The sequence below is a fragment of the Chanodichthys erythropterus genome, chromosome 14, assembly GCF_024489055.1.
Source record: "Chanodichthys erythropterus isolate Z2021 chromosome 14, ASM2448905v1, whole genome shotgun sequence".
Lineage (NCBI taxonomy): Eukaryota > Metazoa > Chordata > Actinopteri > Cypriniformes > Xenocyprididae > Chanodichthys > Chanodichthys erythropterus.
Window position 1 is genome coordinate 21846277 of NC_090234.1, and position 144179 is coordinate 21990455.

At 36.1% G+C, this 144179-nt stretch overlaps 5 protein-coding genes across 6 annotated transcripts in view; 3 read left to right on the forward strand and 2 right to left on the reverse strand.

Moving 5' to 3' along the window:
• Nucleotides 1-6998: 6998 nt before the first annotated feature.
• mstnb (myostatin b) lies at nucleotides 6999-10889 on the reverse strand. Its single transcript, XM_067408621.1, has 3 exons — nucleotides 10449-10889; nucleotides 9334-9704; nucleotides 6999-8313 (listed from the first exon to the last, which is right to left on the reverse strand). The coding sequence occupies exons 1-3, from the start codon at nucleotides 10822-10824 to the stop codon at nucleotides 7933-7935; spliced, it is 1128 nt and encodes a 375-aa protein (XP_067264722.1). The 5' UTR covers nucleotides 10825-10889; the 3' UTR covers nucleotides 6999-7932.
• A 1657-nt stretch (nucleotides 10890-12546) lies between these two features.
• LOC137035390 (small membrane A-kinase anchor protein) lies at nucleotides 12547-17264 on the forward strand. Of its 2 annotated transcripts, XR_010897073.1 has the most exons (3): nucleotides 12547-13105; nucleotides 14339-16395; nucleotides 16505-17264. XR_010897073.1 is itself a non-coding variant. In XM_067408622.1 (2 exons), exon 2 carries the CDS (start codon nucleotides 14540-14542, stop codon nucleotides 14807-14809), a length of 270 nt encoding a protein of 89 aa, XP_067264723.1. In that variant the 5' UTR covers nucleotides 12547-13105; nucleotides 14339-14539; the 3' UTR covers nucleotides 14810-17264. The 2 variants fall into 2 exon arrangements, 1 of the variants encoding a protein (XP_067264723.1); XM_067408622.1 differs by having other exon boundaries at nucleotides 14339-17264.
• A 360-nt stretch (nucleotides 17265-17624) lies between these two features.
• Nucleotides 17625-52060, reverse strand: hibch (3-hydroxyisobutyryl-CoA hydrolase). The gene is made up of 14 exons (XM_067408620.1): nucleotides 51723-52060; nucleotides 49913-49955; nucleotides 49394-49525; nucleotides 49203-49287; nucleotides 49000-49080; nucleotides 48867-48919; nucleotides 38249-38327; nucleotides 31406-31551; nucleotides 26974-27060; nucleotides 24852-24910; nucleotides 22407-22488; nucleotides 19643-19762; nucleotides 19448-19481; nucleotides 17625-18776 (listed from the first exon to the last, which is right to left on the reverse strand). Exons 1-14 carry the CDS (start codon nucleotides 51752-51754, stop codon nucleotides 18661-18663), a joined length of 1149 nt encoding a protein of 382 aa, XP_067264721.1. The 5' UTR covers nucleotides 51755-52060; the 3' UTR covers nucleotides 17625-18660.
• A 567-nt stretch (nucleotides 52061-52627) lies between these two features.
• On the forward strand, nucleotides 52628-66361 carry pofut2 (protein O-fucosyltransferase 2). Its single transcript, XM_067409363.1, has 9 exons — nucleotides 52628-52818; nucleotides 53951-54201; nucleotides 54772-54916; nucleotides 58155-58265; nucleotides 58352-58418; nucleotides 58548-58673; nucleotides 59576-59756; nucleotides 60945-61068; nucleotides 64787-66361. The coding sequence occupies exons 1-9, from the start codon at nucleotides 52637-52639 to the stop codon at nucleotides 64938-64940; spliced, it is 1341 nt and encodes a 446-aa protein (XP_067265464.1). The 5' UTR covers nucleotides 52628-52636; the 3' UTR covers nucleotides 64941-66361.
• A 37677-nt stretch (nucleotides 66362-104038) lies between these two features.
• Nucleotides 104039-144179, forward strand: part of abca12 (ATP-binding cassette, sub-family A (ABC1), member 12) — a 42859-nt gene continuing 2718 nt past the window's right edge. The window contains exons 1-42 of the mRNA XM_067408837.1: nucleotides 104039-104136; nucleotides 105464-105570; nucleotides 105743-105951; nucleotides 106708-106784; nucleotides 106927-107057; nucleotides 107649-107816; nucleotides 108132-108296; nucleotides 108470-108665; nucleotides 108818-108957; nucleotides 109553-109672; nucleotides 109773-109863; nucleotides 110602-110781; nucleotides 111126-111414; nucleotides 112821-112935; nucleotides 113018-113347; nucleotides 114616-114685; nucleotides 114776-114910; nucleotides 115045-115200; nucleotides 115665-115848; nucleotides 116012-116230; nucleotides 117310-117506; nucleotides 117933-118090; nucleotides 118321-118557; nucleotides 119586-119733; nucleotides 119923-120169; nucleotides 122697-122786; nucleotides 123498-123597; nucleotides 124885-125012; nucleotides 126028-126115; nucleotides 126925-127030; nucleotides 128214-128268; nucleotides 131121-131298; nucleotides 131509-131624; nucleotides 132554-132713; nucleotides 133565-133818; nucleotides 133916-134120; nucleotides 134583-134692; nucleotides 134829-134979; nucleotides 140685-140819; nucleotides 142054-142157; nucleotides 142706-142798; nucleotides 142980-143085. Coding sequence (XP_067264938.1) covers nucleotides 104109-104136; nucleotides 105464-105570; nucleotides 105743-105951; nucleotides 106708-106784; nucleotides 106927-107057; nucleotides 107649-107816; nucleotides 108132-108296; nucleotides 108470-108665; nucleotides 108818-108957; nucleotides 109553-109672; nucleotides 109773-109863; nucleotides 110602-110781; nucleotides 111126-111414; nucleotides 112821-112935; nucleotides 113018-113347; nucleotides 114616-114685; nucleotides 114776-114910; nucleotides 115045-115200; nucleotides 115665-115848; nucleotides 116012-116230; nucleotides 117310-117506; nucleotides 117933-118090; nucleotides 118321-118557; nucleotides 119586-119733; nucleotides 119923-120169; nucleotides 122697-122786; nucleotides 123498-123597; nucleotides 124885-125012; nucleotides 126028-126115; nucleotides 126925-127030; nucleotides 128214-128268; nucleotides 131121-131298; nucleotides 131509-131624; nucleotides 132554-132713; nucleotides 133565-133818; nucleotides 133916-134120; nucleotides 134583-134692; nucleotides 134829-134979; nucleotides 140685-140819; nucleotides 142054-142157; nucleotides 142706-142798; nucleotides 142980-143085 — 6276 coding nt within the window. The 5' untranslated portion in view covers nucleotides 104039-104108. The remainder of the gene's footprint in view (nucleotides 104137-105463; nucleotides 105571-105742; nucleotides 105952-106707; nucleotides 106785-106926; nucleotides 107058-107648; nucleotides 107817-108131; nucleotides 108297-108469; nucleotides 108666-108817; nucleotides 108958-109552; nucleotides 109673-109772; nucleotides 109864-110601; nucleotides 110782-111125; nucleotides 111415-112820; nucleotides 112936-113017; nucleotides 113348-114615; nucleotides 114686-114775; nucleotides 114911-115044; nucleotides 115201-115664; nucleotides 115849-116011; nucleotides 116231-117309; nucleotides 117507-117932; nucleotides 118091-118320; nucleotides 118558-119585; nucleotides 119734-119922; nucleotides 120170-122696; nucleotides 122787-123497; nucleotides 123598-124884; nucleotides 125013-126027; nucleotides 126116-126924; nucleotides 127031-128213; nucleotides 128269-131120; nucleotides 131299-131508; nucleotides 131625-132553; nucleotides 132714-133564; nucleotides 133819-133915; nucleotides 134121-134582; nucleotides 134693-134828; nucleotides 134980-140684; nucleotides 140820-142053; nucleotides 142158-142705; nucleotides 142799-142979; nucleotides 143086-144179) is intronic.

Here is a 144179-nt window from a genome sequence, read left to right on the forward strand (position 1 = left end):
TCACATGTGTGATAAGAGTCCTAACCTAAAGACGTCTATATGATAATATTCAGTTAGTCATAGCGCCACCTGCTGGCAACAGGAAGTGGCATGCTTTATACTGTAATTCACTACCAGATTCACATTTCATCATGCCACGAAGTACCAGACATGCTAGAAACACGTTAAATCATGCAACACTTGGCTGAGTGCTAATGTATGCGATTAACGCCACGAAAGAAACAGGAAGTTGTTGTAACTCAGGCATACAATGTCGGATCTGCTTCAAACTTCACATGTTCAATGATAGTCCTGGCCTGAAGACATCAACATGGCAAATTTCAGTTACGGTAAAAGCGCCACCTGTTGGCCGCAGGAAGTGTGGCATTTCGAAATGACTTTGGCATAATTCTCCTGTATTCACTCACTTAAATGCATGACGCCCACTGTTCACTGTTTTCCTGAGGCTAACGGGTGGCGGTGAGCCCGGGTGCGAGGGCCCTCTCAACGCTGCTTGCAGCTTTAATTTTAAGTTATTTCCACTATTGCGCGTTGTTGCCATATGGCAACATATCATAAAGTACCTTAAAATAATATTTTTTTTCCAATTTTTTTTACAGCAGCTTCAAGTTAAGCCATTGTAAGAAAAGAAAAAGAGTCAAATATTTTTTTTTTATATAAATTTATCATAATGCGTGTGGTAACGTTAGAGGGTTAAGAATCTCGCCGACATTAGTAGGTCATCTGGGTACTTTTGCCTACTGTTTTATGAATACTAATACTTTTTCGGCTACAAAGGAACTTCGATTTCGGATCAGAGGCAGCGTCTGGCTTTCAGCGTCGGATGCAGTTTCAAGATAAAATGGAAAACCTCGAAAACCCTCCCTGTGTTTTCGTTTTGTTTAGCTCCATCTAGCGGTTATTATGAACACTAACGAGTAGCATATGCGTAAGTATGTAACCATGGCAACAGATGGCTCCAGTCGTCACTTTGACAAACATCTACAGTCATTTTAATCACATTTATATATCACAAAAGTATCAAAGAAACGTTTTTTTCTTTTCTTTAAAATGTGTTAGGTGCGCTAAAAGACTAAAATAATTCGCACACTACATGTTGCCTGTAGTAACAGCTGGAACGGCTCTGATTTCGGACGAAGCAAGGGTAGGAAAATCTCATATACAAAATGTATTTATAGGGCAGATGGCATAGTTATTATTATTTTTTAAATCTAAAATTATTCTCACTATATTAATGTGTTAATTCGACAGCTGTACAACTTTCTCCACTGCTTTCAACTGTTTATTCAGACGCCATTTTGATTCTCTCAACCAAACGTTTCGCACGCAAACAAAGTGCAAATCTCCAAAACGTGTTGTACATTAATAGTATATACAATTAGCTGTCAAATGGCATCCATTAATTGAAGAGCGAGCAGCTGGCACTGGTAGAAGGAGAGTACTGTAGGAGGGTCTGGCATGAGATGGACTGCACATCGTGGTCAGGGAGCGTGCCAAATGCCATTCCAGTGCCTCTGCAACAGGGGTCGAAGGTTTAGAAACATTGTGGCTCAGAAGACAGATGTCCATGTGGCCCGGGTAGATATTATCATTCTGCTTGAGAGCTGAAATCACCTGCACATTAAAGAGTTCACATTTTTCTGTCAAATTTTACAAATCCTAAACTCAGATAAAGTACATTTTTACCCGTGCAGCACAATTTGTTTCGAATTTTCCACAGAAAATTTATGGAGTTATGACCCATTTTACTGTATTCACAACTAGTATCAAGTGTGTCACCATATGGTGATCACAGTAGGTGGATCCACGCTTCTAAACATGCATTCTTGCTGCTGCTGCCTTACAATGGTGGACTGCATACTGTCCACCTTAATGCTCTCGCTATGAGGCTTGTGGTACTTGGCAGCATCCTCTGTATAATGACCGACTGCGGTTTTCATGTTGTCCTTAGAGACTTTATAAATGTTAGATTTATGTGCTGGAATGGGGGTTACCTTTTCTTATTCTCTATCTGAACTGTATGTAATTGGTGTTACAGTTTTGTGTATGCAAAAATTAACAGTCTGTTATGTGTCTTACAGATTTGACTGTCAAAAAGGATCTGAAGAATCAGAGAACAAGGTAAGCCTCATGTTTACTAAGTGGTTGCTATGGTGCTGCTTGTCAATTTCTAAGGCATTCTGGGTGGATGGGTTACCTATGCATAGATAGATAGACAGTCAAGACAGACAAAGTCCAAATAGACAGACAGACAGACAGACAAATAGACAGATAGATAGACAGTCAAGAGAGATGAAGTCCAGATAGATAGATAGATAGATATATAGATAGATAGATTTCAATGGGCAATATTTTTTTTGAACAATATTTGATAGAAACATTATTGCCTTGATTGCAAAACAAAGCAGAACTGCTTCTCCATATGACAAGACACCTCCGATTCCTGCATATCCAGCTGTCTCACAGGCGTTGTGATGACACAGGAGGGGACATGTTTCCATTTTTCCAAATGATCCAGACATCTCACAGTCTCCTCAGAGGAGCATCTATCCTCCATCACTGTCAGTCATTGGTCTCCTGGGGGCATATGGTTTACTGCCACAGACCTTTTCCACTTCAGTCATTAGGGTGCCTTGTAAATGAACTTAGACTTATGGACAAATCTTGCTGAATGACTCATTCCAGCCCAAATGTGATCTTGAGTTACACATTGCTAAAACAGGACACATTCCCGTCCTCGACGTCCGGAAGCTTTACGATGTAATTAATCAAATGTTGATTCCACAAGGGTCAATAGAGTTTCGGGAGAGACGGATGTCGATTTCTCAGCTAAGTGAAAAAACAAGTGGTGTTGAAGGCAAGGCCCAGTGTGGATGCGCTGGATAAATCCATCAGGGGCGCTGACAACCAGCCGTCAGTGGTTGCACATCTGCGCCCATCTGCCCGAGGCTCGTGTCTTTTATTGCTTTTCATTGCTTTCTTCAGATGAGAGCAGAAGTTCAGTGAGACTGAATCTCACGTCCCCTGGAAACTGAGGCGATTATTACACTGCAAAATGTTAGATTAATCATTAAATTAAAGGTACTTTAGCTCGTGATCACTGAGAGAACCTGATTGTTGACTGAATTAGAAGAGATCAGTGCAAAGCTCAACACTAAGCATGGCCGTAGTGACAGAGTTTTGGGCCAGTTGATGGAAATGCATTTTCATTAAGTCTCATTTAATGAAGTGAAAATGATGTGGTGTGTAGCCAAGTATGGTGTCCCATACTCGGAATTTGTGCCCTGCATTTCAAATTTGTTTTTATAACAAAAAAAAGTTCTATTTTTTGCAAATGTAAAGGCCCTCTTACACCAAGGGCCCTATCATACACCCGGCGCAATGCGTCGCCAGGCACAACAAAAGTGTTTTTTTACTAGTTTCAGCCATTTTGCAATTATCTTTTTCACGTCCTGTGCCACATTGCTTACACAGCAAATGCATTTGCACCCATTTGTTCACCCATGGGCATGTTGGTCTGAAAACGAGGTGTGTTCAGGTGCACTGTTGGCGCGTTGCTATTTTGAGGCAACTGAAATAGACTGCGCCATTGACCAACTGAAACCTGCTCTAAAGTCAACGCCGCAATATTTTTTTTTGTTATTTAAACAGCGTGTTAGTAATATGTAATAATACACACACACAGGGATGAGAAGCAGCACACAAACATGCCAAATATTTAAAATAAAATGATTACAATGTAAAAGATTATTACTGTGTGCATAAAGATAAAAATGATATGGTGGAATCCGGCTGGTCCTGTAGATGGTCTGCTTGCACACTTTAACTTTAACATCCTCGCGCATGAGCAGATTACTAGAGAAGCATTCATTTTTTCCGATTGCAAAGTCCACCATGTAAATAGATTGGTTTATTGCACGTTATGCCCAAAACACACCCATTACTCATTAAGAGAATAGGGACAACCCTTTTAGACAATGCGCAGGGCGCCCAGACCATTTTTCCGTCATTAAACTAGCAAAAGTGGATTTGGACATGCACTAAGTACACTTGCGCCATGCGCTTTAGACTATGCACTTAGATCGTTAAATTAGGGCCCCAAAAGTGAAATAAATAAGCCTCAGGCTGAAGGAAATGCAAATTCACGCTTGTACAATAGAGGGCACAGTCCAGACAAACAAGCTTTTCAGCTGTGCTGCCATTCTGGAATACAGAAGAATAGGATGCAGGAGAAGTAGTAAATGAGTAAATGTATGCTCACATTTAGTCTAGAACTAGTCTAACCATCATGCTTACACAGCACACACAACGCCTCCTGATTTCTCTCAACATGGGGACAAGAGAGCTGTCAGTCAATAAATGGCAAAACAAAGTAACTTATTTTACTTATTTGTAAAAGTAACTCAGATATTTTGCTGTAAATTAACAAGTAATGTGTTACTTTACTAGTTACCTGAAAAAAGTAATCTGATTACATAACTCGTGTTACTTGTAATGCGTTACCCCCAACACTGCTAGCAACCTTCGGGGTACAAGTCTGACTCTCTAAGATTAGGCCACAACTGCCCCCTTAACATTTCTGACCACAGTAGCTCTTGTGGTCTGGGCATGTGCCACAGTGGGTTCGAACCCACAACCTGAAAGGTTTGTGGCATTACAGATTGCGCCACTCAGTTGAGCATATGCATTTTGTTTTATGTACCTTACCTGAAAACCTGAACATTTGGTTTTCTGTCATGTAGCCTATTGAAGATTGTTGATTCTGCAAATTCAGGTTATTTAAATATCTCATCATGGTAAAGCTGGTTTAGATGAAGGTTTGAAGAAGCATCAGTTGACCAGTTTAAATGATAAACAAATCAGGCTATGCCATTTTTTTTTCGAGCCAAGTTACAGATTCAAAAGTTTTGATTCTCTACGCTTTTTATATGTTTTTGAAAGTCTCTTATGCTCACAAAGGCTGCATTTATTTGATCAAAAATACAGTAAAAACAGTAATATTGTAAAAAATTATTGCAATTTAAAATAAGTGTTTTGTATTTTAATATATTTTAAAATGTAATTTATTTCAGCTGCCATTACTCAAGTCAAGATCACATGATCCTTTAGAAATCATTCTGATATGCTGATTTGCTGCTCAAGAAACATTCCTTATTATTATCAAGGTTAAAAACAGATGCTTAATATTTTTATGGAAACTGCGAAGTTCAAAAAGACAACATTTATTTGAAATAAATGTCACAATTTACTGTCACTTTCGATTAATTTAATGCATCCTTGAGTTATAAAAGTATTTGTACTGACCCCAAACTTTTGATTAATAGTGTATGTTTATTAATTTATGGTGAAGTCGTTAAAATATCAGCTGTGCATGTATAAATTTACTAGACCAGAATAAAAAGTCCTTGAAATATGAAACATAAAACCACTTTCATTTAATTAAACACACTTTAGAATCTTCATTAAAGCTAGAATAATCTTCACGATTCACAATATTTTGTCTCTTGTTTAAAACCTGAAGGACATCTGTAAACTTGTGATGAAAAAATGTCATCGTTTGATTGCTTCGTTTGATTGCTTTTTGGCAGACAGGTAATAGAAAAGTGCATGTTTACCACAGCAACGGACCAGGTGAGATGTCAATAGCTTAGCATGCATCATTGGTCACCTGTCTTCAACCTTACCATCAATATTCAACCTGATGCCTCATGGCAGCGTGTACTTCAGCTCATCACTCAAAACAAGCGTTTCCCCAGCTGCTCCAGAGACTGTGCACGTTAATGTGAAGATGCAGATGTTTGACCACACCTGGCAGCTGTCCCTCTTCCCCCTTCTACACGGTGCTTCCCTCCTGTCTGAGCGCGCACAGCTCTACCCGGCTCCCCTGCAGATCGTGCGGATATGGGGAATCCTGGTGACTGAGATGAGCTATGTGTTTCCCCCCGGAGTCTCCTGTCCCCCGAGGAGCCACGCTGCCTTCCCATTTTCTCACAGTCACTTCCTCCCCTGTCAACCTGGGAATGTGCTGGCAACCATCAAACCACAGAGACCAGGAAAACTTTTCCCGTGTGACAGATATAACAACTCGGGGAAACCATTACTGTTCCTGTTTATCATACACTTGCCATTACCTGGCACAAAGGACGGCGTTGCAAATGATGCACAAGAAAACAAATCAATCATTCTTCTGCTGATCGTGATTCATTGCACGAACGCTCCTGCATATAGAACAGGATGAATTAGGAAGGGATGCACCTGATTATGAGATGGTAAAACGCTTATCGATATTTTCAAGAGCGTTCATTTGAGATGTTCAGGCTTTAAAGAACCCACATTTAACCGTATGTGGCAAATGATCCCGAATCCACGGCGCATTATCTCAACCCAAATGTGGAAAGAAATGTTATTGCTCAGGGACTTTTAATCTCCCACAACCCTCTGTTCATTTCAGAGCAGTTCCCACCTGGTTTCCATGGCATCTGTCCAACTCACAGCAGGAAAGGAAGCAGATCTCGGCAGTGCTGAGTTCGCCCTCTTCTGGACGGAAGTGAGGGCTCCAATAAGCCCTGGTCTAATTAGCCATGCTGTCAAAACATTTCTGCACAAGTCCTTTAAGAAAACTCTGCTGCATGCTCACGCGGAACTATTCCGAGGGGAGATTTGTTAATTTGGGCTTATGTAACACTGCAGCTTGCTGCCATTATGGGAAAAATAAATGAAAAGGTCAAATGATAGTAAATTCAACCCAAAAGGAACCTCTTAACACAGTTCGGACAACACCCTTTATCCACTGAACGCATTGTACATAAAAAGACACAACGTGGAACGATTTTCCCCTGATCAGGTCCCATGTTTATCAACCAATCGGATTAAATCATTCAAGTACAGAATGAGATGTTTCCAGATATTAAAGATTCAAAACTCAAGTAGTGCAGTTTTAACCTTTCTTGTAAAGCAATTTGAAATAATAGAGTTAAACATATAAAGCAAGCACCTTTATTTGTTTGAACAGATACATAGATTTATATCGTACACTTTTTTGCTATTTTGTGTTCTTATACATGTACTAACCGTGGTTAAAAAAAGGCAACTGTTAATGGAAACAATGGCAAGTATACAATACAATTAGCAAACATATCAAAATCAGTTTTTACAACATTTTTAGCAACCAATTCTTTCTATTGGTCTGCCATAGTGCAAACTGTGTGGTTTGAAGACAGAGTGTTAGCGTGATATTAACATTCATTCTTACAGTTCCGACGTCTCTGTCTCGAACGCATTTCAACGTGTAGACCGCATTCACAGCGCCTCTGCTTCAAGTCCTTCTCTCCCCTAATGCCGATCTCAATAATACTTCAAGTGTGTAGGCCTGTTCGACAGATGAGTAGTGGACAAAAGCTATGATTAACAATTCGATCTGTGTGTTTATTGCAGTGTATGTGGAAGTTGGCGTCAGATAACTGTATTCAAGCTCTGTTCAATGTTCGAGAGTCCCTCTCTGTTTCTCTTGGATACTCTTCTTAAACAAGCTCACCGGTTACAGCTGTTACAGCAAAGATCTAAATGATTGTATTTCGGAGTGGTTGCATAATACGATTTTTGTATGTTGTCTGCGTATCCTAATGAGAGTATTCTGACAAGGTGAAAACATGAAATAAAGCAGAGAATGTCGTCCATTTAAATAGTGTCCACTCCCAAGTCCAGCCAGTAGACATTCCTTTAGTATATCCTTGTGACATTGAACTCCTGTGGCAGAGATATTGATTTAGAGGAAAATGACAAAAAACATAGTCAAATGAAGCAGTGCCCAGAGAGTGAGTGAGCGTCCTTCTATTGCACAGTGTCTTGCGGAAAGCACTGATAATGGATGGTGGGTGGTGTGATCAGATGTCCGGGTCTTTGAGACGGATCAAGTCCTGTCTGGGCACTGGTTCACGAGCAGCCACAGCGGTCTACTACCATTGAGGGGATCTTGCCGTAGATAATCTGCTCTTTGCCATTGAAGTAAAGCATGTTGATGGGAGACATCTTGGTGGGGGTGCAGCAGGGCCCGGCGGTGCCTCGCGGATTGGCCTTGTTCACCAGATGGGTGTGGGGATACTTCTGCAGGTGCATGTAGTCGCATTCTCCCGAACAGTAATTCGCCTTATAGCGTTTCGGAGCAATAATCCAGTCCCAGCCGAAGTCCTCGAAGTCCACAGTGAGAGGGTATCTGCAGCATCGAGACTCTGAGGAATTCTCATCGCAGTCCAGTCCAGAGTCCCTCCGGATTCGCTTTGGGCCCTCTGAGATTTTCACCTCCATAAAGGGGAGCTGTGAGAGAAAGAACCCAAAGAACCAGCGCTTCAGTTTACTCTTGGTACTTTCATATCTATGGCTAACTCTCATCTGACGTCGAGATTGCTTTGTCCAAGCATTAACGAATGCTACAGCTAGCCAATACAGATATGATTAGGAAAGGGAATGAATTTAACGATTCTGGTTCCGATTCCACTTAACAATTCCTGTTCCTTAATAGTGCCATTAAGGATTCTTCTGGTAAAAAAAAAAATAATAATAATTCAATTCATATTGCATTTACTGCCCCCAGCAAATCATGGGATCATTTTAGATTTCAGAAGAATCAATATACAGAAATACAGGCAATACAATTTTTGCTTTTTTAATGACTGTTCTCACACTTTGCATTATATTTATGTTAAAAATACTAAAACATTCTTTTTATAATGTACCGCTGATTACAACACAAGTTGTCATGTGAGCAACCACTAACTACTCTGATTTGAGTTTCAGGAGCCTTAACATGATTTTTTTTCAGTTTGTTTCGAGTCAGATATGGCGAAAGTAACTTGCGATTCTTTGAGTCAGTTTAATTCTGTAACCGTTTCGATTGATTCTTAAGTGTTTTTCACGAAAAAGAACCGGCCAATAAGAGTCATTCGTTCGGGAATCGGACTGTACTAAGGTGATGAATGCTGTTGATTCATTACAAGAACTAGGTCAAAAGAATCGTTAGTTCTAAAACCGAATTACAGTGGTCGCGCTGTTCGCTTTTGATTCACTCAAAAGAACCGGATTGAAAGAATCATTCGTTCAGGTATCGGGTCCCGAATGTTTCGAGCTCTAAATTCTGATGTGGTGTTGCGCGCTCCGAAACATGCAAGTAATAAAAATGTGCACACATTCTTGGGAGATTACTGATTTAAAACAAAATGTTGTTTAACTAGACCGTACAATTTCTTGATATTGTCGATTTCTGCTGGCAGAGCTCTGTCTAAAAGCGGTTGTATTGTGTAAAAAACGCACATTTGGTAGCAAAACAGCTCAACTCACCAGTCCATCCTCTCCAGCCTCAGCTGAGGTGACGGCCAAGTCGTTTCCCTTCGCGTCATACGCGTTTATCTCGATGCCCCAGTTGGTCTCCGGTTGTCTTAACCACACCGAGAGCACCTGCTTTACGTCTATACTCTGCCAAGACGTGACTCCTGCGTTCACATCGATCTTCAGGGATCGTATTCGTATGTGTCTTCCTCCGTCCGTAACGGGCATCAGTCGTGATATCTGTAAGAAGACGGTGGTCGCTTCTTCAGCCGGTCTCAGATGAACCCAGAGCTGCGCTCTTACGATCCGGTTCGCTTGGATTTTCGGACTGAAGGAGAAAAAACAACACTTCGGTTTCCGATCTACTTGAACGATGGGGTCAGCTGAAAAACAAAGAAGAGAAAGTAAATTATACGGGATCTACTGGTTTTATTAGCCTATTAAAGAGGTCCGTGAAATGACGCACTGATATAAATGAAAAGAGACAAAATGTAAAATGTAACTTTTAAAGAAATAACGTTGACTACGCCCACAAAACCAAATACATTACAGACATAAAGGAGACATTTATATGTAAAATTTTGATCGACAATATAGCCTTTGTAGTTTGTATACATGTAGTTATTTAAAAGGAAAAAAATGAAAAAGACATGCAAATCATATACATACGGCACTGCAGAAGCCATTAAAAACGAATGGATCGGCTACAGATATAGTGTCTATATTTAGACACTACATATAAAAGGCGTTACACATAATAGGCTACACATTTTAACCTACAGACTGGCTAAGATACGAACCGATTTACAGTTTATAGCCTATCACGTGTAGTAAAGGTGAAAACATTTTCTTCTGACCGACGCTGGTGCGCTTTTGCCGCGCTTCCATGTTCAGCGTGCGTAAAATTGCTTTAGCAAGGCTGAGAAAAGAGGGGCACAAAGCCTCAAAAAACAGGAATCGGCTTTATACATCGTAACTGTGCATTTTATGCCCAATAGCTGCCTTGTGGGTGCAACTGGCTTGGGCACAAAGACTGCGTAAAGGGTCTCTCCAAGTAGACATATTCTTTGTCCATTGTTAAGAGGATACATTTACATGAATGAATCTTTGAAATAGATGATCCTTACGCTCTGTGGCCATGGTCATGATGGTCTCTGTGGTGGCATGTTCATCATCCTCTTCCACAGCTCCATCCTTACTGTCATCCCCCAGAACATCGTACTGATCCAGAAGTTGTTGCAAAGGCGGTGCTTTGGGTAACAGCTGTTTGACCACGTCCCGGCTGATGTTTGGAGCCTGTTTGAGTCGGAGTTTGCTAAGAATTTGGGACTTGATGGCATGCAGTCTCATCAGCTTGCTGTGTTGTCTAAACTCACATGTGGAACACTGCTCGCTTTCCTCCGTGGCTGTGGAAGGCTGCTGGTGCGCCGTTATATCTCCATTACCCACTGGACCACATGCAATTAATACACTTAGAGAAATTAAAACCTGCGTAAAATGCATGTTCCAAGGCGTGCTAGAGGATGTTTGCTATGTTTGATCTGATTTGCTATGGAAATGAACCTCACCACGCACCGGACAAGTAGATGTCATGCTTAAATTCGGCAAGGCTTTTTATACTGCAACTTTGGCCACTCTATTGTGTCGTAAGATTCAATGATTGGCTGAGCTGGCAACAATAAACCTAATGGACAGAGCTGGACTTCTTTCGCAGTTCTTAAAGAGGTATGACACCTCTTAGAGGACTCGTGGAGGAACCAGTTGAACTTGAATGCAAATTATGCACATGTATATGAAAAATGCGCACATTTATTATAATATTTCACAGCCAGCGTACTCCCCGTGTGTCTGTGGTCAAAAGCAACTGACTCATAACGTGAAGGCTACATGTGATATTTATGTATATAAAATAATAAGCAACAGAATATTTGTTTTAATAATAAAAACAGTACATTGCAATATAAGGCACCTTGATACTTGACAACATGAGCAGCATGTTTGATATATTGTAGGTGATTGGTAGCCCTAACATGTGAATTATATATGTGAATAACTTGCTAAGATGACATTATGTTCTCAAACACTGCCTTTGTGACATTTAGTTTCCCCCTTTCTTTATTTTTCTTGTGGTATTTGAAAAAGAGGCATTTGGATCATATTCACGTAGTATCTGTCAATGCAATGCAGTTTAACTACGTATGTAATTCTTAACAGTAACATGCATATTGAATAATCACAATTCATTTTGTTTGCTTAACACGCTCCCTCATAGTTGCAGCTTCTTTAGTTGTTTAGATCCTTGAGTAAGATACATGGCGCCATCTTGTGGAACGACTTGTGTAAAACGCGTCCTGAATTCTTCACAGTGCGAGTCGTTAGTAAAATGATACATAGAAACAGAGATAGTTAATACGCAAACATAATGAACACAAATATAAACCATTTTTCTACAACTTCTAATTTATTTCAGGAAACATCAACGTGTTGGATCATTAATTAAAAATTCTGATGATCGCTAAGACTGTTGTTCATGAAAACCCATTTCCCATACATTACACAGTTTCTCCTTCTCACATAATAAAATATTTTAAACTCAAATCAATATTTTATGTCCATTTATTTATTAGGCAAGTAGTCGTATAATTAACGGGATAATGTGCGGTCATCCGGTCATTATTGCAAAATAACTCTTTCGCTTGTGCTTGGCGTCTGATCACCCTGCGATAATGAGACGATCGATGACAGGGCATTATCCCTTACGTAATATCACTTAATATCGCAATATATTTTCGTTTGTGAAAGTAAGATAACTGAAACGGAAGCGCTGAGAAAGCTTTACTGATTAAGTTCTAATGGATTTATATATATATACACACACACACACACACATACATATATACATATATATATATATATATATATATATATATATATATATATATATATATATTTTTTTTTTTTTTTTTTATTTTATATTATGCTATTATAATGCATAACATAATATAAAATGATTTAACTTGGAATTATTGTTTATGTAACAACTTCTTTGTTGGACAAAAGCTCACAATTCACTAGTTTGATGAAACATTCACTGAAGGTACTGAATCATGTATGTATCATTGTAGACTATGACAAAAATATATTATACCAAATGCGTTTATCTTCTCATATTTCACTAGTTTCTGGTGGTTCTCGACTACATTATACATCTCTAGATGGGTCCTCCTAGCATGAAAAAGTTTGGGAAGCAGTATTTGTCTATCTATAGTAGGGAAAACACTCATTCCACTAGGTGGCGACATTGCATTTAAAAAGACAATGAGGCGCAACCTGTGTCTGCGTGTTGCAGTAACCTATTTTTACCCAGTTTACAAACAAATGTTTAGGCAAGGATAGCATGAACTAAATGTGTACGTGAAAGAATTTCCCAGCTGCAAATTCTGCGTGTCTGAATGAACAGGGAGTAATTCATTAACAAACACGGATTAATGCGCTGTCCTGTCACTGGAATGAATGTGAAACGTTATCATCATCATTATATGTGGACTCCGGACGCACATGCTGAATTCTGACCCGACTTATCCTACAAGAGCAAGTTCATCAACATGCTTTCTCATTCTCCTGTGGAGTAACCGAGACTGGTGACGAGGAAGGCGCTTCTGCCTGTTATTAGTGTGGATTTATCGCAGTTTTCCTTTTAAATAACGCATTTCGATGTGGATTAAACGATTTCTTCGATTTTTATATCCATAACATTGACGCTTGCAGCCTGCGGTCCGGAGGGGTATGTACCCACACTGATTATATCACTGGAATGTGCACTTTTAACATTAGATTACTAAAACGGATCATCGTGCATTTTTAAAAATCCGAAATCTCATTTTGAGTTGACCTTGAAGCTTTCTTGACCGACAAAAAACGACAAAACTGGAATTTTAATCTCGTTCACCCTGGCTATAACACTGCAAGCAGGATATAATCCATCATGATGTTATTAAACTGTTGATCAGTTCAGAATTGCAGACAGTGATTGTCGGTTGTCCTTGGCTGATATGCATATGATGTATACAACCGGTTTGAGTAACGAAAATAACTACCGAGAGTAATATTATTATTATTATTATATTTACGGACGACTAAAAGAGCTTGTAGATTTAGAATACACACTATTTCTCACAGAATGCGATTTATATTTAAATGAGACATTATCGATGTTGGTATCTGTGTAATAGCAGCAAATGGATTGAAGCACCGGCTTTCGTTGTGAGGAGAAGTCTGTTAGCTGTCCTCAGGAGCAGCGTTTCATGAGGCAGGCACGAGATAAATGGCTAACTGTTATAGACGTCCGAATCGTGAACGAATCGTTCTTTTGAGTCGGATCATTTGAATGATTAGGTTGATCCCGTTCTCAAAATCAGTCTGAACGATGCGTTCGAAAATCGAACTGAATCGGTCCACAGGTTTTCAAGTCAATAGGATCCTTTTAATGTGAAGCAAATGAACCGGTGTCGCTGATTTAGCAGATTTAGATTTATAAAACGTTATCGTGTTTCATGTACATACAAATTGTTCTAGGTTTTAAATTATTTCATGAGCTGAATGAACTGGGCTAAATACGCTTATAAATAGAAAATCCACATGATTGAACTGAAACGCTATCAGAGCACTTGACATTATTAGGTGTTCGCGTAAAAAGAACCCCTGAATCTTTTTAAATGACTCTTCTTTGGTTTATAAGAAAAAAAAGATTAAGTGGATTCGCGGAAATTAGTCAGACTTGCCATCATTAATAAATAGCATATCTAGTCATGCTATTTAAATACCATATTTAAGCACTTGCAGTTATATATTTTACTTTATACTGCCTCTTGAGGATATCCTCATTCCTGCGAAAATCAAGTCATCACAGTGTCATAGACAAGGTTGCCAAGACACTGAAAAAAGTCATCATGAAAATATATATAGCCAGGCAAAGACAAGCAATAACTCACTGAAAACTTGCGTCTTCTTCACACAGGGCAAGTGTGAGAACGCTATACATCATGGCTGACCATCTGGAGTGTCTCAACTACACTTTGTACAGAAATACCTACATCCTAGATTCTTACCCATACAAAACCCTATAAACTGCCAACCAAGGGAATATAACCTCTGTATCACGCCATTTTTGCATCTTTTCCCCTCACTGCTTTCAAATCAATGCTACATTATTTGTATCATGGGATGCATGAAATCCAAGCACCGCGACCCTACTCAGAATTCCAGCTCATCGGAGAAAGTGGATGGCAAGTCAGGAAAGCAAGGAGATAAAGCTGCTCTAGTTTTCTCAGAGATCGGCTCCATGGAAGACTCAGTAGGGGTCAATCCGGTACTGCTGGATTATGCCCAGAGACTCTCAGAGGAAATTGTGGCCCGGGCAGTACAACAATGGGCAGAGGTGGACAGCCGGTATAGTGACATCCCCTACATTGAATGTGATGTGCCATAAGTTTTTAACTGTGTGTATTAAGATTGGATTGGACTGGCTCACTCCTCTCCTGTATGTACTGTAAAGGAAAGCTTTCAGATCGACAAATGAAGGCCAGTGGAGAATCATGTGATTTTGGGAAGATGTTCTTTGGCTCTCTGAAATTCTCTTTATAGGATTCACATGAAATATTCAGCCATTTTTTTGTGTGTTTTTTTTTAAGAAATGGCCATGGAGCTGTTATATTACAAGACTGCATCTTTTTATGTCTCTTGTTTACCCTCAAAGCCCAGTTGTTTAATTGGAGAGTCCCTGAAATTGTGCAAAGGCCACAATCATCCCAACCATGTTAATTATAGACTTCATCTTTTTGCCTTTAGTATTTCATGTTTATGTGGCTCAGCACATCAGACAGTACCTAATTTCTATTTTCCATCCATCCGTAAATCCATCCATCCATCCATCGGTGTGGTCACATTGGCTTTCTGCTAAATTTTATAGGGGGAAAAAGGTTCATTGTCTGTTGCCACTTCAATCCAAGTCACTTTCAAATCAAGCAGCTTTCTGTTGGTCAACATAGTAAATTTGACTGATCAACTTGTACCTGTAGCGAAATCTACATGGGGAAATCTTTGGGCCTCAGGTGAAATTCTCAATCACCTATTTAAATGACTGGATTTTTGCCATGGATTTCGCTGAACACACATTTACACATGTACAGAGCATCTGCTCAGGGGTCACAGTTTCTCTTTAAGGGGCCAGTAAAATCCCTTTTAGGGATCAATAAGTGTACATTACTTCACCGCTAACCTTTTTTTGACATGACAGTTGTCACCTGTAATTCCTGGAACAAAATTACAGTGGTCACTATGGCCAGACATTATTTATCAATGACACATTCTTAGATTTAGAGATGTTTAAAGATGTTAATCAACCTGTATCCTCATGATGATGGCATGAGAGAATACATTAAAGGGGAAAGATTACATCCATCCATCCATCCCAAAATTTGTGTATCAAGCCATTATATAATTTTGTTAATAGAAGTTTTCTTCTGTGCAGATCAAATATGCAATTCTTAAAGTTTTAAAAAGAAACTGGAAATTACATATTGCTAAGACTGCCAAACCCCTTACTAAGAGAAAGAAAAAATTCAGACTGGGGACCAAACACGCCAATGTCCTTAATGATCGTTAATACAAGCACAATTACTCTTCTGGTAGTGTTTTAACAGCTGCTCACCAATGCTTTTTATTGATGGATATATTGGCACTTCTGGATCTTGTGCCATGCTGTCAGGTAGCCAGAATCCCTTTAATGATTTCCAGATCAATAGAGTGCAACAGTTGGGTTCTGGAAGTAAAATTCACATTAGTTTTCTCCATAGAGATCGATTTGTAACGATAAATGTATAAAGCTTTTAAAATCTACCTGAGCTCTGAGGTGGTTAAGTGATGATTTATGCTTCTTCACAAGTCGGTGTGATTTCAACTACATTAAAAAAAAACCTTAAATTCAGACGGAAGGATCTACTTAGGTTACCATGAAAACCTGTTCTGAAGGAACTCAGCAGTGACCACCCTCTCCAATCAAGCTTTGTGAATCCTGTAATCAAATAAATCTCTCAAAGAACGAATATTTTTGTATATGTCAGAATATGTTGTGATTAACTTTAAATTTAAGCTCATAGTTTTGTACCTTTGCCTTGTTTTTCAGATTGTCAAACACTTTTTTGTGCTTCAAATAGAAGGTTGTTGGAGCTGACAGTTTGGTTCATGGCTTTAAACTCTTTACTGAGGAACTTTTTCAAATCCCTACGGAGAAAATGAATGGGAAAATTACTTCCGGAACCAAGGCCACTGAAGAAGTGGGTAGTCACTGTTATGGACTGTTTTAAAGAGCAAGGACTGCACTTTGACCAATTTACTTTTGCATAGAAAGTCATAAATGCAGAGTGAAATCTTAAGATATGAAAGAAGGAATTAAAGTGGTATATTTTGTGAGGCCTTTCAGCACATTACTGAATGTGCTCATAGTAGAACTTCAGTATATGTCAGTATCTCAAAGTACAATCAGTACAAGATTCATGGTGTTCATTACTCTCTCATCATCTTCCTTAATTATAATAGACCAAATAGAACAAGGTTATATTTGGTTTAGGATAAACTAACAAAAGTGTGCGATCATGTATCACAGAAAAATATGCTTCAAATAAATGAATTACATAAATAAAATACACTGCAGTCAGACTACATTTGTACCAGCTTGTACTGTCAAGCTGATTTCTCCTGAGATCTCCATCTTATAAATGTTTGATGAGGTGCTGATGATTCTAACCAAAATGGTTGTCTTTCATATTTCAGTGTATATTTCAGACAGAATTGTTTTACCTGTAAACTGTGCAATCTTAGTTCTGTAACCTAAAGAAAAGGGAAAAAAACACTGCTACGCCAATAAATAAAACCATGGCCTTCCTTGATACCTTAGCTGTTACCTTCTTTCAGTTTCTTCCGTTTCATATTTATCACAAAACTTGGTAACACGACAGAACTACTTTAAAAAATGGCTTTTATCATATGGTTGTTCAGTCCCTCCTTCAGTCCAAGTCTGGGAATTTTCTCCATTCTCCATAGGAATTTTATTGTTGTTTTAGCATCCACCAGGTGAAAATCGTAAGTCTGATTGTTTTGAAAGGAATAGCAAACCTCTCCACAAAATGTCTGTGAACACAAATGGTGTGCCTAACTTTACTACTTAGGGTTAGGGCAGAACTCTATCCCTGAGTATTTTCTAATTAGCTCAATGAATGCAGAAATTCAGATATTTTTTTACACTGTTGGTTTTATTGAGAGGTGCTGTGGGCATGTTAATTGTATGGCATGTTTAGAATCTTTTTATGTTTTTTTTTTGCACAAATATAGGTCACACACCTTTTATGAACATCCACAGATATATGAACAAAGCAGAGGAGATCGAATCATTTGAATTCAAGGCATCACAGTTGTCTCGACATCATTCAGATTTATTCTGTCAGATTTGATACGTCTATAGTCTAGGCCAGTAGAACTGCTTGTGCAGTAAACAGTGTGGTTAATGGTAGTCATACTGCATGCACCACATGACAATACTTTAATCCCGCCAAACTGAATCGTGGCCAGGGTATGTGTTAAGGTTGTCAAGGTTAATCATGGATTACAGAATGTGCAAAAATAATTGTCTGCCATTCTTTTCCACAGGGTTTACACAGTAAAGGATTACACAGTATGGAGGAAAATGACACCTCTAAGAATTAAGTAAGCAAGATATGATTCCCAGCACCTCACACTGACAAGTCTGCTGTAAATTCATATTGTCATATAGTTCACCCAAAATGGAAATGCTGTTATTATTTACTCACCATGTCATTTCAAACATGTATGCTGGTATTTTGTCTGTGGAACACAAAATTAGAATAGTTGTAGAACCTTATTCTAGTTCACTTTATATAATAACCTGCATGGAAACTGTAAGATTAAAAGCATGACTGAAATGGGGTTGTGTAAATAATTACGTAATTTACATTTTTGGGTGAACTTTTCCTTTAAAATATGAATAGGGTGCTCTCAATTGTTAGCTTATTTTAAACGCCATTTCTCAGTGGAGAAAAGAAAACTCCCCAAACCTCTGAATTTCCTCAAGAAACCAGCATTTTTCATTTCAACACAAGGATCAGCAGATCTCTGCAGAAGTCTCAGAGGAGCGTTTGCTTTAGCTGTAAGCAGCAGAATTATTTTTGCATTTGTCAGTTCTGCTGACAGATATAACAATGCAAATTTCTTTGATAAATTTCAGAGGTTTATAAAAGCAACTTGCAGGATTTTTGATGAGAGTTTCTATAGTTTGAGATCTCTTTCACCCAGGGAGCTGAAGCATTCTTCTACAGCCTGCTCTGAGACCTCGGTCAGGGTAGAAGGTTTCCACTTCGGACTCTGGTCTTTATCGATTAGAACTGTGAGTAGAGAGGAAAACAAATCTGTTAGTTATGCATTGACCTTATTCTGGGGTTGTAAATTAGTCAGGTGAGGTGAGTGGAGGTGGCCATGAATGTCATACAAGTAAAAGCACTTTAATTTTATTATTATCATTAACAGACATTATTAGATTATATAATGCTATAATTTTTTCATATGAATTCATTCAGAAATTTCAATTCAGTTCCTGAATTTAAATTGAATTGAGGAAGCAAACAGGATGTGGAAGTGTAATTTGAATTAACATTTTTAAAATGTAATGAAATTTTAAAAAACAAACAAAAAATTATCTTGTGTTTTTTTAAATAACAAAAATATGAATTACAGATAAACATGCTATCGTGGACACATGGGGTATTTCCAGAAAGGAATTAGATGAATGACTGAAATTCCATTTATAGAAATATGTGACATAAATATGCGTTACATTTAGTAAATTACAAAACTTTAATATTATCGATTACTGTGGAAGAACAGAATGATTTGGTCCAAAATCCTGTGGGTGTGGCCAATTTAAATTTCAAACAATGACTTAAAAGGGAGTCAATTCTTAAATTAATTTTGGTCTAACCCTTTAACACCAACTTTTGATTTGGTACACCAACAAATTTACTAATATGTGAATTTCCTCAGAAAATGTGCATCTCACCTGCTCTGACTCCCTCATAAAAATCGTGGCCTCTCTGCAAAGCAAGAGTAAAAACTCATGACATGAATAACACAAATACTTCCCCTAAACTAATAAGCGGCATACTGCAAAAAAAGCACCAAATTAGCTTTAGCTGATTTGATTTAGGTAACGAAATGAAAAAGCATTGCATTTACATAAAATTGCATAACATACCATACAGGCCTGACTGAGTCTATACTCCATCACCAGCACCTCCTGCAAACTCATTCTTGCTCCTTCCTGAATCTGCCTGAAAGTTAACTTCAGAGAGGTTGGTGACATTTTGGCCAGAATCTGTAAAATTCAAAAACCCATATTTCATTAATGAAAAAAAAAAAAAAAAAATTATATTTGATATATATATATATATATATATATATATCAATTAAAATATCTGATATAGCTATCTAAATGCAAGTTAATCTGAAGTGGATAATAAAATAAAATAAAAAATAGTGTGAGCCAAAAAGACGGTTCGAGCCCCGGCTGAGCCATAAGTCCTTTCTGTGTGGAGTTTGCATGTTCTCCCCATGTCAGCGTGGGATTCCTCTGGGTGGTCCGGTTTCCCCCACACAGTCCAAAGACATGCAGGTCAATTAGATATGCCAAATTGGCTGTAGGAGTGTGAGTGAGTATGTCCCAGTGCTGGGTTGTGTCGGGAAGGGCATCCGGCATAAAACCTGTGCCAAATCCAATGTGTGTGTGTGGATAATTCTGATCAAGCAGACCCTGCAAATGAGCGGGACTAACGTGAGGAAATATAGTGTGAGCGGGGGAGGACATGAAATGATCCACACAAGACCATAAGGTACAAACAAGGAGTTTGCACAAAGGTAATGGCCAAGTGTACTGTTGATAAAAAGAGGCCCCATATGAGCAGAGGACCAGTCTATGAACAGCTTCATGGTTAGAGAGAAGCTTGCATGACCTGCTCTGACATAAAACCCTCACATTCAATGCAAACGGCATGTTCTTCTATTTATATCAATGTCACTTTGTATAATACAGCATAATTAAAGTATTATGATTGTATTGTAACTTTGTTTAGGACAAAAACAGAAAACAGGATTTCACTTAATAAAATAGAAGTCCACACATTTACTGAGCAACAGAAATGTTCAAAAATTAAACGTCATAATGTCAAACATCAATTTGCTTTCTACAGCTCACTCTGAAAGTGATGCATGGCAAAGTAGCGCTATGGGAGGAAAAACAGAATGGCTTTGAAATACTAATGAGGTATAATATGATTCAGGGCCCATTACGCAATACTAGAGAGGGTTTGCATGCAGCAGAGAGCATGCAGACCTCAAATGAGAACCCATACGTGCTCATTGTGTTTATCTCGCCAAATATCCCGGAAACCATCACACTCTTAATCCAGATGCAGGAGCAGGATGTGGAAACACTCCTGTATGAACAACAAGGCAAACCCTGACATGGCCTTTTGCAGTGTCATTTTATGAGGTTCATAAAACATCACTTGCACTTGGGACATAGAATGGCTCGCCTACATGCAGGGACGAAGTATGAGATCTATACCCTGTGTCTGAATATGCCTACGTCGATATTATATAGTAGGTAAAACAGAATGTGAGCCAACTCGTATATCTGAATTCATAGTATTCATAAAATAGTAGATAAAAAGCACCTGGATGACATACTAATTCCGGCACACACATCCAATGGACACTTTACTCTCCCATGAGGCCTCGGGAGAGGATTTGTGAATGGCAGTGAAGCTACGCAACTAATGCCGTAGGTCACATGACAATGACAACATGGCGGAAGTAGTACGTCCAAATTTCATTCATACTACACACATTTATACTATATAGCATGGTTGCGAAGCAAGTTTCAAACCTAATGTAGTACTTACTATACAGTATGTGGTTTCGGATTATTTCGGATGATAGTTTTTTTTTTAATAAACAATGCAAAATTATATTTGAAATACTAATTATTTGATATTGATTTGTATATACTCTGTATATACACACCCATTTACAGAAAAGATTTTTAATGTGTTTGAAAAGAGCATTTCTGCATTTCTTTGATCATTAATACAGTAAAAACAGTAATATTGGAAAATATCATTACAATTTACTGTTTTCTATTTTAAAATGTCCTTTATTCCTGGCAAAGCTGAATTTTCAGCAGCCATTACTCTAGTCTTAAGTGTCACATGATCCTTTAGTGCTCAAGTAACATTTATTATTATGAATGTTGAAAAAAAGTTGTGTTGCTTAATATTTTCATGAAATATCTACTTATCAAAACGTACATTAAAAATTAAAAAATAACAGCATTTATATGAAATAGGAATTGCTTTTGTTCAATGTAATGCATCATTATTGATTATATATTAAACATTTCAGCTCATTAAAACATATGTTAATATTACATTTATGACACTTGAAAAAAGCAAGTTTGAGTTTGTCAAAAAAAAAAAAAAAAAAAGTGAGAAAAAACGTATTTTGGTATGGGTCTTACCTGCATGTTAATTTACTCTGCTAATTAATAAAATAATTCAACTAAAAAAAGAAAATGTGAAAATTGTCAATTTATTCACCTCATGTCATTTCAAACCTGTATAACCTTTCTTTTTTCCTGTAAAATATATCCTGGACATTCTTTTCAATATAATATAAGTGAATGAGGACTGGGGCTGTAAAACTTCAAAGTAACAAATAACATCATAAAACTATCATAAAAGTGGTCTAAATGACAGTATGCACTATATTCCATAGACTTCTTAAGTTTTGTGTGAGAACAAGACAATATAAATTGTTAATCACAAAGTTTGTGTTGCTCGGAACGGAAGAAAGAAAGTCTTAAGGGTTTGGAAATGACATTGGGTTGAGTAAATGTTTTTCACTTTTGTGTGAACTCATTTTTTTTTTCTTCTAATGTTTTTAGTCACCATCCCTGAATTCACCTCAGTCTGTTTGAGTGCAAAAGCAGAGCCATCTTTCTTAAGGTTTTCCATGATCTCCTCCACACTTCCAGCTGAAAAGAGCCTGAAACAATAGAACAATAATTAGGGTGACCTTAGGGTGACCAGATTTCTCATGGTGGAATATGGGACGGGTGAGCAAGGGGTGGGCAATATGGCCATGAAATGGTCCATCCATCCATCCATCCATCCATCCATCCATCCATCCATCCATCCATCCATCCATCCATCCATCCATCCATCCATCCATCCATCCATCCATCCATCCATCCATCCATATCGATCCCAGTTTCTCAGAGCGCTTCTGGTGTGTGTCATTCAGTGCGATTCCGCCTATCCAGCCTTCATTAACGGCAATTTAATCAATAACGAATTGTGATTGGATGGTAATTTTGTTCTACGACGAAATTAATTGGGCTGTTCTCGCGTGACAGAACACTTCTACTACTCATTTTATGATTACCCAGTCATAAAGAAATTTTAGGAAAGATGAAATATGGGACAAAACATGACTTTTTTCTTAATAAGTCAGAAAACTAAAAATGGAGCTGAAATACTGGACTGTCCCGGGAAAAACAGGACAATAATGAAATATACAGGGTCAGCCCTGCAAACACAATCTGAAAGTTTTATTGCATCATTTTCAAGCAGGCAAGCCAAATTAGTCATCAGATTTAATCCTGGGACAGCAGATTAGTGCAGCATCAAATGACGTTACATAAGGCTCATATGCAATGTAGAGTCAAACTCCACAAAAACAGGTAAACAAGGGGTTTATAGGCTCATGAATAATTTGTTAATTTGTTCCACTAAACACTGGAAGGAAAGACGCAAAGACAAAGCAGCACACGCTCCGGTCACGGTGGAAACTAAGTTTTGGAGCGTGTCCAGTGTTTATCAGTCTGATCATTTCAGGCCCTTTGATCAACATACCCAACTTTTCCCCTGCACATAGAATTATGGGCCTTTCAGAGTGGCAAAAATTGTCTGGAAGCCTCAAAGTTTTACCAGCACCTGAAGGCTAAAGCTTATCCAGCGAAACAGACACAAACCCAGAAGTATAACTAATCGGTTCCAAAAGTGTGAAGTCTACTGATGTCAAGCCAGCACGGTTCATGCAGTTGATTTAGACTTACAGTGACCACACTGTCACCGTCTCGGTATGCAAAACAGTGCGATACATTTATAAATGATTAAATTATTGCAATATTCATACTTGAACATTAATCAGTTCTGATTAATACCAGGTCTGGGAGATATAGCTAAATACACTACCATTCAAAGGGCAGTAAACATTTTTTTTTTTAAAGAAATTAATATATTTATAATAAATTAATCAAAAGTGAGTACAGACATTTATAATGTTACAAAAGATTTCTATATCAAATAAATATTTCTGACTTTTAATGCATTTTAAATATTGCTGTCTGGTTGAAAGAGCTGGGAGAATTAGGAAAAAAGCATTTGTGATTAGGTTAAAATTTTGGGGACAAACCATGGGGAAATTTAAGCTGTATATATCTCTGGATTACAGTCAGGACACTTTCCAAAGGGGGATATTTCCAAAGGGGAAATTTGAACTGTGTTGCATAGATAAGATATCTCCGGAAGGGGGATTAGGGCTGTGTGGTGCAGTTTGAGGTGTCCTGGCAAAAGGGGAGACTGAAACGTTGTTCATCAGTTTGAAGTGCCTTAACAGGTAGCAGTCCTGTCGTGTGAGGAAGATCCATTTAGATCTGAACTTTCTATTCATCAAAGAATCCCGACATTGATAATAAGGAAATGTTTCTTGAGGATCAAATCAGCATATTAGAATGATTTCTGAAGGATCATTTGACACTGAAAACTGGAGTAATGATGCTGAAAATAAATTACATTTTAAAATATATTAAAATAGTAAACAATTGTTTTAAATTGTTATAGTATTTCACAATATTATGGTTTTTACTGTATATTTTGACGTGCACATTTGAACAGAGCTAAAGTTGTATTCAACCCAGAATATTCTTATAATAAAAGATAATTCCCCAAAATAAATATTCATATAATACTTACAAATTACGTTTTAACAACTTACATTTTCACATTTATATATATATTTTAGGTGCTTGCCCATGCTGGCATGACACTAGTGTATTGTGGGTGGTTGCTAGGGTCTTGCTTGGTACAATAATTGTTTACAGGACCAAGTCAAAAGAATCCACTCCCTTGACCCCAATTTGAATAGTCAAGTGACTTTAGCAAGCATCACTAAAAACCATACATGGCCAAATCAAAATCAGACTGAAAATTATACTTAAAACCTAACACATCTGTCCCCTTTAAAAAAAAAAAAAAAATTGTTTTCCATTCAGAAGGGGAGCTTTAGTTTCATTCTATTCTGGGTTAGGCATATGACAATAAAGCAAATTTTAGGTTTAAGTTTACCTGTCGATGGCCTTTGTCTGTTCTTGCAGCACAAAAGGTTTCTCAGCATCCAGACTGCTCTGAGGAGACATAACAGCAGCCTATGTTTAGACACTTGCTGAAATACATATGCAGTGCTGTATTTCAACCTAGACAACTGCTATCCTGTCTGTGTGCGAGTAAAGTATGTTTGACACCATTTTTGTCCGGTCAGAAACCGTGGCTGTATCTAAAAGCTGAAAAATGCTCATCAGGCAGGTATCAAGGCAAGTCTGAATTCAGTGAATGTGTCACATCCAGACTACTAAATTGCCTTCATCTGATCATATTTTGATGATTTATTTGCAACATAGATGCTTACAATATCCATCAAAATGGTACTTTAAAGAAGTAATGTAGCATCAGTCCCCAGAGGAGTGAGGTTTACTTACACAGCTCTTTACTAGCTGGCCTCTATTACACTCCTCCCCCCCAAACCTCGCTTCCATTTGGGTCATGTCAGCATGTAACTGGTCCTACTCACACTGCTCAGAGCGGGATTAAATATAAACACACTACAAACTAACACACTGTTTACAGACAGTTTCAAATCCAGCACATTTATCATTTTATCTTCTGTGTACGGATGGTCAAACTAATTTACTCCCCTCCTTATGCTTGAAAGCTGTGACATGAATCCCAGTGACATTTCATTTTACACCTGCTCTAGCGATACACAGACATAGACATCTCTATTTCAATACATTCTCACAGAATCCATGACATGGAATCACAATTCACCATTATCACAATCTGAATACAGAATGGAAGTGTCTATATTCCTTTCTTATCTGCTCGGGTCTGGATACACCCTAACTGATCTTTAGTATCAAACAATCTACAGGCTTTAAAGTGCAACCTTGATGAACAAAGTTGATATAAGTGTATGGTTTTATGGTTTAGTGACAGCTGCTGTAGATAAACTCTCTTTGAAGCAGGAGCATTGCTAGATGTAAATAACATCCAGTGTCTGACCCATTATTGCCATTCCATAATGCAAAACCTAACTGTAAATAATTCAAAACGTCTGGATATTTAATTAGGCTACTATCAAGATTTGTTGAGAACAGAAGAGAATAAAATAAAAGAAATTATCAGAAGGGTCTGCGGAAGCTAATATATTTGTCCAGAGCATGAAAGCAACGTGTCATCTGCCCCCCATCTTTGGAAAGTCTTGTGATGTAAAGACTGTATGAGTCATAATAATTCTCACTTAGACACTCCTGTTCAGCACACACAACTTCACAGCATTAATCACAGATGGCTATAAATCCATACCTCCAAGCCATTGTGAGTGTAATGAGTATACTAAAACACAGCAGGGACTTTGAGCTTTTGGAGAGGCTCAGGAATACTCTCACATAGGCCTGTCACAATCATGAATTTTGTTCTGATGATCAAATGTCAGACAAATAATTGCGACTTACGATTTAATTCTGTTTTGTTCATTTCACTTACAGTGCCTAATAAATCTTTTTTTCTCTGCAAATCATATATAATATAATATAATATAATATAATAAAAAATAAAATATATAAATTGTTATTAGTTCGAATAACCACGATCAGACAATCAATAATTGCAACAGGCCTAGTCTCACAGACCAAATTTCCTACATTATATTATATTATAGCTGTATAATTGTATTATTGTAATAATTATTAATATAATTGCATGACTTTCTTCTGTGGAACACAGAATAAGAAGTTTTGAAAAATGACTGTTTTTGTTTATTGTACATACTGTGCAAGTCAGTGGGTTTCAAATGTTGTTTAAAACGGTCAACATTTTAAAAAAATCTCTTCTTTTGTGTTTCACAGAAGACAGAAAGTGAAACTGGTTTGGAACTACACAAGGCTGTTCATTTTTTTAGAGAACTATTAAACTATATTTAATGAGAGAAAATCTTCCACATTTGTGTTGCCACATGGCATATAATTTTTACCATATAAAGCTGCACTGAAAGCAGATCCATCAGTGTTGTATACTGTGGCTATGGTAACAGATTACACAACTCACCACTGTGTAGAGTAACTGCAAGCACTGAGGCTGTAAAAGTCTGCACAGACCGTTTTAAAAAGTCACATCTGTCTCTGCCACATACCTGTTCTTGATAAGAATCGAGTAGTTGGGCCACGTCGCTGATAGATGGAGACTTCAAGTCAACAAGAGCTTTCTCGAGAGACGCAATCTGACAGGAGAGAAAAATGGGAAAATTCTCAAACTCAGAGGTAGAAAAAAATCTAGTGGGTCTAGATCAGATACTGAAGAGCAGAGAAGGGAATGTGTTGTTTACAACAGGACTTTTTACAAGCAGTTTCCTGATGGTAACTGCAGGGGCACAGTGAAACAACATAAAACAATAGCTCTGATCCAAAACCTCCAAAACCAGCCTTTTAAGGCACCACAAGTGAGCTCAACATGAGCATAACACCTTCTGGACAATTTCTAAGTCAACTTTTTTTGCCCTCGTGTGAAACTCCTGTTCACGCGGATTTCTAACGGAATGACTTTGTTCACAAAATTTTGCCAAGCAACAGTAAATGTGACCGCACCTTAAAGGGATAGTTCACCCAAAAATGAAAATTTGATGTTTATCTGCTTACCCCCAGGGCATCCAAGATGTAGGTGACTTTGTTTCTTCAGTAGAATAGAAATGATGATTTTTAACTCCAACCGTTGATATCTGTCAGTCTTATAATGTGAGTGAATGGTCACACAGTTTATAAGAGTCAATAAACATGCACAGACGAATCCAAATTAAACCCTGCAGCTTGTGACGACACATTGATGTCCTAAGACATGAAACGATCGGATTGTGCGAGAAAACGAACAGTATTTATATCATTTTTTACCTCTAATACACCACTATGTCCAACTGTGTTCAGTACTCGCTTAGTGAGGTCTGATCGCGCTCTGACAACGGAAGTGATGTCTCGCGCTCATTGAAGTATATGCGCCAGACATCACTGCCGCTGTCAGAGCGCGATCAGACATCAAAAAGCAAATGCTGAATGCAGATGGACATAGTGGTGTATTAGAGGTAAAAAATTATATAAATACTGTTTTCTCACACAAACCGATTGTTTCGTGTCTTAGGACATCAATGTGTCGTCACGAGCCGCAGGGTTTAATTTGGTTTCGTCTGTGCATGTTTATTGACTCTTATAGATTGTGTGACCATTCACTCTTATTATTTGACTGACAGACGGCAACGGTTGGAGTTAAAAATCATCATTTGTGTTCTACTGAAGAAACAAAGTCACCTACATCTTGGATGCCCTGGGGGTAAGCAGATAAACATCAAATTTTCATTTTTGGGTGAACTATCCCTTTAAGGTAATGCACTGCGCCAAACGTTTGTGAAAAATCCCATCCAATATGAACAAGCTGAGAGAAATGCTGACCTGTATTTCATTAAGTAACGGAGAGTATAAATGAAAAAAAAAAAAAAAAAAAATGTCCCTGTGGTGTATTCGTTAATGAGCAAACAAATTGCGTCTAATTAAAAATAATTAACTCAATATTGTAACTCAATATCTGTGTCTCATATGTATTTGTATGCTTATTAGAGCATCATTTGTTAGCTTAGCAACATACTAATGTTAATCTCTACTGAAATCAATTGTGAATGGAGTCCACTTCAGGAGCGCTATTTTTGTGACGAGTTGTTCCCAATGTAGGGTGTTTCAAATAGATCATTTATGAGTTTCACTAGGTATTGGAACAGAGCTAACCTTTAACTAACTGGAGTTGTGTCCCAAATGATGTACTATACACTATGACTACTCTACCAAGTAGTGTATGAGGTTTATTAAGGTTTTTTGTCATGCTTCATCAGAGTCAGATAGCCCTTCCCTTCCACTATGTAAGGCAATCTGCGACAGTTTAGTGCATGAAGTGTCCAACGTTCCACACTTTTTTTTTTTTTTTTGGTTAAATAACAGCATCGTTCAAGAATTTGAAGTGCACATTTCTTTTTGGATAAGTATGCATCTTAGGAGAGAGAAACATACACAGAGACCAAGAGAGAGACAACATCTCAGAAGCCAGAAGATTGGTTCACTTTAAAATGAAAATTAGCCCAAGATTTACTCACCCTCAAGCATCCTAGGTGTATATGAATTTCTTTTTTCTGATGAACACAATCGGAGTTATATTAATAAATATCCTGACGCATCTAAGCTTTATAATGGCAGTGAATGGTACCAATGCATATGAAGCTGAAGAAAGTACATCCATCCATCATAAACATACTCCACACAGCTCCGGGGGGGTTAGTAAAGGAAAAATATCTATATTTAAGTTTTTTTGTAAGTTGAAAATGGAAGGCATAGGTGGTCTGGCGAAGCTATATATTTACAGTCATATACACCTAGGATGGCTTGAGGATGAGTAAAGCTTGGGGTAATTTTCATTTTAAAGTGAACTAATCCTTTAAGATGTGCTTTGGTCGATCGGATCACAAGTGGACGATGCTAAATACAGGTATAAACGGGGTCTAAAATGTTTTGAGCTTGTCCACTTTCGACCACTTCCAGAGGTAGTTGAAAATGCATTAGGCCGGACTGCTTTCGTAGTGTTGACGCTCATGTGGTTGAATGTGTTCAAACAGCCACAACAGACCGCCTACTCTCCGCTTACTGACCTAATGCCAGCCATTGGAAAAAATCAACAGTCTATTAAGCCTATATTGTACTGTAACTATTCTTTCTAAAGTTGTTTTGGAACAATATGCATTGTGAAATAGAAACAAATTGAAAAGAATATAATGCATAATGCTAGGATATAAAAAGGGACCATCTTATTGTATTAAATAATTCATTTTTTTATTTTTTATTAATTAAATATTTTTAAAGAGATTAGACTTGGAAAAAAATATTTATAGCTATTTTATAGCTATTTATAAATGCATTTTCACTATAGAAATTTCATGTTTTTTTCCTCATGATTTTCAGTCTTTTTTTTAGCTTCTAGCATAAGCTTCCAGAAGAAAAATCACAATTTTAAAATTCCTTGTACTGCTCATGGTTGAATGATAATACAGCCTGACTCAATATATTATTTTCAGCGTTGTATAACATTGCTCATAAAACAACATGAATCAGCTCACAACTAGTTCTGCTGTACGAACAAACGTCCTGTCCTCAGAGCCCCTTTGTGGTTATTTTTATCACAAGTCACTTCTGTGAGTAGCGTGTATGTCAGATCCTGCTGGTCGTCTGTCCTTGGCCAGAGGATGTGTGTGTACGTAGGCTTGTATGCCTCTCTCTCTCCAGCAGTGCCAAGCCCTGGTACTCATTTTCACCTCTGGCACATAAACTGGGCGTCGTGTCAGTGCTCAGTCGCCCCCTGCTGCCGAACGTTCGCTGGCAAGCCTGAGAAACGCTGACTAAGTCCTCTCCTTTCAGTACCTTCTCTCATTTCACCATCAAATTCAAGAACTGGAGCCCAAAAGCCCAGGAGGCCAGCACCAGCACAGCTCAGTCATCATTACCTTGAATTGGAGTTTCATCCTCTCGAAACTGTACTAAAACTGTCCCTAGTTTCTTCTTCTTACTACCGTGTCCCAACCAGGGGCTAGATGTGAAAATGCTGCATGGTTTTGTCAATGACTACGTTTACATGTGCACCAATAATGTGATTATTTCCAATAATCAGAGTAAGGATTTAATTGCAGTAAGATATTTACATGTTCACATACAATTTTCATTATTCATATTTTTCCTTATGAATTGAGTTTTTTTTTTTTTACTGGCATTATTCACATATTCAAAGCATAAATGATGGACTCACGTATTTACCACTATGTTTACGAATCTGCGCATGACAGTGTCTGTGTACGTCACAAGCACAAGCACACTTTGGTCAGAGTGGAATAGATGCAATTGAAGTGTACATGCCTGTTTATTGCAATTAAAATCATATGCAATTATTTAATTATTGCAATGGTTTAATTATTGCAATTGAAATGGCATATGTCATATATATTACTACAATGATGATTGCATCACTTTAAAGTATTGTGTTTACCTGAGGTGCAATATTGCCTTAATCTAATTATAATCGCATTAAAAGGGTGCATGTAAATGTAGTCATTGATGCTCATATATATACACAGTATATATATAAATATATTATATATGTTTTATATTAATAAATAACAAACCATAATAAATATTTCATATGCTAATTTATAAACTACATATATGTACTATAATGTTTTATACTATATAATAAATACATTTATATACTAAATTATAAAATACACATGTATATATATTATTACATAATATAATATATACAAAAATATATAAAATTAAAGCAAATCAGACATGCACAACATTGCTAAAATGAAATTAACACTAATATTTTACAATATTTACTCAATTCACAAAAATCTTAAATCTTTTTTCAAGGCCATCAGTAGACTATGACAAATTGACACATGATATACAGTATTAATGCCAAATATTGTCAGACGAAATAGCCAATATGTATCGGCCAGTTACTAGAGTATATACAGTATACAGTACCTTCTCAGACTGCACAAAGTGAGTAGCCACTCCAACTTTTTGAACATCTCTTCCTTTGAGGCGAAACCCTGTCAGGGCGAGAAAAAGTCCCAGCTTGCCTTGAAGTCTAGGCAGGAAGTAGCCGCCACCAACATCAGGGAACAGACCTATAGAATCAAAACACACAAAACAAACGCCATTTAGAGCATGAGCTGAAGTCAAAATCTGCTATGAGACACGAGCAATGAGACATGACTTTTAATGATCTTTACACAAGAAAATAAATTAATTTCAGGCCACAGGAGTAAGGGACATTTGTTAGGGAATTATTACAAATGCTCAAGTGATTTCATAAGTAATAATGTCAGAACTGTGACTGAGGAAATACTAAAATGAATTTGATTATGTGAGCTATTTCATGGTACAAGCCACATAAAACAGGGGCTGTATAAATTTTAGATGCCAATGACCCAGCAAATATGAAAATACCGAGGGACACCCTTCCTAAAATATAAAGATGTTAAGATGTATAAACCTAAAAATAAACAATCGTAACAATAATTTAAAATAATCTGCAAGGGCCTCTAGTTTGTAAAACCCTAGCATAAAGAGTTGCTAATTATGCCATAGCCATCCAGTTATCAAATAACCTGTTCAGTCTGCAGGATGTGGTTATGAAATGTCATAATGCTGCACTACAATCTTATTAACCTGATGCGCTTTTTTTTTTGTAGTAAGCCAATGGCTCAGAAAATGACATCACTTCCCTCATACACACTCAGCATGAGGTACAATTCTGAATAAGGCGCGACAGGATTAAGCCCCCTGACCTGATTCCAGGAGGCAAATGTAATATCATAAATGCAGATTACGTTTGCCGTTCACCCAGTTGCTTTGTTTCATGACTAGCATAGTTTTAAGACTCAAATAGCCCCTTAATCCATAAGCAGAAGGGGGTGAAGAGGAGGGGTTCAGGTCGCATGACTGGTAGGGGGGTTGCACTTTCGGCGCACAGATGGCTGGCACATTGTCAGAGAAGGTGCCGCCATGGGTGAATGGCACAGCTCAGCACAAATGGCTCAAGGCTACTGCCACCATGCTGTTCTTGGTGCTTTCCTTCTGGAATCCCACTTCGCCTGGAGCATTTAAAGCATACCATGACCAAAAAAAAAAAAAAAAATCAGGGGAAATTTTTAAAAACAAAACAAAATGTTGTTTGTATGAGCACCCCCACATAGTAGCAGTGGCTCAACCAATGGTGTCGGGGCAGGACTGTGTTTTTGCAATCTATGGCAAATGGGTAAATCAATCAAATCAATCAATATTTATGCCAATGAAACTTTATTACACTGCTGATATGACTGGAGTATCGTGTAATAAATCAAAATGGGTCCTTGATGAATAAGGTTTTTAAAAGTGTAAAAAAACATAATGAGACAATTAATTTTGAAGTTTTATTAAGTGTTAATAATAAGATTATGTGGTTTTTATAATCAATGAACACAGCTTTTGTCATTTTTTACAAGAAAGACAAAATTTGTCACCAAGAAAAGTCATTTGGTTTAACCAAACTTTCGGCTTTACCGAATGATGATATTTTCACTTGATCCAAAATGGTCCCTTTATATTGGTTACTCCGTATGACATAAATTAAATTTATTAATTAAACATTCTTTCTCATAACAAAGCAATGACTTCTACACATAATTTTAATACCATTTTGCATTATGTTGATATATGATGTTATAAAAATCATGGCAGAATAAAAAATATATACATTTATTTCATTTTTAAGATATTTTAATCACAAAATAAATGGCTGTATTGGCCTTTGGACGGTTAAACCAAATGACCTTTTGACACTTCAAAATCTTTAAAATACCTTTATATGTAGCAAAGTATAATTGGAACCTTTTGGATTCAATAAAAGAGATCTAGTTGTACTTCTTTACAAACTTTGGATGTCATATCTTTGTTTTTTATTATTATAAAGGTTGGTCAAGTCATTGACCCAAATATGTATGCACTATATGTATGTATTTATGTAATTGGCTATTAATGGCTTGTAGTTTAGCTACTTTTTCAACTTGACTCATTTTAAACAGTTTTCAAAAGTACTACTTTGTGTGAAACTTTCCTGAAAAGTGTATACAACGTAGAACTATCAAAATATTCTTTGTTTGAGTGACACTAGAAAAACTGTCTCAACCAATGACACGAGTCAGGGTTATTGTCATTAACTAAAACTAAAACCATAAAATTTGTTTCTTTGTTTATAGTATAATGCCATGCCAGCTATATTCATGGCGAGAAAGAGATAAAACCATATTAAAAAAAAAAAAAAAAAAAAATTGTTATTTAAAACAATATAAAATATATATAAAAACATATTCCAGCTAGGTGACAAGGCAACATTTTCCTTTGATGTACAGTTGAAGTACTAAAACAACTAAATCTAATAAATTAAAATTAATAACTATAGACATATTTAAAAAAAAAAAAACTAATAAAATGACAAAAACAAAATTAATAAAAATAATCTAATTCAAAACATTAACAAAATCTACAATAGTGCATTAATGATACTAAAATAACACTGGCATGAGTCAGAGGTGGCCTTATGTGTTTGTCTAACCTATAGCAAAAAGGCAAACTTATTTGAAACCTGTTGGGTAAACCAGTTTAAAATAATTATTATTTCTGCATATTTACACCGAAAAAAAAAAAAAAAAAAAAAAAAATTATTAATAGCTTCTAGTTTGTGAGACACATCATTATAAACATATTTTTTTAAAAAGTACTACTCATTTAACTAAATATTAAAAATAAATAATGAGGGGAAAATTAACATGTATTAATTCTGCACATTTTTCTTTTTTAAAATCGGCATGCAAAATAAATAAATAAATAAATAACCCCCCCAGTAAAGTCTGTAAATACAGTGTGGGTTTTTGTACCTCATTCAGGATAATTGGAGATTATCCAAATGCTCTCCCTGTGCATGCATTATCAAGTGGGAGTGGGACCAGAGCCAAGAAGGGGGAGTTGCATGTCAGCAAGGTCAATCACCTTGTTTGCCAGGGGGATACACCAATATAACTGGGTCACACTTCAAATTGATCTGGATTTGACAGCATTCTTAAAACCAGAGTGGCAAAGGAAACATCCACACGAATCCCATGCACACATGATGATGTAGTACTTGTTTAACTTCCTCATGTCAAGGAGGAAGAACTATAAGGAAGTACCAGTTGCAAGACAGATGAGGCTGGCTGCCTTACCGCAGAATAAACCATTAAGACAAGTGCTAACCCAAAGAGGATTATTCATTCATCTGGGGTTGAGAAACACAGGCTCTTAATGGAATTAGCGGGTGATGGCACAGAGACGCCATGCATTCACTCAATCAAATACACACACGCACGCAATTGTGCAGACACTTAACAGATGTGTCACAGACCGTGATTAGCACTACTTCCTGCCACTCTAACAGTTCTGCAGGGAGTCTTTGCCCAAGGCTTGCAAGAGTGAAGGACACTGTGCAGCCCGGGAGGAAATGCTGTAAAGCGCTCTCATTAGGAGTCCAGAATGATTTACAATAGCCAAGGCAGACTTCTGCCTACATGTGTAGGAGCATGTGATAGGAACAAGGTCAGGGTATTCATCACAGACAATCTGATTTATACCGCATCAAGGCTCCCAACATACCATTCACAGGGTGTGATTAGAACGTGGAATGAAAAGAGGCACGAAAAATCGAAAGCATGCGCAATAAAAGTGAGACAGCAGCACACATGGATATATTCTGAGGGAATGGTTATGAAAGATGGATGTGGAAACATTCACTTTGGACCCAAAAATAAACATTATGTCCTTCTAACCCTGTATAGGGTGAGTAAGTGATGACAGAATTTAATATGTAAACTTTGTTAAAACAGTCAGTTTCTCTTAAAACATCAGCATTGGTGTAACACTGGATGTCCAGGAGTATTTGGACACTTAAAACTACAGTTCGAAAATTTGGGGTCATTAAGATTTTTTTTTTTTTTAAGAAATTAATTCTTTTATTAAGCAAGGATACATTGAATTGATCAAAAGTGACAGTAAAGACATTTAAAATGTTGCAAAATATTTCTGTTTCAAATACATGCTGTTCATTTGAACTTTTTATTCATCAAAATACTGTGGAAAAAACTATCATGGTTTCCACAAAAATATTAAGCAGCAGAATTTTTCAACATTGATTTTAATCAGCATATTAGAATGATTTCTGGAGGATCAAGACAGGATGGCTGCTGAAATTCAGGAATAAATGTAATTCCTGTAAATTAAATTGTAATAATATTTCACAATATTACTGTTTTTAATGTATTCAAATTAATGCAGATAAACAATCAAATGATAAGCATAAGTATGGAAGCTTGAATTCTGCCACAAAATAAAAAATAAAAAAGGTAATTGTGGCTTTTTATCTCACAATTCTGACTTTTTTCTCACAATTGCATGATATAAACTCGCAGTTGTGTGTTATAAAGTCAGAATTGTGAGATAATGTTGCAATTGTGAGTTATAAAGCCAGAATTGTGAATTATAAAGCCAGAATTGAGTAATAAAGTTAGAATTAAAGTCAAAATTGTAAATTATAAAGTCAGAATTGTGAGATATAAACTTTTTTTTTACTCAGAATTGGACTCACAATTCAAATAAATGCAAATAAACAATCAAATGATGAGCATAAGTATGGAAGCTTGTTGTTGACGCAAAATAAACATAAAAAGGCATACTTTTTATCTCACAATTCCAAGTTCTTTATATAAAGTTGCATTTGCAAGTTATAAAAACAGAATTGTGAGACATAAACTTGCAATTCTGAGAAAAAGCCAGTCTTTTTTCCTTAGAATTGGACTTTATTAATCGCAATTGCGAATTTACATCTCACAATTCTGAGAAAAGAAGTCAGAATTGCAAGTTTATATATCTCACAATTGTGAGAAAAAAGTCTGAATTGTGAGATAGTCGCAATTACCTTTCTTATTTTTTATTCAGTGGTGGAAACAAGCTTCTACATATAAATGTAAAAAAACTTACTTATCGTAATCTTAAATTTAGTGTAACTTGGCCATTTGTGCTTGTTATTTAAAAACAAACTGGCTTTTATTTATAACTTTGTTATCTAATGCAATTAATGTCACCATGAACTGAGCTGTCCACATTTGAGTTCCACCAAACCTAGACCAGATGAGAGGTTAGAGAATGAAATCTGCACACTGCAGCGCAAGAATCATCTGTTGGCTCCACGACTGGAACAAGACCCACTCTCTTACATATCAGCAGCAGATTGATCGAATGCCATCTGCATCGCCAGAATTCCTTCCATGAGCGAAACGGAGATTCCCGCTGTCTGTGGAGCGTTTCAGCATGCCGCTCATTCAAAGAGCTCAAGCATCAGACAGGTGCTCCACTGCACACCATCTCTCAAAGCAGTTTCCACATAATACTGCCCTAAACAATTTGCTGTGAAAGACTGCTTTGAGAAGTCTTGGGCCTTTTTTAGTTACAAAAGGTGAGTGCTGTGTTATTTCAGAGGCAGACTTCAGCTCATGTTAGTCTGCTGGTAATTTGGCTGGTCATGAGTTGAAAGATTTATATAGTATATCTATATAAATAATAACCCCATCTTAAATAGACAAATCAGATATCACACAACCAATCAGAACAGCGTGTGTGCAGAGCTCTCTCGGCACGCTCGCAATGAAATACAGTACTGTGCAGAAGTCTTGGGTGGGCATGTTAGTATTTTCACAAAAAAAAAAAAAAAGTTTTAAGCCAGTTATTTATATCTTTTGCTATAGTGTGTCAGTAGGAAATATCAGTTTACATTTACAAACATTCCTTCTGCCATTAATTGTAATAATCCAGTGAGATTTTTTGTATGCACAAGGAGTCTGACAACAGATGGTATGCTCCACACGGAGATCTGATCTCACCATCATCGAATCCATCTGGGATTACATGAAGAAACAGAAAAAACTGAAACTAAACGCACGCTGTATTCAAGCTATTCTACATTGTTTGTATTTTGGTATTGCTATATTTTTTAAAATGGTGCATAAGTGTGCATGTCGCGGATGTCCTAATCGCCACAAACAACGACGTAAAAGTGCATTACCAACGCCGACAGATGAAAGGATTCAATGGAATCAGTTCAATGGAATCAATTCAATGGAATCAGTTCAATGGAAAGGATTCCGGAAGAGAAGACAATGCTGAATAAAGTCGTAGTTTTTGTTAATTTTGGACCAAAATGTATTTTCGATGCTTCAAAAACTTCTAACTAACCCACTGATGTCACATGGACTACTTTGATGATGTTTTTATTACCTTTCTGGACATGGGCAGTATACCGTACATACATTTTCAATGGAGGGACAGAAAGCTCTCGGACTAAATCTAAAATATCTTAAACTGTGTTCCGAAGATGAACGGAGGTCTTACGGGTTTGGAACGACATGAGGGTGAGTTATTAATTACATACTTTTCATTTTTGGGTGAACTAACCCTTTAGGTGTGTACAATTTTGAAGGAAACAACAAAACAAAACAAAACACAAAACTTCTCTGTAATTATAAGTGAACTATAAATGCTACTTAAAACTATAAATAAATGCTACTTAAATAGATGTGCCAAAACTAGAGTTTCTTTTTTGGTAAATGCTGCTTCACATTCAATTTTTACATTCATTTTTTGGGATGAAGTACTATTGATTCCTGTGAAACCAAAGCCATCTTGCATTATTAATGAAAACTCAGATTATAACCCAGTTTCAGCCCACAGGGAGAGAGAGGAACACAGGCTGGCTCTTACCGATGCCTGTCTCTGGCATGGCAAACAGTGTCTTCTCAGTGGCCACACGAAACCGTCCATGAACTGAAAGACCCACGCCCTGCAAAGACAGAGAAAACAGTACAGATCAATAATTGGGTACCATGTTCACAGACCAGGTGGAAAGAGATGTAGAATGAGAGGTAAAGTCTCCACACTCATCTACTGTAAGACACTAGAAATAGTTCACACAAAAAAGAAACTTCCGTTCAAAAGTTTGTGGACAGCTCAGTTCATGGTGACATTAATTGCATCAGATAAAGTATAATAGGCAGTTCGTTTTAAAGAATTAGTACAAGCGCAAATTGCCAGGTTTGTAAGGTTTTAAATGGAAAAAAATGTTTTTAAAGATGAACACAAAATGTATTGTCTTTCTAGTTGTCAAATTTGGTGCAACCAAATGCCACTCTTTAAAGCATTGTCATTGCAAAAATGTCAGACAAGTTCCTTGCATAGGCCACTTGATTTGGCATTATGTTATCTAATGCAATCATTTTCATACATTTTTTAAGATTAACTTACACTACTGTTCAAAATGTTTTAATGTTTTTGAAATAAGTCCCTTATGCTCACCAAAGCTGACATTTTTCTATGATAAATAGAAGGTTCAAAAGAACAGCATTTATATATTTTAACAGCATTTTTTATATAAATGGCTTTACTGTCACTTATGATTTGAAGAATCTTTGCAGAATAAAAGTATTAATTAATCTTACTGACACCAAAATGTTAACGGTAGTGTATGTACAGTGGGTACGGAAAGTATTCAGACCCCCTTAAATTTTTCACTCTTTGTTATATTGCAGCCATTTGCTAAAATCATTTAAGTTAATTTTTTTCCTCATTAATGTACACACAGCACCCCATATTGACAGAAAACACAGAATTGTTGACATTTTTGCAGATTTATTAAAAAAGAAAAACTGAAATATCACATGGTCCTAAGTATTCAGACCCTTTGCTGTGACACTCATATATTTAACTCAGGTGCTGTCCATTTCTTCTGATCATCCTTGAGATGGTTCTACACCTTCATTTGAGTCCAGCTGTGTTTGATTATACTGATTGGACTTGATTAGGAAAGCCACACACCTGTCTATATAAGACATTACAGCTCACAGTGCATGTCAGAGCAAATGAGAATCATGAGGTCAAAGGAACTGCCTGAAGATCTCAGAGACAGAATTGTGGCAAGGCACAGATCTGGCCAAGGTTACAAAAAAATTTCTGCTGCACTTAAGGTTCCTAAGAGCACAGTGGCCTAATAATCCTTAAATGGAAGACATTTGGGACGACCAGAACCCTTCCTAGAGCTGGCCGTCCGGCCAAACTGAGCTATTGGGGGGAGAAGAGCCTTGGTGAGAGAGGTAAAGAAGAACCCAAAGATCACTGTGGCTGAGCTCCAGAGATGCAGTCGGGAGATGGGAGAAAGTTGTAGAAAGTCAACCATCACTGCAGCCCTCCACCAGTCGAGGCTTTATGGCAGAGTGGCCCGACGGAAGCCTCTCCTCAGTGCAAGACACATGAAAGCCCACATGGAGTTTGCTAAAAAACACCTGAAGGACTTTAAGATGGTGAGAAAAAAGATTCTCTGGTCTGATGAGACCAAGATAGAACTTTTTGGCCTTAATTCTAAGCAGCATGTGTGGAGAAAACCAGGCACTGCTCATCACCTGTCCAGTACAGTCCCAACAGTGAAGCATGGTGGTGGCAGCATCATGCTGTGGGGGTGTTTTTCAGCTGCAGGGACAGGACGACTGGTTGCAATCGAGGGAAAGATGAATGTGGCCAACTACAGGGATATCCTGGACGAAAAACCTTCTCCAGAGTGCTCAGGACTTCAGACTGGGCCGAAGGTTTACCTTCCAACAAGACAATGACCCTAAGCACACAGCTAAAATAATGAAGGAGTGGCTTCACAACAACTCTGTGACTGTTCTTAAATGGCCCAGCCAGAGCCCTGACTTAAACCCAATTGAGCATCTCTGGAGAAACCTAAAAATGGCTGTCCACCAACATTTACCATCCAACCTGACAGAACTGGAGAGGATCTGCAAGGAGGAATGGCAGAGGATCCCCAAATCCAGGTGTGAAAAACTTGTTGCATCTTTCCCAAAAAGACTCATGGCTGTATTAGATCAAAAGAGTGCTTCTACTAAATACTGAGCAAAGGGTCTGAATACTTAGGACCATGTGATATTTCAGTTTTTCTTTTTTAATAAATCTGCAAAAATGTCAACAATTCTGTGTTTTTCTGTCAATATGGGGTGCTGTGTGTACATTAATGAGGAAAAAAATGAACTTAAATGATTTTAGCAAATGGCTGCAATATAACAAAGAGTGAAAAATTTAAGGGGGTCTGAATACTTTCCGTACCCGCTGTATGTAGTGCACAGTTCTTACAGACTCATTTTTGTGTGTTTTTTTTTTTTGAAGACTGACAGGCCATGGTTACTATAAACTATCATTTTATGGAAAATTTTATGGAAAATGTCTCTATGGTTTGCAACAGAAAAAACGAGCAACTACTCCTGAACTTGTCCTTTTAAAAAAATAGCAGCAGAAAAAGAGTGAACAGTCAATTTGGAACGTTGTGCACCATATGCACAGTGTCAGAACTTAAGCCTCTCCCTAAGCACTGTTGCTATAGTGAAACACCAACAACATGTTTGGTGATTTAGTAGTGTTTGAGACCCTGCATCATGACTGCATCTCCTAAGCAGCAGACGCAGGAACGGAATAACAAACAGTCCATTGATGTACGGCACACCGTATCTTTATGTGCTCTGAAGCTCCACAGCTTGTTCACATACACAGCGAATTAGAAACAAATGGTTCAACACAGCAACCCTAGCACACGGCTGATATTCTTGGTGCATTACAGACACAACTAAACGATTACCAGGTCTTTTTGCAGTAATGATGAAAATTTTTAGATAACTGATACTGGACGAATATCTATCAGTTCCACTAGACAGCCTTGAGGATAGATAAAAGTATTAATTTCTATATATATATATATTATATATATATATATATATATATATAAAAAAAACTAACCCCAAACTTTTGAACGATATTGTATATTAGCATTATATCAACCATTAACCACCTTGCTTTAAATATCGACATCATCGCAGGAGAAAGAAATATACTAGTTGGCCACTAACATAGTCCTTTTAAGGCAAGCCATTTCACTCGACGGGCATCTTTGAAACGCCTCTCGGGCAGCTATTTCAGTCATGCAAGTACAGCTCCTATCTCTTTGAATGGGGAAACATCAAATTCTCCAAAGCTGTTCACCAAGCTTACAATTAAATTTCATATTTGAAATCACCAATGAAATATTGTCGTTTCTTACACTCAGAGTTAAAAAAAGTGCTCTCAAATCGATTAATTGTGATTAATCGCATCTTACATAAAAGTTTGTAAATATATATTATATATTTGTGTTGTGTGTGTGTATGTACACAATATAGCCTATAAGATATATTTACAAACTTTTATGTTAGATGCGATTAATCGAGTACTAGTTAAAAAGCTTGTTTTTCAGGCTAGATCTGCCAATGCGCATGTGGAGTCCTAAGCGCACATCTCAGAACACTGACTGTTTCTATAGCAACCAGATCTTCTAACAGCAGCTGCAGTGAAGCAAAGACTTTACCAATCTGCTCTTTTATATAGAAGACGGGACTTATTCCAAAATATTGCGCATTGCACTTTCTCCCATTCATAGTAATATGAGTGCACCATTTTCGAATAGTGTTTTCCACTAATTAGCACTAGTGATGAATCATCCTCAAAAAATTAGAAACGGCTAATGAAGAAAATATTCTGGAATGTAAAGAAACACAAACTTACAAAACAACCTTGCAAAGCATGCCATTCACTGTCGCCACGGAAAAACTCGACCTGATTCTGTCATAACATCAGCATCATCGTCTTCATCACTTCAATAAATGTAGCTGATGTCACTCATCAGATCACAGCACATGACTGACTGATGAAATCAGTTAATACAAAACCACCCGGGGACTGCATTCTCAACGGGCTGCTCATTAAAAGACAATGATGATCTTCTCCTGGGGGATTTGAGAAGCATGTTGTGATCAGAGCACATGTGTCACTTGCATGAAAACTCATAAGGTTGATTACAATTAAGTGAGAAAAACCATCTCAAACTATCACAGAATCGGGGCAGAAGAAGCAGTAGGAATACGCTGTTGAATCGTTTGGCAAATTTTTAAGTATTCTGAGTCAAACGGGAAGCACATGGTGTAGCTGGAGGCATCAAATCAATTACCTAGAAGCGGTGGAAACTCTCATCCATTCTCCAAAATGTTTGGCTGAAATCTGACAGAAAACTTGCAGACAATGTAGGCAGCATCTAAAATTAATAATCACCTCCAGGATGGAAAACAGTACCTATCAAAAACAACATCACCCCCTCTTTAGGATACTGATATGGAACATAAATTTAGCCAAAAATGTTTAAAGAACATATCTTTAATCTGGTAGTTTTCGAACATGAAAGGGCTCTGGAACGTTTCATCACATATCCCCAAAAAAACACAAACAGCTTTATCAGGTACTTGGCAAAACACTGAATCTAAAAACACCAGTGGTGGAGAAAAAAAAAATGTTCCTGTTAACATAAAAGAGCAATGTCATGCTTAAACATAGGCAGCTATATATATATATATATATTTAAAAATAATGCTATTTCAAATAAATTCTTTCTGTTCATCAAACAATCATGAAATAAAAACATTAAGCATAATGTGTTATATTAATGTTTTAATATTAAGCAGCATGACTATTTTCAACATTTCGAGTTTCTGAGGGATAATGTGACACTGAAGACATGTGATGATGCTGAAAATTCAGCCTTGCATCATTTAAATATAATAAAATAGAAAACAGTTATTTGAATCCTAGTAAATATTGTGCAATATTACAGTTTCACTGTAAAACTTATGCCTGGCTCACACTACAGGAGTTTTAAAATCCTATCCAATTAAAAATCTGGTTGCAGCACACACTTCAGGAGAATCTTTGCAGATTTTCTTCCCTCAAATCTTAAACATGCTCACACTACAAGATTTGAAATTCGCGGAGCATCACACACTACAAAATGTTATTAAGATTATCTGCCAGAGGAAGCGCGTCACGTGATCTACGCAGCAGATCGAAAGGTCGGATAGGCTACTGAAACACGGAAACTTGCTGTAGCAATAATAATCGTTTGTTGTGAGAAAACACAAAAGCGGAAGAATAAATGAGTGTGGATGAAAAAATGGTTGAGGAGACGTGCTCAACGTGGATTGTCAGTTCTTCAGCGAGAAATGGAGGTAAAATTTACCTTTTATTACTATCGTAGTGTGCTAGAATGTTTACCGTTATAATATTGCCTGCCTAACGTTACTGTAGTTCAAAAGCGCTAGTGTCACCTTTTACATTGTAGATTCCTTGATCTTGGTTTCGCGGTCGCCATTTCGAAATGTCTGTCACTTCCGTTGCGTCGTATACTTGTTTCCTATTGGCTATTGTGACAGTACTGATGTTATTACAATCTTGCTCATCCCGATAAATATCAAACATGTTTGATATGATCGGGGTGAGCCCGATTTGTGTGAGATCAGATCGGGAGGTGCAAGATTTTATTTGTCAACGTCTCACATTACCAGATAATCTGCGCCGAACATCGGAACCGATCGAGGTCATGGACAAGATTTTTTCTCAGATTCTCGGGAGGGGAAAATCGGGCATAAATCGGCCTAAAACTCCTGTAGTGTGAGCCAGGCATTAAGAGCATAAGAGACTTTTTTCAAAAACTTTAAAACATTTTACTGCCCCTAAACGTATAGTTAATGCTCATGTTCACTATAGAGATTGTAACGTTTACTCGGTTGCATTGGCATTATGAATTGTGCTCTACATGATTCAGAATGCAACAATACACAAATTCTGTGAAGCTGAAAGCTTTCAAGCTGCCTTTTTATATAACAGCTGTCCTTCTCTTTCCGGTCGTCTGTATTACTGCATATGTCCAGTTGCTCTGCTTAATTATCATTTAGTAAGCATCAAGCTACAGAAGTACTAAAGACATGATTTTTCATTACATAATTGAGATGATCAAAAACAGAGGTCATATGAAAGATCTTTTTTGTATGTTTAACGATTTTATATGAATCTGAGTTGATCTGACCTACTTCCAACTGCTCTTCCAACATCTGTAAAACTGAATTTATTATTATTAGTCACTTACAATGTATAATTTATTCATAACAGATGCCCAAAAGTGTGGCATCACATCCTGCTGCCCATATTTGTTGCCAGGTCCAAAATAAGTTTGCATGCTGTGACTGTAACTCTGTCCCAAATACAAGCAGAGCTTTAAACCTAGACACACACATTCAAGCAAAGTAAATGAGATAAGTTCATCAGAATGTGAATTCTCTGGGGTCCAAACGTCATCTTTATAGTGATCCACAAATGCTGACTTTATGATCAAAGCAAAATGAAAACATTCTTACAAATGCTGGAAATACGTAGAAGAAAAAAAAAACAAGGAATAAATGATAAGGAGCGACGGTCAGGAAGGTATTAAAGGTGCGGCGCAGCCACCCTCTGACAGGCCAGTGTGTGAGATCAAAGAGATGCTCATAGATCACACTGAGACACTGCAGGTGTGAGCTATGTTACACCCACCAAGAGTGATTGCATATTTGTTCCATTACTAAATGTGTTCCATTCAGCTGGACCACTGAAGAACATCATTTTGATGTTCATGATGATTTATTGGATAATCTACTACCACTCATATTGACGGGATGATATGTTGTCTTCCGTACAACTCTAAATAGGGATTCTGGAAGGCTGCTTCAGACTAGTATGAATGAATGAATGAATGAACTTAAGTGTCATTTTTAAAACTAGATTTGAAATTCCAGGAAATGACACTCACCAAGGCTGCATTTATTAGTAGTAAAAAATACAGTATTAATGTGATTATAACAATTAAAGTAGCTGTTTTTGCTCTATTTTTATATATATTTTAAAATCTATCCTTGTGACAGCAAAGATTAATTTTCAGCATCACTACTCTAGTCTTCAGTGTCACTTGATCCTTCAGAAATCATTCTATTATGCTGATCTTATCACGTTTGAAAACAGTTGTGTGGATTAATATTTTTGTACATATAATTTAATATTTATACATATATATTTTCTAATATAAATGTCTTTACTGTCACTTTTAACAGACAATACTTTTGATCAATTTAACATGTCCTTGCTGAATGGAAGTATCAGTTTCTTTCAAAACAAACAAACAAAACAGAAATCTTGCAGACCCTAAACCTTTGAACAGTAGTGTAGAAGCAAGAACCACAAACACAACTTAGTATGCCAAACAAACAAACAAAAAAGAACGAGAACCAATCACAAAAAAGTACACAAGTATTATGTTTACATTTTTGCTACTGGTTAAACCATTCTATCAACCCAAGTCAACAGGAGATTGTAAATATTTTATATGAAATTTATTAAAAAGTAGAAGCAGCTACAAATATTGAACATAATGAAGTCTGCAAATAAAAGAAATAGATCATCCAAAAATAACAAAATTATAAAAGCTATAGCTGTCTGTTATGCTCCACATAGGAAAACAAAGACATAAAAGTCTTTTGCTGCTTAATAATTTTAAAAATTTGTGTTCCACAGAAAATATAGCCTATAGTATTCATTTATAGTCATAGTAAAGTCATTCTTCATTTCTGAGTGAATTTTTATCCCTTTAATGATGGCGAGGAAGAAGGGAAAAAAAAACTAGAATGGCTGTGGAATATCAATACAGGGCTGCCCTGCAAGCTCTGTAATGACATTATCTGTGATTCTGCAGCTACTGCCCATTTCTTTTTCTCAAATATCTGAGTAAATGGAAAAAATTCATTTCTAAACCTTAGAGACATCTGAGGTCAGCATGGGCTCAGTGAACTTGCTTGGTCATTCTATTCTTAAATAACAGTTCCTCAGATAAAAGTCCTCAGCTGACGCACATCACGCAGCAGCTCTGCATCAAACATCCAAAAAATGTACATCACTGGGGTGTACAACCCACCGTACCTCGACTTTGACAGAATCCCTGATCAATCAAACACCAGGAGGTGACAGATTTCCCATGTGACATTGCTTTCCTACTGCCAGAACCCCATGAAACTATGAAGACAGTAATACTTCAAATGCTCCGTTATGATGGTAAATTTAAAAAAATATATATGTTTACAGTTAAGCACTAAAACATTAGTACAGATGAATACATTCATGTTGTAGTGAAAGCTCTACTTTACAACATCTGAAAATGCTGCTTAACCCTCTGGTGCTCTTCGGTCATTTTTGACTGAAAAATTTTAAGTTTTGTTACTTTAGAATTTTTTACTTCATTGGAATGGTACGAAACTTGGTCGAAAAGATTTTGGCAATTGCTATGTGAACACGCACACAAAAAAATCATGGACATGATTCGAAAAGGTTCTGAAAAAAAAAGTGTCACACTTGTACTCCTCACAGTCAAAAAGGACAACATTGGAAATGAATGGGAAAAAAATTTCATCTAGTGGAAACTTTTGGTACTGCACCCAAACAAATTCTTACTGAAAGCTCATTTTTTGAGATATCAACTTCACATTTGTAACACAACTTGTTTAGGTTTATAGCTTTGATCTTCTCACAGTTTCAGAGTAAAACATGTTTTGGAACATATATATTTCATATAAAAATAGAAAATAGTATTTTTGCTAATTTTTCATAACAATAAACGTAAAGATTAATATGACAGTTTAAGTTGGACATTTCATTTTCAGGTCCATGCACAAAAAGTGAATAAATGGATTATAACTACTGCATAAATGCAATTTAGTACCATAAAATAGCCTACCCTAAAAATGTTGTATAAAAAACATTATTGGATTAAAATGTAGCATATTCATTTAATTAAAAAAAGGTCATTTTTGACCGCCACACGAGCACCAGAGGGCTAAAGGTGTACGTAACAGTTGACAGCTAGTGGTTGAAATGGGTACTGCAGTCCAAATACAAAATATTGGAGAGATTCCTTTCCCCGCCCCCTCCTCCTCAGACTGACAGGTTGGCGGATTGAGGACACACAACAGGAACGAGCGCAATTGACACCTGATGGCGACAAGCCTTATACTGTTGATTTATCTGCGTGTTAATATGCCTCAGGTCATCAAGATTTTTAGATGGATGCTGAGGCTTTTTAAGTCGGGTAGAATCTGGGTTTGTTTGCTGTCTTCCATGGCTGCAATACGCTGTGTTTTCTGCCAACTGGCAACCCGGGGTGTCGAAATACTATTGGGTAAATTGCAAGTGGGCGGGATCACACAGACCAAAACAAAAACAGACATTCCGACATGCAAATTTTAAAGTAGAATAAAGGTGCGTTCACGCCATCATAAAAATGATATTTCAAAGCATTCATGTCCTCGTAGAACTCGTAATTACAACTGGTAAGTGGGGAGTTTTCTGCAAGCTCATAACTGTACCACGTGACTGCTGTATGAGAGAAACAAGTATGTGAACTTAGCATGTCTCCTAAATATCTATAAATATATTATGGTATTTTTATGCTTTAGTACTGTCAAAAAAATTACACACAGCACCATTTTCAGCAGAATATTCATTAAAGGAAATTTTAGGCACCTTTACAGTTTTTTTTTTTTTTTTTGGTAATTAGCAGAATAATTGGAAATTCATTTACCATTTTGAGTATGACATTTTGTGGGTTGATCCAGAATCGTTTGTGATGCATTTCTAATTACTAACTGATTAAATTAATGACATTTAAGCCTACGTGTAATATGTGCAACATGGACACAATGATATAAAGTGTTATTCAATCCAAGACTAATCAATAGCCTAGCCTCGCCTTGAGAATTGATTCGCAAGAAACCCAAAGATTGTTTGCAAGAGCAGCTCACTGCTGACACCTATTGGATAAAATACACAGTGCAGGATAGAAATTAAGAGGATTAAAAGAGGGATTTATGACTCATAGTGCGTCACAGCTTTCCTGCAGCTCATATAGTCAAACATAACTGCAAGATATTGAAATTTGCACTAAAAATACATATAATAATAGCTCATGTGCTTGTGATAATAATATGCGTCTGTTCACAAATGAGAACACTTATGCTGAATTTGGAAATGCACACTAGTATACTACTCTTACCACATCTTTCTATGGCAGAAATAGTAGGAGTAGTATGCTAGTATGCGGTTCTGAATTGAGCACTAGACTGTGCATTATGCAAGGAACCAATGGCAATGTGAATCCTGCTGTTTTGCACAAAATCTTAGTGACACTGTGAAAAGAATGGTACAGCTATATGTTCTGCTTTATATAAAGACACTTTGTCCTCCGTTCATTTTTTTTATTTTGTAAACACAAAGACAAGCTGGCCCACATTGCCTCTGGACTTAGTTCCTTCAATGCTAAATATTCTGCTAAATCAGAACAGACAGCACCATCTGCTGGTGCACTTGTGCAGCAAGATGACAACTTTAGATAAATACTTACTCCTCCCATTGTAATTCCATCAATTAAGGCCACATAAGGTTTCTGATATGTACCTAAAAAGTTAAAATAAATAATAAATAGATAAATCTGTTCATCAAACCAAAAAACTGGCAACAAAAGTGTGAAAACATACCAATAGTGTTATTCAGAATGTATTCCTCACGGAAAAAGTCTTGAGCTAAGGGATCATTTGCTTTTCCAGCCTCTGTGACAGCTGGGAAAATAATTTGAGCATTTTAGTGTGAACGGCAGATCTGTTTTATTGCATAATCTATGCACAGATTCATAAAAGAGTGAATGAAAAAAACTAAATGCTTGTTTGTCTTACATAATTACCTCTGATATCCCCACCAGCACAGAATGCTTTCTCTCCTGCTCCTTTAATGATCACAATATCTGTTTCAGAGTCTTTTTCCCATTTCTACAAAAAACACAATGATGAAAACAGGTCGATGATCATATAAAGTTAGACTTGGTGACAATAATACAGAGTTGTTAGTGATGTAGTGAGAAAGGTCTCCCCTAACCTTGAGCTGAGGGTAGATGTGTCTGATCATGGTGAGATTCAGAGCATTGAGAGCTTTGGGTCTGTTTAGTGTGATGACACCAGCATTCCCTCTTTTCTCGAACAGAACTTCAGACCCAGCTTGACTGGACATCTGAAATGAGACGCACAGTAATAAAACAATATTTCATGGAAGAAATACCCAGAAGAAAATGTTAATACACTAAAACATGTAGATTACCAGTCAAGGTTTGCAAACATAGACTTTTTATTTATTATAACTGAATCATTTTACGTGTGTGCTGGACACTTATTGCATGTTTTTTTTATTTTTTTTTATAAATAATGCACAATTTATATTTGTCAGCCAAACTAATTTCAGATATTTAAGCATAAAACAAGATTAAAAGTGGTCATAAAAATCAATAAAAAGAAGCATATATTTCATTAAGTGTCCATACTCTTGACTAGCTGAATAATACAAATATATATTAATTTTTAATATGATTACTCATCATCCCACATTAGAGATCAAACTTACCATGTGTCCTTGTATTCTCTGCAATCTAAAGATTGATCGTAGTCTGTATGGGATAAAAATCAATATTTGTGTTATTTTGTAACATCTAATTGTTATACATATTGTTGGGTATTGTTATTAAACATTTTGAAACTGAAACCTCAGTTACGTTTATTATGTGTGGGTCTTTTTCATTATTGATAAGATAATGGAACAACACATGCAAAAAACCATAAACTATTCAGACACTAGTTATATTTTTTGATATATTTTTACTAGTGGGTGCAGGACACTATAGTTCATTTATGAGTGAGGATAGCAAAATAAACTAAACTGTGACATATTATACCCAAAAATTCTTCATACAGTGGACTACCAGTAAAATTGATTAAAATTTGGGACCAAAAATTATTCAGACACTTTGACCTGACCATGTTTTGCTTAAGTGTTATCTGACATAATTAAGATTATTTTTTTCTGACACAGTTTATCTCTGAGATCTTATATTTTATTACAATTTTTTTTAAACTATAGTGAATAAACTGTAATAATGAATGAAATGTTCAAGGTGTCAGAATACATTTTGGTTCAACTGTATATATATATATGACTTTTGGACTGTACTGTATATATATATATATATATATATATATATATATATATATATATATATATATATATATATATATATATATATAAAAAAATATTATTTATTATTTAAAATAACTGTTTTCTATTTGAATATGTTTGACAAAGTAATTTATTCCTGTGATGGCAAAGCTGAATTTTCAGCATCATTATTCCAGTCTTCAGTGTCACATGATCTTTCAGAAATCATTCTAATATGCTGATCTGCTGCTCAAGAAACATTTAATGTGTACAATTATACAAAATATTTGTGTACAATATTCCTTTTCAGGATTATTTGATGAATAGAAAGTTCAAAAGAACAGTGTTTATCTGAAATCTAATCTTTTGTAACATTATAAATGTCTTTACTGCCAATTTTGATTGATTTAATGCATCCTTGCTGAATAAAAGTATTCATTTCTTTAATTTCTTTTCATAAAAATAAAAATTCTTACTGACCCCAAACTTTTGAACGGTAGTGCATAATGCTACAGAAGCTTTGTATTTCAGATAAATGTTGTTCTTTTGAACTTTCTATTCATCAAGGAATCCTGAAAAAAAAGTACACAACTGTTTTCAACATTGATAATAATCATAAATGTTTATTGAGCAGCAAATCAGCATTAGAATGATTTCTGAAGGATCATGTGACACTGAAGACTGGAGTAACGATGCTGAAAATTCAGCTTTGCATCACAGGAATAAATTACTTTGTCAAATATATTTAAATAGTACACAGTTATTTTAAATTGTAATAATATTTCACAATATTACTGTTTTTACTGTATTTTTAATTAAATAAATGTAGCCTTGGTGAGCAGACGAAACTTCTTTTAAAAACATTGAGAATATTAGTGGTTCCAAACTTTTGGACTGTACTGATTAAATAAATGGACTGTCCCCAAAGACAAGTGCAGATGCATTTGGAAAAGTTTACTTTGTTTCCAACTTATACGTTTCAAAAACCTTTAATATGTTTTCAATAAATATCTATGCACTCATTTAAATGTCACTTCCCACCCATTATTAGACAACGTCCAAACTTTTTCTCATTCATTGTTTTTGGAAAAGAGACCTGTAGTGCTGCACTGTCTGCAGATGTCCTACATATCAAATTGCATGCGACATTTCACCTCTGGAGTCAATACGGGGAAAAAAATCCCTGATAGCATAAAGCATGTGACACTTGAGAAACACTCACCTGTGTGCTGATGTTAAGATTGTTAATGACATGGCTAAAATTCAGACAGTTGAGCTGATGTTCTGGATCACTGTACACAGAGAGCTTTCACCCTGTCGCCACTGCTCATTGGCCCTACTTCATGATGTCATGGTGGCGCGACACCATCGAAGAAATCTCGCGACGTGTCAAAGGTCCGACACTGCCCACTACAGTTTCACTCGTGTTGAACAATAGCACATCTTATGTTCCTTTTTTCTTAGAAATTGTCAGTTAATTGTCTTATCTATAAGATTATAATTCATTCTAAACGGCTGCTTTTGATAAACACGAAAAGGAGTAAAATCCGATATAAACTAGTTCTGTACAGGTGCCAGAGTTGGGAGAAACGAAGCTTTTCGAATCTTTGAACCAATTGCTTCTCAAAATGATTCACTGTTTCGAAGCTCTGGAAACGCCACCCGCTGTTGCCGTCTACTGGTCACAACGGTGTAAATACAACGAAAACTTGAATATGTAAACCTTTTACAAACCATTGCAAATGTTTTAATGACAGTCTATCTATTAAATACAATTAACAAATCATCTAATACCATTAAATATGAAGTGTCTCTATAATATATGTGTGTTTTTAATTGTGAGACTTAATTAATCGGGCCAGTATGATACTATTAACTAAAACATTTGCTTTTTTATTATACAAATGTGTCATTAAAATATCTACAAATGTTGTTCATGGATTCCACAGAGATCATTGCCTCGTTTATTAAAATCACGTGACTTTGGCAGTTTGATTCGCGCTCTGAATCACTGGTTCGAAACAAATGATTCACAAAGGATTCGAAGCTTCACGAAGCGTCTTTGGAAAGCGCCCATAGCCAGCCTGAGTTGCTAGGCAACTGCACCGACGCCGGAAGTGCGTGGCTGTGAGAGACATGGCGAACAAGAGGAGAACAGCTGTGCCTGTCCTCTTCCATCGTATTTTACAATATTTTTCAGTATTAATCCTCACTGTTTTATCCTATAACGTTAAATTAACATCGGCCTCAGATGACGATGCGTTTCGCGCCGGGCAGTCGATGCTGTCTCCGGTGGCAGCAGCATCACGGGATGTTCGGTAGGATTCATATGCTGGAAAAGATTCTTCCTGCTTTTACACGGCTAATGTCCACAGCTGTTAAATTCACGTGTGTTGGTTTATTCATGTTGTGTGGTACCCTTTAAACTCGTTTTAAAATAAATGAGCATGTTTATGAGGTTATAAGAGACTTAAAACATTTGGCTTCTCCTTTTTGTCTTGTGTACCTCCAGCACTATCAAGAACTTCTTTATTAACACCCAACCGGAAATGATTTTATATTGAATAATATTATACTGGATATCACCATTATAATATATTACAGTTATATTATTAAAGTTGTGAGAAGTTCCTCTCAAACTAGAGCATTTTATAAATGCATGTAGTCTGGTATTGATTTGATTTCCAAAGAGATAGAAGTAGGGAAAAATAATTGAATTTTACACATAAATAATTACAGATAATTTCACAATAAAAAAAGGTTTTGTTTGAAACATTTTGATCAGAGAAAGGACAAAAATGAAAAAACACCTGGAATATTTCACACCAGATTTAATGAACAATTAATTTGCTCTGAGATAGAAGCAGGGGAGAATAAATATCATTAACATTTAATAATAAAAACTAGGTTTGTTTGAAACACTTTAATTGGAGAGAGGACAACACTGAAAAATCACTTGGAATATTTCACAACAAATATAATGAAAAATTAAATAGCTCAAACTAATTTATTGAGAGTTCAGTTCATTCATTTTTACTAACTTCTTTGTGATAGCAGTCTGAAAAATCTGTTATTTTATAATGTATTTAGTTTGGTATTGATTTGATTTTCAATGAGATAGATAGAAAATATTTACAATTTTACAATAAAACATGTCTTGTTTGAAACATTTAAAATGGAGAGAGGACAAAAAAAAAAGAGAAATATTTCAAACTAAATTTAAAAAAAAAAAATAGTTTTTAATTTTAGGCAAAAAAAAAAAAAAAAAAAAATGCTCAAACCAAAGTATTGAAAGTCTGATTAATTAAATTTTATTATTAAATACTTTATGAGAAAAATAATCTTTTAATAATGTGAACATAACACTTTAACCAACACATTAAGACATAAAATGGGAACCTGAAACTGTTCTGCACTGTAGGAATGACCCTGTTTTTCTGTAATGCTCAGATACCTCCTGTATGATGTGAATCCACCTGAGGGTTTCAATCTGCGCCGGGATGTGTACATTCGCATGGCCTCTTTGCTGAAGACATTGAGGAAAGAAGGCGACTGGGTGCTAGTGTTGCCTCCATGGGGTCGCCTGTATCACTGGCAGAGCCCTGATATACATCAGGTTCGCATCCCCTGGGGGGAATTCTTCAGCGTCACCAGCTTGCAGGCTAACATACCAGTCATTGAGTATGAGGAATTCATTGCTGGTGAGCTATGAGGTTTTTGTTTTTTTGACAGAGTCTGGAAATACATGTAATTATTTAGATTATTTTTACATAACTGACATTCATTTGTTCAGACAGGGGGGAATAATAAAAATATTTTGCAATTCCACATGGTGACAGTAGTTCAATTCAATTCACATTTATTTGTATAGCGCTTTTCACGATACATTTAATTTCAAAGTATCTTTACAGAGAATGCATGTCAACATTACAATTTAAAGAATGCAGTTGGCAAATAATGTAATAATTTAGGCAATTAATTTACAATCACTGTTAGCAGTTTAACTGAACGTAGAGGCAATGAGCTCCTGAAAAATGAATTAAATTAACAATAATTAGGATATAGAAATTGTGCAATGTGCATGTTGATCCAGATGATTGCGTCTTCTGAAGTTGCAGAAAATACACACTTCACCTATAAGGACAGTCTAGCATGACTGTCTGGTTAATCATATTGTATTTAAATATATGTAAAAACATTGCATTTCTAAACAATAAAAGCTGAGACTCAATTATGATTCTCACATTTTGTGTCTTTATTATTGATCTCAGAGTCTGGAGGTCCCTTCATTGACCAGATCCTTGTGCTGCAGAGCTATGCAGAGGGTTGGACAGATGGGAAATGGGAGGAGAAGGTGGATGAACGACCGTGCATTGAAAGACTGATGTACTCAAAGGACAAACAGGGCTATTACAGGTACTGCTTTAAATTTGGAGGTTCATCCGGTTTAGGTGCTCTTGACATTAACAGAGGCTGAAAGGAATGTTTATGCAACTTTTAAAGCCATACATAAATAGTTGTTAAAAACATATAATATATTATATGTTATTCATATATTATATTTAATATACTGTACATTTATTAGTTTTTAATAAAAAAATACATTTATTTATTTTTAAAAAGGCAATTTTTAGACTCCCACTCAAACACATACAGTACACACATTTTTTCTGTGGAAAAGGAGAAAGGAGAAATTTTGATGCAGCTTTTTTTTCCATACAACTACACAGGGTTCCTACGCGGTTTGGAAAAGTATGGAATTTGATTTGAGTAATTTCCAGGTCTGGAAAAGTATGGAAAAAAGAAATCAGAGTATGGAAAAATATTTGTGTTTCCAGACTATTGTCTCTATTCAGTTTTCTAATTTATTATACCTGCAAACTAGACACTTTACAGCGAAATTAGCTCTTTTGAATCAAAATACATAATTTATGTGAATCGTGTAGATCCGAAGAGGTTTTTTTCAGGGCGAGCGCGTGTCTCAGGATTCTCACAAGAATCGAAAATGGGCTACTTTCCCATAGACTGGAGTGAGTCGTGATCTTTCTTGGTGCTCTGTGGCGTGATAGATCGCTGTAGTGCTCGTGAAGCGACCATCTCTTCTGCTTTACTAGTTACAGCACAAAATAAACATGATTGAACATCCGCAGGAATGTTGAAAGATAAAGTACAACTTACTGAATTCTGTATCACATGCAATCGATCAATCATTGTTTCAACTGCAGAAAGGCATCAATAAAACAGCATGTAAAAATATCACATTTAGCCTACCTCAGAAAAGCCGTTCAATGGCCAAAATCTCATTATTCAGCTACAAAAATGAACTTCAAGAGGAGCATTTTGCTAAATATGTGCACTATAGGCTATTGCATATTCATTGTATTTGTACTTAACATGTGCTTCGATATTAAATGTATAAATCTGTTTCATGACAGCCACCATTATAATAAATAAATAATTTTAAATAAATAATAAAAAAAAAAGAGAAAAATAATTGTCATTAAAAATTTATATAAACTTCCTTATGTGTAATTTAGCCTATATGAAAGTAGCTTGCAAATCAATTTTAACCTAATATTATAATGATGTACCAGCTGTGGTTCCTTGTATAATTTACAGCATTAGTTGATTTTTTTTTTTCTTTGAGGAAATTTGCCATGTATTTGACCTGATAAGCCTCAAATGAATCAATATTGAATCGAAGGTAATCAAATCAAAATCAAAATTTTCAAAATCAAAATTTTCAAAATCAAAATCAAGCAAGCTTCTGAATCAAAATCGCATTCAATTGTGAAATTTGTCAATTCTCAGCCATACTGTCAATAATTTATTATTATTTTTATTTTTTTTACTTGAAGGAAATGTTGGTTTTCCCATTTGTGTTGTTGTCAGAGTGCACCAGAATGCTTCATTTACATGTTAAAATCACAAAAATCTTCTCCTGGGGGAGGATGCCCCCAGACCACCCTACACATCACCTTTTACACCTCTTTTTACTTTGCAGATGTTTATAAACTTGTGAATTTCTAAAATATTTCTAAAATTTCTAAAACTGATACTGCGCTTTTGTAGGCTACTCGTACTCGTAGGCTACTCTATAGAAATGTTTTGATACCAACAAATACTGACAACAGAACAGAATGGATAAATCAGAGAAGGATGTCTATGAAGTAAATGTGTCGAATTATTAGAATGTTAAACAAATTAAATATTTACGCCTATGTAGCGAGTGGTATGGTCAGAAAGGGAAACAAAGTCACTACCCTTTTCAACAGGGAATATATTAGTACTTGTAAATTAATCCACAACAGAAGTCACACAGCAACGTAGTTTTAAGAAGAGAAGGGCCTTGACGTAAATACTAAATACAAAGGTTTATTTCAACAATCAAACACTGATTTAAAAATCACTAAAAGACTGTAAGAACCCTACTACAAACATGAAGCAGAGAAAACATAGAAAAGGAGACAGAGGCTTACCAATGGCAGAAAAACGTTTGGAAGGAGGTCTGGAAATTTGAGTCTGGAAAAGTATGGAATTTTGAAATGGAAAATGTGTAGGAACCCTGACTACATTACACCATATCTGTTAAGCTATAGTACCATTCAAAAGTTTGGAGTCGGTAATTCTGAGTTTACTTCTCACAATTTTGACATTTTTTATCGGAATTCTGAATTTACTTCTCACAATTTTGACATTTTTAAATTTTTATCGCAATTTTGGCATTTTTTTATTGGAATTCTTTGTTTACTTCTCGCAATTTTGAAATTTTTATCGGAATTCTGAGGTTACTTTTCGCAATTTTTACATTTTTTATTGGAATTTATTTCTCACATTGGTTTTTTTTATGTATGTTGACCAAAGCTGCATTTATTTGATTAAAAGATGGTAAAAACAGTAATATTGTGAAATGTTAATACAATTTTAAATATCTGTTCTGTATTTTAATATATTTTAAAGTGTAATTTATTCCTGTGATGACAAAGCTGAATTTTCAGCATCATTACTGCAGTCTTCAGTGTCACATGATCCTTCAGAAATCATTTTGATATGCTGATTTGGTGCTCAAAAAACATTTCTTCTTCAACATTATTATTATTTGTTAAAAACAGTTGTAATGCTTAATACTTTTGTGGAAACCATGATTATGTTTTTTTTTAGGATTCTTTGATGAATAAAACGTTTAAAAGAATAGAACTTATTTGAAATAGATTTTTTAACATTATAAAATTCTTTACGGTTATTTTTTAAATAATTTAATGCATTCTTGCTGAAAAAAGTATTCATTTTTTAATTATTAATTCTTTTGAATGGTAAAGCATGTCCGTACAACTTGTGTACTATACTCCAAGTCTTCTGAAGCCATACAATGGCTTTGTGTGAGGAGCAAACTGAAATAAAAGGAATAGTTTGTGTCACCATTTACTCACCCTCATGCTGTGCCAGTGTATGATTTTCTTTCTTCTGTTGAATGCAAAATATTATATTTTTTTAAACTTTTTTTGTCTATACAATTCTAACAAGTCTGACAAGTTCAAACAAAACAACACTGGACCTTCTTTTTTTGTTCCACAGAAGAAATAAATGCCTAGGATTGGAACAAAGTAAATAATGCCAAAATTTCTTTTAAAAAATCTTGTTTGTCTTTCTCCAGAGGTTGGTTTTGGGGTTATGAGGAGACCAGAGCATTGAATGTCACCTGTTTATCTGCTCAGGGACATGCCTCTATTTTGGCCCCTGTCCTACAAAACAACTTAACAGCCACGTAAGTCACTTTGTAAATAAGTTTATAATAAAATAGCTTTTAAGTGCAAATGGTGGTGTTGTATATTTGTTGTCATTGAACCACAGGTCAGTAATGCTTGACAGAGCTGAGACTGTCCTTCATGATCACTATGCTGGGAAGGACTACTGGGATGTAAGTCCATCAACAAATATTTTCATGTTTTAGAGATAATTTAGCAAAAAAAATATAGTAGAAGTTTTGAAATATTTCTTACCTGATTGTTTGAAATAGATCTAAACATTTGATTATATTGCTCTACAGACACGGCGAAGTATGGTGTTTGCCAAACACTTGCGTATTATAGGAGACGAGTTTAGGGCCAAGTATCTCAACTCCACAGATAAACAGGACCAGACACAATACAACGAGGACTGGACCCGAATTAAAGTACGTTTTACTTTCATTTAAGAGTTTGTTCACCCAAAAATAAAATTCTGCCATTAATTACCCACCCTCATGTTTTTTCAAACCCGTAGAACTTTTGTTCATCTTTGGAACACTAATTAAGATATTTTTTATAAAATCAGAGAGATTTCTGTCCCTCCAAAATTTGACGCTTCGAAAAATTCATAAAGAGATGGTAAAACTAATCCATATGAATGGAGTGGTTTAGTCCAAATTATCTGAAGAGACATGATCACTTTATATGAGAAACTGATTGAATTTAGGCTTTTATTCACATATAAACACTCATCAACTCACACAGCATTTGTGGTAAACGGAAGTTCAAGCATGTTTGCTTGACGTGCGAGAACCAATGAGGTTCATTCTTGTCTGTTACGCAGCATAATTGTGCTTGCGCAAGAGGTTTGTTCTTGCTTGTCTATTAGGTTCGGTTGGGCTTCTGTTTATGTTCGCTGATCAATGTTTATATGTGAATAAAAGCCTAAATTCAATCAAAGTTTCAGTTGTGTAGGCTATGAAGGGACAGAAAGCTCTCAGATTTCATCAAAAAGATCTTCATTTATGTTCCGAAGATGAACGAAAGTCTTACAGGCTTGAAACGACATGACGGTGAGTAATTAATGACACAATTTTCATTTTTGGGTGAACTAACCCTTTAATGCTTCCTTCTCATTGTTGATATATAAGAAGTGCTGGTGTCACTGTTGTCTGCATGATTGATAGAGTCAAACCGGTGTTTATGCAACAAGATGAAGAATTTGAGCTCTTCAGTTCAAATGTCAAGACAATGTGTTTCTGGAATGTTTGCAATGTGCTTTACACCCACACTCACACTGACAACAATCATATTTGTTTCATGAACTTTTGTAAACTCTTGGACCCAGAACAGGTTGGGCAGTGCTAAGGGAGGCCCTTACCTGGGAGTCCACTTACGTAGGAAGGACTTCATCTGGGGTCACAGAGATGATGTGCCTAGCCTTAAAGGTGCAGTGAAGAAGATCCGTAGCCTCATGAAGAAGCACAAGCTTCAGCAAGTCTTTGTTGCCACTGATGCAGACGAAGAAGGTACAGACCAAAAAAAAGAGAGTAAAACATCAATAATGTATGAAAGATTTAAGCAAGGATTTATCCACTCAGACATGTTTTCTTTTTTACAAAACTTTCACTGAATAGAGGTAGACGCCATACTGCCTGCCAGTCAGCCACATACAAGATATTGTGATGTTTTAAGGAATATTCACTGAAAAATTCAGATATTTGTTATTGTTTACTCAACTTCATGTCATTCCAAAAGCTTGTGCTAATATATTTTTCTGTTCAGCACGATAAAAGATTTTAAAGAATATTCACGCATGACTGTCAAGCTTCAAAAAGGACAAAAATGCACCATAAAAGTAGTTAATATGACCTGTGCACTATTATATTTCAAGTCTTTGGAAGCAGCTTTGATAGCTTTTTATAAGGAAAAAAACTAAATTTGATTTGTTATTCAATTAAAATCTTCTCTACGGAGCCCTTAAAGGGACATGGTGAAATCAAACGTTTTTGCGAGGCAATGCAAAGTTTCTCAGAGGAAATCAAAACTTTTGTGAGTGAATGCAAAAGCATTGAAATATAATTTTTCCTCCCATCTTACATTTTTTACTTCATCATGTCCCTTTAGGGGCTCCATAGTTTAATGTTTGGGGTCTGTATTTTTTTTTTTTATTCAGCAAGGACACAATAATTGATTAAAAATGACTAAGATATCTTAATAAAATTTAAATAAATGCTTTTTAACTTTATATTTATAAAATAATAATGATACAAAAAGTATTACACTTTCCACAAAAAATATTAAGCAGCACAACTGTTTTCTGCATTGATAATAATAAGAAATGTTTCTTGAACACCAAATCAGCATATTAGAATGGTTTTTAAAGGATCATGTGACACCGAAGACTGATGTAATGATGCTGAAAATTAGCTTTGTCATCACAGGAATAAATTAGTTTAAAATATTTTTAAATTAAGCAAAGGTATTCTAAATTGTCATAAAATGTCACAATATTACTATTTTTATTTAATTTTTGATCAAATAAATGCAGCTTTGCTGAGCGTAAGAGACTTATTTCAAAAACATTAAAAAATATTACCTACCATTTGAGCGGCGTTGTATAGAGTATATACAAACAAACATACAGTATATGTGTTTGTATATGTATGTATGTATGTATATATTTGTATGTGACATCAGGCTTTTTCTTCTTTTAGACCTTGCTAAACTGAAAAGGATGCTTCCTGAGATGGTTCGATACGAGCCCACCTGGGAGGACCTCGAGCTCTTGAAAGATGGAGGGGTGGCCATCATAGACCAGTGGATCTGTGCCCATGCAAGGTATTGAACCACACCCTCTTTTCTGTCGCAACAAAGAGGTTATGGAATGACATTGCATTTTCATGCTGTAGGTGTACAAAACCTGCTTTATCAACTGTGAAGATCATTCATCCTACTCCAGTTTCATTCAGTTAGTTGCTTTTCAAGTTACAATGCCCTCCACAAATGTTGGCACCCTTAGTAAATGTGACCTTTCATTTAAGTAAAATAATTGAAAATGGGGGAAAAGCATTTATTATGAAATAAAAAAGCATGTATTATGAAATAATTTTTTTTCTCTAGTTTGCGTTGGCCACAATTATTGGCACCCAATTATTCCAATGTCCTTTTCCCAAGAGAACAGCTCTGAGTCTTCTTCTATAATGCCTGATGAGTTTGGAGAACACCTGACAAAAGATCAGAGACCATTCCTTCATACAGAATCTCTCCAGATCCTTCAGATTCCAGCTCCATGTTAGTTCTTCTTCTCTTCAGTTCTCTCCACTCATTTTCTTTAGGGTTCAGGTCGGGGGACTGAGATGGCCATGGCAGAAGCTTCATTTTGTGCTCAGTGACACATGTTTGTGTTGTTTTTGATGTTTGTTTTGGATCATTGTCCTGATGGAAGATCCAACTACGGCCCATTATTGGATTTCTAGCAGAAGTGGTCAGGTTTTGATTTTTTTATCTGTTAGTATTTGATAGAATCCATGATACCATGAATCTGAACAAGATGTCCAGGACCTCCAGCAGAAAAATAGGCCCACAACAATAAAGATCCAGCAGTATATTTAACAGTGGACATGGGGTACTTTTTATCCATGTGTACACCAAACCCATCTGGTGGGTTTGCTGCCAAAAAGCTCTTTTTTTAGTTTCATCTGACCATAGGAGCCGGTCCCATTTGAAGTTCCAGTCGTGTCTGACAACTGAATATACTGGAGTTTGTTTTTAGATGAATGTGGAGGATTTTTCTTGAAACCCTCCTGAACATCTTGTGGGGATGTAGGTGCTGTTTGATCATTTTTAGGCTTTCTGAGACTCAAGACTCAACGAATCTCTGCAATTCTCCAGCTGTGATCCTTGGAGAGTCTTTGTCCACTTTGTCCAACTTTCCTCCTCACCATGTATTAGGATGATTTAGACACACGTCCTCTTCCAGGCAGGTTTGTAACATCTTTTTTGAATTGGAACTTCTTAATTATTTCCCTGATGGTGGAAATGGGGATTTTCAATGTGTTAGCTTTTTTCTTATAGCTATTTTCTATTTTGTGAAGCTCAACAATCTTTTGCTGCACATCATAACTATATTCTTTGGTTTACTCATTGTGATGAATGATTACAGTAATTTGGCATTTGTGTTTCCTCATGTTTATACTCCTGTGGAACAGGAAGTCATGGCTGGACAATTTCATGTTCATGATCACCATTTTGAGCTAAAAAATGTAAATATGAATGGGAATATACTTCAGAGATATTTTACTCAGAAGAATTTCTAGGTGTGCCAGTAATTGTGGCCAACATGCATTGAAGAAAAACATTTATTTCATAATGTGAGTTTCCCCCCACTTTCAATTGTTTTACTTCGATGAAAGGTTAGAATTGAACGAAATATCAAAAGGATAAACAATGCAAATTTATTTTCATAGCCGCCTTTGCTCATATTTACTAAGGGTGCCAATATTTGCGGAAGGCACTGTAGTTAAGATTATTTCTTTTAGTCTTTAGTTCTTTTTTCCATTATATCTTTCTTTGACTATAATTTTTCTTTGTCTAGCTTCATTTTAAATCTGTCCCTAGAAGATTAAGTTGTCTCAGTGTCAGTGCTAGAGAAAATCCTAAAATTTTGTTTCAATTTAGACTTAGTGTTGGGAAATAAGTATAATATAATCCAGTGTTTCTCACAGGATTTTGTGAGACTGTGGTGGGTGGACATCGGTTCCTCTAGGGGGGTCCGGGGGCATGCTCCCCCGGAGGAAAATTTTGTACATTTTAAATTTAAATGCATAAATCTGGTGTATTCTGAGAGCAAAATTATGTGACTAGATCAATAAAGAAATTTGTTCTCTTGTAAACAATTTTGTGCTCTAAAAGTAATTTATTTATTGGTGATGGTAGGGCACATTAGTCATGTACACAACATATAGTAGGCTAAATGATAGTTCATAAGTGGTCAAACATGTAGAGCACACATTTAAACCATTAAAATATGTATGGTTACCTTTGTTGAATTAATTTATTAGTGAGAGCCTGTATCTTTGATTTGTTAACCAATCCAGAATGCACTAAACACACCATCTCATTATAGAGAAAAATAACAAATGAATAAAAATATATTCATAAGCTGACCAATAAATAAATAAGTAAACTAGGTGAGTATATAATTCAGCAGCAAAAAAATATTCTAGCCTAAAAAATTTGCACAGTAATTTTATAAATCCAAATGTTAATAAAAAGTTTAAAATTACTATTTGTATTCTGAAATGAAAAAACGATTTATATTAGATTTATATGTAAATAATTAAATGTATTTATATTAATGTAACATTAAAAGGCGCTTATTTTAAATGTATTGTGCAGCTTTTTAATGGGGCAACAAGCTATAGATACGACAGAACAAAATAGGCTATTAATAATCTTTCAGTGTGCAAAACCATGATAATATGAAACGCTTCAAAACAGCAGCACAAACCGCTAATGCGCATCCCGGGTGCAGAATGATGCGCTCGAAGCAATATCGAGTCAGAGCGCGCAGTTGTGCTGCGCATTGAAAAGTTCACGGTACAAAGAGAATCCCTGTGTACATCTGACTGTATCTAACAGTTTATTAATCATATGGTTCTTTCATTTTTAAATTCTAGTTATTGTGCGTGTGACACGAATTCATAGTCCTTGTGTTGTGCGATCTAACAGACATCCTGTAGCCAGAATGATGACATCGTTCAGAAACAGCAATAAACTCCAGCAAGATACAGTCATTTTATGCAAATCCGCAGCTCTTTATATACATATCAAGTATTATAATGGGAATATATCATATTGGAGAGTTTTACCGTGCTGACTGTCGTTACCGAACGTGACACGCTGTTTGAGTGCTGAATGATTGACAGCTGTAGCGGAGGGAAGACGAGTTTCTGACCGTGAACTTATCGATGTATATTTCTTCTGTCCCTCACATGAAGCTATGGAATGGCTTCAGATGACTTTGAATATAGTACACGAACACTTAATTGGTGCTAGTCTACTTATTTTGCTCTATGTCTCCCACTTTTGCCATATAAAAGAGCGCAATTATCAGACGGTAATTTATATATCGCGACAAACCTAATTTCCGTTTCATTCTGAGACTGTGGCGGGCCGCCACAGTCTAGTCAATGTATGGGAAACACTGATAATCACAACACGTGTTGTTTTGCACATTTTTCCCTGTCTTGGCAAACTATTTCAAGTTAACATTTTAAATGAATTTTAAAAGTTTATTTAGTAGGAAGGATCATTACAAATATGTTGCTTTTTCATTGAATTGGGTGTGACTCTGTAAGATTATTTCCATTAAAAACAAAAAGCATGACCCATGATGTAATGGCTTGAACCACAATCCTTTCAATCAACTCAAGCACTTGCTATACTGGAAAAACTGTTCATTGTTTTATATGACAACCTTTGATCCAACCTATCAGCATATCTTTTGTATAACAACTATGCATCACCCACTCACATATGTTGTCTTTCTCATCAGGTATTTCATTGGAACATCAGTTTCAACCTTCTCTTTCAGAATACACGAGGAAAGAGAAATCCTAGGTTTTGATCCTAAAACCACCTATAACCGATTCTGTGGTGACGATGAGAGCGAATGTGAACAGCCAACACACTGGAAAATTGTCTACTAATAACACAGAAACCACAGGTCACACAGACTGCAATTGATTTCTCAGATTTAAGACAATTCTCTATATTTTTTTAATGTTTTTGCTGACGATGTTGAAAATACACATTTTTAAAGTCAGAGCCGATGAGTTCAGATTGCGTAAAAAGTAGGGTTAGATAAGGAGAGCCATAAGAGGAATATATCAAATGGCTTTTATCTCATATCTTGTGTCTGATATGGAATTTGTGAATAGTGCTGCTCTGTTCTCACAGTTCTTTCATTTGTATTGTTGATACTCAAGATGAACTGTGTTTAAACACTGTGATCAAACCTGTTTGAAAATGGCCAACATGATTTTCACCACTGCTCCAGTATTTGAAGTCTAGCTTTATGTGGTACTTGCCTATTTTTTTTTTTTGTCTCACCACATATTATGCCTTTGACAAATGATGTATAAATATACAGTATTAGTGTTTATTTGATATTTCTATCAGTATTGTGCCTGCTATTTGAAATATATAATTTTTCTTCACACACACACACACACACACACACACACACACACACATATATATATATATATATATATATAATGTAGTGAAGTTTTCTCATGTCATAAGTCATCAGTGTGCTTTTTACTTTCATAAAGAAGGATGCCTGGAGGTGTTCAGTCATAAGTAATATTAATGCCAAAATCAAAAAGATTAAAGATAAGCATCTGGTATAGCGACATTAGCTTTGTTTTCAACTCTTGGTGACAAGCAGATTTTTATTGGTAGGTTTTGATTTGTTAGATTTCTTTTGTTGTTTGGAAATGTAAATGTTTACCATTACCATTCAGAAATGTACTGTATATGTGCTCTTTCTATAAATGTTTTGTTGAAGTTTTTTTTTTTTTTTTTCTTATGAAATTGTAATAATCACATCAGTTGATACAATTGTGATCAAGTGTTTTCGCTTCATTTCTGTGAAAAGAGTTTTCTTATAAGGATTTAAAAAATGCCAGATACATTAGTAAACTTTCTGTAGGTTTTGTTAATTTTTACATGACTGTTTTTTCAATCTGTCTCCTGGGGGTTGAATCTGGTTTCATGTGTTGCCAATCTGTCCTGCTCAAAGCTCTACTGATCATTTTACCTCAACTTGTGGGTGGAGAAAATGCTTTGTGACTTATTCTCACAGAAAAGGAGCAGCATGAAGTGTTTTTCAGTCTTTTGTTCTGTTGATGCTTCTGGAACTTTCCAAGCACAGCCTCATATTTTAACAATAGCGTGCTATGTGGATCCTAATCTTAGCTGTTTATCATTACAATCAGCTTTAGAAATGAATAACATATGCTAGGTGATATACTATAATTCAATATAATGAATGTGCTTAGAATTTAACCTAAAGACAAAAAGAAAGAACTTTATGAACTTTATAATCTGTAATCTGTAAACTTTATAATCTGTAGTCTGATCAAGACAGTTTGATTGATTGACTGGAAATCATATTTGTTGACCCCGAACTGACATGTAATACCTTTAATCTGAGAACATGGTTCAACCTTTCTGTAAATATCTTTTTTAGCAAAAATAATTTTGGAATTTTAGGTTTCACTCTTCTTATGAAACCTTTCCAGCTTGACATGGATATTAATTTCCTCAGTAACAATAGCTGTGTGAACAACACAAGAGTGATGACAGATTTGTGTTTTTAAGACCAACTGTTATTGTCACATTTTTAGCTAGGTATATCGTCTCAGACTAAGTACTATTAGTAGTGTTGTAGTCATGCTCATATTTGATAAAACAGCTCTTTTGTGATAGCCTATTACTTAATTATATCATGTTATAATATAAAAATCAAGATCTCAAATCAAGTACTTTTTTTGCAAGCATATCTTGAATTTTGCAGGCATTTGTATTAATTTTGGTGCCATTTTTGACAAAATACTTCGTTGATTTCTGACCCGGCACAACAGAAACAAAAGAAATCAAACTAGAAATAAGTTATTGATTGCATTTGAAGCAGTGAGTTTTACATTGTGGTCTTGACTGAAATAAAATCCTGAGTCCTCTTAGTCTAAGACCGAGACAAGATCAAAACCTTCAGAAATGGTATCGAGATCGATCTCAAGTACTAACTTACACCACTATTAGCTAAAGCTACCGACCACTCTACAGAAATATTAAGTAGCCTATTTAAATTAAGCTGAAATGGACCAATTTGAGGAAGTAGCTAGTTAAACTATAAGCTACATTTACTAAATTATTTTAAGTTCATTTTTGTTCAGCGGACTGGCCATCTGGCATACCGGGCACTTTCCCGGTCGGCCGACGGTCACCGACCGCAAAAAGCCTATTCGTTTTTCCCATAGACTTTTGGAAAATCGCAGAAAATAAGCTCTGTGTTTAACAAAGGGTTATGACACTTACACGTTTTGTCTATCAAGATAATCTTTACAAGTTAACACAACATTTATAGATTTTGAAGCCTAAATAAAGTCGTCAGATATAAAAGGCTATCAGTAGGCTATAAACGGACTACAGCACACCATGGTCGCGGATCAACGTCGTCACCACCAAACTTCTGTTCTGTTTGACATTGTTAATAAAGAGTCTTCTGTGCAGTCACAACATGTCTGTCTTTTTATTTCTTGCTTTTACATGTGCTAGGTTTCTTCTCTTTTATTTTAATTGTATAGTACTCCACACATAACTTAACACAGTGCCATCTAGTGGCTTTCTTAAGTAACAACAATCAAATATCATCACAACTTCCTCAAACTGTATTTAAAAAACAACTTTATTTATAAACATGCTCGCTGGTTATGATCTGTGCTGTTATGAATACTTTTCCACTTTTTCATGATGTCCCGTTTTTAATGATGACTTCTAAAGTCCCCGCCAAAGGAAGTAGTCCATTTTAGCAATTTGTTAGCAACCGCCGACTTTAAGACACAGTAAAAGTTTAAAAAGTCACAAGTGGGTTATAACTGGTGTTTTATGTCATAGATCAAAACGTGAAAGCATTTAGAGTTTTTTTTAACCACAGACCTATACTTGCTTATTTCAGGCGATTTAGCAAAAACCCATAGACTTGGGCTGCTTCCGAAAACCTAGGTAACGTTAGCTGTTTTGCTGCCTCGCTATCTTATAAGAGAATGAGCATTTGTGCATGAAGGTAACGTTACCTCACGAAATTGATTTCGGACAGACTTCTGAGGCAGCGTAACAGTTTAATGATCTAACAGCAATATAGCGCGAGCTTTAGTGAGAACTAAACAAATATTTAATTACTACAGTAGTAATTTCCTGATAGAAATGATATCAAAATTGAAATATGTTGATCAAAATCGTACATTTATACAAAAACTGAGCAGCAAACGCAACTTTCGGACGCCACCTTTATTTTTCTAGCTCAACTGTCACAGAATGGAAAGCACAGGATTGTGGGATATCAAAGGCAGCTAAGGATACATCTATGCTTCCTTCAAAAATCGATCTGAGGAAGGTATCTCATGAGACAGGAAGTGAAGCTCACATTGGATTCGGACGTGCCTTGATGCCTTCTTACCTTGAAATGTGTCCTCGGAAGGCAGCATTTTTCAGTTTTCGGACGCAGCCTTGACGTCGTTGAAACCGCTTCCGGGTTTTGCCTACAAAAACGCGTCATCCCTGATGTTTTCGGTAGTAGCAGCAGGGGCGTAAATCGCATCTGAGTGCTGTCCCCTCAAAAAAATATAATTAATAACCACGCTAAGTATTGTGCATAAACTATATAAACTTAAAATAATTATGTAAGTAGTAAAGCAATACAAACGCAAACGGGCGTTTTAAGTTTATTAAACATTTTGAGTCACCCCTCCCTTGCCTCACAGTGGTTTGGTCCACCGCGCACGTCACACTCGCTTGTGCGTAGATTCTGTAGAAGCCCGGCGGCGCCGGCGGGAGAGAGCAGTTCTACAGACAGAGAAGTTCCAGTAAGTCGGTTGTCAAGGCTATTTTATTCAAAAACATCGGATGGAGTGATTATTTTCTCTTTAACGCTGATGGTGCTGAGTAATTAGTCATAACAACAACAACAAAAGATGATAACTGATGATTTTCCCGCTATTTCCGATTAGTCCGCTATTTTAGCGATTATAATGTTACCTAACTTAGCTTGTTTACCATAGCTTGTTGGATATAAGTAACCCACACCAACATCAATTAACATTGTGATAAGAATATGTAAACTGTGATAAGGCTAATAGATTTACTGCTCAGTGTGTATTAATCGTATTTTGGTGACTTATAAATAAATAAATAAATAAAAATAAATAAATAGAATAAATTATATATAGGACGGGTGGTATTTGTGATCTTATGTGGTGGTGGGCCGGTCTGGGCCAAAATACCAGGGCCGATTTTTGGTCCCAGTCCATCCCTGTTTTAAGCAACTTCAATTTCAAATAAATAATAATTATAAAATATAGTCTGCTGTAATTTGATGATTAATCTGATACGTTTATTATAAAGCATGTATTAGACTACATAAGTTTCACAAATTCAAAAACAGCCTACCATGGCAATAATGGAAACATATTTATATCATTATATTTGATATAGGCCTACCAAAGGCCTATTCATGGAGGTTATTTATAGAAGAGTAGACCTACTTCAAAGACCAAAAACATGGTAATGCAATAGTTCTTTATTTGCTTTAGTGAATTGTAGTGTGTTGACTTCTCTTTTGTTTAGAAAATGTCTTGACCTGCACATGGTGTTTCACATTTGAACCTTCAAATAAAGAGCTTCCTATCACTGGTAAACGATAGAAATAATACTCATATCTTGTTTCAATTCACTGTAGGTAGGCCCTTTCCCCTTGATCCACTTATGTTTTTGTTCTCTGCTCCTACATATCCTGTTACTGTTGTAGAGAGAGAGAGAGAGAGAGAAATGGTTCCAAACGTTTTTGAACTGAATCGCGAACTGATTCAGACTGATTTGTAAACCCCTTTTGACTGAAAAGAACCGATTCGGATTGTGATTCATTCGCGGCGTCTTAAAGGGATAGTTCACCCAAAAATGAAAATTCTGTCATTTACTCACCCTTTACTCAATTTAGTAAATCGATTGAACGAATTATATTTATATTATATTATATATTAATAAATCGTGCGCACGATTTAGCCTACTATTTTTCAGCATGTCATGCGGTTACCCAAAAAGTATCTTTTTTTATTTTATTTTTTTTTTATTTTTTTTTTTTTATTAAGAACATTATATAGACAAAGAACGAAGCAGTCACAATGTAACCCAAAAAGTATCAGAGTATCGCCTCTTGAGCTCTTGACGCGGCTGAAAAGTCACGTGATTTAAAAACTAACGTCGCCACCACTTCGCTAGAATGTGGAATACTTTCGTTACCTTAAAAATACGGTTCCACCGCCTCGCAACTAAAAACGTAGCCGCATAATTTAAAATTAGCGCTAAATGCTTAAACAACTAACAGTTACATACATTTAAAGTCAAGCGACGCTACCTTAGACATTTATTAATAGTTTTGATAGGATATATATATATATATTAGTAAACGTAGTTATCCGTTCCGACATGTTCAGTCTAGGCCTACTTGTAATATCAAATATGAAAACAATAATAATTTTCCACGATTGTATATTTGTGCTCTGTAACACACACACACACACACACACTGGAGACGCACGGAATCCTCAAACCGGTCATGCAAGTGTGTGAAACACCCGCCTCTCACCTGTGGAGTCATAACAGAGAGAAGTGTATGCTGGATATCACTGACACCGGTGCGAACACCTGACGAGAGGAAAAAACTGTACTTCTACGGCACATCATTAACAAGAGTTTATTTTTTTAATATAAATTTTTCGTCAGGTGATTGAATATCACATGGAAAGAGCTCTTTGCTAGGAATAACCTAGCAAAATGTCTTCATTATCAAACGCATTGGATCCAATAACGATACGCTAAATTCAACACAGGCTAAACCAGGTAAATATAACTTCATCCATTTATATTCTTTTAGTGGTCTAATAAGTATAGTGTTTTGATATATAGTGAAGTTTACCTGGTAGAGATTTATTTCTTATGTAGGTGCGATAATAATGTGAGTAACTGAGATTCATGTCAACAATGAAATATTAAATAAAAGGTATAGGCTGTGAATGGAATTCAGTGTGGATTAGTTAGGAAAAACTCAATGATTTTCAACAGCTTTAGTCAGAAGTAGTAAGGGACCAGGAGGGGACTAGGTTTAAAAAAAAAAAAAAATCAGTTTTTTTAAAAAAAATATTTTTATGTATATTTGTTTATTATTTTATTAAATAATTACCTTGTGGTAATTATTAATGACTTTTAGGCCTATGTTTGATTGTTTCTTGTGAACTTATCTTGAAACTCACAGTATCTGTACCTCTTTACCTGATGTCTCGCTTTTACATAACATGCTATATATGTTTATACTCCATTAATTTTTCCCCATAAATACTTTGAGTTTGAATCAGTGCTGGAATTACTGAATATCTTTAACCTGCATTTTTCTTTTGTCTTTTATTTTTATCAGAACTTCTCGTCTGATGGCCTCCTTCTTACAACAGTTAAGACTTCTCCTCTGGAAAAATGGCCTCAGTGTCATCCGGCAGCCAGTGAGTAAATGCAAATTTTACAATTGGAGATTATCATTCTTTACTTATGTATAGAGGAGTAAATTCTATTGAATTATTTCTATAATTTCCAAAAAAAAAAAAAAAAAAAGCTTGATGCCCTGATTGAAATAATGATGTCTGCATTGAGCATATGGAGTTCTGTGGGTTTCTGCCCAAATATAGGCTAATATACAGACTTTGCATATTGAATATTAAAATGTAAGAGTATGTTCTTTTGTCTTTTTGTTAGCTGATTTGTTTGCATTATTGCTATGATAAAATTAAGTTAACACTGCAAAGTGATACTGTACTACTGAGTGATATCTATCAGAGAAATGACTTGTGTTGTACAATAGGACAGCAGTTATTAGATTAACTGAGCTTTATTGCTTTAATATTGCTTGTATCATTAAAACATATATTTGTTGAAATGTTTCAGAAGACTTTAATATACATATGCATGTCTTCAGTACAATAATACCAACAGTATATCTGACGGGACATTTGTTTGTTGATGTTTTCAGGGCTGGTCACTGGCTCTCCTTGTCTGGCCACTTGTGATCTTTATCATCTTGGCGGTCACCCGTTCACAGTTCCCTCCAAAACTCAAAGACACCTGTATGTACCTCTATTACACATCATCCTATATGTAGACTGTGAAAGGAAGTCAATTAAATATAGTTTGTTGTGATCACAGTGACCTGACAGTGACTGAAGGCATTCTCAGGTTGATTAAAGATGGTTTAGGTACTGGGCTTCTAAATAAAGGGTTGCGGGTTCAATCCTGAGAAGGTCTGAGTCAGAAGCTGTGGAGTTACTGAGGTCACAATCCTGCTTTATTACTATTATGCCCTTGAGGAAAACATTTATGCTCAGGTTAGCCCATGGGGATTGTCATTGGACTTAGTGTACTGTAACGTCCATACTCTGAAGCATGTCTGCTTATCTGTAAGGAACAGTAACATTGTTGATGGTTTCATTGAGATACTCAGCTGAACATATTTTACTTCATATTTAAATATGTGCAATATGGTGCAGATCTTAAGCAGACTGATGCCACAGATACCTTGAACATTTATGTTATCTACCTTGTCTTGCTTGGGAATGTTCTAGACTATAGTGTCTTATTTCTACACAATGTATGCCCAGCAGCTAATCCCCAAATCGACATTCTTCTTGTTTAATGTTATACATTATCCATCTGCCTCCAGGTTCCTTTAAATACGATATGGGATTAAGTAGTAAAAAGACATATATTCAGATTTTTATGTTCCTTCCCCTTAAGCTTACTGTCCTTTGGGAGTTTTCTGTTATTTTACATCTCTCTTTTGAGGATTGGGTTGTTAGGCCTCGTCTTTCTCGTAAGTAGCTCCCTTATGCCTTGCAACGTTCTGCTCAGGCAGACTCAGTGTTTGTCTAATTGTGTATGCATCCATAAGAAACACGAAACTCATTTGATAATGTGAGAAAACAAGTGCTTAATCTCAGTGGTAATGCATTCTGACCTCCACTAATTCTAGTTGGTGTGTTTTCCTTGATAATTGCTTAGAGGAGAGATGTATAGATGTAAACAGAATAATATTTTTTATTTAGGAGATATTTTTATTGTTAGAAGAAAAACTAATATTCTGTCTGAATATGAGATGAATATTTAGTTGAATATACCGGCCACTCTTTTCCATATAAAGAATTAATTGTATGAAATATTTTTCATTGTCATGTATTTTTGGCCAAAGCATAGCATACCTGGAAAAAAAAAAAAAAAAAAAATCGGAATAAACAACATTTGGATATGATAATATTGCATCTGTTATTAAAATGATTAATAACTAAATTAAACCTCTGGTGCTGTTCGGTCATATTTGACTGAAAAAAATGTACACTACCGCTCAAGTTTGCGATCAGTAAGATTTTTAATGTTTTTAAAAAGTTTTGTCTGCTCACCAAGGGTGCATTTACTTAATTAAAAATACAGTAAAAACAGTAATATTGTGAAATATTATTACAATTTAAAATGATTGTTTTCTATTTGAAAATATTTGAAAATGTAATTTATTCTTGTGATGGCAAAGCTGAATTTTCAGCATCATTACTCCAGTCTTCAGTGTCACATGATCCTTCAGAAATCATTCTAATATGTCAATTTGCTGCTCAAGAAACATTTAATGTGTACAATTGTACAAAATATTTGTGTACAATATTTTTTTTTCAGGATTCTTTGATGAATAGAAAGTTCAAAAGAACAGTGTTTATTTGAAATATAATCTGTTGTTACATTTAAATGTATTTACTGTCACTTTTGATTGATTTCATGTATCCTTGCTGAAAAAAAATATTAATTTCTTTAAATTCTTCTCAAAAACATAAAAATAAAAATTCTTACTGACCCCAAACTTTTGAATGGTAGTGTATAATGCTACAGAAGCTTTGTATTTCAGATAAATGCTGTTCTTTTGAACTTTCTATTCATCAAGGAATCCTGAAAAAAAAAAAGTACACAACTGTTTTCAACATTGATAATAATCATAAATGTTTCTTGAGGAACTAATCATCATATTAGAATGATTTCTGAAGGATCATTTGACACTGAAGACTGGATTAACGATGCTGAAAATTCAGCTTTGCCAACACGAGAATAAATTACTTTGTGAAATATATTCAAATAGAAAACAGTTATTTTAAATTGTAATAATTTTTCACAATATTATTGTTTTTACTGTATTTTTAATTAAGCCTTGGTGAGCAGACAAAAACCTCTTTTAAAAACATAAAAAATCTTACCGATACCAAACTTTTGAGCAGTAGTGTATGTTTTTTATATATATATATATATATATATATATATATATTTTTTAATTAATCAGAATGGTACGAAACTTGGTAAAGGTTTTGGCACTTGCTATGTGAACACACACAGACACACACACACATGACATGGACATGATTCAAAAAGGTTAAATGGTCCTGAAAAATATATTTACACTTGTAGTGTTCACTGTCAAAAATGACTGCATTGGAAACAAATGAGAGGCAAATTTCATCTAGTGGAAACGTTTGGTACTGCGCCCAAACAAAATCTTACTGAAAGCTTATTAGAGATATCAACCTCAAATTTGAAACACAACTTGTTTAGATTATAGTAAAATATGTTTTGGAAAATATATATTTCATAAAAATTTAACTTTTTTTCACTTCAGCAATAATCTGCAACAATCATCTTTAAATAGAGACCAAACTTAAGTCTGTGCTCCAAAGCATTCAAGATTTACGTTGGAAATTTAATTTTCATGTATATGCTCAAATTTAATAACAGGTAATAAATGTATCATAACTATTCCTTAAATAAATTTAGTACCAAAAAAAAAAAAAAATCCCCTAAAAAAACAACTAAATATTAAATAAAAAATATTATGGAACTAAAATATAGTACATTCATTTCATTGATATAATGAATGTTAATAATACTTTCTCTGTATATTTAAGGAAGTTGCAGTGATCAAATCATTTGTTTGCTTGTCACACCCCAAGTAGCCAATGTCATGTTTATTTTATATCAATCTCTATGGTTTCTCTATGGTTTTGGTTCATTCAAACAGTATTTGCTGAACAAACATTGCATAAGCTCAATAATCCTACAGTATGAGTCCTTTTAAGTGGTAACTGTCTATAGTAATGTATGTTTTGACTCATGGCATTGTGTTTGTTTCAAAGAACCGATGAAATCAAACATGGTATATTGCCATTGAAAGTTCTATACCATGAAACCAGACAGGAAAATCAAACATTCTCCCTCCCCTGGAAAAGAAAAACCAAGCCATGTTGAGAAACTGGGTTGTCTGGGTTTGTTTTTTTGCGATTAAATGGAGAATGAACAGAGATGTTTGCTGGTCTGCTTCTTAGATTTTTCTCCTGAGCACTCAATTATTGAAATGTCCTTTTCCCAAGATAACAGCTCTGAGTCTTCTTCTATAATGCCTGATGAGTTTGGAGAACAACATCTGAGCAATGAAACTGAACTCTGCTCTGTTTCTTTCAGGCTATGTCGCGCCGAAAAACCTTCCGAGCACCGGATTCTTCCCTTTCCTGCAGACGCTCATGTGTAGCACCGACAGTTCATGCACGGGCAAATCCTACCTAACAGAAGGACAGTCCAAATCACGCTCATACGCAGGTCATCGTCACCGCAGGGATGTTGAATCTCACAGGTAATGCATGGCACTTCTGTGTAAAATAACACATTTCCAGAAACTTTTTTTTTCACCCACCCAAAATGTTGTTTCATGTAGCACCATACACTGAGAAAGTCTGAGGTCTGGTTTTGTTTTGCGTTTGGGCGTGTAATGATGATAAGATTTGCACATTAATGGCGATTTTTTTTAACCACCACCTTAATGCCATAGATGACTTAGATGTCTGCTAAAGATGTCTCAGTTCACCTGTATTTCAATGCGTCAGTGATGAGATGACAATGGATCTCATGGCAGAATACTGCACATCCTGTGACACTGCTGTCCCTTTTGCCACAGTATTCAGTATTCATAATGCTAAGAATAACCTTGTTTGGTCAGATGATTAGCAAAAGTGTTTGGCTGTTTAATGGAGGAATGTTTACTAAACCCATTGTTCCACGTAAATTCTTTTGCTGTAGTGTGTATAATGTCCAGGTTGAGTCAACAGTCAAAATCTTTGTAGGGAGTTGAGTCATTGTTACAAAAGTATATTTGTTGAACTGAAAATTTGTATGTGCTATTTTCCTTTAACACAAAAAGACACTGTTAAGACATGTGACTCTTTAGATTTTTGAGCCAAATGGGCTTGAATCCTGCCATTATATAATATATAAAATAAAATGCATGATTATAGGTAAAATATTTTGTCTAAAGAATTGTAGTAGAAATCATATTCATTGTTAAAATTCAATCAGCTCAGTCAAGATTATTTGCTTTAAATTTAATTCTGTCATCTACATATTTTCATATTGCTTAACTTGTATGACGTTTTTTCTGTGAAACACAAAAAGAGTAAAAGTCAGTACATTTATGTTAACTTTTGATCTTGGCTGCTGATCAAAAACTTTAATATTATACTAACATGTCAGTGAACTGAATTAAAGTATTAAGTTAAAGAATGAAAAAAAAAAACAAAGAAAAAAAACCTATTTTAATTAGTCAGTGACACTGCCTTAGAAAAGGAAAATAAAATAGTCTTCAATATTGTTCAGTTGAAGAAATATAGAAATGGCTTTATTTTGCTTTAATACGAACCACAGAAGATTTCTTGAGTGAATTAAAAAAAAATAAAAAATCCATATAGATTAAGTTAGGGCAGAAAGTCCCATGTTGGCATTCCTCTTTGTGTACTCTCAACAAACTCACTACCACATGACTTATTTGTGTAATCCTTTATCTAGTGCTTATCTTTAAGTAATGCTCCATCTTTCACTGTGACGTGTGCTATTTAAAAATCTGCCTATCCTGTTGCTTGGGCAAAAACGTCAGCAGTTACATAACCACATGTCTTTATTCTGTACATATCCATATGTTATATAACCATTTATGATAGTATAATATAACCATTTGCTAAACTTTTAGTAACAAGAAAGACTATAGTTTGTCCTTAAAATAATTATTGTTCTTATTTATATCGATGGTCCTCTATTTATTTCAGTCTGTCAGCACTGCTCCATGGTTTACCTCCATTGGCCCATCTACAGAAGGGAGGACTGGTTCACTCAATCCTGAAAAGAGATACATCAGATCATCCAGAGCTCCTAGAGATATGGGACAGAATGCTCAGTATGTGCATTATCTTCAGTCTATTAATACAATTCCACGGAGTTAAAAAATAAAATTGGTAATTAATAAGTTTGTAAGGTTTATTTTTTTTAACGATGTTGTTTACATTTTTTTTCTTTAAGATTCCAGCCTTCAAAACATTCCAAATGTGACTTCAGTCATGCAAGCTTTTAACAACACTGTACTGGTTGATCAGGTTAGTGTTTTTTTTTTTTTTTGTATTCTTGAAAATATCCATATATTTTGCTAACATTTTTATTTTATTTTATTTAATTTTATTTTATTTTATTTTATTTTATTTTATTTATTTTTGTTTATTTAATTTAATTTAATTTTATTTAATTTTTATTTTAGAGAGAATTATGTTAACTGAGCCTGCCTGTTTGCAATTTTATGTGAAGGCTATAAAAATGTCTTGAACATTTGGGGGACCATGATTGGGGGTGTCATTGGGTAATTTTATTTTATTTTTTTTAATTTTTAATGGAATTAAATAATTAAAAAATTAAGGGATTTAAGGGAATAAAAAAAAAGAAATAAGAATAGTAAAAGTTTCAGGTCTGTTATTGTAGTTATTAAGTAATCATTTAAAAAAATATATATATTCACTCTTATTTGTATGTCTAATATGTCAAAAACGCAAAACATCCCTTGTCTCGTCACATTCAGTTATGAATTACAATAATAATCAAATAATAGCATGTTTTCAATTCAAAATGGCAAAATTTCATAAAAATGTTTTCGTCACTGGATATTACTGTCTGACGCTGAATATTTAAATCATAAAACAGTCGCCAAATATTAAGTGATTAGCTACTTAATCGCCACATACTCTTTCACTGCTAAAACGAAAGCATCGCATTGGAACTCTGTGAACAATAAGCCCCGCCTTCTTTGATTTGATTGGCCAACTCACTCATTCTGAGAGTGAAGAGCGCTGTTAGACCGCTGAGGCAGACCAGTATAAAAATGTAACTTAAAACTTTTTTTTGTCATCCTAACAACAAACAGAGCAGCATCAATAGGGGGAACATTTGGCCATTTCTAATTATTGGGGCGGGGGTACGTGGGGGGACTATGGTTACTTGAATATCTAGGCTTGAGTAATGCAACAACAAAAACAAGGGATATGGTCAGTAGCTTAATTCATTGTTTGTTTGTGTTTTTCTTCTTTTATTCTCTATTGTAGACAATGGAGTCTGTTTGGGAGTCAGTGAACATCCTGAAAAAATCCTTATGCAGCTTCTCCATGAATTCCATCAACGCATCATCTGGTACCCAGGATTTCTTCACACAAGGCTTGATAAACTTCTGCAGCTCTAATAACACAGTTCTAGAAGCGTCCTTACTAACCCTGAACCAGGTGGGGTCAGACCTCCTACACTATTCAGAATATTTCACACACATTATGCCCACGAATGTCAAATGAAAGAGTCATTAAATGAATCGTTAGACCTCATTATTGCTTTTATGTTTATCTGATTACTTGTGTGGGTCACCAGGTACTGACAGAAATACTGCTCAGTAACCCGACAGAAGTGTTTGAATTGATTGGAGGGACTGTGGTGGTCCTAGATAGTCTTCAACAGGAGCCGTCAGTGTGGGACTTCATGCTTGGCCTGCCTGATCCTTTCCTGAAGCCTACAGATGAAGAGAAACTAAAATCTGGGGCAGGGGAATTGGAGAATCTTAAGAAGTGAGTTTTGAGGAAATTAGTGTTCAAATAAAATTGTTCACATCGCACATGAGTTGGGGTTAGTAAGACTTTTTTTTTTGAAAGAAATTAATACTTTTATTCAGAAAGGAGAACTTTCTATTCATCAGATAATCCTGAAACAAAAAGGCACAACTGTTTTCAACATTGATAATAATAAGTAATGTTTCTTGATCTTTAAATCAGCATATTAGAAGGATTTCTGAAAGATCAATCACAATGTGACACTGAAGACTGAAGTAATTGCTTTGCCATCACAGGAATAAATAACTTTCACAATAACATAACCATATTACTGTTTTTTTCTGTATTTTGTTGATAAATTAAATGCAGCTTTGGTGAGCATAAGGGACTTTTTTTCAGAAACATTTAACACTCTTACCGACCCCAAACTTTTGAACAATTGTGTAAATTAAGACTTGCTGTCGTTTTGCAAGCAATGCTAGTTCAGACACTATATGATATTAAACACTTTACATTATCAAAAGTAAATGAGTGAGTTCAGCCATTTTATTTTCTTCTTGCGCATGTATTTACATTGATATGTAGGTGCTCTGCTTGGATTTTGAAATTCAATCTGATGTGTATATCCACAACACTGCACGTTTCCATTATGTGCAACTTATTTGCTTGTAATATTTGTTGTTTTGACTTGATTCAAAGAATTTCAGCCTCTCTATACTTATTTTCATTTAGTGCCTTGACATTCCTCCAGAAGACATTCCCACAGGCCAACATCTCTACTGCAGTCCCAAATCCAGTCATCAATAAAGGCATTGGATTTCTCAACTACATGGATGCTTGGCAAGGGAGAGGTATGCTGAAGATGATTTGCTGATCAAGTTTTTTGAACTGGATACATGGCGTCTGTGGTTGCCTAATTAAAGCGCTATCATTATGTTAATTACCTAATAGCGAGTACAAATAGAAAGTAATTTTAATAGAAAATTTTAATTTTTTTTTCGCTTGTATTGGCACTCGCAGTCTGCTCAAGAACTTTTGGTTTTATACATATGCACACACGCAACTAATATACAAATGCATACAATATTTAAAATTGGATGCACAAAAACTAGCATTTGGTGCCACTGACATCAAATGCCAGTAAAGTGACTCTGTATGTGTCGAATTTGTACAAGGTTGAATGAGGTTATTTTTTTCATAAGGGTAAGAATAAACAAAGAAGTTTGTTAAACAGAACATTTCTAGTTTGAACCATTGCAAGATTACTACCACTGTGCATCTGATCAAGCTACATAACCCCAGGTTGCTGACTGCCAGGTTCCTTACTATCTTGGGGGAAATGTTGATTATTAGGGTAATTAGAGACCAATGGTCTATTGTCAAAACCTGTTTGGACTGCTTGTTCTATGTGCACCACACCCTGTTTTAAATAAAGGTGAACATTCTACTTGGCATTGTGAAAAAATATCACATCACAATTATGGTTGTCATAGAAGAAAGCCCAAGTGGACTTTTTAATGGATCTTATAATTTTAAGAGCTTATTATTTTGATCCTTGTTTAATATGAACAGATATGCATATGAGAGCCATTTATAGTTTGATATCAGGGCTTGGTTGTTTGCCTAATTGGCAGAAGTGTTCAGGAAATCTGTTTGATTTCTCTTGTTTTATGTAGATGTGTATGTCAAACTGAGTGATGTTATGAGCCCAAGCAGCATTGATGTAGTCAGCTCAGACTTAAAGGACCTTATCAACCAAATCCAGATTCCTCTTGACAAGGTAGGCCTCTCTTGGTTTCTCAATGCAGGTTCTTTGTTCAAAATATGAGTGTTTATTCAACTATGGACATAGAGCCTTTTGGACTTTTAAAAAATAAATTCCTATATTTAGTGGTGGAAATGACAGAGATTGAAATAATATTTTAAACATTTTTTGGAATAAAAATAACTCCTTTGTCTTAGTAAGGCTATTTTTTTTAATTAGCATTTTATATTCATTAAATATAAACATTTTTTGTATATAAATATACAATAATGCACAGAAACTATTGTTGAACAATGCAAATATTCTGTTCACAAATTATATTTACCTTGATTTCAGTAGAGTTTGATTTTAGCATGTTGCTAATTTAACAACAACATGATACTCTAACATGAAACTTGATTCATACACTTAGTTATTGTATGACTTTTTAGTATTTATTCTCAACATTTCATGGATTTTTCTCTTTTTATTTTATTTATTTAAATTGACAATTTTGCAAAATCTTTGTTTAGTTTGTGGTTAACATGTTGTTACGCTAGCATTAACTTACTCTAATGATACTCAAGTTTGCATGCAGAAAAGGTCTTTTGTTTAACGTCAGTAGTAGTGACTTATGAAGCACAGCTAACACAGAAGTAACTTTCAAACCAAGCAGCTTTCTGTCAGTCAACACAGGCACATTTGAGCGATCCAACTTAAAACATTTGCGAACTCTGCATGGGAAAAAGTTTTTCCCCTCACGAGAAATTCCCTATTGCATGGATTCCAATTCTTATTCCAATTCACCAAACAACATTAAATGTGACCTTAACTTGATCCATACATTTAGGTATTGTATAACTTTATACAATAATTCTAATTATTCTGATTTCTTTATGCTTTTTTTCACTGAGTATGTTGCATTGCATTATGGGTGTACCTGCATTGCGAAGGATAAATAAAATGCTGCCTTGGAATTTGTACAAAAGAAAAGTAAATATACTGTATGCTGTCTATTTTTGGAACATTTTTCACATTGGGAGGATGCTTACAATTCCCTCATGTTGTCTAGGTTTTGGGAGAGACCAACTGTTTTACTTTGAAGATTAAGAGTTTATATAAACACACACAAATAATTACACAATCATTCACACCTTCTCAGATTCCAGTGCTGTTCATCGAGGAAGACTTTCGCACCTTTTTGTGTGAGCATAACATCACAGCCGCCTATTGTTGGAGTTGGGAAGTGGGCCAGATATTTCGAGGGATAAATACATGGAAGGCTGTTGAACAGGTAAATTTATTTACTGACATTTGCTTTTCTATTTTTAGAAATCAGCAATTGTAAATAACACTTCCTTGTTGGACTTTACTAACCTGTTGTAGGGTGAGAAATTCGCAATTGCGGTTCCTCCTCCTTACCTGCTATCTTGTGGGAAAACACACAAACATCAGCTGCGCATTGTTACCTAGGAAACCAGCTCAGTCTAAACACAAAACAACTCACTAGCCGCGCTGAGACTGATTGCATAAAAAGCATGTATATGGAGCAAGCCTCCAGGGAGCCCCAATTAGATATTCCCCTCACCACAGAGGGGACTCCACAACAATATCCAATCACCATGATTTTGAATTCAAAAGACATGTGGCATGTTCATATGACAAATGTCATGCTGAGTATTTAGTAGGACTGTCAATTATTCATATTAATATGGCTGATTAAAAACATAATGCTGGCACGTTTTGATGCAAGTTGACATACTTTTGTTATTTGTTAACCGAATAACTTCCTGTAAAGTTGCTTGAACAGTGTGTATTGTAAAAAATCACTGTACAAATAAATATACTTGGATGATATTTTTGGAACAAACCCACTTGCATATTTATTTTGCATTACATTTCGATTATGCATGATGTTTTAACATTGTAAATGACCAGACTAGTAACATTTTTATGCCTGCATATGCTCCACTCAGGTGCTTTTGGCCTGGAGTCAGACCTCTGCCTCAGCAGACCTGGCGTTCACTAAGGAGGTTTTCAGCACCTTGCTGGGCCTAGTCTCTCCATCGAGCATGGATGCTGTTCTCAAACACAGCAGGTCACAGCGCAGCAGTGACGCCCAGCCACAGAGCCTAGGGGAACAATTGTATGTCAACCTAGAATACTTTGCATGTTTTTAGATTGAGTTCGATGCAATAGTGAAATGAACTTACCTTGCACAGTTTTGGTTGTTTTTTTGAGGATGAGTGCATGTCACGCAGTCTGGTTATAGTGGCATCTGCCGAATCTGGTTTGGTGAAGAGACTTTGTGCTTGAATACCATAGAACACCTAAATGGAGCTACTTTTTAGAGTTTTTTTTGCAAAATTAGATTTTAAAAACCTGATAAAGTTTACCATACATTTTTCAAAAATAGCAACAGAAGCTGGCATGGCATTAACAAACAAACAAACAAAAAAACAAAAACAGTTGCATGTTACTGGTGGTTTAAAAAGAGAATTTATATCCTATAGGTATTTGTCATAAAAACAAATAAAAATGAAACCAGGTTCTTGTACAGCTTTTGTTTATATTATTCTCAATGGAACTTACTGCTGGTTCATCTGACATCTGAATGAAATTTTTTTTTAATGCAATTTTTAAAAAAAAAAATTTAATGGGATGCACTATATATCGGCCACCATATCGGTATCGGCAGATATACATGTTCATTTTTAATGTTATCATCATCGGCCCAATAAGAAAATGTGGGCAATATATTAAAGCCAATAAATAATGGATTATTTCCTACAGCTGAGAAACTTCAGATGTGCACTGTCTGCCATGATGGTTTTGAATTGCTTGAAATATGATTAGAGTTAAATACAGTTAAGTGCAACATGTGCAACATTATATTTGTGTGTGTGGGACATGGCTTTTAAGTAGTGAAACTTTTTGTTTTTGCAATCAGGCTCTCAAAAATTACATAAAAATTTGGATTTAGATTTCGGTTATCGGCTTTCAAATATTAAGAATTACTGGATATGGGCAGAAAGTTCTTATCGATGCATCCCTAGTTTAACCTAAAATCCAACCTATTTATCATTCCCCCCCCACCCCCTTACAGAATCTTCGGATTAAGCAGTACAGCATTTGATTTTCTACAAGGGATGCCAGGCTGGGAATACATTCAGACTTTCATGATGGGTGGCCATTCATCCATGCAGGTGGCAAGGGTTGCAATGGAAGCACAGCTGTGTATGTATCAGCATGCACAGAGAATTACGCTATGCAAACAATTGCTATTCCAATGCTATAGCCACATACAGTAGTTCATCTAAATCATCACTGTCTGTTTCACAGCATTCATTGACGTGGTTCTGAGGGATGCCAAGTATGTACAGGAGGTCTTCCTTTCTCTTATGCAGAATGAGACATTTGCTAATGCCTGGGCTGACCGTGGCATGGACTCTATTGTTCAAACAGTGACTAAGGTGGGTAAAAAGTTAAAAAAAAAAAAGACATGTGCATGTGGGCATCATGTAGTTTGCATCAAGGACTTCATTTGCCACATTGGATGTCTTCTAATGTTTTCATACAGGTTCTAGAAGGTCACACTAGCTGCAGAGAACTTTCTTCTCCTTGGGCTTGGATGTCAGCATACAGCTCTTTAAACCCTCAGTTGTGGGGCACTCTAGTTTGCTCTGGGAATGACACAAGTCTTGAGCAAATGCTGTTAACACCATTTTTGCCTGTAATCGAAAAGGTAAATGGATGTGTTTTGAAGTGATTTGCAGACTTCAGGCTTTGTTACTATTTGACACAAAATGTAAATGAATGATTATTACTGCCTAATCAAAATGTTTTCACAGGTCCAACAGTTGGTTGGTGTCGTGAATGGAACTGTAATGTACAATGTCACACCCTCCATTCTTATGGCGGAGTGGCACAGTCTATACACAACCTCCCTGCAGTATGGCTCTGCCCTCCAGAACTTGCAAACTGAGCTTAATGAGGAATATTTTGCAGCTTGGATCTCAGGGAACATTTCAGTTGGTTTGCCTCAGATTCTATTGACCAGGTCAGAAACCTACTAATTGTTCAATTGCTACTATGTGATCAGGATGTTGCTTGTTGAGAATGACATCAAATAGTGAACCAAACTATTACGGTCCCCATAGAAACCTATTTCATGGCATTTCAAATGTTTATTTGCATTTTAATTTCTTGTTAAACAGAGGTACTGAAACATTTGAGACCATGGGTTCTCTGCTAGAGCAGAGCTATCTGTGGCCCTCCATGGAACCATATTTCCATATGGCTTATTGGATTTTGACCTACCAACCAAATGCCACTGTATCACCAAACTGTAAGTGTTAAAATGTTATGAATCTGTGATAAATCAGAAGACGTTGTTCTTAATATTTAATTATGTTGTGGTATTATATGATTTCACATTGTTATAAAATTAATAACAATAACTGAGTAATCTTTGTACAGCATTTATTAATCTATTTTTAATTTTCTGAGTTTTTTAAATCAGTTTTAATAATTTTTCTTAATGTAAATAAAGTATATATATATATAATATATATATATATATATATATAATACAGCTATGGAAAAAATTAATAGACCACTCCAAGTTCAGAAATCAATGTTAAGTGGTCTCTTAATTTTTTCCATAGCTGTATTATATATATATATATATATATATATATATATGTATGTATATGTATATGTATATATATATGTATATGTATATGTATATGTATGTATATGTATATGTATGTGTATATGTGTATATGTATATATATGTATATGTATATGTATATATATATATATATATATATATGTATATATATATATATATATACTTTATATATACTTTATATATTAAAATTAATATATTATGAACAGACATGAAATAACATGAAATAACAATGAACAGTAGTATATTTCTAACTTAACATTTAACATAGATTAATAAATGCTGTAAAATCAATATTGTATATTGTATAATTGTTCACGAAACCTAGTACATTAACTAATGTTAACAAATTCAACTTATTTTAAAGTGTTGCCGATTTGTACTGCAAAGTTTTATAATTTCCAATTATCGTATCACTTTACATCATAGTGGAATTACTGAAGTTATTGCATGATTGTCATTTTATTTATTTCAACAAAATTATAATATAAACAAAATTATAAGTAATATGTTGTGAATAATGATCCCCTTTTTGCAGGCACTCTTACTTCATCAGCTTTTACCTGTCAGACTGGCTTTACCTGGGAAACAGCTGTTCCACTGATTCAGTCTTTGATCTCTGAAGTGATCTCTGAACCTGACAGCCTGCTAAGGTAGTGTCTAAGGCAAAACATTTATTGATACTAAAGTAATTTTGTATATATTTATCTTCAGTACTACTATGTGCATTCTTGGTATTCAAAATTTATTAAATTGCATAAGACCCGTAGATGATACAACAAGTAAATATAGATTATTTAATTATAGACTGAATTACTTTACACTCCACCATAATACAGACATTTTTCTTCTGATTTTAGACCTATCCAGGGAACAGTGGCTCTACTCCAAAACAGTTACATGGCACTTTTGCAGCAAACCCTTGTCAATAGCATACCTAGTCAACTGCTTGGCAGTGACATTTCACTACAAGACTTGTTGCTGAATCTCATTAATACAGTTGAAAAAGAAATTCACGTCCTCTCCAACATTGAGTCCACACAACAGTTTGACACTCAACTCTCACTCAATGTATTAAATGACATCATGGAGGCTCTTGGACTGGGGCAGATAGAGAACCTGTTGTCAGGAGGATCCCAGACAACCAGTATGCACCCAGTGATCATGGACATTCTTCAGGTCTTCAACAACAGGTCCAACCAGATGTTAAACAGTGAGGAGGGTTTTGCAATTCTTCAGACAATTTTGAGCCAACTTGGAGCCATTTTGACTACAGAGCAGCAGTATCAGTTAGAAGCAGGCCTAAATAAGACTCATGCCCTCATTCGAGATCTGGAGATCTGTTCAGCTCTTGGCCAGGACTGTGTAGCTGATGTTCAGAATGTATTTGAATTTCTTGGTGCAATGCTTGCATTTGAAAATAACATCACCATTCTAATAAAACCTCTTCAGGGTAACATGACTCTCCCTGTTGTAGTTGATGTGCTCACTCTGTTCCTGCCATGGAACATGTCCTGGCCATCAGAAGACTCCATGGAAATTGTGAGGAAGGTTCAACATCTTCTCGAGCAGGCTTATGCATCTCATGTTTTCAACATCAGTCAAGGACTACAAGCCTCCAATCTCACAATCTTTGAATTAGCACAAATCAATTCTACAATTCTTTATAGATGGTCACCGTTGGTACTGCAGACTCTGAATATGGCCGTTCAAATCCCACAATGCTTGAACACTCAAACCACAGAATCTCCCCAATGGCATTCTGCCAGTGGAGAAGCCAAATGTGTCCTTCAGCTCATTCAGAGTGCTTCTGCTTTACTTGAAGTAATACCAGTGGCAGAGAACACTCAGATGAGTCTTAAAGATTGGCTTAACATCACTGTGGTAGAGTATCATAAACTAAGTAACATGTCTAGTTCCGGATCTGACCCTCTTGCATTGACAGAAGAGGTGCTGATAACAACACTGTCAGCAATCAGACAGAACCTTCAGTATCTCAGTGTAAAGAACATATCTGATATTACAAATGAGCTAAACATTCTGGAAGACCTCTTAAAAAAGGTAATCAGAGAACCATATCCATACCACACCATTAACTCAACATTGATGGCACAGGGGCAGTATGCACAGAAGGTCTATGGAGATATCATACTGTGGTATCTAAACAAGCTTGGAAATGCCACCAGTGGCAGTATGTTTGCCGAGATTCTCAATCAACTGATACACATGGCAGAAATGCAGGTGACACTTATCAATGCAGAGACCGATATGGCAACACTGGTGATGAATCAGATCAAGAACTTGACCCATGTGCAGCTTCCTCTGGAAGGCGAAGATCTTGTACAAGTTGCCAATACAATTATGGTTATACTGCAAGGTGAGCTGAATCTGATTAAAAGAAACCTTGAGCTTCAACGGGCATTCTATGATTCTCTTTCCTTCCCAATGAACATTAGTGTTCCTGCTGAAATTGAAGCTCAGATCATGACCTACCTTAGCTTGACAAGGGAGTGGATCACTAACCCACAATTGACAACGGCACTTGCTGCAATTTTCCAATGGGAAATTAGCTCTGTAGATATCACAACACCTGGGGTGGATCTTGAGAAGCTCCTCCAAGCCATTACTCCCCTACTCCCTCCTAAAGAGAGAGAGTATCTTGCTGTTGTTGACCAGGTCTCTCAGGCAGTAAATTATGCTCTGCAGGTGGCTAGCACTGACGGAGGTCTCCAAAATGAAAACTTCACCGAAGCCGCCATAAGTGCTGTCAGAGTGGTTCTGGAGAGTATTTCTAATGAGTCTGGTGTTCTACCTTGGGAGGTGGTTGAAAATATTCTTAATGCTTTTAACAGCTCCCTTCAGCTGATCCTGAACACCAATATGAGCTATGCTCAAGCTAACAAACTCACACAGGAGACTCTCCAGATGGTAGAAGGAGTGATTCATGCACTTTTGCCAGCAGAGGCAGCTGACGTGTTGGTTCCCATCACAAACGGCATTCTCACCTATTTGCAGACTATCTCCCAACCTAGTGGACCTGACAAATGGAATGAAGTGTAAGTCAAAGACTGTATTACTTCCAAATTACTGTTTATTTGTTATTTATTTTTTTGTTCTGAATGGTGACTTTCTTTTTAATTTACTATGTATGTATGTATGAAGAAATAGGAAGATTCCATAACAGACTTGATGATTTGTTTTTCAGCATTATCAATGTGATAAAAGAATTTCAGAATTTCTTGCCATCAAACAACACAGCCCAGCCTATTGTATCTGTGTTGATGAAGGTCTCAGAATTCATTCTGAGCTCAAATGAAGGCAACTTGACAAGGGACTGGATTATTAACCAACAACTGACAATGGCACTTGCCAGAATCTTCCAGGGAAATGTTAGTTCTGCAGATCTCACAACAACTGGGGTAAATCTTGATCAGCTTTTGCAAGCCATTGCACCCCTACTCTCCCTGGAGGACAAAGCCTTCCTCGCTGTCGCTGAACAAGTGTCTCAGAAACTAACCTACGCTCTGCAGGTGGCTAGCACTGATGGTAGTCTCCAAAGTGAAAACTTTACAGAAGCCATCAATAGCATTGTCAGAGTGGTTCTGGAGAGTATTTCTAATGAGACTGGTGCTCTACCTCAGGATGTGGTTGACAGAATTTCTGCTGCTCTTAATGGTTTACTTCATCTGATCCTAAACCCCAATATGAGTTATGCTCAACTTGGCAACCTCACACAGGAGACTATCCAGATGGTAGAGGGGGCAATTCATGCCCTTTTACCAGCAGAGGCAGTGGAGGTGTTGGGTCCCATCCAAAACAGCATTTTAACCTATCTGAATAACATCTCCCAACCTGCTGGATTTGATCAATGGAATGAACTGTAAGTGTAGAGACTATATATTTGTTGCATATTGTTCTTTTTCTCTGTTTAACTCTTGCTTTCTAATTACATTTGTATATGTGTACTTTATGCATATCTGGAGGAGAGATGACAATTGTATGGATTTTCTTTTTCAGCATCATAAATGTGATGACAGAACTTCAGAATTCCCTGCCATCTAACAGCACAGCTCAGCCCATCATATCAATGCTAATAAAAGTCTCAGAAATCCTTCTGAGCTCAAATGAAGGCAATTTGACAAATGATTGGATTATTAACCAACAACTGACAATGGCACTTGCTGAAATCTTCCAGGGCAATGTTAGTTCTGTAGATCTCGCAACAACTGGGGTGGATCTTGACCAGCTTTTGCAAGCCATTGCCCCCTTACTCTCCCATGAGAACAGAGCCTTCCTTTCTGTCGCCGAACAGGTGTCTCAGACAATAACCTATGCTCTGCAGGTGGCTAGCACTGAAGGTGGTCTCCAAAGTGAAAACTTCACAGAAGCCATCATCAGTGCTGTGAGAGTGGTTCTGGAGAGTATGTCTAATGAGACTGGAGCTCTACCTCAGGATGTGGTTGACAATATCCTTGGTGCTTTTAATGGTTCCCTACAGCTGATCCTGAACCCCAATATGAGTTATGCTCAACTTGGCAACCTCACACAGGAGACTATCCAGATGGTAGAGGGGGCGATTCATGCCCTTTTACCAGCAGAGGCAGCGGAGGTGTTGGGTCCCATCAAAAACAGCATTTTAACCTATCTGAATAACATCTCCCAACCTGCTGGATTTGATCAATGGAATGAACTGTAAGTGTAGAGACTATATATTTGTTGGATATTGTTCTTTCTTTCTTTTTCACTCTTATTTTAGTTTTACATTTGTGTGTACAATATGTACGTTATGTATATTTGGAAGAGAGATGACAATTGTACTGGTGTTTTTTCTTTTTCAGCATCATAAATGTGATGACAGAACTTCAGAATTCCCTGCCATCTAACAACACAGCTCAGCCCATCATATCAATGCTAATAAAAGTCACAGAAATCCTTCTGAGCTCAAATGAAGGCAATTTGACAAAGGATTGGATCATTAACCAACAACTGACAATGGCACTTGCCACAATCTTCCAGGGGAATGTTAGTTCTGTAGATTTCGCAACAACTGGGGTGGATCTTGACCAGCTTTTGCAAGCCATTGCCCCCTTACTCTCCCCAGAGGAAAGAGCCTTCCTTTCTGTCGCTGAACAAGTGTCTCTGAAACTAACCTACGCTCTGCAGGTGGCTAGCACTGATGGTGGTCTCCAAAGTGAAAACTTCACAGAAGCCATCATCAGTGCTGTGAGAGTGGTTCTGGAGAGTATGTCTAATATGACTGGAGCTCTACCTCAGGATGTGGTTGACAATATCCTTGGTGCTTTTAGTGGTTCCCTACAGCTGATCCTGAACCCCAATATGAGTTATGCTCAACTTGGCAGCCTCACACAGGAGACTATCCAAATAGTAGCCGAAGCAATTCATGCCCTTTTACCAGCAGAGGCAGTGGAGGTGTTGGGTCCCATCAAAAACAGCATTTTAACCTATCTGAATAACATCTCCCAACCTGCTGGATTTGATCAATGGAATGAACTGTAAGTGTAGAGACTATATATTTGTTGCATATTGTTCTTTCTCTCTGTCTAACTCTTACTTTCTAATTACATTTGTATATGTGTACTTTATGCATATCTGGAGGAGAGATGACAATTGTATGGATTTTCTTTTTCAGCATCATAAATGTGATGACAGAACTTCAGAATTCCCTGCCATCTAACAGCACAGCTCAGCCCATCATATCAATGCTGATAAAAGTCACAGAAATCCTTCTGAGCTCAAATGAAGGCAACCTGACAAATGATTGGATTATTAACCAACAACTGACAATGGCACTTGCCGCAATCTTCCAGGGGAATGTTAGTTCTGTAGATCTCGCAACAACTGGGGTGGATCTTGACCAACTTTTGCAAGCCATTGCCCCCTTACTTTCAACGGAGGAAAAAGTCATAATTTCTGTCGCCGAACAGGTGTCTCAGACAATAACCTACGCTCTGCAGGTGGCTAGCACTGAAGGTGGTCTCCAAAGTGAAAACTTCACAGAAGCCGTCTTCAGTGCTGTCAGAGTGGTTCTGGACAGTATTTCTAATGAGACCGGAGCTCTACCTCAGGATGTGGTTGACAATATTCTTGGTGCTCTTAATGGTTCACTTCAGATCATCCTGAACCCCAATATTAACTACAATCAAGCTAACAACCTTACTCAGGAGATTATCCAGATGCTAGAGGGATCTATTCATGCCCTTTTGCCAGAAGAGGCAGCTGAAGTGTTGGTTCCCATCACAAGTGGCATTCTAACTTATTTGAAGACCATCTCAGAACCTGGTGGACCTGACAAATGGAATGAAGTGTAAGTGCAGACAATATATTTCTTCCAAATCATTCTGGCTCTCTCTGTCTTTCAGTATGTGTAATGGTATACTCACACTAGGCGATCTGAACCAGGCTGGTGCATGTTTGACCCCCAAAGTCTGGTTTGTTTGCCTAGTGTGATCGCTAACTGTGCCGGAGCATGTAACAGCTACTACTCTTGTGTGCCTACGCTATTGTCATCATTATGACAACAAACATCCTCTTTTACTACATGCATAGTACACTTTTCAAAAGGTTTGAGTATATTTAGGTTTATAACTGGTCTGTTTCTCACCTTATTGATGAGCATAAATTGTAGGTTGCGAGTAAAGCTGCAAATTCCTCTATCAATGTCAGCTGCCTCTGTAATAATCTTCTGATATGTGCAGTACAATCAAGTGAAAATCGCTCTGCTGCATAAGTGATAAATCTATTCTCAAAATGCAAATTCTGTCATGATTTACTCAACCACATGTCATTCCAAACCTGTAAGACCTGCTTACTTCTGTAGAATCTTTTGATAAGGTAACCAAAATCCAGTTGGGTGAATTCAGTACAATGGCATTATATTGTGGCTTACTTTTTAACAGTAAAATTGTAGCAGGCACCATTGTTCTTCTGTGCCCTTTGCACTTCACAGTAGTGCTGCATCCAAAATCGCATACTCTGATTAAGTACTTCTTTTGAATATGTAATTACTTTGTGACTGCTAAAAAGTATGTTCTATATAGTATAAATGTGTGTATGAGTGTAATCCAGATGCTCTACATTCGTCATATTGTCATTGTCATAAGACTTACCAGCACCTGTTGTGTGACTTAACTGTCATTCATAAATTCTTATATTTTTGTAATAGCTATAAGAAAATAGATTTTTACAAAACAATACTTTTAGACCAGAAAAATATTGGTTCTGTATTTGTGAATGTTTTTATCCTTTCATGAATTGTGTTTTGTTGCCTTTTTCAGTTTCATTTCTGGTAAAAGGCAAATAAATAGCATTTACTGAAATAGCCTATAATATAAATAGTCTATAATAATTTAATTTTAAATACTGGTTTGTTGTGGAAATTAGATCACTGTTAATAAATGCAACAAATCTCTTGAGTCATGAGAAGAGTCATGAGAAACTTGACAGTGTTCTTTTTCTTTTTCAGAATTATAAATGTCTTGAAAGAACTTCAAGTTTCCTGGCAATCAAACAACACTGCTCAGCCCATCATATCTATGTTGCTAAACCTCATGGAATTTGTTGTGAGCTCAAATGGAGGCAACTTGACAAAGGACTGGATTATTAACCAACAATTAACAATGGCACTTAACGGAATATTCCAGGGGAATGTCAGCACTGTAGATCTTGTAACAACTGGGATGGATCTTAATCAGCTTTTGGAAGCACTGGCCCCCTTGCTCTCTCCTGAGGACAGATCCTTCCTCTCTGTCACTGAACAAGTGTCTCAGACACTGACCTATGCTCTGCAGGTGGCCAGCACTGATGGTGGTCTCCAAAGTGAAAACTTTACAGAAGCCGTCATCAGTGCTGTGAGATTGGTTCTGGAGAGTATGTCTAATGAGACTGGAGCTCTACCTCAGGATGTGGTTGACAATATTCTTGGTGCTTTTAATGGTTCACTTCAGCTGATCCTGAACCCTAACATGGACTACAGTAAATCTAACAACCTTACACAAGAAACTCTCCAGATGGTAGAAGGAGTGATTCATGCCCTTTTTCCAGCAGAGGTGGTTGAGGTGTTGGTTCCTATGAAAAACAGCATTTTAACCTATTTGCAGACCATCTCTCAACCTTCTGGACCTGACAAATGGAATGAAGTGTAAGTGTAGATTATATTACTGCCAACGTATTGTGTCTGTGTCTCTCTTTCGCTCTTGTGTTATTTAAATATGTGTAGAGCAGTGATTCTTAGCCTTTGCATCTCCAAGGCCCCCTACTAGCTACAAATTGAATGAAGTGTAATTGTAGAGAATATATCATTAGAAGGGAGATCTATGAATATATACTAGATCCATCCATCTATTCATGTATACACCACCATTCAAAAGTTTTGGTAAATAAATTACAACTTTTATTCAGCAAGGATGAATTAAATTGATCAAAAATGACAGTAAAGACATTTCTGCTTCAAATAAATGCTGTTCTTTTGTTTATTGTTTTTTATTGTTATTTATTGTTAGTTAGTAGGGTCAATGCACATTAATAAACTTTACAGTAAATGTGCCAGAATTAGCCCAAAGGGCTATTTTTCATCTGCAGACCCTTGACAGAATGTTAAAAAGTCACCCTAAAACAAATATATAACATAATTAAACACATATACATCATAAAAAAATAAATAAAAAAAAATAATAAAAAATAAATAAATAAATAATAATAATAATAATAATAATAATATAAAGGAAGGAAGAGAAGCAAAAAAAAGGGGGAGAGAGAGAGAGAAAATAAAGAAAAGAATTTGACTTTCTATTCATCAAAGGAACCTGAAAAAATGTATCGTTTCCACAAATATATTAAGCAGCACAATTGTTTTCAACATTTATAATAAGAAGAAATGTGTCTTGAGCAGTGCATCATGTTAGAATGATATCTGAAGGATAATGTGACACTGAAGACTGGAGTAATGATTAATGAAAATTTAACTCTACCATCACAGGAATAAATTACATTTTAAAATATATTAAAAAGAAAACTGCTTTTTTTTTTTTTTTTTTTACTGTGTTTTTACTGTATTTTCTATCAAAAAATGCTGTCTTCATGAGCATAAGACTTCTTTTAAAAACATTAAAATATCATACTGAACCCAAACTTTTGAATGGTAGAGGATATGCAGTACGTGTATTTGTGTATGCATGTGTCATGAAAGTTAGTGATGTTTCTTTTTCATTTTCAGCATTGTAAATGTGATGAGAGAGCTTCAGAATTCCCTGCCCTCTAACAACACAGCTCAGCCCATCATATCTGTGATTCTTAAGGTCACAGAATATGTTCTAAACTCAAATGAAGGCAAGTTTACTGTGTGGTGTTTGATGGATTTCATTAGATGATTATTAGTGTGGGGCTGTGGGCATCATTCTTTTTTATTCAGTCAAGTTGTTATAGATATATGTACCATATATTTTTCGAAGGATATACAAACATGTGGGACAACTTAGGAAACTTCAGTCTTGGCAGCCTAAATGAAATAACGGAACAGGTAAATTGCTTTTATTTCTCGAAGGCCCGTTATTGACAACTCCTTCACAGATCTTATGACATGAAAATATCACCATATTGTGATTTTTGATTTATTGCATAAATAAAAACACACAAACATAAATGTCACTTTATATTTGTATCAAACTTTTAACTTGATTTATGGTGCCACAGCTTGCCATCTTCCTTGGCTCGGTGTCACCGTTTGTTAATGAGTCCGCCCAGACTTTTACAGAATCTGTAGCCGTTCTGGTCCAGATCCTCTCCGGGAGTGCTGACCAGCTGACCTTTGACAAGTAAGGCTTGCATCCCACTTTTTGATTTTTAGTACAAAGCTTCATTTACAATGCCAAGAGAGTCAATGTGCCCATAGATTCTCTGACAACATTGATCAAAAACAAATGTTTTTCTCACACTGAAGAATCTGATAGCTTTTGTTTACTTTGGATTTGGTCCCAATGTTTTTGTCTGCGCAAAGCCACTTATTGCATATGCTCATCTTTGATGTTTCTATAATCAAGCATGTGCGGGTTTTCTAATCTTGAATGACTAAAAAATTATGAAAGCAGAGGTAGAAATGTCAGAGGCAGTTGTTTAGTCTGTCACATCACAATTTCAGCATTTAAACGATCAGTAGGTGTGGCAGTTTTTACCAAAATTGAGTTGTCTAGAGTCCTATTAAAAAAATAATAATTAATTTTTTTTTAATAATAATAATTCCTATTAAATCAGCTGATGAAATACTGCCATATTAGTCAAGATGGAGTATATTCTTTAGAATCCCAGAATATTAATATATTAAAAAGCACACATACATTTACATTTATGGATTTGGCAGCCTTTTATCTAAACCAACTTACATTGCATTAAAGCTATGTAAAAGCTTTTTTTTCAGTGCATGCATTCTCTGGGAATCAAACCCATGAGCATACATAATCACAGACTATATTAGAAAACAATTTTCATTGTCTCTCAGCTTTTGAGTGCTAATCTGACTGTTTCTTAAACAACAGGTTGGAGGAGATGCTGGCTGCTCTGTTTTCAAACTTCAGAGATACTCCTATGTGGGATTCATTGCCGTCTATTGTGTCCATGATTCAAGGATCCATTGTCAACAGTACTCACAACATGCAGGCACAAACAGGTGAGAAAAGCATGCCTACAGTTGAATACATCTGCAAAACAGTTGCAGGGTCCATGTTTATGAACAGATTCTTCCTTATCTGAACTGTATGCATCTATAATGCAAGTGCTTTCTTTTCCACAGAGCTCTTCCATGCTCTCCAGCAGCCATTGTCCAGCCTTTTGTCAGACATTTTCCATGTTATGAACACCAGCAATTTTACTGCTCAATCTTTTGTTGGTGGATTGCCACAGGCCATTGGGCTGACTGTAGAAGCTGCTCTACAGGTTAGAACAACATTTCTATCTAATGATGTGTTGGACTGTTAAGACACTTGTTCAGAAGTTTCAGAGACTTGCAGAATGTAAAGAATGCAGGGTTTTCGGCATACAATAGAGGGTTGGTGAACTGGAATTTCTATTTAATCCCACTGAAGCTTGGCAAGGAATGATTGACCTTCTCATTTATGACACATACTGCATCAATAACAAAGTCATGTGCATGGTACTGTATTCTCAGATTCCTACAATGTGTTTGTTACAGTTCGAGCTTAAAATAGCCCTTAGTGACAGTAGAAAGAAAGAATGGCATTGTATAAGCATGACAAGTGTAAAATCAAAATGGAGAGTTCTATCTATGATCAGTTGTTTTACAGTGGTTCCCCTTAAGGTGACATCCCACTAGCCAATTCAAATGACATGATTTTGATCATGAATCCAACATTTTGGCTAAGCCAACATTTTGCGAGTACTCTATTAGGTGCCTGATTAGAAGTGAGAGAAATGGGTCCCTGTCATGCCAACTGAAACCACAAAGAGAGGGAATTTGAAAGGTTGGCTTAAAGCTAACTGATTAAGATCTCCTTTTATTAGTAAGAACACAATATCACAGTAATGTTTTTGATCAGGTGTTGAGATAAGATCTTTCATAACCCATGTCATTATTTGTTAATTAGCTTGTTGTGTGTTTTTAAACCGATATAGGCACTATTAAGTAATTTTTTAGAAATGAATAAAACATCCTTAGCCCAAAAGGCCAACTCAATGTGCCAAGAAGTGTACTAATTACAGATAAACAGCTAGCCTACATTAGATGTTGCTTTTCATCCCTAGAGAGAATTTGGTTTCCTTTCACAATAGATGCTCAAATCCTGGCAGGAGTAATATATCCCTACTTTCCTGCTACTCGTTCAGTGAATGCTTTGTCTATTAGAGTATCAATGATCGCGTCACTTGAATTCGCAAGGCATACAACAAGATCATGGAGGGGTCCACCTCCCCTTCCCTTGGGCCCAATGTATAAATTATGGTCAACACATTTTACCATCCTGACAAACTGAGAAAATGTTTATTTATTTATTTATTTATCTGGTATATTTTTAATTTTGTTAAAAATGTGACAAGTCCCTGAAGAATGAGATAGAAGCAAAGAATACTATGAAACTTTCCTTAAGATTTAATTTATTTTATCCGACTGAGTTCTTCTGTGACCTAAATCACTGACAAATCTTTTGATAGTTTGGCAATCTCCATTCAGTTTTTGCAAAATATTAGTTGTTTTCATGCCTTTTGCAAGACATTGCACCATTTCATGCTGTTCATCTTCAGAAAGATCTTTCTTCCTCCCCATATTGCATGAGAACTTTGACTTGCTTAGTAATGTGGATCAACCTCTTTAAGTAGGGTTTCCATTACCTAAGAAGATCTGGAAAACTACTTAACAAACCTGTCTCAGATTGATACCAGCTATCCAAAAAGATTTAAGGAATAAAACAAACAAATACTTTCTTTGAAAAACTAAAATCTGAATGTTTATTGTACCGAAATCCTATTAATATATCACTTGCATTTTATATATATATATATATATATATATACAGGTCAAAAGTTTTTGCATGGTAAGATTTTATAATGTTTTTAAAAGCAGTCTCTTCTGCTCACCAAAGCTTCATTTATTTGATCCAAAATACAGCAAAAACAGTAAGCTGAATTTTCAGCATCATAACGCCAGTCTTCAGTGTCACATGATCCTTCAGAAATCATTCTGATATGCTGATTTTCTGCTCAAAAAACATTTATTAATATTATCAATGTTCAAAGCTGTTGTGTACAATTTTTGTCAGGATTATTGAATGAATAGAAAGTTTAAAACAGCATTTATCTGAAATAGAAAGCTTTTGTAACATTATCAGTTCAAATGTATTAATATGTACAAATGTACAGTTCAAAAGAAATGAAAAGAAATTCAAAAGAAACTTTTATCCAGCAGAGATGCATTACATTGATCAAAAGTGACAGTATAGACATTTATAATGTTGCAAAAGTCCTATTAATCAAATAACCCTGAAAAAAACTTGTACACAACTGTTTTCAACATTGGTAATATTAATAACTGTTTCTTGAGCAGCAAATCAGCATATTAGAATGATTTCTGAAGGATCATGTGACACTGAAGACTGGCGTAATGATGCTGAAAATTCAGCTTTGTTAACGCAGAAATAAATTATATTTTAAAATATATTCAAATAGAAAACGGTTGTTTTAAATTGTAAAAATATTTCACAATGTTACTGATTTTGCTTCATTTTGGATATTATATATATAATACTATATATATGTATATAATATAATATAATATAATATATATTGTTGTGCTGTCTCTGTGAATATTTTGTCCTCAGTATTAGATATAAAATTGCTAAAAAAATAACAGAACCAAAAAAAGGTTCATTGTCATCCTGTATCTCTTGCAATATCACTATTACACCACAGTGTGTTTGCCTTCTCTGATAATTATTTTATTTCCAATGCTCACCCCTCAGGCTGGTTTGGGGGGTCAGAGCCTGAACTGCAGCTACGTGCAGCAGATATGGCAGGATGTCAAGGCTGTGTCTGGAATAAGTGAAGACCATGTCACTTTGTGGTGTAACATCAGCCTGCTGCCAGTCATAGCATCCGTCAATAAGCCAGGAGTTGCAATTCCAGCCTTCAACATGACAGTAAGACAAGTTACAGTTTTATGAACAATTTACAGTTTTTCTGTTAGTAGTTTGGTAATAGCAGTTATTTTTGATTGCTCTTAAATGCAACTGTCATATGTCACCACTAGATGGTGGTGTGCACTAAGGACAGATTTAGACTATGTCCCTCTATGTTTCTAAACAGGGAATGGAGATGAACCCTCTATGGATAAACATCACTGCAGGAACGATGGCTGGGTCACTGGAGACCTTCTATGGAGCGATCCTGAACAATACCATTGCTAGCATTCACCTAACAGAAGTCCTGTTGTATTACACATCAATGTTATCCAATCTCTCAGTGTCAGAATTAACAAACCAGGCTGACTGGAATGCCCAGCTCTTCCAGATGCAGCTGTACCAAAGGTATGAATGCACTCAAGTTATTTTTACTGGAAAATATATTCTCACCGTGATACATGACCTGAGTCATATTAAATGACAGAAAACAAATGGCAGTCTTATAACAGAAAAAGATCTTTTACAAAGATACACACTCTGTGCTTCAGTGTGTATTGAGCCTTTCACCATTATTTTTCAAACTGTATAGCTTGAATAAATCGCAGACAACAAAAGCATGCAGCAATTCCACACGCACTCATACACCCATTATACCTCGACATTATCATGAGCCCAATTATATTACACAAATACCTCCTCAAATTTGCAGAGAGATTTGCAGTTATTACCCATAAGGACCAAGGGTTGGAATCATGCAAACAAACTAAGTAAGAGTAATTAAATTTGCATTAAGGTTGATTTATTCAGTTTGACTCCTTTGCTTCCAAACAGGTTTGAGCAGATAAAGTAGTTTCTATTATTTTGCTATCTCTATCTCCCTGCTCTTAAATTGATTCTGCTTTATGTGCTCATCCCTGTAATAAACTGGCTACTGATAGGAATCAAATTATGCATTTGTGCATATCTGGGCAAATCAGTCACTTAAGACTGCAGGAACATTTATGCACCCAGTGTAGATCATTAAACATGATAGAAATCGTCCCTATTATAACTATACAGTTCTATTAATATAATGCGAGTAACCACTGAAATGGAGAGCAAAATCAAGATTAATTCTAAACAGTTTTGCAGCATTTAAATATAATCTAATTTCAAAATTGTAGACATTTTATGTTTGTATGGCTGATTTATAAAAATCGATTTAAATATCTTGGACTGGAGTTCATAATCTCTTGCATATATGCATAACAGTACATCATATAATCTATCTAGTGAATTGATTCTTAAAGAGCCATTTTTATTTGTAACTCTTTTCTTTTTGTGAATGTTCTATACTAATTTCTCTCTCATCAGCCTCTCCACAGTACAAATGGCTCTGGAGCAAATTAAGACAGAAGCTCCCTGGATGACGCCATACATCGAGGCAATTGGAAAAACCATTGAGGTCATCCTACAGAATGGCAGTCTCTTCCAGAACTCAACTGCAAGCCCTCTGATTGTCATGCGGGCTTTGGAGATCACACTCACCGGAATGAATTTCACAGAGGAAATTATTAATTATATCCTGAGTGGAGACCTATTTATGAACCCCAATGGAAGCATGGTTGACAATATAATAAAAGAGGTGATCCAGCAAATCATTGGAACGGGATTGTTGGTAGAGTGGCCCACGCTTTATGGGGTAATGCAGCAAGTTCTGTATTTGGAAGATACAAGTGGCATCCTATGGAAATCTGTTGAGTTTTTCAACTGGCTGTACACTACTGAAGATACTGGACTAAATTTTGTCTTGGAGATCCTGCGCAAGTTGTACGAGATAATAAGGGCTGCCCTAAACAACATGCCAACTCCACTGTTGTGCTGCTCGGACACTTTTATCGACCTTGCTGGGAATGTTTTGTACCTGCTCAAACAGATCAAGCTGACCAGTGACCTCTTCACCCCTGTGGAACAATATTTAAGCCCACTTAAAATGCAAATTGCTCATGGACAGAACCTACAAGGTCTTGTGTCCAACACAAGAAACACCAGAAATGTTGCACGTGAAGTACAGAGGGAGCCGGTGGATGACTTCCTTGACCTTCTTGACATCAACTACCAAGCCTTGCTTGAAGTTCTCTCCATTCCACCAACCTCGACTGAAATTTTCGAGACTATCCATGTTCTCTTTGCAAATCCAGACTTGGGTGTCATCCTGAAGGGTCTTTCGAAGGAAATGGCTGGAAACACGAGTCAGGAGGAAACCATTGACACAGCTCTGAACGTGATATCTTACTTGACTCTCCCTAGTAATGGACAACAGTTCCTAGATATATTCATGGACATTGCTAGTGAAGGATGGAGTTTGCAGGACATTGATAAAGTTGAGAAGCTGGCACAAAGCCTAGGAAAAATGATTGATGTGGCCATGGCGCTATCTGACCAGCCACCTCTGAACATCGCGCAAAGAATCGAGCACATGGCCCAACAACTTCAAGCTTCGGTATCGAGCATCGTCTCACAGGAAGGAAATGGCACTGACACTGCAATCCAGTTCCTCACGACGCTCAACAGCATCCTTAACGAGAACTTTGAGGAGATCAAGGACATCAGCCCTCAGGTTACTGGCATTCTCCAAAACATAATTGGCTCATTTTCCAGTCCAGGGTCGCAGATGAGCATAGCATCCTATTTTGCAGCCGTGGATCAAACTGCTGAAGCCTTTGCTTCACTCCTCTCTGGAGAGGTAGCAGTGTATTTCAACATATCTGGACAAATGCTCCAAGCCTTTGCATTGCTCGAGGCATATCCCGCAGACATAGAAAAAGTCACAATGTTCACCAGCATGATTTCTAACTCCCTAAACCATGTCCTTGCCCTCTCAAATATCACAACTCTTCCAAATGGACAATCCATTCAAGAGGTCACCCATTCCCTCATTCTTAGCAGTGCCACGGCCACCCACATCCTATTCAACCTCTCCATGTCAAACTACAGCCTGAGCAGTGATGCTGAGAGGGAAATGCTTTTGACCCAGACGTTCAATCAGATGGTTGTCATTCTCCCCAAGGAAACACACTTGTACCTCTTTGCTATCAAATCGGCTCTTTTCACTGCACTCTCAAATGTATCCAGCACTGCAGACATCACATCCCATTTCCCAGAAATCTCTCAGTTGGTTACACAGTCTCTCCTTAACTCTCTAAACATTACTTATGATTCGACATCCACGCATATGACTCCAGATGGCCTTGTTTACATCTTGATGACCGTGTCTAATCAAGTGTCCATGAGTCTCTACGAGGGCCTTATGTTATCTGGTTCCCCTGTCCAAATCTTACAAGTTGTGAACACTTTAAGTGAGGTTGCATCTTCCATATACTCGATAATGCCTGTTGAGGGACAGCAGTACATCAATATCACACTCAAACTCATGGAGACAATGTATTTTGTTCTTAATGACACCAGCGCCTTTGGGGATGTCAATGAAGCTGTATCTCAAGTTGTCAATTCTGTCAACAACCTTCTGGCCATGGTGCCCGACATGAACACAGACTCTTTCAGCAGCATTATAGGTGACCTGGAGCACACCCTGAAGACAATCTTAATGATCATCCAAGCAGGCCAAAGCCCTATCACCAAAGCAGCTGATATTACCCAGCAGCTGCTGCATACCATCCAAAATCTCATCTCGCTGGGCAATAGTAGCAGTGTGGAGTCTGAACTCGCCAAAATAGTGCTGGGGGCTTCTAGCATGAATATTGGCCATCTGCTGGGGATGAATGACACTAACTGGACCAGCAAGTGAGTTTCTTTGAGGTTCTGCTCTCAAGGCTGGTTCCTGGTTATGAGCTCATAACAAGGCCCAGTTTTTCATTACTTTTTCTTGTTCATTGCAAGGCTATTGCTTTGCTCTCGTATTTTCAGCCACCATGGCATTTACCCTGCATAATTGCTTACTTCTTGAAAAAGAACCAGGGCTGCCCTCGACTAAAGATTTTTCTGGTCAACTAGTAGTTGTTTATTGAAGAGATTAGTTGACTAACCGTCTGAACATTTTAATAATTTACTGATAATCTAGTGTTTTGTGTGTTTTCGGCTGCGGAGATGGTCGATGATGTTGACTCGTCATCTCCATAGTTGCGGACACGCCTATATGCACGTTTCATACGGATTACATAGCCAAATCTGAAAATTTTCATTTTAGATTTGAATCTGTTAATTTCAGTCTTTCCATAGATCTATTTCTCATGTCTGTGAGGCAAGTATATGCTGAGATTTGGTTCATTTTTGTGACGTGCTCAAGTTCACTTGAGACTGAGATGACAAAGTGCATCCTTTTTGTTTATTATTTTACAAAAGCACAACATTTTGTTGTTATTGGGAGTTTACAGCAATAAAAGCAAACCTTTTACAGTTTCGAATGTCGGATTATTCTTATCTGTATGACCAAAAATGACAGAGTATTTTAAGTTAGTGATCGGCCCGGCGCTGCCATGTCATGCAGAAAGCGCGCTCTCTACGCAAACACTTGAATATTTCGGAAAACAATAGCGCACATTTATCTAGGTTAACGTAAGAGCGAGCGGACTTGTAAAGTTGCTACTAACATGTTTCAAGTGATAAAGCCATATATGAGGTCGATGAATGATAGACGAATGTTTGGATTTCCTGCCGTTAATGATCAGTCACAGACTGCGTGATTTTGCCACTTCCTGTGGAGTTTTTTTTTCTACGACTAACTGACTAATACCAATTTTGGTTGACTAAGCCTCTTCTCGTCGACTAAATGTTAGTCGACTATTAGAGGGCAGCCCTAGAAAGAACACATTCTTGAGGTCATGAATATAAATGATCATAATCCATAGCATAGTGCCTTATGATTAATTTAACCCAGCAAAAAGATATTGTTAGTTAATGAAACTTTTCTTTGTTTACATAGGCTGCCTGTGCTGCTGACAAACCTTGCTAATAGCCTTCCAGATGACCTGCAGTATTCTTCTCTTATTAAGTCCATCATGAGGAGTCTGGCCAACGAATCCCAAGGTACATAAATCATCTTGCAAGATCTACTGACATCTAACACTGTTTGTTCAGGGGTTTTATTTCCACAATCTTATATGCTGACTAGATATCCACAGTTGCATATAGCGCATATAAGTATTTTGCATTCAGCCGTGTGAATACATAATTATTTTTCTGCATAATTTACATTTGTTTAGCTCAAGAACAAGATGTATGTGCACAATAAATGTTGCAGACTCCAGATTCTACCACTGAATAAATTACTCTTAGTAATCTCCATAGACATTAAACAATGTATGCTGCTTTATGTTTATGTCATTGCAAAAAATTTTGGTTTTCATAGCAATGCAGTAAACGGCAGGTTTGAAGTCAGTTTTCTGCAATATTCAGCCAGGAGGCATGTGGCCAGAGAAAGGCTTTTACAGTGCATGTGCTCTTTAAAATAGCAAATATTTTCTTCCTCACTACTTTTTTTTTTTTTTTTTATCAGCCCAGCTGCTTTAAATTTACTTATTCTTGTGTCATTCCAATTTTTTTTTCCTGTAAAACACAAATGGATGGAAGACATTTTTAACCGTAAATTTTTTGAGAATGTATCTTAAAATAATAAGTTTACCCCATTGGTAAGTTGTTTTTGTTTTAGGCATAAATATAACAAAACAGAGACATTTGTGCTTTAAACAAGAAAATTTAACAATGAGGTAAGAAAAACAAACCTAACTGAGATATATGCTCTGAAAACATGTCTCAAGTATTAATTTTAATTCTGAAATAAGTTTTTGTTTTACAGATATTTAGATATTTTTTTTTACCAGAAAACGAGACAAAATTAGATCACTAGATCTCAGTCCAAGTAAATAATTTTCTTTTTTGTATCCTTTTAAGAGTTAACTTTAAAATATATCATCATGCTGTACTTCAGTGCACCATTTCCCCCCCTCTGGAGATCCACAGCTTTTTCCTCACTTTATCTGCAGCACTCCCTCATTTTCATTGATAAGATGCTCTTTAAGCCTCTCAGTTTGCGTTATATTTTCTTTAATAAAGCTGATGTCTTTTTGAGCATTTAATTTCCCTCATAAGTGTCTGATCTTTTATATCACTTGAGGTGTTGTACACGTAAGAGCTGTCAGATCTAAATCAGCACACAGCACCATAAAGCTTTTCAATGTCTCTTTTCTAAGGGGGGTTTCTTTGCTAGATCATTTGCTGCTTGCTGCACTGTGAGGTTGGCCTGAAAGTGGAGTTAGGTGCAAGTAATGATGCCTGTAGGGAATTCAAGTTACTTTAGCTTTACAAAAGCTTGATTCTTTGTTTTCTCTCTTCCATTTCTCTCGCCTCTCTGCAGAAAATCTGCATCTTCTACAGCAAGTGCTAAACACTGCCTTTGAATTTGGCTCAGGCAACTGGGCAAATGAGAGTTCAGGCCTGATACTGGACCACCTGTTAACTCAGGTAAGATTTTTGATGGTTTAGATTTTTTACATATTTAGTATGTAATTTAACTCCTATGCTATATTTCAAGTATTCTGAAGATGTACATATATATTTGTCATTATACAGTAGCACAAGAGTGGATTTCTGCGTAGTGCTGGTTTAACTGTAACTTTCTTTCTTGATAATGTAGGTGTGTGCTCTGGAAAACATGGCCTCTGTGCAGCTGATCAGCCAGGTTCTGCCACTAGGCCCTAGACTGCTGTGTGACACCGTTGTTCCCGCAATCCAGGCCTTACATGTGCTCTCAACCAGCCTGGTGAACCAAAGCGCCTACATCTATGATCTGATTTTCGAGACATTTGTTGGAGACCCTAGCACTTACAACACTGAAGTGGACTGGTACTGCATTCTATAATGACTTTCAACCTTTTTGTCGTAGCTTGTATTATGCATGTTACCAGTGTTGGAACTAACATTTTTAGTAATCAGTTAACTTCTTTTCAAAACAATGAAGCCTTTCCAGCAACAAGCTACTTTGTCAACAATTTGCACTACATTTGTTATTAGTGTCACATTCTCTAGCATGCACAGCTTAAAGGGTTAGTTCACCTAAAAATTTAAATTCTGTCATTAATTACTCACCCTCATGTCGTTCCACACCTGTAAAACCTTCGTTCATCTTCGGAACTTAAATTAAGTCAGTGAGACCTGTATTGCCAGTAAGATAATTAACTTTCAATGCCCAGAAAGCTACTAAAGCTACATATTTAAAACAGTTCATGTGACTACAGTGGTTCAACCAACACGATTAAACTCACTTGCCTAAAATGTCCACTTTTTCAGTTTGTTCAGACCCAAAATTCCAATGAATAGGTTAAATTCACCTGTTTCACCAATTCACCAGATGTTTACACATCTTTTTTTTAATAAAAAACAAAACAAAACATAATTAAATAAAAACTTGCTCTTTCACAGTTTTCCATTTAAAATAATAGTATTCTACAGTATTTGTCAATAATAATATTAATATAATAATGTTAAAAAACAATATTTTCTATTTTTATATAATTATTTATATAATACACTTTACAGCATTTTGAAAGGTTTGTCTACAGGAATAATACTCATGGTTTTAATCTCTCTCTCTTTTTAAAGGACCTCAACTCTCTCTCAAATTGTGGGCTTCAACGTCTCCACTCTGAAATCTCTTAATATCAATATTACATCTCCAGGTGTGTACCGCTGTCGCTTCCAGCAAAAGAATTGCAGAAACACCAGTGTTCCTTAGCTATCAGAGGGTGGTTCAATCAGTCTTTTTCAACTTTGCCATGCATGTCAGCTCTCTCACTTGTCTTTTGTCTTGCATTTTGACAGCTGAAGTGAAAGTTTCAGAACTGCTTAAAAATACAACGCAGTTTGTTCAGGATGTCGAGCGGTATACCAACTTTCCCCCTGTTGCTCTTCAGGCTCTGCTAGATTACCCTCTACCCGACAGCAACATGCAGGTACATCACAACTCATGCATACATCTGAGGGGCTCAAAAGAGGTGTCCAAAAATCACACACAAAAAAAAAAAAAAAAATGAAATCACACTTTATTCTGAGAAGGCTCCCCCTGCAGAGTCTTGGTTTCTCCTAAGGATTTTTTGCCATCCTCTTCATCCTACCTCAACCTCTTTGACCGTTTTCATTGCCATTTTTGCCTTTGACTTTCTCATGAAGGGATGTAGGGCTTTATTCTTGATAAAGCTGCATTTGAGCAATACCCTTTAGTAAAACCAGTATGTGGATAAATAAAGAAATGAAACTGAAAATCTTAACAATTTGTTTGAAATTCTTTGAAATAGTTATGTCCTAACCAAAAGCTAAAATTAGATAAATAAATATGAAGAAAAAAAAAACATATAAAAATGAATATATTGGTAGATCTTTTAGTAGTACACTACTGTTAATTGACAAAGCATGTAGAGTTATTGCAAACAACCTTTAAAATAACCAAATATTAGCTGATATATCGGCCTATCACTAGTGTGAAGTCTTGTAGAGTACCAAATGATTGCAATGGTCTCTTTTTGTCCTCTTTCCTCTCATCACAGATCTTGACATGGTTGACAAACCTACAACAATGCTCAGACCCCTCGTCTTTGCAACTGGACCCTATGGGCCAGGTCATCTTCAGTGCCTTCTGTGAACAGTCAGATGATTGGTACAGCATCACGGTTCTCTTTCTTCGTCATGTGGACACAAAGGCTGCTTTGTTCAGGGTAAAGAATGTATTGTATATACTGTACATCCAATGAAATACAAAGGCTGCCTCTTTGTATTTTAGTTAATTAAATTCAACTGTTTCACATATGATTACTATGAAACTAAATAATAATAGTTGCTTTTTTCTTATACATTCATTATTATGAATTATTCTTATTTACTTTACTAGATTAAGGCTGGGTCAGCCTAACCTTGCTGTTAGCTGGTCAACATTTTGCTATACCGTTCATTTATAATGAAAAGCTCTTTATTATAAATAATAATAGACCCAATGGTGCTGCCTGTCATAACCCTGTGACACTTTGTTGCAGCTGATGTTATCCAAAGAAATTCAGGATTTGGTGGCAGTCATGCTAGAGATGGTCAAGTTTTTGACGGGCATAATGCAGAAACTGGTACCTGCCATTAACAAACTGCAGGAATACCTGACAAACATAGGAGAACTAAACCTGGTGGCCAATCAAGAGTTCCACAGTGTAAGTTCTCCCTATTTTATTTTATTTTATTTTATTTTATTTTATTTTATTTTATTTTATTTTATTTTATTTTATTTTATTTTATTTTATTTTATTTTATTTTATTTTATTTTATTTTATTTTATTTTATTTTATTTTATTTTTAATGTGTCTTTGTATTCTCTTTCCCACAGCTGGTGAGGGGAAAGCGGTCCACCATGTCTAGCAAGGCCACCTTTAACACCATCTCCCGTGCCTTGTGCAAAAACGGCATTCTGACGCTTTTCGCCCTGACTAATGTTCCTATCGTAACCGAGACTGATCCTTCCGTCCAGGCGGACCACAAGAGAGAAGAGCTCATTGAGAAGTTTAAAATCCCACACGATGCTAGTATGAACGCATAATCTCAGCACACAGCTAAATGTGCAATAAAGCATTATGATAATGACCTGTCAAGAATCTGCTTACAGCATATTGAGTTCAGATTGATAAAGTGCTGTGGTCAGGCTTAATTAATATACTGCTTATGTCTTGGTCTCCAGGTCCCTTCTGTATGAACCTCTATTTGGATATGGTGAACACTACAGGCGGTGCAGTGGCCTGGGCCTTCCTCAAGCCCATGCTGTTAGGACAGGTCCTCTACTCACCAGACACACCACTGACGAGAGAGATCATGACAAAGGTGTTGCTTTAAAACTGAATCTTCCAATATAATAAAATGCATTAATGATAATTAACAGATTTTTTTGCATGCATGTAAAAAGCAAAAACATGTGAGATCGAATACCATTTTAAATGTGTTTTATGCTCTCAAGTTAGAATTTTCTGATTGTCTCCACTGAAAGTGTGATAAAATATCACTTGAAACTGTGAATGCATGACATCACGCTAATATGACAGCAACCGGGGAGAAGTATGCTCAAAGAAGCGTTGATCATGATGTTGAAACACAGTAAATGACCCTTTCTGTTGGTAATTGTATTTATAGCAATGCATAGCGTCATCTATCCTCCATAGTTTGGTTGCTAGGATATGACTTTGATGAGAATCAGATACCAACAAAGGAAAGTACATAGGAATATCCCACTTCTGATTTGGGATGGACTGCAGCATAAATCCTGCATTTTTACACAAGGTCATCTGACCTTCATCTAAACAGTCATGTCGGAATCTCCTCTTAAGATATAGACCAAGTCTGGTCACAAAGATAAAACATTGTGTTTTCTTTTAAGACCTTGTGTTTGACTGTAACAAAACATTTTTTTTTTTTCCTGCAGTCAAATTCTTCACTGCACCAGTTTGGTGATCTAAAGCTTTATGCTTCTGAGTGGATAGAGTCATCTTCCTATGTGATGCAGTCTGCTAACATTCTGACAAAAACATTGCCAATACTTCAGGTACACTACAACGAGTCAAGAAGAAAATCAAATAAACACTTTTTATTTTATTTATTTATTTTTCTCCTCCATAACTGTTTTATTAAACAACTCTTCACAGAATTCTCTGCGCAATCCCTTCGTCCAAAACTTCATTCAGACTCAGACTGGTATTGATGTTGCACAAATGAGCTCAACTCTCAATCAATTCTGTAAGTTCTCAAGAGTTTGATGTAAGCAATGCTTGCATCATGGTGATGCATCATTACTATTACAAAAAGTTTTTAATTATTATGAGATGACAAGTCAATATAACAGCGTTTCTCATTTTTATGTAAAACAAAGTTATTTCTGGAAGGTTCTCATTATTATGAGTTTCTAGGTCATTATTATGAGAATTTGTTTTGTGTTATAATGAGAAGTTATAATAATGAGGTGTTTTTTTAATAAATAATTTAAGATATTAACCAATAATTATAAGAAAGTTTCTCATTATTATGACGAGAACAAATTTTTTTAGTATTGCGTGTGTGTGTGTAAAAAAAAAAAAAAAAAAAAAAATATATATATATATATATATATATATATATATAAGATTTTGTTTTCTGTCAATTCTCCCTTGTAAACTCAAAGGTTTAGAACAACTTGAGGCTGAGTAAATGATCACAGAATTTCCATTTTTGGGTGAACTATCCTTTTAAATCTTTAAATTTCAGACTACCATTTTTAAATGCTGAAATCATGACTCCCTGAGAAATAATTGCTTTCCGAATAGGGCTTAAGTCTGTGAGAGACAAATTTTCCAAACCTCCTCAGGGAAAACTAGCCCCGTCTGAATAGTGTTTTACAGTCGAGCACTTGACAACTCATGACAACAGCCAGAGAAGCATTACTTGCGTCTTATCCTAAATCTGCAGTGGCTTGAACGGTTTTTCTAACTCTATTTTCAGCAAACATGACAGTCCTGTTAGAGAAAAACAAGTTTATCATGCAGCAGATCACCACCCTCTCTATGCTGATGATGAACCTCTCCTCCTGTGTCAACTTCGACCGCTACCGAGCCTTCAACTCCACCGATGAACTTGACAAACAGGCGGAGAAACTGGCGCAAAACCGTGAGCTCTACGCCAGTGAGTACACACACACACACACACACACACACACACACACACACACACACACACACACACACACACACACACACACACACATATACACACTCTCATCAGGAGATTCCTCTTCAACTGACTACTCCACTCATGCGTTTGGTGATACTCCCAGTTGAGGACGCAACAGACACTGAAGAGTCATCGGGCTGTAAAGCCTGTAATTCAATGCAATTCGATTCAATTCCATTGAGATATAGATTTTCGCTGTTATCGAGGAGCAGCAGGCCTCTGAGGTTACTATGACAACAGATCACTCGCATACTGAACTTCCCTTTTATACTCACGAGTTCTGCTCATCTTCACAGGCATCATTTTCAAACTTCCCAAGGAGAACTCCAGCGGCCTGCCCCCGAACATCGACTACACCATCCGCATGAACATCGAGAATGTCATGCGCACCGACCGTTCGCGAAATCCCTTCTGGGTGAAAGACGCCTTCATCTCAGCATCAAAGACCCAGAGGTACAGCCGAGGCTTTGTGTTCCTGCAGGAGAGCATCGAGAGAGCCATCATCGAAATGCAGACGGGTAAAGCCGTGGATGGGCCTGCGGTCCAGATGCAGGCGTTCCCTTATCCCTGCTACTACAAGGATGAGTAAGTGTCTCACAAGCACAAACCCCACATACACACTGACCGTCTCATATAAGGACTGAGATTATAACTTGATATGTGGCATCTGTACAAATAATCAACAGCTTTACACCAACACTGAACACCTGCGTCATTTTGTTTATTAGAAAAAACTCTAGTAAGACAAATATCCTCTTGTATTTCATAGAAATACTAGATTTTCATTTGCTACATTAAACTGTAGTGCTTGCAAGGCAGCAAAACAATTGTGTTGGTTTAAGGTAAGCTTAGGTTTGGCTTTGGTTCTGTGTAGATGAAGTGCTTGATCAGAGCTGTTGTCATGGCACTGTATTTTCTGTTGGCCAGGCATGAGAATCAATATAAATAACATTATTTTTTGCAATGCAAAGGTGGCTTTAGATTGTTAAACAGATGCTGTTGTTTTTGTTTATTAAAACTAGTAAGAATCATTTTCATGAATTGAAATAAAGGTGAAATAAAATAAAGTTTGAAGTACTTGAACAAAAAAAAAAAACAATGACAATTACTAAAACTTAAAGTAAAATGAAAACTAAAAAATATATAAATAAAAGTTATTTCAAATGTTAATAAATACTGTAATAGTAGCGCTGCATGATTATTCGTTAAAAGGTCGCAATTTCGATTAAACACCCACCTGACCTTATTCCTAGATGACAACGATTCGGCTATGTCTGATTAAACCTTTGACAAAATTATACAAATTTTTGACAAATATTTGACACAAACATTCAAATCTGCATTGGCACTGCCGCTGACAAAGAGAGAGCAGTTAATGTATAGGTACATGAAGCAGCAAAATGTCTTTTCATCCCCATAGAATCATTATTTCTGTGTTACAATAATTCAAATGATCACAGAAGTACCGGGATAAAAGTTTATATTTCAGATATAAACACTGATGTCTATGGTAGCGATCAAAATAGAGCATATCCCCTTTTGAAAGTAACCTGGCACTTCAAAAATGATTGTATCATTACATTGTTACGCCAGTAGATGGTGACTGTTAAAAATTGTTTTTGTCATTGCATTATTCATCCAAGAATTAGTTAAAAAATGCTGATTCATCCAGTAATGAAACACGGGAAGTATTTGAGTCGTTGAATCATTCATTCAAGAGAATTGTTCAAAAACGCTGATTCATACAGTAATGAAACAAGTGTTATTATTTATTATTTATGTTATTTATATTATTTATATATTTATGTGAATTATTTATGAGTGAGTCATTGAATTGTTCATTCAAACCATTATTTTTAAATCATTAATTTTAATGAATTCTCAATTTATATATTATAACAAATAGATGGATGCACTATTTTTCCTAACCAGCTGCAACCGTAACAAGCGTCAACCTCCACCTGCTAATCTCAAATCTTTCTTCCTCCCAGCTATCTCAACAGCATCGCTTTTGCCTTCCCAATGGCACTCATGATTTCCTGGGTGCTGTTTGTTGCCAACTTTGTGAAGAAACTTGTCCACGAGAGAGAACTACGACTTCATGAGGTTTGGAACCAAACATATTTTTCCTTTGTCTGTTCCCACAAGCTTCCAATAGATCACTAAACTCTTTTCACTCATCCCACAGTACATGAAAATGATGGGGGTGAATCCCATCAGTCACTTCTTTGCCTGGTTAATAGAGAGTGCTGTATTCTTGCTTGTGACTGTCATCATCCTCACCATCATTTTGAAAGCTGGCGGCATCCTTCCTCGCAGCGATGGCTTTGTGCTCTTCCTCTACCTTTGTGACTACGGCTTCAGCGTCCTTGCAATCAGCTTCCTGGTCAGCTCCTTCTTTGATAAGACCAACATCGCCGGGCTGAGTGGCAGCCTTATCTATATCATCTGCTTCTTCCCGTTCATCGTGCTGATCCACTTGGAGGACAATCTTTCCTTCTCTGTGAAGAGCGCTCTGGTCTGTACTGCATTTAAATTGGTTTGCAATTTAACATCACTGCACAGTCACATTTTGAGATATGTAAAAGGGCTTTCAATCTTCACATATTAACGCGCACGAGATTAATTATATAAAATTAATGCAGAGTTTTTCAGGCATTCAGTTTGACAGTATAAATTGCATTCTGTTCTTTCTGATTTCTAAAACACCATTCTATCATGTTGGGGACCTTTTTGCATTTTTATATTTTTATATTTTTATATTTACACATTATTTAGTATGATTGTTAGGTCACTTTCCTCATGATTTCAGGTTTTACTATCATTTTGGGGACCAAATACACACACAACCATATGCACACACCCCCACACACACACACAATACAGATAATTTATTTATAAATCAAAGCCAGACGGGACATTTAACAAAAGTCATTTGCATTCTTTGTATGGTGAAATTTAATTATCATAGCAGCTCCACAAGTGAAATATCACCCACAAATGTGAAACCGCATCATTCATAGAAATGTTAATGCGAACACCAGCAGAGGACTAATGCACAGGCCGTGGTAGCAGCAAAAAACATCTTTAAATGTAATATTATGCTCATGGAAGTGTGGGGTTATAAAGTTGTTGGTGAATTATTGCATTATTGTATTTTTATTGTCATGCGTTTTGATCAGTTTTTGTTTGAGTGAGGTGAGGTAAAAGTGCTTTTGTAGGAATTTACCTCTGTTCAGTCTTGTTATATTGATATGGGCATATATTCCATTACTAAACCCAATGATTAAAGATTATTTTGTTGAATCTCTTGAATGCATTAGCATATTAACTACAAGAAATATGAGTTAAATCACAAATAAAGGACTAGTTCACCCCACAGATTGTAGCGTCTGGTTAGGATCAAGATCATCAAACCAACTTTTAATTTAAGAAAGCTTTTAGCCTCTTGGACTTTTCATGTTAATTACACGTTGGCTCCAGCCTGGCTGACTTTTACAGGACACTTGACGCCTTCATTACTGGTGCCACAAAACTCTCCCTGTGACTTCACAAAGATCTTAATCAAATCAGATAAAATTTCCCAAACCAGGCCAAATAAAGGACTAGTTCATTCCAAAAATGTTGTTCCAAACATGTTTTTTTTTTTTTACCTATAGTGTCACAATCTGATTCCGTAAGGTTTGGAATGACATGATGGAGAATAAATGCTGACAGAATGATCGATTTTGTATGAACATCTATTGACAGCTGTAATATAAATCGGTGTTTGTTTTTGGTCCACAGAGTCTGTTTTCTCCGACATGCTTCAGTTATGCCAGTCAGTATATCTCCCGCTATGAAAAACAGGAGGAAGGTAGGTTGGCACAAACCCTCAGATTCTCTGTAATTAGTTTTTGTTTGAGATAATTACATTGACTAAATATATTGTGTATTTACACCTCAGGCATCCAGTGGAGCAACATGTATATCTCTCCTCTGGCTGGTGACACTTCCTCCTTCGGTTGGCTCTGTTGGTTGCTGTTGATTGACTCAGTAGTATATTTTATCATTGGGATTTACATCCGCATGGTCTTCCCAGGTATTTGTGAGCTGCTCAACTGAGAAAGTCGCCCATTTTTCATGTGTGGTTAGATAAATAGAAACAATATTCATTTTACAAGAGGATTTTTTTAATATTACTGTTGTAATCAAGTGTATTTTTCTCTCAATCAGGAAAGTATGGCATTGGTGTTCCGTGGTACTTCCCTGTGACACGATCCTTCTGGGCAGATATGTTCAGCTGCTGTAACAGAGTGCCAAAGAAAATAGGCAGAGGGTTGCTGTTTACCAACATGATGCAGGAACAAAAGAGCACTGACAAGGGCAAAGGTACATTATTACACACTGATTTATGATTCTGATTGGTCTATAGCAGCATTGAGTGGTAAAGAACTTTTGCATATTGTGAAATATGTTTATATATTAAAATAACTGCTTTCTACTTTATTTGAAAATGTAATTTATTCCTGTGATGGATCTGAATGTTTAGTAGCCAATTCTCCAGTATTTAGGGTCTTATTATTATTATTATTATTATTAATAATATAGTCTTTACTGTCACTTTTGATCAATGTAATGTGCCCTTACTAAATAGAAGTATTAATTCTTTTGACCCCAAACATTTCTCTTCCCTTAACAAATCTGAGAGATTTGCTTCAGATTTATTTGCTCCAATATATTTGCACTCTCTAACGTCTGTGAAGGTGACACAAATTGTAACTGTTGAATACATTTTAATTCTTTCAATTTCTGTGCAATATTTTAACATCTTTGTTTCTCGTTAACTGTGTTAGGTAAAAGTAGCTTGGCGGGTAATGGTGAAGAAGACTACTCAGGATTGCCTGTTGGAGTGTCACTGTATGGCCTGACAAAGACCTACGGAGGCCGGCATGCTGTAGACAACCTGAACCTTTCTTTCTATGAGGGACATGTCACCTCTCTGCTGGGTCACAATGGAGCTGGAAAAACCACTACTATGTAAGAGCAGAACAGCGTATTCTATATTTAAATAATGCTGTTGATTGCAAAGATAATGATTTAATAATCTAATAAGCTTACAAATACATAGTCCACATGAATTTTAGGTAAAATAGAAAATTTTTCATTCGATTGAACTATATTTTTGTTTTTTCTTTTTCAGGTCACTTCTGACGGGGTTGTTTTCACCCACCAGCGGCACTATTGAGGTTTATGGGATGGATATGCAGACGTCCATAGATGATGTGCGTAAGGAGATGGGCGTGTGCATGCAGTATGATGTCCTGTTCGACCATCTTACCACTAAGGAACACCTGTTGCTTTACGCTCAGATCAAAGCTCCCCACTTGACCAAACAGGAAGTGAACGAACAAGTGCGCAAGTAAGTTTCAACAACTTGTCTTACAGTATGTTATTATTTTGTTTTGTAACATTTCCTGAGAGAAATTAATTTTATCCTGAATCCATTTGTTATCTTGACTTATATAGCATGTAGGTTTCTAATGTGCCCTTAATGGTGTTGGTTGGGGAAGCTACTTTAAAACTGTAGCTTCCCACACTACAACCTACTCATAATTTAAAGTAGTTCAGTTGCTAAGAAAAAGTATCTACACTGATGCTCTTTAAGGTGAAATGTTTTTATTAACAAATGATAATACATAAACACTGCTGATGATGTTTTTGACTGATTTTGTTATTTAGAATGAACATAATATTCATATTTTAACTAAATATTTAGATACAAAAAAAACATACATTTGCATTTTTTTATAATTAAAACTGTATATTCATTAACTTGAAATTATCAAATATTTATATATATTTTTAGACCAGTCTTATTTTAGTATTATTTATATTCAATTATAGTTTTATTAATATTTTGAATTGGCATTTAAATTTATATATTTTTTAGTTTTTGTTTTTAATTAAAATGTATTAAAATGTATTAATTTTTATTACATGCCCATGTAATTTTTATTAGTTTTTTTTTATATACTTATTTTGGTTTTAATTCAGTTTTGGGTCCATTTATTTCCAGTTAATAATTTTTGTACTTCAACTTCTTTTAGTGCTCTAAACATTAGAAATGATTCATCTTTATATATTTTTTATAAAGATGAAACTACATCAAATATACATCAAATTTATATTTTATTTTATTCCAGCTTTATTCCAGTTTAGTTTTTAACGATAACTGTTTCTGACAAAAAGTACAGATTAAAAATATATTTTTACAGCATATTTAGTGAGTCCCCAACATTGCTCCTTAACTTGGGAATAGTCTGTCTTAGTAGTTAATGAATGGGGTTGATAGAAGTTTGTAGGTTCAAATCCCACAATGGACGAACCCTGAACACACTGTGCCCTTGAGCAAGGCATTTTACCTCAGATCACTGTAGATAAGAGTATCCGCTAAATGAGAAATTTGCATTAACATGGTGCCTCTTTTTCCTGTCTTAGAATTCTAATGGAAACAGACATGCACGCCCACCGCCACAAGCGTGTCGGCACCCTATCAGGAGGTATGAAGAGGAAGTTATCCATCTCCATTGCCTTCATCGGAGGCTCGCGGCTGGTGGTGCTAGATGAGCCGACCACCGGGGTGGATCCCTGTTCCCGACGCAGCATCTGGGACATTGTCCTTCAATACAAGCAAGGTGAAATCCCTCTGCAATTTAGACCAGGGTGAAAATAATCTCCTGGCTTGTACCTGTAGCAAACTCCCCAAAGGACTTTGTTCTTATCGGGTATCTGACACTTGGTTTAGAATTTAATTAGGCTTGAATGGATTTTCTCAAGGTGCGTGCAGTCAAATCAAGACAGGGAAAAATCCAGACGTAGATGTAGTAACGACTGATTGTTATCCGTCATGCTCCCTCTGATGTTTAATTATCTTCTTCTGAGACAGTTAGCGAATTTATCTCGAGCATGGATTTAAGACCGTAAAAGAGGGTCATGTCAGATTCTCCTGTTTTATCTTTGTTCATCAGCTCTTTGTTCAGAGTCTGTCTCTCTCTCTCTGTCTTGCCTGTATCAGTGGATCTTTGATTTGACATGCCTCTGTGTTCGTTTTAACTGTCCAGAACACACCATCATTCTTTCCACCCATCACCTGGATGAGGCTGAAGTTCTCAGTGACCGCATCGCCTTCCTTGAGCGCGGAGGCCTCAAATGCTGTGGTTCGCCCTTCTACCTTAAAGACAAGTTGGCTAAAGGCTACAACCTCACCCTCACAAAGAAGGTACATCCGATGGAGTCATTCACTCCAACTGAGTTCTTACTTGACTTAACTCTCACAAAAAGTACCATGCGAGTACTGTAGTACGGTAATGGTATCAAATAGTAATACTAAGTCACATTGATATACACTACTGTTCAGAAGTTTGAGATTTTTATGGGTAATTCTAGTATTCCAGAATGCATATTTTAAAATTTGTCATATCAACATGCATTTCTATGCTTTTGATTCAGGTTCAGACTCTTGATTCAAATGAAAAGTTTGACATTGAAGAAATCAGGGATTTCATTCAGTCCTACCTGCCTGACGCTCGACGGAAGGAGGGAGAGGTGGCCGATTTGGTTTACGCCCTCCCACCGTACAACACCAAAAACGCAGCTGCGTACCAGTCTCTTCTCACCGATCTGGATCAGAACCTGGACAAGCTTCAGCTGGGCTGCTACGGCATTTCCGACACCACCTTGGAAGAGGTAATTATCAGATGAAGACCCAGGTGTGGGATTGGATTATAGACTGAGCCACTGCCACTGGGGTTCTGACTGCCAGCCCAGTGAACTTCAAAGCCTCAAACAGCGCAGCCCAAGATTGCCAGAAACTGCACTAGGTTGCCTGGGATTCTTGGCGCATATAGTGCAAGCTTCACATTTTACATCATTTCAAAATCAAAGATGCTACATAGAGCTGGAGATATTGAGTTATTGAAATGCTATTCAAATTATTAAAGCAATCAGTCCATGTGTAGGCTACTATTTTTAGTCAGCTAATGCATGGTTTCCCAACATGAGGGTCACATCTTCCAGCCAAGCTTTTTAAAGGGATAGTTTACCCAAAAATTAAAATTCTGTCATCATTTACTCACCCTCAAGTTCTAAACCCCTATGGGTTTCTTTTTTCACAAAAGAAGATATTTTGAAGAGTATTGGTAACCAGTCAGCTGTCAATATGGACCAGCAACTGTTTGGCTACGAACATTCTTCAACATATCATCTTTTGTGTTTAGAACAGGATTAGAACAACTTGAGGGTGAGTAAATAATGACAGATTTGTTTTTGTTTGAACTATCCCTTTAAATTTCTATTTTCTCTATGAAAGTTTGTTCACTTCTGTTCAACTTCAGAAGATGTTTTTAATATTCACAAATAATCACAAATTCCCACACAATTTCTACACATTCTACAGTGAAAAAATCAGTGTACAATTCTCACTCAGAAATTGCAAGTAACACAATTAAACATGAAATTCTGAAGTAGAAAGACTTTAATTGTATTATCTTCTAAAACCTACTCCAATAATCTTTTATTTACAACTTTGAAAAATAATTTTTTACAGTGTACTTACGATTTCAAACAAAGTGCATGTGAGGAGCGTGAAACACGTCAAGTAAAAAAATGGTCAACATATGAAGTATAAAAAGGGGGAAAGTTGCTCTAATATTAACCTAACTAAAACATGATCCACCCTGTCCAAGTGTACTCAAAAAGATTGTGTTTTCTCTCAGGTGTTCCTGCAGTTGACTCGAGACGACATGGAGCCTACAGAAAGTGAAACGTTGTCTGTATCAGAGTCTGTAATAATGAATGACATGTGTGCTTCAAGAGACAGCATTCCTGACGACATCAACAGCATGTACCTCGGAGAGAAAGCCAGTAAGTGGTCTTTCAGGACTATTAGCTTCTTGCAGCATTTTATGGAAAATTAGTTCCACGGCCTGCACTTTCCCAGTTACCCCTTTAAAGCTTTGAACTTTGAAAGCTCATCTTCAGAATCTACCTGAATTGAAGCAGTTGAGATGATTGCCTCTGTCTCGTGGCACACTCTCGTCTTCTCTCTTATAGGTCTCACTGGGACCTCGACTGTGAGTGGGCTTGCTTTGACTGCACAGCGGGTGATGGCCATGTTGCTGAAACGTGTGCATCACTCCAGGAGAGACTGGAAGGGGCTGTTCTCCCAGGTTTTGTTGCCCGTATTCTTTGTAATTGCTGCCATGGGCCTGGGCTCCATCAAGAGTGATCTTCAGCACTTTCCTAAGATTGTGCTTTCTCCTGCTCTCTACCACGTTGATGAACAGTATGCTTTCTTCAGGTTAGACTCGCTCTGTTGTGCACCTTGCCTGTGTTTCAGAAGTAGCTCTGAATTCAGTTAGAAAATATGGGTACGACTGAACTACAGACAATTAACTTGTTTTTGAGATTAATAATCTATTCATTTACATTTACATTTATGCAATTTGCTGACACTTTTATCCATAGCAATTTACATTGTATTCAAAGTGTACATTTCATCAGTTCATGTATTCTTTGGGTATTAAAAAGCAGAACATGGTGCTAGTAACACCAAGGTCATGGGTTCAAGCTACATGAACGGCATTTAAATGTATGTATTCAAATTTTGATTTTGCTAATCTGCTCAAAAATAATGGTGGTAACAATAACAGAAAATGATAATTTTGTGAATGACTGGGTATGTGTGTGTATATATGTGTATATATATATATGTGTATATGTGTATATATGTATATATATATGTGTATGTATGTATGTATGTATGTATGTATGCAAAAAAATGAAATAATATATATGCAATTATATTCAGCGTATTGATATGTGCAAAATATTGAATATTTACACAACATATACAGTGTGTGTATGTGTGTGTGTGTATATATATATATATTACACAATAAAGTCATTATTGTGTAAAGCATTAAAAAGACATCACAAAAAGTAGCTGCAGAAAGAAATATTTTATTCGGATCAACATTCAATTTTTACTCATGAACATTTTTACTAAATTTTACTCATTTTGGGACATGAGTAAATAATGACTGAATTTTCATTTTTGGGTGAACTATACCTTTTTTTTTTTTTATCAATGGTGAAATATTTTTTTTTTTTTTTTTTTTTACCCTTAAATGCATGAATGTTTCACCAATCATTCTTACATATTCGGGTCTTTAGTGATCCGGATCTATATCTAACATGGATGGATCTCTACCTTTTGCAATAATATAAAACTCACCTGATATTATAGTAACAATTACAGAAGAATAAAATAAAGCATAATTGTTACCTTTTGGAGCTGGGAAGGGTTCAGTTTGAGCAGATGTTTTGTGCCATCATTACTGTCATTGTCAAAGCTCATTTCCCAGTACATTCAGCAAATGATAGTTTAGAATATGTTTGTGATCGCGAATATGAGCCCATTCGCAATCTCAAAAATATATATACTTTTCAGTATCTTCAAAATCAATATTTTGATTGCTGTCAGCTTCACCAGATCCATCAAGTAACAGTGACAGTCATTTGATTGCGTTCAGTACTTGCTCTGCAGTAATTAAATCGCTGAGCCATTTCATGTTTTGCTAATGAAACTTCCTATTCTTTCGTCTGAATGAAACATCACTTCATCATTGCATATCAGACATTGCCATCTTGTGGAATAAAGGTTAATTGCACTTATTCCGTCATCAAAGACTCGATTATTGTTGTGCAAAAAAAAATATATACGTACGTACACTGATACACACCTCGGGTTGTTAGCGACCCTATACCCAAAAATGAATGGGGAAAAAAGGCATTATTTTATAATTTTATGATTTTTTTTCTTGTAATATTGTTTATAATGAATTGATTGAGGAATACTAAGAAGGTCGATGTCTAACTTTAAAAAATGAGTCAGTAAATGATGTCCCGGGTCGATAAAGACCCGAGGTATGCATTTAAGGGTTATAATAAGAAACTAAAACTGCCAGTAGGTGGCGGTAAATGTCTTAATGATTAAGTTGTTCAATTCATTCAAACGGCTGATTCATTCAGGAGTGAAGTAAATGGTTCTTTTCAGGCTTGTTGGACTTGTAGCGGCTCTACACAGACGGATGACATGTCTGACATCCAAGTAGTAAAGTACCGCGCAAGCCACTAGAGACGGCTCCGTATGCTTTTGAATCGCTGTACTTTGATATCATACACCGATCGGTCTGTGTAGCGCCGCTTCAAGTCCAACACATCTTTTATGAATGGTCCGCTGAATCATTGATTTCACTCGGTTCCTTCAAAACGCGGATTTAGAAATGAAACACTGCTGTGCATTGCGCGGAGACGAGCAGTTCTGCTTTGTTTTTAAATTTTCATTGGCAAAATTGAACTAAATAGACAATATTGTGTCTAAAATAATACAATATTAACTTCTTGAACTGAACTGTTGTATAAAATCAGTATTGCATTTGCACTCGTCATATAGGCTATGGGACAAAAACGGCACTCATGTAATATTGCACTCGTTACTCAGGTGATATTGCTTAACTCACATGATCTAAATATGAGACAAACTCAAACAGGGTCATTATTGCCACCATATCTTTAATATTTGGGACTTTCTGACTGCATTCTAAAGGCTTCATCGAGCAGTGAGCTGTTGCCCTGCATTATATTCATCATCAATCATGTGTATGAAATGTCAGATGAACTACATAGGTCTGGGTGGGGCAAGTGCGTTAAATGCATTAATTTTATTTTTAGATTAACTAATTAATCTAGTTTTAGTCTAATCAAGTGTAAATATTCAATATTTTGCACAGTCATAACATTGCCATTGCACATTCTCTCCACAGTAATCAGAATCCCACCGCCAGCAGTCTTGTAGATACCATGATGTCCTATCCAGGCATTGACCACATCTGCATGAGAGACCCCACAGATTCGTAAGTAATCATCCATATGTCGTAGTGATCCTCTGTGCAGTTCAGCACTCTGAGCTCCGTAATCAGACTGCAGGCCGCTATAAGCCATGAGTGATTTTATATCACAGCATCATCTCACCTGGCCACTGCAAATGGCTTTCATTTCGCCGGCTATGATTTTCGCCTCTCTGATCTTCGCAGGTCTGTTCTTAAGCTCTGGTTGCCATCTCCTTAGCTGAGCCCTGGGACTCTGATACTCTGTCTGCTTGTATCAGTGGGTCTTCTCGCGTTCCTGTTCAATTTCATCACACTAATGTGCCACTTTTAGTTTTCTATCACTGTTTTTTATCACGCTTTTTTCCCATCTCTTCTCATCTTACTCTTTTTCCTCTCTCTGTAACTCGCTCATAACACTCTCTTGCTTTCTTGTTTTTCTATTTCTCTCTTTCACCCACACATCTGAAAGCTCTGCCTTTTGTAATTCCTCTGTAAGAGCTTATAATAATGCTTCTGTATAGGGGCGTAAATCTCAGAAAATAACATCACGTGCACGTTTTTGTGAGATTCACCCAGGGATCATTTGCATTTCTCATGCATTTCATGTTTAAAGAATCGATTTTCCTAACAGACTTTATCAAAATATCTTCAAAATAATCATCACACTGCGTACTGCATTTAGACTATTGTTTTCTTCTTCTTTTTTAATACAAGAAAACATTTATTTTTTGGCAGGGTTTGCAAAGAGAGACCTCCTACAGGACCTCAGACATGGATCTCCAGAGGCAACAGCTCTGCTACATTTACCACCTGCAAGTGTAGCAACCAAGTGCAGGTGGGTCAAACAGAGCATAACCATCATAACACAAACAACATTATCACTTATCCTCAATGATGTGGATCTTTCACTGTTTAAATATTGATAAAGATCATTAGTGTTTTGATAGCGTGAAGGTGATTGTTGATCACAGCAGGCTTGCGTGCCCTTCAGAATTGATTTGAGAATGCCTTTTAAATTCACTTCCTTTGACTTTGAATCAAGGCAGCAAATGGAATGCAAAATCAACATTCAAATGTAAGGAATTAGAAACCTGGAATGTTTAATAATTCATCATTAAAATAATACTTTTTTAAAAATCATAAAAATCATTATAAGTTTATATAAGTTTTTAAACAAAAAATTAAATAAAAAGTGTGGATGGAAATTAAACATTCCACTGTATGGAAATTAAAATTGTTTTTTGTTTTGTTCCACAGTATTCTATGGAGCCACTAAAGAGACATGGTGAAGGAAAACATATGAGATGGAAGAAAAAATATTTCAATGCTTTCGCAAAGAGCTCAAAAGGTTTTGTGAGCGGATGCAAAGTTTCTCAGGGAAATACAAAACGTCATGCAAGCGAACGCAAAGTTTCTTTGGGGAACACAAAACATTTGTGAGAGAACACAAAAGCATTGACATTTATTTTTCCTCCCATCTCATATTGTTTTTCCACCACCATGTCCCTTTAGGGGCTTCGTAGTATTCAACTTATTTTAACTTATTGGTAACACTTTATTTTACAGTGCCTTAGTTACACATTACTACATGTACTTACTATAGTAATAACAGTAAATTATGCATAATTACAAGTAACTAACCTTAACCAAACCCTAACTGTAACTCCATAGTAAGTACATGTAGTTAATTAATAGTACTCAGTACTTGTAATTACTCAAAGTACTTAATTAAAAGTTAATTAAAATACGGCACTGTAAAATAAAGTGTAACCAACTTATTTAAAAGAATTTAACCTACTTTAGGGAAATATGTCCACTGAGGAAAAACAATTACGTATCAGAGCGTAAATAGACATGATTAGTTAACTTAATTATGCAGTTAATCATGTTTTTTTGGTACCAAACTTGAGTTGGGCTAATGCAATTTTCTGCTGTATTTTTGTCATTTACTTAGTTATTTTCTTGTAATTAAGTAAATTCCTCTTCCTGTTATTTCAAATCAACTTCCTGTGGGGCATCTACTCTCAAATTGACAGGGAGCAAATTGTTAAATTCAGAATTTTTCCCAATCCTGTATTGTGGTATCTGCTTAGAATATCACTCACTTTCCTGTCCCTTTCAGTCGTGTCCTGCACCAGGTTATGAACCACCTTACATAAGAAATCCATCATCCCAGATTGTCTACAACCTGACGGGCATCAACATAGAGAACTACCTGCTGGCCACTGCGAATGACTTCATCAGAAACAGGTGAATTTGCTTACACATGTCACTTAACAGCATTAAACTCATTTCAAAAGGTAATTATTTTATGTCATAAGTTCAGAATATGGTGAGGTGGAATATTAAGGAATTTATGAACCGCTGGTTGGCTTGATTAATAATTAAAGTGGAAGCACTTTGGTTTATCCTATCTTTATTATGGCATTTCCGACCAGCTGACATTTTCCATCCTAGTCAAATAGCACACAGCACTTGGGCTTGCTGCTGGCATGAAAATACTTTATTACACCTAAAATAGTAAGGCAAGTATTTATTATTCATACATTGTTCTTACAAAAAAAAAAAAAAAAAAAAAAGTAATAAAATACACAGCCCAGCTGCAGTTTGGTGGTGGAAAAGTAATAAAAAAGGCAAATCATTGCTCTATTAAGAAATTGGATGAGAATTCAACAAAGGCATAAAACTATTAATTAAGAGTATATCATGAGGAAAAAGTCTTTAGTGTCTCAACACAATTTATTGTTAAATAAATTGAGCTTTAATATATAAAGAATGTGCAAAATAAAATACAAATTTGCAGACTGTGAGTCCATTTAAAGTTATGAAAAGATATTTTTTAAAACACTCTTTTAACCCTAGAATGCATTAACCAAAATACCTACGCAAATGCATAAATGACCCGCATTTGACAAAAGTTTTCCCCTGCTAACTGCAGACAAGAAAATTTGCACCCAGTAAATGTCAAGTTGCCTTTATATATATATAAATCAATGATGCAAATTTCAAATATGAGACAAATTCTGCTGTAAAGCAGCTCTAAAAAGACACTAGTATCATTGTTCAGCTCAAGTCAGTTCAGTGTTGGTTCAGTTCAATTTATAACTGTGTAAAGTACATATATTATTGAACGAGTTCAATTCAGATATAAGCAGCTCTACAGAAGACTATAGTGTTATTATAAATATGTACAACATGTGAACAAGATGTTACACCAGCCAGGAGTTATAAGTTCTAATGTAAGCTGTTTTGTGCTTTGTTTCAGATATGGAGGCTGGGACTTTGGAAAGCCTCTTCCCATTGATCTTAAGCTGGACATGTTAGATGTGCCAGAAAACAGAACCCTTAGTAAGGTAATTTGGATGAGTGATATTACATTGCCTCAATGGCAAAGTGGCTCATTGTCCCAACGTAGCAGTTTATATAGACGCTAACAGGCTCTGTTCCAAAACCAAGTAAGCTGCCACGTAGGCAGCATTTTAATGCATCATAATCACCCTCTTGATGTGAAAGCTGTTCCAAAAGGTAGGCAGCATCATTATGTTGCCTTCTAAGATACCTTTTTTGCATCATTTTAAGGGAATATCGCATACATCCTATGTGAAGAAAGCAGTTCAGTGAAAAAAAATAATACTTTCAAGATGATGAATGAAGCAAGAGGAAAGTTCATTCAACACCCAATATTTATATGAGCTAATATGTACAGTCAGAAGTTTGGAAACATTATAAATTTTTTTTAATGTTTTTGAAAAAAGTCACCAAGGCTGTATTTATTTAAGAATAAATACAGTTAAAACAATATTATTGTAAAATATTATTATAAATGAAAAATAACTTATTCTGATTTGAATATATTTTAGAATGTAACTTATTACTGTAATGGCAAAGCTGAATTTTCAGCGTCATTATACTCCAGTCTTCGGTTTCACATGATCCTTTAGAAATCATTCTAATATCGGGTATTAGAATGATTTCAGGTAATAACTGTATTTTTACACATTTTAGGATATTAGGTTGTTAGTTTTCCTGTTAAAGGCAGCTGTCTATGTAGGCAGTAGAAGGCAATGCAGCTCAGTATGTTTTAGAACAGAACCTTAGCCTCAGTTTCAAGGTGATTATAGAGGAATTGTGGTGCATTGTATTAATATTTGTGTTCACACAGGTTTGGTATAATCCAGAAGGTCACCACACCATGCCTGCCTACCTCAACAGCCTTAACAACTTCATCCTGAGATCCAGCTTGCCACCTGAGAAACGACAACAATATAGTAAGTTAAACCTGTTTCTCTAATTCTCTAGTTTTATAGATTCTGCTTTTCTCTTAGAATCTATAAAATTTCACATACACTGTTGTTCAAAAGTTTGGAGTCAGTAAGATTTTTTTATTTTTTTTTTAAAGAAATTAATACTTTTATTCAGAAGGGACATAAAAGGGACATTTTGTCATTTGCATATTTTAAATCCTGAAATTTGTATCACAGTTTCCCCTAAAAATATATGCTTTTGAGCACCAAATCAGCATTAGAATGATTTCTGAGGATCATGTGACACTAAAAGAGTAATGGATGCTGAAAATTCAGCTTTGCCATCACAGGAATAAAATACACTTAAAATAATACAAAAATATTGTTATTTTAATTTGTAACAATATTATACAATTTTAATGTTTGTACTATATTTTTGGTCAAATAAATCCAGTCTTGATGAGCATAACATTCTTCTTTCAAAAGCATGAAAAATCTTACCCACCCCAAACTTTTAAACAGTAGTGTATATCTAATAATTATAAGTTGTATTGCAGATAAAATGTGTTATCAATCCTGAATTTTTATTATTGTATGCTTACTTTTGCACATCTAGAGTTTTGACTTGCAGCATAAGGTCTAATGCACTTAACAGCTTATTCTGAGCAAGAACCACCCACTTAGACATAAGAAGACCTTCTGACTGATTACAAAGAACCCAACCAAGTTCTTTTTTGTTCTCATATGTTGATAATTACATGGGTTTATGTGAAATATGCCTTTTTGCAATATGCTGACATATCATCCTTGCCCTCTGAGATTGTAAATCTCAAAAAATTGTAATACCACTACCCTTAGACAGGGGGCAGTAAGTCTATTCTATCTCCCACCCAAAGGAAGAGTGGTCTGAATGCTAATTAGAGATGCTGAGAACTGAAATGAAGGAATAGATAGAGCTGGTCTTATTTCAACACTGCCAGACTGGCCCAGTGGCTGAGATTCACTGTCCGCCTCCAGGCAAGATTAATGCAATCCTAGCAGTCAATAAAAGAAAGGGGGGATGCATTCATTCAAATGTAGCCGGTGAACTCATTCAGGGCAAAACGGAGCATAAATTCAGCGAAGGTTCATAGGAGGAGCAGATTGCTGATCACGTGTTGGCCGGGCAAGTGTGTATTTTCTCATGTGCTAAAATCTCTCTTTACAGCTATCTCCATATCCAGCCACCCTTACCCTGGCCAAGTGCAAGAAGAGGATGTCATGTAAGAACACACACACACACACACACACACACACACACACACACACACACACACACACACACACACACACACACACACACACACACACACACACACACACACACACACACACACACACACACACACACACACACACACACACACACACACACACACACACACGTCCTTCTTTCTGGCAGCTAAAGCTGATAAAGTACTCTGTGGGACCAAATACAGACTGAGCGTATTAGTTGGGCTGGTACCAAATCACAGACCCAGTGGTGGGGAAAAGAAAGCAATCAGCCAAATGATGGGCTTTAGATAAGATATGCAAACATTGCTCTGACATTTTCATTCTGGTGAAGCACTTGAACTAATGTAATTTGACTCCTGTATTTACTCCTCTTTGATTTTTTTTCCTGAGCTTGGCTTATTGATTACTAACCCAATATAATGTGTGTTTACTCTGAAGGTGGTTCGGAGGTTAATTGATTCAATGTGGCCACCCAAACATGCTTGTATTTTGAACACTGTGGGCAATTTCAACCGTGCCTAAATTTGAAAGATACGCTCTGTAAAATGAGCGCAATTGTTTCAGTCTCACAGCTGGGATGAGACTGGCTTGTCGCCTGCTACTTAGGCTTAGGCTGAGAGGAAAAACATGCAGAGAAGGCAAGTAAAGTGAAGAAGAATAGGTTGGCTATTCAAACTTAAAAAAAAAAAAAAGATTCAATGAGTAGCTGAAAAGAGCAGAAAATAATGCTTTCCAGATACTTACATCAAAAGCAAAGTCCCTTTAAGGCAAGTCAAAGCACTTGGCGGCCACATTGGTAACAGCCTCAGGCAGCTTTTGCAAGTACAAATAGAGTGCTGCAGGAATGAGTCCTAAAGCCCAGAAATTATTTAGCATTTTTGAACTTCTCGTTCCATCGTTCTGCAGTCAATGTTTTTTTTTTTGAATGGGGTTTTGGTTATATGACTGAAATAAGGTCTGAGAAACAAGATATTTTTTCTGTAATACCCCACTTTTTTAAGCTTTTACTGGCTAAATGGGACCACAATGGCTGTCGGAGACATTAAACACAGGAAAACTCATTTACTCTCTATAGTCAGTTTTTAAAGCCTTGTATTAATACTCGCGCTCTTACCATTCTAAATCAAACTTTCCAACTTGTAGATTTAAATAAAGCTTAAAATATTTGTTGGAAACTTAAGAGATGGTGACACTGAAGTCAAGCGACCATTATGTAGTTTTTTTATAGCCTATTTTTTATTTTTTTATTTATGATGATTATATTTAGGCTTGTATTTAACTGTGAAGATGATCTTGATGAACAAAATGTGTAAGAATCATAAACTTTTGTTGGTCTCAGAGGTTATTTTCAGAAATAATCAAAAAGCCAATAGAAAAGCCCTATTGGCTTTTTGTCGAGTGAACCATGGTGATGCTAACTTCTAGGTTGGCATTCAAAATTACATCACAAGATTATGTTTCAATAACATATTTTAATGAGTGATTTCTAAACTTGTCTCATGTCTAATGAAATCTGATTGGCTGATGGCAGCCATATTTTTTAATTTGTTGTTCGAAGTTGTTGTCATCTTAGTTAGGACGAGCTGGATCTTAACCATAGTTTAGCACCATTTTATCATGAGGTTTATCATTTTTATAGTTTCAACAACTGCCTGAAGTTTTCTGTGAGTGAAACCAAATGTAATCAAATTGACTTATTCAGGAATTATAGCTGAATTATAAAAGTAATAAAAAGTGTTTCAATATGACCTTAGGAGGCAGTAAGAAAAGCTGCAATACAAAGTTCCAAAATTGTCTAGGAAAGTCTGAAGCTGTGGACTAGTACATTCTAAGTAGTTTCTTGACTTTAGTGATCAACCAACGGAGTCCTTCTTCTGAATATAAAATGATTCTCGCTTCTGCATTCAGGCTCAACTCTCTGTGGTATGAGACTTCTGTCTTTCCCTGAGATCAGTTCATTCTTATTTGTCCTCCATTTTTGCTATATTTTTTGGAGTTCTTGGGAGCAGAGAAGGGACGCAAAGGAGTCGCATTAAAGGCAAAAGCTCAGCTGGTGACTGCTAGAAAAAGAAGTGTCCTGCTGAGACTGAACTCTTGATCGTTCTGACTCTGTCTTACACAATTCTCACAGATTGAGAGATCTTAATTCTCATGGCTTTCATGTTTTCTCCTCACTGTGTCTGGTGCCGTTATAAATGCATCAGGCTTGACTGAAGAACAGTGTTAAGCTCATGTGTGACACTGTTGGAAATATGAAGTGCAGTTTGTAAGGGTAAGACAGCAGGACAGGCTTTTAAAATATGTCTCTGCACTTGCCAACTGCCACAGAATCACTGCTTTTTTTGCAGGTGTGTCTATAAAATGCACAGCTATGGACCCATTTACTTTATTAATACATGTTTCTGTTCTTATTACTAACTATTATTTGTACATTTTATATATATATATAAAAATAGAGAGAGAATATTTTTAGTTGTAGTAATGTTTCACAATATTAGTTTTCACAACTTTTGATCAAATAAGAGAATAAAATACTTTTTTTTTTTTTTTTTTCAAATTGTAAAAAAAAAATAAAATAAAATAAAATGATCCCAAGCATTTGTCTGGTAGTACATGTGTATATATATAAAATATAAAAATGAAATCTAAATATATTTATAAAATACACACATATATAATACATATAACACACACATACATATAATATATATATATATATATATAATTTTTTTTTTTTTTTTTTTTTTTTTTTTTTTTACCATATAAATGGACACATGAGGTCATATACTCTGAACTCGCATGTCCTCCATATTAAGATCTTTGTTTTTGTCTACTCAAGGGTGAGCGGTTTGGTCAGCATCCTGGTTGCGCTTTGTGTCCTCACTGGCTACTCCATCATGACTGCCAGCTTTGTCATCTATGAAGTTCAGGAACATCACACGGGCTCCAAGAGACTCCAACAGATCTCTGGCATCAGCGAACCTTTTTACTGGATCATCAACTTCTTCTATGATATGGTACTTCAGTAGTAGTTGATAGATTTCAGCCTTTTAGATCTGTTGCATTGATCTAAAATATCTAAAAACCAAAGCTATGCCAAGACTAGATGAACTGAAGACTAGAATAACCATTTTTGCCATTTTTGATTACTCGGATTATATAATTAATGTAATATTAATAAAAATATACATCACAGAATTTACGAGGTCGTTTCTGTTGCATTGCAGGCTCTTTACATGGTTCCCGTGGTCCTCTCAGTGGCGATGATAGCAGCGTTCCAGCTCCCAGCCTTCACGGAGAGGCAGAACCTTGGCGCGGTCACACTTCTGCTGGTGCTATTTGGGTCAGCATACATTAGAGTCCCTTTACCACCAGAGATTTTCCTGTCACAAGACAGACGTCTCATTAGAACGTCTCAGTGCTGACAGGTCCTCAAGGCACTAGAGCTTCACGAATGTATTATTCAGCAAACGCCACACGTCGCAGTATTGGCAAAGGGGAAGTTTTAGTTAATGCACCATCTTTCAGGTAAACACAGGCTCTCTGCTAGAAAGAGGAGAGCTGCTTGAAGCTTTCCTGCAAGGCCTGGGCTCTGAAGAAGCGATTTCACACACTCCGTCACCCAGTTAATTGCATTGTGGAGAGCAGTGAGGCCACTCGCAGTCAGTCTTTAGGCTTCAGAGCTCCAGGCTGCTTGGGAGGCCCTTCATTGTGTGAAGTCAGCAGTCTTGGCCCGCATTCATCCGCCTGTGAGCTCACCGGCTCTCGGTCCATAAATAACCACACATCACAGCAATCCGACCACTTTCCCTTCAACCTGCTTAATTGCTTTTGTTTAGTTGAGCGAAGTGGACTTTCCACCACTAACAGTATACGCACAGAGGCCGGCGAACGCACGCACGCACGCACGCACGCACACACACACACACACACACACACACACACACACACACACACACACACAGTACCCCCTCAGTTTAAACACATCCTCTTCCTTGACCCCGCCACCCCAATCACCAAGAGTAATGAATAAAAAAACAGATCATTCTGTGGTGCTGAAGAGGAGAGAGAATGCTTCACGAAGAGGAAATAGATGAACTCATTTATCTTCTGGCCTCTTAGCTCAACTGTGGAATATATTCTCTCTTTCTCTTTGCTAAACTCAAAGCTGAAGTCTTACTATAGTTCTTTTGTCTTCCTCCATGTTATAATTCTTCTATTCAGACATTTTTAAGCTTGCCACTTATCACATTGATGTCACTTTCTTTTCAGCTTCTCCACCTTCCCTTGGATGTATCTTCTGTCTGCGTTATTCAAGGATACAGAGATGGCATTCATTGGTTACGTTTGCATCAATCTCTTCATCAGTATCAACACCATCATCTCCACATCCATTATCTACTTCCTGGGTCAGCTTAACCAGAATGACCAGGTAGGAGAGGAGTCAGAGGGACGTTTTACCCCCAAATGAAAAGAAAATTATATTTTGCACAAGAAACTGAAACCAATTTTAAGATCATTTAGAATTTTTGCTTTGTGATATTTTTTCATGACAATTAAGCACATTTATTGCCCTAAAAATTCTCATTACTATCATTCTTTTTTCTTTTTTTTAAGTCCTTAGTAAGTATGGACAGACGTTGGGGTAGATTTTTTCAGTGTTATGGAAAGACGTATCTTAGGCTCGCCAAGGCTGAATATGTTTGATTAAAAATACAGTACAACAAAAATACTGTGAAATATTACTACATTTTAAAATAGCCATTTCCTATTTGAATGTATTTTAAAATGTAATTCATCCTTTTGATGGCAAAGCTGAATTTTCAGCATCATTACTCCAGTCTTCAGTGTCACATGATCATATGATCATTCAGAAACCATTTTAATATGTTGATTTGGTGCTCAAGAAACATTTCTTATTATTCTCATCAATGTTGAAAACGTCATGCTGCTGAATATTTTTTTTTTGGAAACAGTGATACATTTTTTTCATGATTCTTTGATGAATATAAAGTTTAAAAAACAGCATTTGTTTGAAATATAAATCTTTTGTAACATTATAATTGTCACTTTTGGTCAGTTAAATCCATCCTTGCTGATTAAAAGAAAAAAATTCCCCAATTTTTGGAACTGCAGTGTATAGAATAGAACAGAGAATATAGAATATTCAAATAAATTTCCACCAAGCAAATAAAATGATCAACAAAATAGTCCGGACAGATGCCCTGAATAGCTTTGCACATTGTCCTTCCTTCTCTAACTTGCTCTCACTGTCTATTTCAGAGCATCCAGAATGTGTACCGTACCATGAGCAACATATTCCTAGTCTTCCCTCAGTTCAGCTTTGGCAATGGGTTCATGGAGTTGACAAGGGTTGACATGCAGGTGCAAATCTTGAGCGCTTTCGGGGTGGACGCCTACAAGAACCCCTTCAGCATGGATGTTCTGGGATGGATGTACATCTCCATGTTCCTGCAGGGTTTCATCTGCTTCACGCTCCGCCTGCTACTTAACAAGACACTCCTTCGCAAAGTCAGGTACACCTGAGGCTCTGGCACTACTGATTTAAAGTGGTTAGTAAAATCTGTTACACTGCAGCTGTCTCATTTTTGTGCATTTGTGTATTCTTCACAGACATTTATTCTGCTGGAAGAGGAACGTTGTTCAGAGCTATACTCCCAATGAAGATGAAGATGTGGTGGCTGAACGCTTGCGTGTGGCCCGTGGGGATGCAAGTGCAGATATTCTGCAGGTTAATCAGCTGACTAAGGTGTACCAAAACCTGAGCAAGAGGGTACAGGCGGTGAAGAAGCTGTCTGTTGGCATCCCATCTGGCGAGGTCTGTGCCATTTGCATAGTAACATTTATTATGAGATGATTTTCCGATTATCAACAACAATTGATCATTGATTTTGTGCGTTGATAAGTGGGTGTAAGAATGTGTACTCTGAGAGTAAATTGCGTAAATTCAGATGTTGTTGTGCTTTAAACTAAAAAAAAATAAGAGTTTCAGGGAGTTGAAGACGTTTTTGTGTGAACATTAAATGAAATGTCCAAATCAATAATGATTTAACCAGAATATGGTGCTTAATCAGAAAATGTGCATGTAGATGTGATCACAGGGGGGAAATGCAGCTATATATACCTAGAAATTCTTGTTTAAGAAACTTTGCATGCTGTGCTTCATTATCTTCTATGGTTTCAATGTTATTCATAGAAGATTTATGATTCAGCTGGTAAGAATAGTCAATGACAGCAAAACATTCAATGTGAATGAATGGAAGTTCAATATCGTCCTTAGTGTTTTGGATTGCTGGGAGTCAATGGTGCAGGGAAGACCACTACCTTCAAGATGCTGACAGGAGACATTAGCCCTACAGATGGCTCAGCTAAGATCCGTGACATTGATGGGTACTTTTTTTTCCCCTTTTAAAAGCTACATCTGGTACCTTTACTGTTGCTCACCGTCTTTTTCTGATGCATTTTATTAGACATTTGTGTTAGGTTTCATTGCATGTTCGTAAATCTCCCTGGCCTGTGTCCTCAGGAGGATGGTTGACATCATAGACTGCAGGAGAGAGGGCATAAACATTGGTTACTGCCCCCAGGTGGACGCACTGGATGACCTCCTGACTGGAGAAGAACATCTCTATTTTTACTCCCGCATCAGGGGCATCTCCAAGAGGGAGACTGACCAGGTAAGGTCACAGCTATAACAACATCTATTTTGTTCTGGCAAAGGCCATTTTCTTATCAAAGTGACCTACAAACTTTGATTCAGTGCTTGTTTTCAGTTGTAATGATACCTCTGTGCATGGTTGTCACTTTATTTGCCAAAATTCCAGTATTCAGTACCAATTTCAAGAGTTCAAAAGTTTGGGGTCAGTAACATTTAATTATAACATTTAATAATAACACATTTTGGTTTTTTTTTCTTCAGCAAAGGAACATCAAATTGATCAAAAGCTATCAGTGCATTTATAATGTTACAAAAGATTTCTATTTCAAATAAATGCTGTTCTTTTGAACATTCTATTCATCAAAGAATCATAAAAAAACGTTAGTTTCCACAAAAATATTAAGAAGCACAACTAATTTCAACATTGATAATAATATGAAATGTTTTGTTGAGCAGCAAATTAGCATATTAGAATGATTTCTGAAGGATCATGTGACACTGAAGACTGGAGTAATGATGCTGAAAATTCAGCTTTGACATTACAGTAATAAATTACATTTTAAAATATATAAAAATACAAAATAGATATTTTATTATTAATATTATTGTTTTACTGTTTTTGATCAAATAAATGCAGCCATGGTAAGCATATGGAGACGACTTTAAAATAATCTAAAAATCTTACTGACCCCAACTTTAAACAGCTTTAAACTGTGTATATATAAACAAACTCAATTTAAAGTCACACATGCACAAGTTAAAGGTAGTCGTCTGAGTCATTACTGAGTCAGTAGTTTTAGTATTGCCAATAATAAAAAGAGACTGGTATCATTACATCTTTTTTTTTTTTTTTTTTTATTTTGGCATCGACTTGATTCTGAAATGCTGGTACTTTTGACATCCCTGCTTATATGCAGCTAAATGTATGCCACTGATAGTGTGCTGGGTGGAAATAAGATAGAAGAGACGAGATGTATCAGACAGCTGTCTTTTTATATCACGTCTCAACTCACTGACCCACTGAAATCATTTAACAGTCTAAGAAAGATTTTTCTGTTTTTCGTCAAGTGTGACTCTAGTCTGATAACTATGGAAGCTTGTTGCCGCCAATAAATAAAAAAAAAGGTAATTGCGACTTTTTATCTCACAATTCTGACTTTATAACACACAATTCTGACTTTATATCACACAATTTTGACTTCATAACCCGCAATTCTGACTTTATTTCATGCAATTTTGACTTTGTAACTCGGAATTTTGACTTTATAACTCGCAATTGTGAGTTTATATCTGGCAATTGTGAGAGAGAATTTAGAATTGTGAGATATAAACTTGCAATTATGAGAAAAAAAGTCAGAAATGTGAGATATAAACACGCAATTATGAAAAAAAAAAAGTCAGAATTCTGAGATAAAAAGTCGCAATTACCTTTTTTATTTAATGGTGGAAACAAGCTTCCATAAATAACGTCTTTCCACACATGTAAAAACATGTCAGGAAATGGAGGTTTAATAGCCATTCTGAAAGCACCAGTGTGATTGAGATGCTGCTGTTGTGACTGAGACCAGCATCACTAGTTTTAACCAACTTTGCAAAGCGAGTCTACTCGCTTGACCAGCACTAAACAACATTGACCCAAATGGAAATCCCTGCTGGACTTTTCAGTAGGATGTGAATAGACCTCAGTTTGGTATTGTCTGAGTATTGCATTTGACAGGAAATGGTTGGCTCTTCTCCACATTGATTAATGAGGAAGCTAATTAATCTTGCATTCTCCCAGGATTATTGGTAAAAAGCACTTCTGTAAAACTTGCCTTTGGCTGCAGATGTGAACTCTTTATCAGTTTTCCTAAAGATTGAAACACGGGTCTGAGAAAAATAGCTTGCATAAAAGGTTGCTAGGTCATATTAGAAAGTTATTATGAAAATAAGTTTAAAGAATTAGTTCACTTCAGAATTAAAATTTCCTGATAAATTATTCACCCCCATGTCATCAAAGATGTTCATGTCTTTCTTATGAAAGCCCGTTTCCGCCACTAAAAAAAAAAAAAAAAAAGCCATAAAAAAAAAAAAAAGATTAATTGCGACTTTTGATCTCAGAATTCTGACTTTTTAACTCGCAATTGTGAGTTTATATCTCACAATTGCGAGAAGTCAGAATTCTGCAATTAATCTTTTTTTTTTTTTTGTGGCGGAAACAGGCTTCCATAATAAACACGCAATTGCGAGTTAAAAAGTCGCAATTATTCTTTTTTTTTTTTTTTTTTTTTTTTTTTGGGGTTTTTTGGGGGGGGGGGGGGGGGTTTGTTTTGTTTTGTTTTTTAGTGGCAGAAACGGGCTTCCATATCCATACATACTTTCCTCAGTAAAAAAAAAAAAAAAATGTTTTTTGAGGAAAACATTCCAGGTTTTTTCTCCATATAGTGGACTTCTCTGGGGTTCAGTGGGTTGAAGGTCCAAATTGCAGTTTCAGTGCAGCTTCAGTGAACCCCAGTGAAGTCCACTATATGAAGAAAAATCCTGGAATGTATTCCTCAAAAACCTTAAAGGGTTAGTTCACAGAAAAATGAAAATTCTGTCATTTTTTACTCACCCTCGTGTCGTTCCACATCTGTAAGACCTTTGTCCATCTTCAGAAAACAAATTAAGATCTTTTTGATGAAATTTGAGAGGTTTCTGTCTCTCCATAGAGATCCAACTACCACTCCAAGGTAGTTAAAAAAGGTAGGAAAAAGACATCAATAAAGTACTCCATGTGACTCCAGTGGATTAAACTCAATTTTAGGAAGTGTTGTGAGTGCTTTGTTTGCACAATAAAACATAATTTACCACTTACAAAAATATTGATCTGTAACGCGCGTTCCCGAGAGTGTCACGTCGCATGTGTGTTGTGTTCAGATTTGCGCATCAACACAATCCACAATGCATTGTTGCATGAACACGCTTTGGATAATGTTATTTTGTAAATAAAGTTGTTTTGTTTTTTTGTTTTTTTGCACAAACAAAGCACTCATGTCACTTCATAATATTGAGTTTAAGTCACTGGAGTAACATGTAGTACTTTAATAATGTCTTTTTCCTAACTTTCTGGACCTTGGAGTGGTAGTTGCATTGGATCTCTATGGAGAGACAGAAACCTCAGACTTCATCAAAAATATCTTAATTCGTGTTCCGAAGTTGAACGAAGGTCTTACGGATGTGGAACGACATGAGGGTGAGTAATAAATGACAGAAGGTTCATTTTTGTCTGAACTAACCCTTTAATATCTTTTCGACTGAAGAAAGAAAGACATGAACATCTTGGATGACATGGGGGTATTTAAATTGTCAGGAAATTTTCCTTCAGAAGTGAACTAATCCTTTAAGTTTAAGTTTGAATAGTGTTCTTATTAATCAATAGGTTATCAATAGCTGTGGTTCACACCAAATCATGCCTTTTATTGCTTTTATACTGCAGCAGCAATGTCAATATGAAGACACTGATGTTCAATAAATAAAGTTAAATGTATGGAATAAAGGAGTTTCTAAATGAGATTTTAGAGTCAGAACAATCCGACTCTAATTTTGTACATTATTTTGTAATGCAGGACCAGCCATGCTGTTCTCAACAGCTAAATTGCTGAAAGTACACAGAACTGTTTAGAGGATAAATCACACTGCTTTATGTCTATTTTCTCTTTATTGCATCTCGCACAATATTTTTATATATAAGGCTTAAACTTGAACTGAATAAATCAACTCCATTATGATCAGAGACTGTGACACGCATTTATGACGTTATGAGCACATATCTCCAACACACACTTACCTCACTGTCAAGCTTTTTCCTTTCTCTAATGTAATTCAGGGTTGTCTCTACTGATACTTTAGCTGCTGGTTAGCCTGCGGAGAAAGGATGTCAAATAATACATATAATGACGTGAAAATGAAACAGTCCTAGAACTTTCTGCAAGATGAGTCATCCATGAAAATTGTGATAAATTGTGTTAAAAGTCGAAAGGAAGATGCTTTTATATGAAGCTTGCCACCTACAGTTACGTGAAAAAATTCAACAAATTTAAAAACGAAAATTCATTGTTTACTCAACCTCATGTTGTTTTAAAACTACATCATCTGCCAAGGTAAATGTTTTGAAGAATGTTCTTTTTTCTATACAATGAAAGTGGATGGTGATCAAGAGCAAGATTTTCAGGGAATAATCTGTTCTGTTTCTCACACAAGCTATCGATTGGCTTCAGAACATTTATAAAAGAACACAATGCCACACAAGTCACGTAGACTATTTTTATGCTGCTTTTTGGTGCTTGACAGTCTCTGGTCACCATCCACTTTCATTGTAAGAAAAAGAGCTGCTTGAACATGCTACAGAAGTTATCCTTTTTATATTTCCGTGAATTAAAGAAAGTTATAAGGGTGAGTAAATAGTAACAGAATATTCATACTTGGAGAGCTAACCCTTTAAATCTTTGAGTAAAGTTGATATAAAGTGCAACTTTGTATAAAATGAAGTAAAACCAGCACCCTGTAATGATGATGTTACCCTTCTATAAAAAGGGCAGAGAAAGAATTGACTTAACAATCTATGAATACCATCAGTCATCTTTTGGCTACCGAAGGCCTTTGCGTAGAAGCTGCTGAGACTTTGAAATGGCTTTTGCGGTTTGGCCCATTAACTTGGATTAGAGGATTCAGAGGAAACGGCTGGTAAATTTTGATGTCCTGAGGGAAGTGCGCAGTACAATGCCGGCCCAAAAGGATGATCTGTAGGTGCACATAACCCCTGTTAGATGGAGAGTCTTTTATGGTTTCTTGCAAGTTTATGAGAAGCTATTTAAATTCATAGAATGTCTACTTGGATCCTTTGATGTATGAATCCAATTAGTTAAATGAATGCAGAAACCATGACATGCTCTGTGTGGGGTCAAATGTCAACAGGCATTTAATCAAAACATTATTCAAAGTGACTCATTATGATGTCAAGACTACACAATTAACGTGTTAGAACAACTTGTTAAGCCTTTTTGGGAACAATTGTTAATCAAAGCTAAATTGCAGGGAAATTATGACTGAACAGCTAGTGTGGAACATGCTTTAAAATAGGGTTGCACAATTTTGGAAAAACATCAAATTGGGATATTTTTTTCCTGATAAAAATTGCAATTGTGATTTAAATGGTTTAAAGGGATAGTTCACCCAAAAAGGAAAATTCGTCATCATTTACTCACTGTTGTTCCAAACTTGTATTTATTTTTAATGCTAAACGCAAAAGAAGATATTCTGAAGAATGTTTGTAACCAAACAGTTGATGGGCCTCATTGACTTCCATAGTATTTTTTTTCTATACTATGGTGCCCATCAACTGTTTGGTTAACCGTATTCCTCAAAATATCTTCTTTTGTGTTCAGCAGAAGAAAGAAATTCATACAGGTTAAGGGTGAGTAAATGATGACAAAATTTTCGTTTTTGGGTGAACTTTCCCTTTAAAGCTGTCTTATTTTCTTTATTTTCAAACATTAAACCATCAAGATTTTATTTTGGCAAACATCACTATTACTGTTATAGTGTTAGGGATTTGAACAAACCCAAGTAAACAACCTCATACTGTAGCCACACTCTGGCAACCAACCACAACACCTATATTTCAGACAAGAGGCACTCATATTTGCATCATAAAATTTATACACACTGTGAGAATCTCAATATTTGATCTTTTTTTTTCTTTAGGTTGTGAACTATCTGTTGAAAAAGTTGGAGCTGAATTACCACAGACACAATACAAGTGAGAACTACAGTTGTGGAACACGCCGGAAGCTGTCTACAGCCTTGGCCCTGATTGGAAACCCACAGATCCTTCTCCTGGTGAGTGAAAAAAAACACACATCATCCTGCAAAGCTGAGACTAGTTACCATTTAGTAATCCGTACAGTTAAATAAATCACTTTATACTCCGGGGCTGTTGAATACTTGAATCTGATAGGTTGACGAATGTTCTAAGGTGTGCAATTATTTTCAGGGACACGCATGGCTAAAGTAGTTCCAGGCAGGTCTTAACTATATTACATGTCCATATAATTTTACCAAACTTTACTTCAAAGGTCCTATAATAGCAAAAGAACAAAAACCCACATCGACACTGACCGAGCAAATAAACATAGTCAACAATAGGATAAACAACAAATTATTTCCATGGTTTTGCCACAAAATTACGTTTTATTGTGTACGGAAAGCATATACTCTCTTTCTCCACCTCTCTCTCCCACTCAAAAGAACACACTTAAAGTACGGACACACACTCGCACAGAAACGTGTTGTCAGCGCTGCTCTGACAATTTTAGCACTAAAAAATAGCAATGTAAAAGCTACATGACATTTCTCACTAGCGAGGTAATAACGGCGCTGTTCTTGAAGCAGATAAACTTACAGTTTCGCTATTAGTAGAGACATTGCTGCTGCCAAAATCTGTTCAGAGACCCATAGACTTCTCTCTCTCTAATAACTGCATTAGTTGGCCATCAATGGCTCAAGCCTCTGTCACTAGCTCTAAAACTGTGTTTTGGAATTAGTAAAATAAGCGTGGGAAGAGATGCTTAAGATATTAGTCCCACACACGAGCTTTTTAAAGACAAAAACCTGACGAATGTGTTAAAATACAACATCTAAACAATGTCTTGAGGTGTGTTAACCATAGTATAAGCAGAATAATTGACTTCAGGCTGTTGAATTATTAGGAAATAATGCACACTGTTTCGCGTCATGGCCGCATTAACAACTCGGTCATGCATTATTCTCTAATAATTCAATGGCCCATCGTCACTTATTCCTTACAATATTGCATGTTGTCTTGAGTGTTTGCTCAGAGGGGTTTGAATGGGTAAAATGTTGCATACTCGTTACAAACATCTCTGAAATGCGTCGGTGTGCTGGCCAAAGTCTCATAGCACATCAGTTATTCTGACTTGAAATGTTGGCTTGGTGCATTGCACAATCGCATTTACCTGGGGAGTGTGTGGGATTTGCATTGGATTTTTCGGTTTCTGTTTAAACTCTCAGAAACTTCCCACATATTTCTTAAATGTCTCTTCTAACCTCTCAGGATGAACCCAGCTCTGGAATGGACCCACGTTCCAAACGACACCTTTGGAAGATCATCTCTGAGCAAGTGATGGGCAAATGTGCTGTGGTTCTGACATCACACAGGTAATGATTGCTCTTGACTGATTTTCTACTCGTTAAATTCTATTCAAATGTATTTGTAAAGCACTTCCCACAATAAATATCATTACAAAGTAGTTTTGCAGACAATGTTGCCTATGTATACATATGTTTTATATATAAATATGTAGTAAAATTTTGCATTAAACATGTTTAACTACATATTATAAGTTAACACCTATTGTAAGTTTTTTTTTTTTTTTTTTTTAACCTGTGTATCATTTCAGACAATGCTTCGTGAAGCCAACATTCAAAGTTTGTCTTAAAAATGTATCTTGTTTTCACTGATACTAGATAAAACTAAAGTTTAAGACAAACTTTGAATGTTGGCTTCACTAAGCATTGCCTGAAACTTTAAATAGTTTTTAAAAAGCCTGAAGACAGTGATGCATTATATACTAAGATTCTAGGTATATCTCATGCTGCTTGAGATCTTTCAGCATAGTACATTTCTACAGAAAGTTTTTACCAAATTCGATGGCTTTGAGAGAGTTGAAAAGGGAGTTTCAGCAACATGTCTTTGTGTCCTACAGTATGGAGGAGTGCGAGGCCCTTTGCACCCGTCTGGCTATAATGGTAAAAGGACAGTTCAGATGTCTCGGCTCCCTACAGCACATCAAGAACAGGTCAGTGGTTTATCTTTCTTTGTTCTGTGTCTCTTCCTACCAATTATTTTCCTTGGTTCTCTCATGTCTCCTTTCGTTTCCCACACTTATTGTTGCTCTAGAGCCTGATAGATCTGATATCCTGTGTAGACACTTCATAATTTGTTCTCAAGTGATAAAATAATTTGTGTTCATCTGACAGGTTTGGCAAAGGATTCACGGTGAGGATGTACTTAGCTGGAGCCTCCTACGATGTAGATATGATCAGTAACTTCATGCAGCAGAATTTCCCCAGCACATGCCTGAAGGTGAGAGAAAAGAGCATATCATAATGACGTTTTTCTTTAATACTTTGTTTTAAGAGAACATATTTTTGGGGTATGTTTTCTGGGATAATTCCTTAATTTAAATGAATTGATCACTTTTATTTCTGGAGTCTTATCATGAGGAATCACACACTGCAAAAAATGCTGTTCTTCGAATTTTTGTCTTGTTTTTAGTCAAAATATCTTAAAGTTCTTAAATCAAAAAGCATTTTCTTGTACAAATTATTTTCTTGTTTCAGAAAAAATAAATCAAAATTAAGTACTTTGTTCCTTAAAACAAGCAAAATAATCTGCCAATGGGTAAGCAAAATAATCTTAGTCCAAACAGAAAACAAGATTATATATCTTATTCTTGGTTTGAAATAAGATTATTTTGCTTACCCCATTGGCAGATTATTTTGCTTGTTTTAAGGAAAAACTTACTTAATTTTGACTTATTTTTCCTGAAAACAAGAAAATAATTTTTACTTGTCAAAAAAAAAATGCTTCTTGATTTAAGTCGTAGATTTTTTTGTCTTGTTTCTAGTCAAAATATCTTAAGTAAGAACAGCATTTTTTGCAGTGCATTCTTTGATTTTTTTTTTTTTTTAAAACAAGTTTTCATTGTTCTATGAAAACATTGTGATAGTTTCAAAACTACTCCAGTCAAAGTGAGTATTTATTTAAAGAGGCCATATTATGCCCTTTTACAAAGCCTTGATTTTGTTTTTGGGTCTTCTAGAATAGGTTTTTATGCTTGAATGTTCAAAAAACATTATTTTTCACAGATTTTACATTGTTGCTGCTGTAACCTTCACTGTTTTTGTTCATTGTCGTTTTGCTCTATTTGATGTTTGATTCACTGCGGGTTCCCTCTACATCAGTGGTCACCAACCTTTTTAAGCCCAAGATCCCTGACCTAGACCTTTTTGAAAGACAAGATCTACTTGATAGAAAAAGACAGCCCAGATTATATTTAGTTTTTTTTTTTCGTGGTCAATGTAGATTCTGATTTATTTATTTTTTACAAGCAAATTGGCCGATTCTGATACTGGTTGCAGATATTTATTATTAATATTATTATAATAAACAAAAAT

What these genes read in the sequence shown, in the direction of transcription:
- mstnb (XM_067408621.1), bottom strand. Translation starts at nt 10,824, where the DNA reads ATGCATTTTACGCAGGTTTTAATTTCTCTAAGTGTATTAATTGCATGT. An exon ending in CATGACCATGGCCACAGAGC is followed by an intron (nt 9,705 to 10,448) that starts GTAAGGATCATC and finishes TTTGTTTTTCAG; the next exon opens with CTGACCCCATCGTTCAAGTA. An exon ending in AGGCTGGAGAGGATGGACTG is followed by an intron (nt 8,314 to 9,333) that starts GTGAGTTGAGCT and finishes TTTCTCTCACAG; the next exon opens with CTCCCCTTTATGGAGGTGAA.
- LOC137035390 (XM_067408622.1), top strand. Translation starts at nt 14,540, where the DNA reads ATGGGATGCATGAAATCCAAGCACCGCGACCCTACTCAGAATTCCAGC.
- hibch (XM_067408620.1), bottom strand. Translation starts at nt 51,754, where the DNA reads ATGTCATTAACAATCTTAACATCAGCACACAG. An exon ending in ACATCTACCCTCAGCTCAAG is followed by an intron (nt 49,288 to 49,393) that starts GTTAGGGGAGAC and finishes TGTTTTTTGTAG; the next exon opens with AAATGGGAAAAAGACTCTGA. An exon ending in CAGACAAAGGCCATCGACAG is followed by an intron (nt 22,489 to 24,851) that starts GTAAACTTAAAC and finishes CTATTGTTTCAG; the next exon opens with GCTCTTTTCAGCTGGAAGTG.
- pofut2 (XM_067409363.1), top strand. Translation starts at nt 52,637, where the DNA reads ATGGCGAACAAGAGGAGAACAGCTGTGCCTGTCCTCTTCCATCGTATT. An exon ending in AGGACTGGACCCGAATTAAA is followed by an intron (nt 58,674 to 59,575) that starts GTACGTTTTACT and finishes TCTTGGACCCAG; the next exon opens with AACAGGTTGGGCAGTGCTAA. An exon ending in CACTGATGCAGACGAAGAAG is followed by an intron (nt 59,757 to 60,944) that starts GTACAGACCAAA and finishes TTCTTCTTTTAG; the next exon opens with ACCTTGCTAAACTGAAAAGG.